Source organism: Ornithorhynchus anatinus, chromosome 11, assembly GCF_004115215.2.
Source record: "Ornithorhynchus anatinus isolate Pmale09 chromosome 11, mOrnAna1.pri.v4, whole genome shotgun sequence".
In the NCBI taxonomy this organism is placed as follows: domain Eukaryota; kingdom Metazoa; phylum Chordata; class Mammalia; order Monotremata; family Ornithorhynchidae; genus Ornithorhynchus; species Ornithorhynchus anatinus.
This window is the reverse complement of record NC_041738.1, coordinates 3,197,856-3,315,569: the sequence shown is the minus strand read 5'-3', so window position 1 is coordinate 3,315,569 and position 117,714 is coordinate 3,197,856. Positions and strand designations below refer to the sequence as shown.

Here is a 117,714-nt window from a genome sequence, read left to right as displayed (position 1 = left end):
TGCCCCTTCTCCTGGTGAAAATTTGGCACCTCCCCCAGATCCCCCGGGTCAAAATCTGGGCCAGCCCTACAAAAGACCCTCCCATTCCCAACTGTCCCCCCATTCGTTCATTCAGTAGTATTTATTGAGCGCTTACTATGTGCGGAGCACTGTGCTAAGCGCTTGGAATGGACGATTCGACAACAGAGACAATCCCTGCCCAGTGATGGGCTCACTGCCCATTCCGACCCCACTTTTTATATCTCGAGAGGCAGTGAGGCCTAAAAGATTGACCACGGGCCTGGGAGCCAGAGGACCGGACCTGGGTGTGTTTTTTTATGGTACTTGTTAAGCTCTGACTTTGGGCCAAGCACTTTACTAAACCCTTGGGTGGCTAGAAGATAATCAGGTTGGACACGGTCCCCGACTCACATGGGGCTCCTGATCTAAATAGGAGGGAGAACAGGTACTGAATCCCCATGTTACGGATGAGGAAACTGGGGCCCAGAGAATCACGTGACTTGCCCAAGGTCCCACAGCAGACAAGTGGCGGGAACTAGAACCCGGGACCTCTGACTCCCAGGCTCTTGCTTTTTCCACTAGGCCACACTGCTTCTCATCCCGACCTTGGCCACTTGCCGGCTGGGTGACTTTGGGGAGTTCATTTAACTTCTCTGGGCCCAAGTTTCCTCATTTGGTAATTCGGACCGTGAGGCGCGTGTGGAACGGGGACTCTTGCCAACCTGATTATCTTCTACGTACCCCAACGCTTAGGACAGTGCTTGGCCCAGAGTAGGCACTTCACTCAACTGTTATTATCATTACCCTCACTTTGGGAAGGAAAAAGAAAATCATCCTTTCTTAACGTTTAAATGTTTGGCCTTAAATATTTGTCCTGACTCTGTAGGTGTGAATGTTTGCATGTTTTTTGGGGGGGTCTTGAGATGGGAGGCGGTGAGAACGGTATCTGCTTGGGGGAAGGCGAAAATAACCAAACCACAAAACGATGTTTTGAGCTTGTGAATTTTAAACATTGTTCCCCCAACCAAATAGCTTCGGTGTAACTCACCAAGAGGAAACTCCGACGACCTCCTTCTGCCCTGTGAAGGGAGCGTGAAAATTACTGAATTAAAATCCATATTGAAAATTCATCCCTGTTCAAAGAAGCGAGCCAGGATTTCCAAGTCCCAGAGCCCTTCTCAAGCTGAGGAGCCTCCGAGTAAGAGTCTACGGTTCATTTTCCCCCTTCCCAGGACCTGGATTTTGAGGGGTTTACAAAAAAAGCCAGAAAAAAGAGGCGATTCGATCGGTCTGGGAGACAGCGCACCCAAATGCTCCTGAGGCAGATGGTCAAAAACGTCAAAAGGAAGGGAGACTGGAGAATGAAAACATAAATACTAAATGGATGATGAATTCCTACTAGATAGAGGACAACCCAGATGATGATAAGAATAATAATAGCATTTTATGATAATAATAATAATGTTGGTATCTGTTAAGCGCTTACTATGTGTAGAGCACCGTTCTAAGCGCTGATACGGGGTCATCAGGTTGTTCCACACGAGTCTCACAGTCTTCATCCCCATTTTACAGGTGAGGTCACGGAGGCCCAGGGAAGTGAAGTGACTTGCCCACGGTCACACAGCTGACAAGTGGCAGAGCAGGGATTCGAACCCGTGACCCCTGACTCCCAATCCCGTGCTCTTTCCGCTGAGCCACGCTGCTTCACCCCGCTTTATCTGTTAAGTGCTTCCTATGTGCCGGGTACTGTACTAAGGGCTGGGGTTGGTTTAAGCCGATTGGGTTGGACATAGACCCTGTCCCACACAGGGCTCACAGTCTTAATCCTCATTTTACAGGTGAAATAACTGAGGCACAGAGAAGAGAAGTGACTTACTCAAGGCCTCCACTCCGGACAAGTGGAGGAGCGGTATTAGAACCCATGACCTCGAGACCTCCAGGCCCGGGCTCCGTCCGCTTCGCCACGCTGCTTCCCAGACCGGAGGGCTCCCCTTCCCAGTTACCCTTTCTTTGCGAAACCCGTCGCATCCTCCGGAGACTTTGAGGTCCTCCCATTGCCTGTGCTTTTCTAACCACCGTCTTCTCTCAACATACCGGGTGTGCAGGGAAACTCTTTGTCTGCCGATTCCTCGGTCTCTGGAAGTGGAGTCTCGGAGAGATTCGGTCCCGTGACCAGTCGCCGAGGGCCCCGTCCTCCCCATCGGTTGTCTCACCTTCTAGACCGCCGGGCAAGCGGGGACGTGTCTACCAACTCTGTTTCATTGTACTCTCCCAAGCCCTTGGTACGGTTCTCTGCTCTCAATAAACGTTCAATAAATACCACTGATTGATTGACTGGATGGGATTTCTCAGCACAGACCATCCCCACCGCTGCCAAAACAACTCGAATGGCTGATCTGCTTGGTGGGGAGACACACCTATCCCCGCGACGCTCAGTCGAATGAGAAGGCAGCAGAAAAGGTCTCTTTTTGAGCAAAGTGTGCAAGACGGGACTCGTGGCCGTAGTCTCACCCCTGCATCGTCACTTATCGAACTCCCAGCTCCTCGAGTTGGTTTAGCAGAGGCAGTGACGCCGGAGAGGAGCCGTGATCAGGGCTACTCACGCGGCTAACTTTTCCGTGGACAATTCGATTTCCTGGCCTTCTCGCCCGTGAATCTTTCCCAACTGTTTGGGACCGGCTTAACTCTCCCTTCTCTTCTTCTGTCCTTCTCTGCGATCCCACATTTCCTCCTGCCTCCTGCACGGATGTCTCCCCGGTACCTCAAGCACAATATGTCCGACGGCGAACTCATGGTGGTTCTTCCCAAATCTTCCTTCCCCTTCGCCTATCTTTCCCTTCGCAGCTGACGATCCTAACTCTCCTCCCCATCTCTCGAGCTTGCAACCTTGGCGTTTTCCCCGACTCCTCTGTCTCTTTCAACCCACGTAGTCAGTCAGCACGAAATCGTCCCAGTTCTTCCTCCACAACATCTCCAGAAACCGTCCCTTCCTCTCCACCCAAATAGCCATCCTTTCAGTAGTATTTATTGAGCCCTTACTATGTGCAGCCACCAGGGATTTGTCATAAACCGGCTTGATTTCTGCAACAGTATCCTCCCTGACCTCCCAACTGCCAGCCTCTCCCCTCTCCAGTTCTTACTTCGCTCTGGTGCCCAGATCGTTTTTCTACAATATTATTCTGTCCACCTCTCTCCACTCCTCCAAAATCTTCAACGGAGGCCCCTTTCTCTCTGCGACGAGCAGAAAATCCCAAATGAAGTTACAAAATGCCTACATTTTGGGTCGATAGGAAGACAAACGGGGAACCCCTGGAGGGTTTCGGAGACCGGGGAGACACGGAAAGCGGGACGTGTTAGAAAGACGATCCGAGCAGCGGAGCGACGTGCGGACTTGCCAGGGGAGAGGCCGATGTAGTAATCGAGACAAGATAGCACGTGTGTCACAACGAGGGCGGTCACGTAGTAATCAGGGCGAGATATCACAAGTGTCAGAGCCAGGGCCGTTGCCGTCAGCACGAAGAGTAAGGGATGGATTCTGGAAGCGCTCTAGAGGAGGAATCAATATTTATATGCGTGCTTATTTATATTAATGTCTAGCTCCTCCTCTAGACTGTAAACTTCTTGTGGGCAGGGAATTTGTCTACCAACTCTGCTATACTGTACTCTCCCAAGCCCTTAGTAAAGCGCTCTGCAAACCGTAAGGGTTCAATAAATACGACTGATCGACTGAGGAAGAACCAGTGGGATTTGTTGACAGATTGTCAACGGCGGGAGGATGCAGAATAACGGTCCAACCCCTACCTCGTCTCAAGCCCGACCCCAGGCCGGGCATCCTAACAGCATCTCTGGCCATAGGACCCTCTCGCCCGGGAAATAGCATGGCGTAGCGGGATGCAGCCTGGCTTAGTGGATAGAGCACGGGCCTGCGAGTCCGAAGGTCACGGGTTCTAATCCCGGCTCTGCCACTTGCCTGCCGTGTGACCTCGGGCAAGTCACTTCACGTCTCTGGGCCTCGGTCACCTTGTCTGTGAAAACGGGGATTGGGGCTGTAACTCCACGTGGGACAGGGACTGTGTCCAACCCGACTTGCACCCACCCCAGCGCTTACTCCGGTGCCTGGCACAGAGTAAGCGCTTAACGAATAGCATAATTATTCTCATTATGGATATTATCGTCCCAGTAAACTGGAGGGAGAGAGGGAAGGAAACTACAACTCCCAGAAGACTTGGCTGGATAAGGGGGGCGGGGGGGGGGGTAGGGAAAGGGAAGCCTGGGGTGAGGCATTCTTGGAGTGGTGCTTGCCGCACCCCGCCCGCTCCTCCGGGTTCACCTTTCCTCCAGGTGCAGCCTCCACGGCAGCCGCCGACGCTCCTCGTGGCGGAGGACCCGCGCCCGGGCCCCGGCGGGGAGGGCGGAGGCAGGTAAACGGTTTGGGGCTCCCGGGGTGCCTCGCGCAGGGTCACGGGCAAGGGCACGGGCCAGTGATTCACTCTCGGAGTTGTAACAATCCCGCCTCTCCTCTTTACCCGCTCCCTCCTTGTCTCCTGCACCCACTCTTCCCCCGGAGCCAACAGAGCACCTCCTCAAAATCGAGGGTGATCAGGCGGGCATGTCTGCCCGGGGCTCTGCACGGTCGTAGGCGGGGTAGAAGTGATGAGCCCATTAATCAGTCAATCACTACTATTTCCTCAGGGCCTTCTGAGGGAAGAGCAGTCAATCAATCAATGGAATTTGATGAGCGCTTACTATGAGCAGAGCACTGTATTAAGCGCCCGGGAGAGTGCGATACAACAGAGAGAATAGGATGATTAGATGACACCGTTCCTGCCCTCAAGGATTTTGCAGTGTCCCCGGGAAGGCAGGCACAAGTATTCATCCAATCATTCATTCATTCGTATTTATTGAGTGCTTACCGTGTGCGGAGCGCTGTACTAAGTGCTTGGGAGAGGACGGTAGAACAATAAATAGATACATTCCCTGGCCTCAACGAGCTTAGAGTCTAGACGGGGTGACGGGCACGAATATAAAAATAATTAAAGATATGGACGTGTGTTGTGGGGGCCGGGACGGGGGATGAAGAAAGGGAGCGAGTCAGGATGATGCAGGGGGAGAAGGGGAAACGGGGGGCTTAGTCAGGGAAGGCCTCTTGGAGGAGATGCATCTTCAATAAGGCTTTGAAGAGGGGAGAGTAACTGTCAGATCTGAGGAGGGAAGGCATTCCAAGCCAGAGGCAGGATGTGGGCCGGGGGTCGGCAGCGAGATAGACGAGATGGAGGCACAGAGGACAGGTTGGCATTAGAGGAGCCAAGTGTGTGTTTGTCGGAGGAGGATAGCGGGGTGAAGTAGGAGGGGGTAAGGTGACTTAGTGCTTTGAGGCCAATGGTGTGGAGACTTTGTTTGATACGGAGGTGGACGGGCAATAACTGGGGTTTCTCGAGGAGCGGGAAAACACGTCCTGAACGTTTTTGCAGAAAAATGATCCGGGCAGCTGAGGTGAGTAGGGACTGGAGCAGGGAGAGACTGGAGGCCGGGAGGCCAGCAAGGAGGCTGATGATAGAGTGATCCAGGAGCCGCGTGGCTCAGTGGAAAGAGCCCGGGCTTGGGAGCCAGAGATCATGGGTTCGAATCCCGGCTCGGCCACTTGTCAGCCGCGTCGCTTAACTTCTCTGGGCCTCGGTGACCTCATCTGTAAAATGGGGATTAAGACCGTGAGCCTCACGCGGGACAGCCTGATCAGCCTGTATCTCCCCCAGCGCTCAGAACGGTGCTCTGCACGCAGTAAGCGCTTAACGAATACCAACGGTATTATTATTATTATCCAGTCGGAACAGGATAGGTGATTCTATTACCGTAGTAGCTGTTTGGGTGGAGAGGAAAGGGCGGATTTTAGTGACGTCGGGAAAGTAGAACAGCCAGAACTTAGTGACGGATTGAATGTGTGGGTTGGACCGTGAGCCCGTTGTTGGGCAGAGGTTGTCCCTGTCTGTTGCCGAATGGTACATTCCAGGCGCTTAATACGGTGCTCTGCACACAGTAAGCGCTCGATAAATACGATGGAATGAGTGAATGAGAGAGAGGAGTCGAAGGTAACGCCAAGGTTAAGGGCATGTGACACAAGGAGGATGGTGGTGCCATCTACAGTGACGGGAAAGTGGCGGGCGGGGGGGGACGGGGCTCGGGTGGGAAGATAAGGAGCTCTGTTTCGGACACGTTAAGCTCGGGGTGACGGGAGGACACCCAGCTAGAGACCTCTTGAAGGCGGGAGGAAAGGCGAGTCTGCAGAGACGGAGAGAGATAAGGGCCGGAGATGTAGATTCGGGTCTCACCCGAGTAGAAGCGGTAGCTGGAGCCCGATTAGAGATTATCTGACAGATTAAAGAAGAGAAAGGAAAAATGGAAACGCAGACAAGTGCTTAAATAGGGGGGTTGTAAACTGACGCTCGCGGAAGAGGCGTGAGGGCAGAGCTGATGCGGAATTAGTGGTTGCGGGAAGGTGACCCAGCAGAAAGAGCCACGTGTTTGTTGTGTGACCTTCGGCAAGTCACTCCGCTTCTCAGCGCCTCAGTTACCTCGTCTGTAGAATAGAGATTAAGACCGCCGACCCCATGTGGGACAGGGACTGAGTCCAGCCTGATTAGCTTGTTTCTACCCCAGCCCTTAGAAGGGTGAGACCTCAACAAATACCATAAAAAAAGAGCGATTAATCGGGAAAGTTCTCCTGCTCCTGGAGGAGCAGGGCTTTGAAAATGGGGTGCGGTGGATTTGAAGAGAGGGGTCCAGGCAGGAAAAAGGACATCAATGAAAGGTTAAAGGTGAGAGGGATGAAAACAGGAGACACGGTGAGGTGGCCGGCTTGGGCCGTGGCACAAGAAGATGCTTATTACTACCGGCTACTACGCCGGGAAGCAGCGTGGCTCGGTGGAAGGAGCCCGGGCTTGGGAGTCAGAGGTCCTGGGTTCTAATCCCCGCTCCGCCACATGTCTGCTGTGTGACCCTAGGCAAGCCATTTAACTTCTATGTGCCTCAGTTAGCTCATCGGTAAAATGGGGGTGAAGACCAGGAGCCCCACGTGGGACAACCTGATGACCTCGTATCGACCCCAGCGCTTAGAACAGTGCTTGGCACATAGTAAGCGCTTAACAAATGCCATCATTATGATGATGATGATTACCACAATGACTACTGTTACTTCTACTGAGAGATTCCCTCCCTTCCCGGGAATATGAGCGATATCTGATTCGGCAGGGTAGATTTTAAATGTAATTATTATAATTATCTCTGTTGATTCTTTTTTTATTGCTCATATTAATGACTGATTCCCCCCATCTAGACTGTAAGCTCGTGTGGGCAGGGAAGATGTCTGCTAATTCTGCTGTAGGTGTACTCCCCCAAGCCTTAGTACAGTGCTCATTGTAAGCGCCGTGGAAAGAGCCTGGGCTTGGGAGTCAGAGGTCATGGGTTCGAATCCCGACTCTGCCCCTTGTCAGCTGTGTGACTGTGGGCAAGTCACTTCACTTCTCTGGGCCTCAGTTCCCTCATCTGGAAAATGGGGGTGAAGACTGTGAACCTCACGTGGGACAACCTGATTCCCCTGTATCTACCCCAGCGCTCAGAACAGTGCTCTGCGCGTAGTAAGCGCTTAACAAATGCCAACGTTATTATTATTATCGATAAATACCCTCGATGGATTGACTGATTAATGTTTGCCTCCCCCTCTAGACTGTGAGCTCGCTGTGGGCAGGAAGCGTGTCTAACAAATCCACCGGATTGTTCTCTCCCAAGTGCTTAGGACAGCGCTCTGCCCACGGTAAGTGCTCAATCAATACCATTAACTGACGGGTAGATGGAGGGGAGCAGCCTCCCGGCCTCCGAAACAGCCAGGAAGAAGTCTTGAAACTGGCTCGTCTACCTGGGTCCGACGTGAACCGCCCGGTTCTGCCGTCTCCAGGGCCTCCTGGGGACGGGGCTCTGAGGGAGGAAGGTATTTGAAACTGGCCAAGTTTGGAGAGGCCGGTGGAATCTTAAAAATTCCAGTGGAGACGGTCTCTCCTTCTGGGCCCTAGAGGAGGCGGCCTCCAGGGAGGCCTCACTCTCCGAGGTTATCAGAGAAGAATCGACTTGCGCCTCAGTGGGTGGGTGGGGGTCCGTGAGTGAGAGAGCGCTCTCGGGTTAGAGGGCAGAGCTCCGGGTGGGAATTCCGTCGGTCGCAGTCACAGGGTTTCAAGCTCGCCGTCCTCTAAGCCACCTCTCTGGAGACCTTTGACCTCCCTTCCCCGCCGGGGTGGTGGCCGGGGCCCGCCGAGTACGCGGGGTGGCTAAAAATAGCCCGGTGGCCGGGCCATCCGGCCACAGCGGCTGGAGGAACCAAGTCGCTGATTAAATTCCAGCGGACGTTTAATCTCTCGCAGCCCCGTTTCCCAGAGCCATCTCCGGGTGGGGGGTGGGGAGGGCAGCCTCCCCGCTGGCCGACCGGCTGGGAGGGGCTGGACGCGGAGGACTAAGCAGCCCGGCCTGGATGGGCGGTGGGATGGACGCTGCCGATTCGAGCCCAATCTCCGTCCGGGATCGGAACCCACGGCCTCCTCGGCGACCCTGATACCCTCCCCCGCCCCACGCGCCTCACTGCAGTCATGCAGTGCCGTTCGAGGAGGAGGGTCACAGGGTTTAGGGACAAACGGAAGGTTGGAGGTGAGGGACAGACAGGAATCAAAAGTGGCAGATGGTAGCGATCACGGGTAGTGAGGCCTTTTTTTTAAAAAAAAAAAAATGGTAATTTTTGAGATGAGAATAATGCTAACAGTGGTATTATTGAGAAGGCGGGTTGCCCAGTGGATAGAGCATGGGACCGGGACTCAGCAGGGCCTGGGGGTTCTAGTCCCGGCCCCGCCACTTGTCTGCTGTGTGACCTTGGGCAAGTCATTTCATTTCCCTGTGCCTCGGTTCCCTCGTCTGTAAAACGGGGATTAAGACTGTGAGCCCCATGTGGGACATTGGCCGTGTCCAACCTGATTAGTTTGTATCTACCCCAGCCCTGAGTACAGCGATCGGAACATAGTAAGTGCTTAACAGATGCCGTAAAAAAGTCAGCACTTGCTACGTGCTAAGATATTTTCTAAGCACCGAGGTAGATTAAAGACAAGCAGTCCCTGCCCCGTAGTCTTAGTGGGAGGGAGAAGAGGTATTGAATTGAATCGATTTTATAGATGAGGAAACTGAGGCACAGGGAAGTGAAATGACTCGTCCAAGATCTAACAGCAGGCGAGCGGCCGAGACAGGATTAGATCCCGGGTCCTTGTCTCCTAAACCCGTGCTCTTTCCGCTAAGCCGTGATGAGAAAGTTTGGAGGGACAATGAGGAGTTCACCTAATTCCGTACCGAGACTCCCTTCTGGACAGGGATCACGTTAACCATTTTCATTGCATTGTATTTTTCCAAGCGTTTAGTACGGGGCCCTGCACACAGGAAGCCCCTGATAAATGAAAAATGCCATGGCCTAGTGGAAAGAGCATGAGACCAGGATTCCTGGTTCGAATTCTCGCTCCACCGTTTACCCACTCTGTGTGACCTGTGTGTCACTTAACTTCTCTGTGCCTCAGTCACCTCATCTGTAGCATGAGGATTAAAGCTGTGAGCCCCACGGGGGACACGGACTGTGACCAACCTGATTAACTTGAATCTACCCTAGTGCTTAGTATAGAGCCCGGCATGCAGTGGGGGCATAACAAATACTATTTTGAAAAAATACCACTTATTAGCTGGCCGATAAACTGGCCCTGGCAGACCACCCGTGTAGCGATGACCCAGAGACAAGAAGTCAGGGTTGAACCCGCTGGACTCGACTGTGAGAAGGTCATCGGTGATCTCCCTTTATTCACCACCCCCCAGCACTTATGTCCATATCCTTAATTTATTTATTTTATTAATGCCCGTCTCCCCCTCTAGAATGTAAGCTCCTTGTCTACCAGTCCTGTTACACTGTACCCTCCCCAGGGCTCAGCACAGTACTCTGCACACCGTAAGCCCTCAATAAATACAAGTGATTGATTGAAGTGGAGCCCAAGTTCTTTCCATCAGGCCCCTCCGCTCCTCGTTTCTCTCCCCTTGCTCCAGTCCCTTCCTCCCTTGCCAAGGGCTTCCTGAGATCCTTTCTCTGTGGGAGACCTCGGGACACTAAGCACTAATCGCAGCCCGCGATTCAGGCGCCAGATGGGCACCGGGCTTTCCGGACTGGCCGAGGAGCTGCGGCGACTTGCTCGGCGATGGCCGGTTTGGAGTTGGCAGGCACTCAAGGCTGGGCCTCAACACCCCCAGCAGGCTCAGCCAAAGCCGGATATTTTCTCCAGTAAAACGTCGGTCAGGAATTACTCCCCTGTCCCTTTCAGGCCCAGCCACCTGACTCCGTCCATCAGGATAGGTAGCAAATCCGGACGCGGCCCGTCCATCTGGAACTGGGACTGGGAAGACCGGGGTCCTAGTCCCGGCTCCGGCCCGGCCCCCCGGGGCACCCGGAGCTAGCGGCTTCGCCTCTTGGAGCCTCTTCTTCCCTCTCTGGCAAATGGGAACGACTGCAATCCCTGCTTCTCCCTCCCGCGAAACGTTGAGAACCGTGGTGATGTCCTCTCCGTGATAGCGCTCGACAAATCCGGCCAATTGATTTTGCAGAATAATAAGAATAATGATGATGATGGTAATTGTTAAGCGCTTACTATGTGCCAAGCACTCTTCTAAGCCCTGAAGAGCTGAAGAAATGAAAGATGTTGCCCAGTGGAAGGGGGAGAAGGGTTGGGTGTGACCCGTGGAGATGAATTCCTAGTCCGCTTTCTTGGTCTTGCTTCCTGGTGTAGCCATTTCAGAACCGCGACAGCAGAAGGCCCGGAGTCCCTGCTGGCACTGAAGAGTGACCAGAGATCGCTACTCCTTTAGTGGAGCCGACGGTGTCTTCTTAGGGGGCCGGTGGGCCGGTCTTCGGGAGTGGTGCCCTCTCGGAGGGCAGGGCATCCTTGTACAGAGGAAGCGGTTAAATCCCTGACCTAGTAAAGCCGCAGCTGGATGCGGGGCGAGGATGAGGGAGGGAAGCATCTCCGGGGGGTTGGAACATGGAGGTGGGGCACCCCACATCGCAAGTGTTCAGTTGAGCGGGGAAAGCAAGGACCCAACCCCCTCCAGGGAGCAAAACTTACTTTAAATTTGGGGTCCTTCCTTTCCCTGACGTTCTCTCTCTCTGAGACCTGCCCCCTGTCCTCCCCGTGCCGTGAGTTTGGAGGGCTCAGGGGACCGGGAGGCCCTGTCCCGTGAGGGCTGAGGCCGCGACCGGCGTCAGCAAAAGAAATCTGTCGATTCATTGCAGTTCCCTGTGGCTTTCCCCCTCACCCCTCCCGGCTTTTCCTTCTTCCCGACAGCAGTGGAGTCTGAGAAAAGAGGCCACGGTTTGGGGACCCGACGGGATTTGACACCCTGTGCCGAGTTCCTCTTTCTCCAGAGACGGTGCTTCCTGTAACTGTGGTGCAGCCGACAGCGAGAACTGTCTTGCTTGCGTCTGGTCGCCTGCCTCTCCGGGGGGACCCCCGCGTCCTCCCCTCAGCTGGGGAGGCCAGGAGCCATGGCGCTCCCGGGACTTCTCTGCGGAAACCTGGACTGGACGGCCGTGACCTTGGGGTCGCTGCTGCTGCTGCTCTTCGTCCTGTTGAAGTGGTAAGTGTCCCCCCCTCCGGCCCCGTGGGTGGACGCTTGCTTCCCCTGGGGCCGGGACGGTGTTGAAAAAGCCCTTGTCGTGTCTTCGAGTGGCCCTTCTGCTGATACTCCCGGGACCTCTGGTGCTCCTGGGGCTTCTCATTCATTCGCTCATTCAGTAGTATTTCTCACGCTGGTGGTACTAGTTGTTCGCAATCCTCCTGGCACGGCTGATATTTCTGGTGTTGCTGGTTCTGCTGGTAATAATAATAATAATAACTGTGGTCCTCGTTAGGCCCTTACTATGTGCCAAGCGCCGTTCCGACCACTGGGGTAGATACGAGTTAATCCGGTAGGACACGGTCCCTGTCCTATATGGGGCTCCCACTCTTCGTCCCCGTTTTACAGATGAGGGAACTGAGGCCCAGGGAAGTGAAGTGACTTGCCTAAAGCCGCGAAGCAGACGCGTGGGGCAGCCGGGATTAGAGCCCGCGTCCTCCGACTCCCAAGCCCCTGGTCTCGCCACTAGGCCATGCCGCTTCTCTACTTATGGCGCTTCTGGGGCTGCTGGCATTTCTAGGACCGCTGGTTTTTCAACATTTCTACTCACGTTGGGCTCCGGCAGCAGCTCCCGGGCTGACCCTTTACGGAAAGGATTGGGGTGGGATGGGGGAGAATAGGGTCGAGCTCTAAGAGCAAGTTAAGTTTGAAAGAGAGAAGGGGGAGAGGCGATCAATCAACCGCTCGATCCATCGATAACCAATGCAGACAGCTACGTCTACGCGTACTGAATGACCCGGGGCACAGGGTCTGCTATCCCCGTGATGGCGTGGTGCGGTGGAAAGAGCCCGGACTCTAGGAGTCGGAACGCCCTGGTTCCCTGACTCCTAGCTCTGACACCGGTCTGGAGTTTGACCTTGGACCGGTCGCTTGGGTTCTCTGGGCCTGAGTTTTCACATCTGTTAAATGGGGAGAATAATTCCTGCCTCAGAGGAAACCTATCTCAGTAAAACCAGATTGGCGGCATAGAAGGAGCGCTTGGGTTCAAATACTTCTGCTCTTGTGACCTGGGGCAGAGCAGAGAAGCACTTGGTCTGGTGGAAAGAGCCCAGGTCTGGGAATCAGGAGACCTCGGTTTTCTCATCCTGGCTCCACCACTTCCCTGCTGGGTCACCTTGGATATGCCACTTAACTTCTCTGGGCTTCAGTCTCCTCATCTGTAAAATGGGATTCAACGCCCGTCCTCCCTCCCCTAAGACTGTGAGTCCCCCGTGGGACAGGGACGGTGTTCGACCCGATGACCCTGTACCTACCTCAGCGCTTAGTACAGCGCTTGGCCCATAGTTAGCCCTTAACAAATCACAGTGATTGTTATTCTAAACAGAGTGGGAGAGAGTGAGACTCCAGCCACTTTTCAGGGGACTATCCTTGGGTGACCTCATCACCGGTGCCGCCGGATTCAGGCCTTCCTTTCCCCTCCACCACTGGGAGCTCAACGACCAGCAGCTGGGATCTCCCTCCCACACCGGGTTCCGTCGATGAGACTCCCGACGACCCTAGAAGCCGGCCCGATTCACGCCTCCGTCCTGGCACCCGCATCCCTGATATTTGTCCCCGCCAGCTCCCCGAAGTCGAGAGGCGCGTTACCCAACGATTTCCTCCCCGGCGTTTCCTTCCTCCCCCGTCTGGGGCTGACCGAGCCCCTTCGGGTCGCAGAGAAAGAGGAGGAGCACGGGGGCGGGCTGGGTTCTGCACTGCCTACCCCCACTGCTTGAACGAGAGATGGGGCGAGAGCGGCTTCGGGCCCTGGTCCACAGGGGGAATCCATCCACTGCTCCGCCGACTAGCTCCGCTCCCTCCACGTGCCGTCCGTTCCCTCCAGCAGCCCCCGCAGCCCTTCAGTCCACCCGCTGAGAGGTTGTCCTGAGCCCGGTGCCCCTCTCCGGGCGACCCTGACTCTCTGCCAGACGCTTGAGCCTCGTTGCCCCGTGCCCTCTAGCCCGCCGCCACCCACCAGGCTCCCCCCGCCAGCCTGGGCCATTTTCGTGGCCTGCTAGAAGCATCACACGGAAACATTACACGAAACCAGCAGATTCTGAACCTCGTGGGGAGACTGCGCGGGGAAAGATGGCTGCTTGCCGGGGGCTACTGAGGCACCCCTTGCCCTACTCCAAAACCCAACTTACGTCAGGTTTCGTGTCGTTAGGCACACCTAGGGGTCCTACGGCCTCCCCCACCGCTGTCGACCAGGAGCACTCAGTAAAAACTGATTAAACACCCTCCCTGTGCCAGGGAACGTGACGACCAACTCTGTTATATTGTAGTATCTCAAGGGCTTAGTCGGTCAGTGGTATTTATTGAGCGTGGACTGTGTGCAGGGCGCTGTACTAAGTGCTGGGGAGAGTACAGTATAACAATACACACAAATATTCCCCGCCTAAATGAGCCAGTAGTAAGCACTCAATAAATACTATTGATCCATCGATGGATTGACTTCTGCGAGCTAGGGTATGTGCTAGGTCGCGGTGTCCCGCTCTGTTTTTCCCATGCGAGTGGTTCCTCCTTGGCCATCAAAGGCAGATGGCTTGGGAAGAACAGTAGCCACTGGAAGACCACTGAGCGCCCTGCAGCGGGGTCCGGTCCCCCGGCACCACTAGCCGCTCCCCAGCCCGGACTCCATCACTTCCACCCCCTCCAGGAACCTCCTTGGCAACTTGAAGGCCCCGGCGGGTGGAGGGAGAGCAAAGAGCTGAAATGACCTTCTCTATGGGCCCCGCTAGCCAAACCTCACTGCGTCGAGCCCAACCACCGGGCAGCTTAGAACAGCACCGGGCAATCATCCATTTTTTTCAGCTGGCCCGTCCCCTATGTGGTAGAGAGTCTGTACCCCTGCCTTTGTGTCTGACATCTTTAGGTCTGCTGTGTGACCTTGGGCAAGTAATAATAATCATAATGTTGGTATTTGTTAAGCTCTTACTAGGTGCCGAGCACTGTTCTGAGCGCTGGGGTATACAAGATAATCCGGTTGTCCCACGAAGGGCTCACAGTCTTCATCCCCCTTTTCCGGATGAGGTCAATGAGGCACCGGGAAGTGAAGTGACTCGGCCAAAGTCACACAGCTGACAAGCGGCGGAGCCGGGATTAGAACCCATGACCTCTGACTCCTAAGCCCGGGCTCTTTCCACTGAGCCACGCTGCTGTGGCTTCAAGTCGCTTCACTTCTCTAGGCCTCAGTGACCTCATTTGGAAAATGAGGATAGAGGCTGTGAGCCCCACGAGGGACAGGGACCGTGTCCAACCTGACAGCCTCGTATCTACCCCACCGCTCAGTACACTGCCTGGCACGTAGTAAGCGCTTAAGACACTCCACTATTATTATCATTCTTTAGGGTCAGCATCTGGCCTGCCTCTGGCTTGGCTCCTGCCACCGAGTCCCAGAACTGGCCCAGAATTTGGCCCAGAAGTGTTTAGTTCAGTGCTCTGCACAAATAGATGTTCAAGAAATACTATTGCCCGTTAGATTGGGATGCCTTGAGGACAGGGACTGTATCCTCCCGAGTGCTCGATGTAGTGTTCTGCACAGAGTAGACTGTAAGCACCTTAAGGGCAGCGATCACGTCTATTATACCCCCCCGACACTCAGTACAGTGCTCTGCACCCAGGAGACGAGAATAAGCTCCCGGAGGGCCGGGGGCGGGAGGGCATAGCTCCCGCTGCTGGGGCCATCGTGAGCGGAGAGAGACCGAGCTGTGCGGGTAGAGGAGGAGCCCGTTGGTTAATTGAGTCATATAATTAGGACATGGACTTGCATAACAATTAGCATGTGTAATTAAGCTGAAACTTCATGTCCTTTAATTATGCAATCAAGACATCTAATTACAAAATTAAGACGTGTTATTTTGTGGCCCGAAACGTCATGGAAATTTTTTTTTCCATTCACCAGAAATTGCGTTGGAAAAATCAGTTCCCAGGCAGTGGTGGAAACACATTAGTACGGGGGCGGGAATTGACAGAAAACAAGGAGATGCGGAGTAAGCAGGTAATTCCCCGCTGATCTCTCACCCCCGTGGGATGGCAGGAAGAATTTAAAACACTGGAACCCGCCTCAGGTAGCGACTGTCGTCGCGGAACTCGCTTTGCGGGGGAAAGTAGACAGGGGACTGCGGGGAAGAGCTTCCCGAGAATAATAATAATAATCACAACTGTGGTGTTTGTTAAGCGTTTACTATCCGCCAGGCGCTGTACTAAGCAATACAAGGCAGTGAATGAAGGAAATTCTGGAAGTTTCCTTGTGTGGGCAAGATGATGGACAAGGTGCCCTCCGTGTACAGGGCACTAAGTGGGCGGGCTGCTGCACTTAGTGCCCGCCACATACGGGGAGTTGCACTGGGTGCCCTCCGTGGGCAGGATGCCGGACCGGATGCCTGCCATGCCCATAATAATAATGTTGGTATCTGTTAAGCGCTTACTACGTGCACAGCACTGTTCTAAGCGCCGGGGTAGATACGGGGTCATCAGATTGTCCCTCGTGGGGCTCACGGTCTTAATCCCCATTTGACAGATGAGGGAACTGAGGCCCAGAGAAGTGAAGTGACTCGCCCACGGTCACCCAGCCGCCAAGCGGCGGAGCCGGGATTCGAACCCATGACCTCCGACTCCCAAACCCGGGCTCTTTCCACTGAGCCGTGCCTATACCGGACAGAACGCTGGATTGGGGGGTCTGCTGCGTACAGGGAGGTAGACCGGCCTTCCTCTGTGGGCAAGGTACTGGACTGAGGGGTGACCGTGTAAAGGGCTATGGACTAGGCAACCCATGGAGGGCAGATGCTGGACCGGTTGCCCACCACGAACAGGGCAGGACTGTGAGCCCCAAGGTGGACAGACTCCTGGATTGGCAGCTTCTGTGGAAAGGCTGCTGGATTGGGCATTCGCTTTGGGCAGGGACCTGGACTGACGCCCGGTTTGGAGATGTGCTGGCCTGGCCTCCCGCCACGTGCGGGGCTTTAGCCTGGCTGTCTTCTGTGGGCAGTGGTATTTGTTAAGCACTTACTCTGTTGCCAAGCGCTGGGCCGGATACAAGGTAATCAGGTTGGACACGGTCCCTGTCCACATGGGGCTCACAGTCTTAATCCCCACTTTACAGATGAGGTGATTGAGGCACAGAGCAGTGAAGCGACTTGCCCCAAGTCTCACGGCTGATAAATGGTGAAGATGGGATTAGAACCCACATCCTCTGACTCCCGGGCCCGTGCTCTTGCCATTAGGTCACGTTGCGTCTCAGTTTCTCGCGCTGTCACGTTCCACCCCTCCTCTGCCCCGCATCTAGCGGAGTTTCCGACCGTTGGCCTCAAGTCTCTCACAGACTCCCTTCCTTCTTCCCTACCCACCTCTCTCTAACTCGCTCTAAAACTCCTCCCAAATTCACTTTCTCACTGTCCCTTCTGCTCCCACTCCTCCTCGCTCAAGCTCTCCACCCTGCCTAGATTATGAGCCCCCCCCCCCCCCCCCCCCCCGGGAACAGCAACCATGTCTAATTCCCACCTCTGGGCTTTCTTTCCCAGCACTCAGTACAGCGTTCCGCCCACGGTAAGCGCTTGATGAGTTCTGTTCCGGCTAATGAGTACTATTTCTACTCCTCCAGCTTCAGGTCTGCCTAACCACACCTCTCCTCATTTTCAAGGGCCCTCTGAAATCACCCCTCTTCCAAGAGGCCTTCCCAATTTATTTTCTTCTCCCCACGTTACTTCTTCCCACCTACCAACTCAGCACTTGGCCGCTCGCTACCACCCGAAGAACGCACTGATAGACATTCTCTATTATTTGAGCATTTATTGATTCGCCGAGGCATCTCTCCAGTCACTGGTTATAACCGCCTGTAACCGTCTTTCCTCCTAACTGTAAATAACTCTGTGACTGTCTCCCCTTGACAGGTTGCAAACTTCTCGGGGGCGGGGAATTCGTCTTTTCCCTCTCTAGTACTCTCCGGGGTGCTCTACACGCAGTAGGTGCTCAATCATTACTCTTGATGGATTGATCGATCGACCGACTGGGTTCTCGGGGAGCTGAGAAACGAAATAGAAGAGGCAGACCCCGCCCTCGGGAGGTTACAGTTGAAGGAGGGAGTCCTAAGGTCTAGGAGTTAGGGCTTATGTGAATAAATCTAGCCTGTAGAAGTGATCTGTTACCGATCTGTCCATTCCAAGCGCTTAGCACAGTGCTCTGCACGTAGTAAGCGCTCAATAAATACGATTGAATGAATGGTCGAATGAATCAGTAATCTAGGCGGATAAGGTGACCGAAGGGATGGCATGAAGGGGAAAATCAGGGGGAGCAATCCTGAAGGAGGATTTTTGGAGGCTTGTAGTGAGGGGAGAGACTTCATTTGGCTTGACTGGCCCACGGAGCTGGAGGGTGGGAAACTGTCCTCACGCAAGAGTTTACGTGGGTCACTGGGGGAGAGTCAGGGATGGAGAGGGGAGAGTCGGGGGTGTTGGATGGTCCGTGCTAGGTCACTGAGGGAGAATCAGGGATGGGGAGAGGGAGCGTTAGGAGCGCCAGGTGGTCCGGACTGGGTCACTGGGGGAGAATCAGAGATGGAGAGGAGAGAGTCGGGGATGCTGGATGGTCCTTGCTCGGCCCCTGAGAGAGAGTGAGGGATGGAGGGGGGAGAGTCAGGGTGGTCCATGCTGGGTCACCGGGAGAGAGTCAGGAATGGAGAGGGGAAGGTCGGGGGTCCAGCTCTAACCGTGAAGGTGGGAGTGATAATAATAACAATGATAATAATGTTGGTATTTGTTAAGAGCTCACTCTGTGCAGAGCACTGTTCTAAGCCCTGGGGTAGATACGGGGTCATCAGGTGGTCCCACATGGGGCTCACACTCTTAAACCCCATTTTACAGAGGCGGGAACTGAGCCACAGAGAAGTTAAGTGACTCGCCCACAGTCACACAGCTGACAAGCGGCAGAGCTGGGATCTGGGACGGCGACCAGTTCGTAGCCCTCCACCCCCCAAGTGACCCAGCTCTGCTCTCAGTCCCGGGCAGGGCCGGCCGGCAGGGAGCATCGTCCGTAATCCAAAACTTCGGTGATGCGGAAGCTTCTTAAAAATTTAAAGGATTAAAGTGATTAAGAACCGATTTGAACTCAATGTGCTGGAACAACACGGGCCATAGACTAGAGAGATTAGCAGAGACAGCCCGTCCCCAGCGGCTCCAGCGCGGTAACCCAACCGCCGAACCGGGAACGGAACCAAACACGGCCGTTCCGCCGCCGGCGGAAAGCTCTGGGCCGGGTTGGGTCGGTCACGCGTCGGGGCCGAGGAGCCACCCTTGCGCAGTGGGAAGCGGCTTGGCCCAGTGGCTGCAGCCCGGGCCTGGAAGTCAGGAGGACCCGGGTTCTAATCCCGGCTCCGCCGCGTGTCTGCCGGGTGACCTCGGGCTGGTCACTCGACTTCTCCGGACCTCCATTACCTCATCTGCGGAATGGGGATTTAGACGGTGAGCCCCTTGTGGGACAACCTGGTTACCTTGTATCTACCCCAGCGCTTAGTCCAGTGTGTGGCACATATTAAGCGCTCAACAAATAGCATTATTGTTATTATCAATAAACCTCTCCGGGCCCCAGTTACCTCATCTGCAAAATGGGGGTTAAGACTGTGAGCCCCATGTGGGACAGGGACTGTGTCCAACCTGACTGACTTATATCTACCCCAGTCCTTAGAACAGTGCTTGGCACATAGTAGGCACTTAACGAGTACCACGATTATTAATTATTATTATTATTGAAGAGAGCACGGGCCTGGGAGTCGGAGGATGGGGTTTTCATTCTAGCTGCGCTATCTGCTCACTCTGTGTGACCTTGGGCAAATCACTTTAATTTCTCCGTGCCTCAGTTTCTTCATCTGTAAAATGGGGATTAAACACCTGCTCTCCCTCTACTTAGACTGTGAGCCTCACGAAGGACAGAGATGATGGAAACTCACTGTGGGCAGGGAATATCCCTGCTAATTCTGCTGTACTCTATTCTCCCAACGGCTTAGTACAGTGCTCTGCACATAGTAAATGCTCAATAAATTCCACCGACTTAATGATTGATTGATAGGCGTTTGCCCCGATCATCTCGTATCTAGTCCGGCGTTTGGGACGGTGCTTGGCACGCAATAGACGCTTAGCAGGTGATGATTATTATCCTGATGATTATTATTACTATTATTAGCCTGCTGGCTCACGTGGGTCTGGGAAGCGACAGGCAACAGTAGCCAATTCCTTGCTTGCTTGCTTTCTCCCCACTCAGGTATTCCACTTCTGCGTTTTCCCAGCTGGAGAAGCTGGGCATCCGGCACCCGCCCCCCACCCCGTTCATCGGCAACCTGACGCTTTTCTGCCAGGTAAGGAAGCGGCCTGCTGTACTCACTGTCCACTGGGCCCGGGCATGGTGTGCGACACCAAACCCGGCCCGGGCTCTGCCTGTGCCGGCGTGTGCTAGCCTGGCCCAGAACCGAATACTCTCCGGGGGCCTAAGCTCTCAGCAGGTCCAGAGGTGGGTGGGCGAGGGAGGGTGACACCGCCGTCCCCCTCGTCCCCGGGCTCTTCCCCCAGTGTCCCCACCCCTTCCTCCCTGATAGCACGTGGACATTCAGTGCCCCGGTCTGCGTGGGTTTTGCCCGCAGGATCAGCTCAAGTGAGGGGATTCTGGAGATTGGGCACAGTTCGGCCATTTTGAAGCCATGCCCGTGACGCCCCGAGCTGCCCCGGCCTCGAGGCCAGTAGCCGGCCCTGGGCCCTTGGTGGAGATGACCATGTGTCCCGATCTTGATGGGACAATTCCGCTGCAGGGGTACATTCACCTCTTTCCCTGGGGAGGGAGGGAGGGAGGGAAGGGAAAGTGAGGGCAGGGAGGGAAGGGAAGGCAGAGGGAAAGGGAGAGGCGTGAGGGGGGAATTCGGACCCTGGGGGACCTGGGAACCCGTGTCTGTCCCAGCCTTCAGAGCCAGCCCAGTGGCCCAGAACAGACTAGGGCACCCCTGGATGATCTGGGCCGGAGTGGCCGTGCTGGCCGCCGGGGACCGGTCATGGCCCGGTGGAAGGGGAGGAGGCAGGGCAGTGGCCTCTTTCCATCTCGCCCTCTCCCCTTCCCCACCCCTTTACCTCTCCCCTTGTCCTCTCCTTCTACTCCCCACCACCCCCCAGCTCTGCCCCCTTTCAGCCTCGTCACTTTGACCCCACCCTTTTGAGGCTCTGACCTCTCTGAGTTGGGCCTTTTTGACCTACTACGTGCCAGGCACCGTTCTAAGCGCTGGGGTAGATACAAGGTAGTCGAGTTAGGCACGGTCCCTGTCCCACATAGGGCTCACAGTCTTAATCCCCATTTTACAGATGAGGGTCCGAGGGGTCATCGCATCCAGTCCCCTGCCTCTGGGGGAGGCAGCACTCGAAGGGAGTCCTCTGGGCTACGGAGTGTCTCCAGATTCATCTGGAGTGGGGGTGGGATGGGGGGTGCCTGGGGCGGGCACAGAGTGTGGAACACAGTTCCCTCCGAGCTTTCTCGGGGATCATTTGGAAAGGTGCAAAAAAAATTCCCTTTCTTAGTATTTAGTTCAGGCAGATTGAAAAAAAAAAAAAAACCTAATGAGAACGCGTCCTAATTGTCATATGCAGATTCAATTAGCATCCAGTTAATTAGCCTTTACAAACGAGGATTAACTTAATTATGGAACAGGAAACCTCTCTTAGGTAGAAAAATTGTTTTTCCTTCCTTTTGGAAAGCTGCTCCAACCAGGCCGGTCTGCAGGGGAGGTCGGGGGGCTGTTTGTGTGTGCGTGTTCACTGTAACCTCCTCCCCATCTGTTTCCTACCCCCCTTCTCCTCCCCCACCCCTTTTCCCCTCTCTCTTTCTTTCTGTCCTTTTCTCTTTCTGTTCTGTGATGACAACAGCGACGTTAATGATGATGATGATAATGACGACGGGGGTGGTGGGAGAACGGCCGACGAGCCTCAGTCCCGGATTTCAAGACCAAGCACCCTTGCGATGGAATTGGTTCCATTTCTCCACGGCAAATGATAATAATAACGATTGCGGCATGGTATTTGCCAAGTGCTTACTGTGTGCCGAGCACTGAACTGTATCCTAGGGTAGACGGGTTACGAGCAGATGGGTGACCAAGCCTGTCCCAAATGGGACTCACCATCTAGGGAGGGAGGACTGGGAGTTTATCCTCATTTGACAGATGGGGGAACTGAGGCCCAGAGAAGTGAAGTGACTTGCCCAAGGTCACACGGCAGACAAGTGGGGGAGCCGGGATTAGAGCCCGTGACCTTCTGACTCCCGGCCCGTGCTCTATCCACTAGGCCACGTTATTTCGACCCCTCTCCCTCCCGTCTTCTGTCGACCCCAGTCCTCAGCCCTACCACGTGCATTCATTCATTCAATAGTATTTACTGAGCCCTTACTCTGTGCAGAGCACTATACTAAGCGCTTGGAATGGACAATTCGGCAACAGATAGAGACAATCCCTGCCCAGTGGCGGGCTCACAGTCCGCCGCATCCCCTGGCCCACTCCGAGATCACCATCGGCTGCTCCACGTATGGGCTGTAGACTTTGAGCTCATTCTGGGCGGGGGATGTGTCTGTTTATTGCTATATTGTACTCTCTCAAGCGCTTAGTACAGTTCCTGGCACACGATAAGTGCTCAATAAAAAGAGTTGAATGAATGAATGAATGAATGGCCTACCCAACCCTCGTGCCAGATCAGCCTCAGGAGGAGGAGGCACCAACTTTCGCTTCCTGGTTCTGCCCCCGACTGGCTTTGTGACCTTGAGGAGTCACCTGACCTCTCTGTTCCTCAGTGGCCTCCTGAAGATGTTGGGAAGAGGCAAGCTGTTTAAGCCATTTAAGGAAAAACTGTCACATAAACCAACCATCATCATCGTTGTCGTCGTTTACCGAGCACCCGCTTGGTGCAGGACGCTGTACTAAATGCTTGGGAGAGTACCAAAGCAGCGTGGCTCAGCGGAAAGAGTCCGGGCTTGGGAGTCAGAGGTCATGAGTTCGAATCCCCGCTCTGCCACTTGGCAGCTGGGTGACTGTGAAGTCACTTAACTTCTCTGTGCCTCAGTTCCCTCATCTGTAAAATGGGGATTGACTGTGAGCCTCACGTGGGACAACCTGATTCCCCTATATCTACCCCAGTGCTGAGGAGAGTGCTCTGCACATAGTAAGCGCTTAACAAATACCAACATTATTATTATTATTATTAACAACATAGGTTCTCTGACTTCCAGGCCCGGGATCTTTCCACTAGGTCACAGTGCTTCCCACACTGCTTTTCACTTTTGTAAAAAGACCAGCGTGGCCGGGGAAAGGAGGGTGTTGACTCAATGGCCCTGGGCACCGTCCCTGAGTTCACGGTCCTGTTCCCACAGGGATACTGGGAAAGCCACAGGGAGCTGATCGAGACCTACGGACCTCTCTGCGGGTGAGTCTGAAACTCCGCTCGGTGCCCGCATCCCCGGGGGCTCAGTCTCTGGGAATTCAGGCGCCGGGGGTGGGAAGGCGGTGGGGGTGAGGCACTCCAAACCTTGGGTCGCTTGGGTGATGAAGGCTGTTCATCACACGCTTGGCGGGTCGGGTCGCAAGGTAAAGACGCCAGCGGGCCGAGAGGGACTTGAAGAAATCTGCGGGCGAGAGGGTGCACGGACTCTCCAAAACCCAGGAGACAGTGGAACCCCAATTTTCGCCTTCTCCAAGAACGAAAAGGAGATGGGATGCGGTAGCCGTGATCAAAATGCTGATCGAAGGCAACGGCAGAGACTTGAGTTTTTACTGTGCGGAAGAAGGCGGTGGTAAACCACTTTTGTATTTTTTACCAAGAAAATACTAAGAAAAAGGAACCAGAGGGTGACTATGAATCGGACACTACTCGACAGCATAGAAGAGGAAGAAGAGCTGTGAGCAAGGATAAAAATAACAATCTGAGCCAGAGCTCCCAGATGTTGTTCAGCAAGATACCAGAACAGCTGCAGAATGGGAAGCTGAGAACGAGTTCCCGTACATGGCTAGAGGACAGAACAGGGGATTTAGAGGCCCCATGGATTTCTAGAGGGCTTTCATTGTTCCAAAGTATTTGCCCATCAAAGGCCAGTGGAGAGTTAGGGGTGTTGAATGGTCTGTGCTGGGCCGTCGGATGGAGAGTCAGGGGTGTCGGATGGTCCATGCTAGGTCACCGGGGGAGAGTCAGGGATATAATAAATAATAATTATGGTATTTGTTAAGCACTTACTAGGTGCCGGGCACCGTACTAAGTGCTGGGGTGGATATAAACCCATCGGGTTAGACGTTCCCCATCCCACATGGGGCTCACATCCTTAATCCCCATTTTACAGATGCGGGAACTGAGGCCCAGAGAAGTGAAGTGACTTGCCCAAGGTCACACAGCAGACGAGTGGAGGAGGTGGGTCACTGGGGGAGAGTCAGGGGTGTTGGATGGTCCATGCTAGGTCACCGAGGAAGAGTCAGAGGTTTTGGATAGTCGACGCGGGGTGACCAGAGGGAGAGTCGGGGGTGTTGGACGGTCCAAGCTCGGTCACCGGCGGGGAGAAGCATGGAGCGATCACAGACTGTAATGCAGCAGGTTTTGGGCCCGGCTGTTTCCCATCCGCCCCGTGAAGGGAAGGTGATGAGGCTCCACCAAGGGAGATGGTTTGCCGTCCCTCCCAGCCAGTATCCGGGAGTTTTCCCCGGCCATCGCCAACCACTCCACCGGGCCCGGAAACGACTTCTCAGCAGCGAGCCCCGGCGAGAGCCGGCAGCCTCACGGGAGGCCCGCGATCCGACCCGGGGCTCACGCCGGCCTCCGAGCCACGTTTCCGAGAAACTGGAAGCGGCTGAGATCCAGCCCGTGGGGAGAGGCTGGATGTGTCTGACCGCAAAAGGTGTTAGGTCTCTGCCGTCCTGAGCGCAGACCCCCAGGGCCTGCCCGGTGGTCCGGGAGGGACCTCTGGCTCCTCTGACTTGGTGGCGGAAGGGAAGTCAAAGGTCGAAGCACTGTCCGTGGAGAGGGAAGAACCAGCGGCCTCGGCCGCTTCCAGGAAGAGGGTCCCGGGCCGGAGAATTCGGGACAGGAGTGTTCCTGAGGCGGTCTTTATCGTGAGGTCACCCGAGCGGGCTGACTGGCCCTCCGGCAAATGTTTTCTTTGGTGTTTGCTCTTGGGAAGCTGGTCGCCTTGACAACAGGATGTCAGATCAACTTTTCAGTTTTAATCAAGTCAAAACAATTTATCCCTTTCATTCCAAAAGGCCTCGAGTCATAGGAAATGATTTCAGGCCGGCTTTCTAGGTCATAGGAACAGAACCAGAGGCGCCCCCCCCCCCCCCCCCCCCCGCCTTCCTCTCCCCGGGAGGGGGCTTAGAGGAGATTGACGTCCTTGTTTCCACCCGGCTCTGCCCGGACCGGACGGAGCCCCCGCCGCCCCTCCTTGCAGGTGCCCCCTATTTATGTAAGAGAGTGTGTCACCCTCTCGGGTATGTCCGGATCTTCTGATCGACTGGCTGGCTCACCCAGGCCGTCTCTCAGCCTCCAACTGGCAGCCGGGGACTGGGAGGAGAAGGCTCACGAGAAGGGAGTAGGGGAGAGGGGAATGGTTTGGATGGGGGAAGCGGATGGGGGAGTGTGGGGCTGGGGGCATGGCCGCCTGGGTGGGGACGATGGCAGGAATCCCTTTTCTGCACGCACGGGCCTGGGAGTAAGAAGGTCATGGGTTCTAAGCCCGGCTCCGCCACTTGTCTGCTGTGTGACCGTGGACAAGTCACTCCACTTCTCTGGGCCTCATTCACCTCATCTGTAAAATGAGGTAAAGAAAAGTCTGTAAAGTAAGGTAAAGTAAAATGGGGATTGAGACTGCGAGCCCCACGTGGGACAGGGACCCGATTTGCGCGTATCCGCCCCCGTGCTTAGTATGGTGCCTGGCACATAGTAAGCGCTTAACAGATATCATCATCATTTATTTATTTTATTCTCTGACCCAGGGAAGAACAGGCTAGCCTGCTGGGCAGCCAGAGTCCTAAGCTGGAAGTGCCCTCACCATAGCAGGAAACCTTAACCTATGAGAAGCAGCGCGGCTCAGTGGCAAGAGCCCGGGCTTGGGAGTCGGAGGTCGTGGGTTCTAATCCCGGCTCCACCGCTTGTCAGCCGTGTGACTTTGGGCGAGTCACTTAGCTTCTCTGAGCCTCAGTTACCTCCTCTGTAAAATGGGGATGAAGACTGTGAGCCCCACGTGGGGCAACCTGATGACCTTGTCTCTACCCCAGCGCTCAGAAGAGTGCTTGGCACAAAGTAAGCGCTTAACAAACACCATCATCATCGTTATTATTATTAATAAACTCTGCTGTCCAGAGAGGCGTCCCCTCCATCCCTCAAACTCCAGTCCAGAGGCTCCACACCCTCCCTCAGCCTCCTGGACCTGCGTTTCACACCCGCCCAGGGAGGACGTCCTTCTTTTGGTCCGACTCAGTTCTCTCCCGCTTGAACGTCAACCCGTTACCACTTGCTGGATCCTCGGTCCTGGGCTCTGGGCCCCCCCGGGTCTCTGGTCATCTGGCCCGTCCTGGGTCTCTGGCTGGACCTGTCATTCAGCTACATAGTAAGCTCCTCCTGGGCAGGAAATGTGTCTTCCAACTCTGTTGTACTGCACTCTCTCTACAGTGTTCTGCACACAGTAAGTGCTCAATAAATATGACGGATTACATCCTAAATGGAATGAATGAACGAATGAAGAAACAAATCAACGAACCTCACTGTTTCCTCCCAGGTACTACCTCGGTCGGCAAATGTATATAGTAGTGTCAGAGCCGGAGATGATTGAGAAGATCTTGGTGAAGGACTTCGGCAACTTTACCAACAGAATGGTGAGTTGAGGGTGAGTTTGAGGTCAGATGGATTCCGTGCCCCAGGGTAGAAAGAAAAGAGATCTATAATCTGAATCAATTCATTATATTCACTGAGTGCTTAAGGAGTGCAGAGGACTATTCTAAACACTTGGGAGAGCACAACGTAACAGAGTTGGCAGACGTGTTCTCAGCCCGCACCGAGCTTACAGTCTAGAGGGATTGAACCCCAGCGTTCCTCGTTAAGCGAGGGACTAGTGCCCGTTTGCCTCTCGGACCCTCGCTCCAGCCGTGCCACCCACTCACGCACCCGGTCCCCAGTACCACAGTCCCCCTCACCCAATCCCCAACACCCATTCCCAACACCCCGGTCTCCAACGGGTCCCCCACTATCCTGGCCCCCGACTCCCAGTTTTCAACACCCCAGCCCTGACAGCCCAAAACCCCTTTTTCTCTCCACATCTTGGCTAAGGAGACATCATTAGGACTTTTCGGAATGATCATTCCGGGTAGAGGGCGAAGGGATATTGGAAGATGTGGTTATGCACATGGGTATGAATTTGTTCTAGGTGTGTGGACAAGAGTGGGAGTTTTCCTTAACGCAAGGGTGGCCGGGGGCACAACCTCTGCGGTATTGGAAAACGGAGGGAAGCTGGAATCCTGCTTTTCCCTCTCCATCCCGGCCTCCTCTGCTGTTCATTCTGAAGGCCGCGGCCTTACACTCTTCTCTGTTGTCCTTGCCCAATTTGTGAATCACTGGGTCTTCCATTCCCACTTGTCAAGTGAGACGGGAGTCCTTGACCACTTCAACGGAGGGTGCCGGGACACAGGCCAAACCTGGGGACACCGGGAGAGACCCCAGTCAGGCTGACCCCGAGAGCCGCCGATGACTAGCCGGTGGATGTGACCCCGGAGCCAGCTGGGGTGTCCACTGGATGGTAGTGAGACCGGGAGCCGCGGACGCCTGGACTATCCTTCTCACCCCCGGCTGAAGCGGGGCCGGCGGGTTCCCTCTGCCCACTGATCCTACCCTGTCTCCCTCCGTCAGGTGTCGGGCTTGATCCCTAAACCCCTCAGCGACAGCGTCGTTTTTCTACACGGCAAGAGATGGTCGGAGGTCAGGTGGGCATTAACGCCCGCATTTGGCCCTGAGAAGCTGAACCAGGTGAGACCGAGGCAACCCCGGTCCCCCACCCCCATGCCCCACCGCCCCGCGTGCCGTCTCCTCCCCAGACTGCTGTACGGCGGGGGAGATTCCACCCGCTCCGTCCCATTTCCAGATGCTTCCGCTCATCGACCGGGCCTGCGACACCCTGCTGACCAACCTCAGGGTGCGGGCGGAATCGGGAGCGGCTCTCGACATCCACAGGTTTGTCGGACATGTCGAGGATGGGGAGGCAGGACCCGGTGGGCAGGGTGGGCGGCAGCACAGAGACCGGGGGAGAGGCAGGAGGACTGCCCGGCCGGGAAGCCGGCAGACTCGTCGGTTTTTGGTCTGGCTTAACTAGGCAGTGTGGTTCTCCCGTATCTCCCCTCCTCCTCCTCACTCCCTCACCTCATTCCCCTCTCCCTGTACTAACCCGCTGGTCTGTCTGTCTGGCTCTGCCTTTCTCTGTTCACCTCCCAACCTGCCCTTCCCGCTACCCACCCCCGCCTCAGTGCCCTCTCTCTGTGTCCCTCTTTCTATCCTTCCTGCCTTCAACCTCGTCCTCGTCTTCAGTGCCGGCCCGGTAGTAAGAGCTTGGGGCTGGGTGCCTGAAGCTCTGGGTTCTGGTCCCAGCTCTGCCCGTGACCTGTCAGAGGACTTGGATGAATCCCTCCCTCTCCCTACCTCAGATAGATCCCAGCTCTCACCACCTTCACCTCCCTCCTAAAATCCTTCCTCCTCCAGTGAGCTCTCCCCCACTAATTTCTCAGCCTTCTGAGCCAGATTATTATTATTATTGTGTTAAGCACTTACTTTTCGGCAAATACCGTTCTAAGCACTGGGGTAGATATGAGTTAATCACGTCAAACAGGGTCCCTGTCCCACATAGCGCTCGCAGGCTAAATCGGAGAGAGAACAAGGAATGATGATGAGGATGATGATGGTGTTTGCTAAGCACTTAACTATGTGCCAAGCACCGTTCTAAGCGCTGGGGCAGGTATAAGGTAATCAGGTTGTCCCACGTGGGGCTCACAGTCTTAATCCCCATTTTACAGACGAGGTAACTGAGGCACAAAGAAGTTAAGTGACTGGCCCAAAGTCACACGGCTGACAAGTGGCGGAGCAGGGTTTAGAGCCCATGACCTCTGACTCCCAAGCCCGGGCTCTTTCCACTGAGCCACGCTGTTTCTCAAATGGGGATTGAATCCCCATTTTACAGAGGAGGAAACTGAGGCACAGAAAAGTGACTTGCCCAGGGTCACATAGCAGGCAAAGGGAAGAGCTGGGATTAGAATCCAGGTTCTCTGACTCCCCAGGCCAGGGCTCTCTCCATTAGGTCACACAGCTTCCTTGATGATCGACCCTTCAGCCAGCTGAAGCACTCTATAACGTTTTTTGTACTTTCCTCAGCTTTCTACTCAGTTTACGTATCCTGACCTCTCTAGCTGGGCGTACTTTTATATCTCCCACCCCCGTTAGAGTATAGCGATAATAAGAATTATATAATTGTGGTATTTGTTGGGCGCTGGAGTAGATTTACCATCATCAGGACCACGTCAGTTCTTCATTCTGGACTTCCCAAATGCTTAGTGTGTGCACCACACCAAATGGGTGCTCAGTGAATACGGCTACTGGGATTCCTTTTTCTTCACCCTTACCTTTCTCCGAGCCCCCGGCTCCTGTCGTACACTTCCCCTCCCTCCGGGATGGGCGGGGAACAGTTGGGAGTGGAAGAGGAGGGTCCGGATGATCTGGGGTCAGACGAAGGCAGGACCTCCTGAATTTCTTTCGACCCATCCTTATGCCCTGCCCCCGTCACCAGGTCCTTCGGCTGCCTCACCCTGGACATCGTCGCCAGCCTGGCCTTTGGTTTGCAGGTGGACTCCCAGCGGGACCCGGGAGACCCCTTCGTCCAGCACTGCAGACGCTTCTTCGAGCAGTCCGTCCCCAGGCCGGTGCTCTTCTTGCTCCGTAAGCGGGGGGCAGACAGGCGACAGCTCCCCAGCGGTCACTCCTCGAGCGTGAGGGTTTCCCACGGGCTCTCCGGCCAGCTGCCTCTACCTTCTCAACGTCCCTACGGGGCAAGGAGAGGCTGGCGTCCCTAACCCATTCGACAGGTGGGACAACAGTGATCCAGCCTCCCTCTAGCCTCCCGATGCCCCTGTGAGGCTGGGGGAGGCCAGGGTCCTTAGCCCGTTTTCACAGGTGGGACAACTGAGGACCAGAAAATTTAGGTCATTTTCCCAAGGACTCACGGCAGGCCCAGGGGAGAGCAGAGATGAGAAGCCGGGCTCCTGACTCCCGGGCCCCGCTTCTGCGGGCCGGACGAGGTCTTGCCGGCTGGAGGAGTCCGGCAGGGTGTGGCTCGCTCCCTGCAGGGCCAGGGCCGAGCTGGGGCGTGAAGCTGCCGTCGCCCGACCGCGCTCTCTCTCGCTCTCCCCCGGCCCCCGCCCCAGATGCATTTCCCTTCTTGGCCCCCCTGGCCCGGGCCCTTCCCAGCAAGAGCCGGGACGAGCTGAGCGACTTCTTCAGGCGGGCGGTCCAGGACGTGATGGCGCGGCGCTCTCGGCAGCCTGCCGGTGAGGTGAGGGAGGCTGGGAGGGTCGGCGGGGGGCCGGGCGCCTGAGGTTGGCAGTGCCGCTGAGACTCCCCGGAGGCAGAGGTCGGCCCCTCCTGCCCGGCCCCCCCCGTTGTGTCCTGGGAGTGGGGAAGATCACTGCCGGGCCAGAAAAACCCGCAGGCCTCGGCCGAAACCGTCGTGGCCGCCCAGCCGGAGTCACCGGACCTTACGTTCTCCATCTTTACCGGGTGTTTCCTGCCACATTCAAGTATTTGCTAAGCGCTTAGTATGCGTCAAGCACTGTACTGAGCACTGGGGTAGATACAAGGTTATCAATTCAGACACGGTCCCCGTCCTGCGTGGGGCTTATAGTCTAGGTAGGAGGGAGTGGAATTTACTCCCCATTTTATAGATGAGGAAATTGAGGTACAGAGAAGTGAAGTGGTTTGCCCAAGGTCACCCAGCAGGTAGTTCGAAGGGATAGGATTAGAATCCAGGTCCTGTGACTCCCAGGCCCGGGCTCTTTCCACTAGGCCATGCTGTTTCTCTTAATACTTGTCTGTTGGCCTTTCTTGTTAAAGAGGAGCCTCCCTGAGGGCAGGGGATAATAATAATAATAATTATAGCATTTGTTAAGCGCTTGCCACGGGCCAAACACTGTTTTAAGCCCTGGGGTAGATACAAGAGAATCAGGTTGTCCCACGTGGGCTCACAGTCTTAATCCCCATTTTACAGATGGGGTAACTGAGGCACAGAGAGGTTAAGTGACTTGTCCAAGGTCACCCAGCTGACAAGTGGCAGAGCCGGGATTGGAACCCACGTCCTCTGACTCTTAAACCTGTGTTTTTGCCACTAGGCTATGCTGCTTCTCACGCAGGGGATTCAATTCAGGCTTCTGTTGGACTTTGCCAGATGCTCAATACAATGCAAAGCCCTCAGAACAATACAGTGCCCTCAGTGGGCACTCAGTCCATCCCCCAACTTCTCCAGATACCGTGTGTGGGGACTAAGAAGCATGGAGTAGAAGATAGAGCACTGGCCTGGGAGTTGGAAGGACATGGGTTCTAATCCCGGCCCCGCCCCTCGTCTTCTGTGTGACCCTGGGCACGTCACTTGACTTCTCTGGGCCTCAGTTCCCTCATCTGTAAAATGGGGATTGAGATTCTGAGCCCCACGAGGGACAGGGACTGTGTCCAACCCGATTTGCTCGTTTCCACCCCAGTGCTCAGAACAGCGCCTGGTACACAGTAAGTGCTTAACAAATACCGTAATTATTATTATTATCAATCAGATCGATCAATCCATTAATCCGTGGTGTTTATAGAAAAGCAGCATGGCTCAGTGGAAAGAGCCCGGGCTTGGGAGTCAGAGGTCATGGGTTCGAATCCCGGCTCTGCCACTTGTCAGCTGTGTGACTGTGGGCGAGTCACTTCACTTCTCTGGGCCTCAGTGACCTCCTCTGTAAAATGGGGATTAACTGTAGGAGCCTCAAGTGGGACAACCTGATGACCCTGTATCTCCCCCAGCGCTTAGAACGGTGCTCTGCACCTAGTAAGCGCTTAACAAATATCAACATTGTTATTATGATTATTGTTACTGAGCACTCACTGTGTGTGGAGTGCTGCTCTAGGCCCTTGGCCCTTGGACACCATCCCTGCCCTCAAGAAGCTCTGCTGCCCCAGTGGTCTTGTCTAAGGCGTGAGGCGTCATACCCGCTCCCCTGCATAAGGGGCCAATATCCCGGTCCTGCGGTCTTTCCACTAAGCCACACCGCCTCCCTATCCTGGGCTTCCTCATGGCAGGCAGAGAGGGGGTCTTGCCGGGGGGAAGGGCCGGGGAGTCGCACGATCCGGCGAACCTGGAGAGGGAAAGGAGGGAAAAGAGGAGGTTCAAGTGGGGCGAGCGGCCGGAAGCGCGCTCCCTGTGCCGGCAATTGGCCGGGGCCATGACCTACCTCAGCCTGTCCTTGCCCACCCGGGACCCAGCGGCGCAGGGACTTCCTCCAGGAGATGCTTGACGCCCACGGACGGATCGGCCTTCCCGGGCCGGAGCAGCCGGACGCCGCCGGACCCGGGGCCGCCCCCGGCCGGGCCCCGGAGCCCTTGACGGAGGACGAGCTGGTCGGCCAGGCCCTGGTCTTCCTGATCGCCGGCTACGCCACCGCGGCCAACACGCTGTCCTTCGCCACCTATCTGCTAGCCACCCACCCCGAGGTCCAGGGGAAGCTGCTGAGGGAGGTGGACGAGTTCGGCGAGAGCCACGTGAGTGCCCGCTCCCCACCCTTCCCAGAGGAGGGGCTGGGACCCCCAAACCATAAAATCCGGCCCACGGCAACTCCTGAAATCCCACCTCCTCTGAGAGGTCTTCCCCGACTCCCGCCCTCCCCCTGCCGCCCTGGCCCTGCTGCACTTCCATCCACATCGGGTGGCACGTTCTATTATTTCGGCCCTTAGTTATTCACTTGCCACGTTTCCGTTCTCTTTTCCTCCTACCCGAAATGTGTTTGGTGTCTTTCTCCCCCTGGACCCCAGGTGGAGGGACGGGGGCTGGTTCGATAGGCCGGAGGAAGAAGGCTCCCGGGTGTGGGACGGCAGGGGACAGGTGGATGCGGGGCAGGGAGCGGCTCTGTAGTCCTGCTCTTCCGCACTTCCTTTTCCCATGCAAACCTTTCCCCGGGGCCCATGGGGCTCATCCAGCGGTGCTGGGGCACTTAAAAGAGCTGTCTGCTGCTTGCCCTCATGGACACCTAGCCAAGTGGTTAGGCACAGACAATCCAACGCCCCGACTCTCCCCTCTCCATCTCCGTCTCTCCCCCGGGGACCCAGCACGGACCATCCAACGGCCCTGATTCTCTCTTTTCCATCCCTGACTCTCCTCCGGTGACCCAGCGTGGGCCTTCCAACACCCCCGATTCTCCTCTCTCCACCCCTGACTCTCCCCTAGTGTCCCAGCGTGGATCATCCAACACTCCTGACTATCCCCCAGTGACCCAGTACAGACCACCCAACACCCCTTATTCCCCCTTCTCCACCCCTGCCTCTCGCCCAGTGACCCAGCACAGACTAACCCACCTCCCTGGCTCTCCCCGCTCCTGCCCTGACTCTCCCCCTGCTATGGAGCACGGATCCAGCCAAACTGCTCCGGGACCAGCTGATATTCCCAGCTGCACAGCTTCCCGTGGGAGCTGATTCCCTGTGCTCTTCACCTTCACGTATCATGGCCTCCTCATGGCACATCTTCCTGCAGCGTCCCGGCACGCGTCTCTCTAGTCCTTGAACCCCGTGATGGTTTCCCATCTCCCTCCGTGCCAAGCGTGAAGTACTCACCACTGGCGTCCGGGTCGTCCCGCAGCTCCCTCTGGACGTCTTGGCTCTCCTCACCTGCTGCTCTCCTCTTTGCTCTCTCCAAGATCACTTCTAACTATTCTCCGCTCTAACTGCACCCCGCTCTTGACCCTCCCACTTTGTCCACCCTCCCTCAACGTGTCTCCCCGGGGGCGGCCTGATGGAAAGCACTCGGGACCGGGAATTGGGAGACCCAGTTTCAAAACCCAGCTTCATCACAAGCCTATCGAGTGGCCTTGGGCAAGTCACTTAACCTCTTTGGGTTTCAGTTTCATCACTTTTAAAATGGGGATAAGATCTCTGCTCTCCCTACTTTTTTAGTTTATTTTATATTATAGTGGTATTTGTTTAATATTTACTAGGTACCAGGTACAGTACTAAATGCTGGGTGGATTCAATCTGATCAGGTTGGGCACAGTCCATGTCCCACATGGAGCTCGTAGTCTTAATCCCCATTTTACGGATGAGGTAACTGAGGTGCAGCGAAGATAAGTGACTTCCCCGAGGCCACCCGGCAGACAAGTGGGGGGAGCCAGAATTAGAACCCAGGCCCTTCTGATGTCTAGGCCCCACTGCTTCTATCAAAAGCCCCGTGTGGGACACGGATGGTGTCTGATTAGGCTGTTTCCACCCCAGTGCTTAACACAGTGCTTGACACATAGTATTTAACAAATACCCTCAAAAGAAGAAGAAGAAACCTTCCTGGGAGCTCCTGGCTAGCTCAGTGTGTCCCCCACAGCAGGAAAGACAGTTGAAAGGTAACTGAAGCCCCTCAAATGGGAAGATAAACTATGAGCAGAAGATGTCACTTTTTGTAAATGTCACGTGTAGACGGTTTATGGGGAAAGGGTGACAGAGTGTATAATTTAACATAAATTTACATAATCCCAGGCAGCTGTTAATTTCCGGTGATGTCAATCCACTCAATCAGCCAGGCGCGGTGGGCAGGGAGGGGGGTCCCTGTGGCTTCTGTCTTTTCTTCACCCAGACCCTCCAATCGCTACTGCTCCGGTCATTTGGCCGGGGCCGGTTTGTCGCGGCGAGGGGGAGTGGGGAGGGAGGAGCGGCTTCTTATCTCCATTTTCAGATGAAAATGAGGCCCAGGGAGGAGAAGCAAGTTGCCCAAGGTCACCCGGTCGGGCAGGGCCAGAAAACCCAGGACGTTCAACTCCCCGGGGCCGGGGTGAAGGAGATGGCTGCTGGGTTGGCAGGGGTTGTGTGCCATTTTCTCGACCAATAATAATCACCATCAAAATGATAATAATAATAATATTGGTATCTGTTAAGCGCTTACTATGTGCAGAGCAGTGTTGTCAGCGCTGGGGTAGATACAGGGTAATCAGGTCGTCCCACGTGAGGCTCACAGTTAATCCCCATTTTACAGACGAGGTAACTGAGTCACAGAAAAGTTAAGTGACTTGCCCACAGTCGTAATCTTACGGTGGGATTCGTTAAGTGCTTACTCTGTGCCAAGCACCGGGATAGATGTAATAGGAGCGGAGCAGACGCAGTCGCCGTCCCATAAAGGGCTCCCAGGCGAAGTAAGAGGGAGGGCTAGATTCTCAGTCCCACTTGTCAGATGAGGAAACTCAGGCACAGGGAAGGGAAATGACTTGCCCTAGATCACCGAGCAGGCGAGTCGCAGAACTGGGATTAGAACCCAGGTCTCCCGACTCCCAGCCCTGTGCTCTTTCCACTGGGCCCCACTTCTTTCACTGACCCCGTCCCCGGGTGGGGAGCGGGGTCTGGACGTTCAGTGAGCCGGGCGGAGGGGTGGGCCGCACCGGCCAGGAGGGTGGCGGGGGGGGTCTCCATTTCGGACCCGCTGTGTGTGACTGTGGTTGGGCAGCTCTGAGCCGGTTGAGGAGGGTGAACTGGGGCAGATACCCGGGGTGGGGGTGAGCTGCAGCGGACATCCAGGTGCGGGTGCCCAGAGCCGGGAAGGGGGGTGAGCTGCGCCATCCTTCAGAGGTGTTTACCAAATGCCTACTGTATGCAGGCTCTGTACTAAGCGCTGGAGACGGAACTTTCCCTCTGCCTTTTACTGAAGCAGCCTGGCCTAGTGGATCGAGCAGGGGCCTGGGAGTCAGAAGATCATGGGTTCTCATCCCGGCTCTGCCACCTGCCTGCTGTGTGGCCTTGGCCAAGTCACTTCACTTCTCCGTACCTCAGTTCCCTCATCTGTAAAATGGGGATTGAGACTGTGAGCCCCACGTGGGGCAGGGGCTGTGTCCAACCCGATCTGCTTGTACCCACCCCAGTGTTTAGTACAGTGCGTGGCACATAGTAAGTGCTTAAGAAATACCATTATTATTATTACTATTTCTCTACCTTTTCCTCCTTCAGTCTGCTTCCTCCCTCTCTTGGCCGGGCGCTAATCCCGGCTCGGCCGCTTGTCAGCTGGGTGACTTTGGGCAAGTCACTTAACTTCTCTGGGCCTCAGTGACCTCCTCTGTCAAATGGGGATTCAGACTGTGAGCCCCAAGTGGGACAACCTGATCACCTTAAATTGTGGTATTTGTTAAGGGCTCACTATGTGCAAAGCACTGTTCTAAGCGCTGGGGGATACAAGGTGATCAGTTTGTCCCTCGTGGGGCTCACAGTTTTAATCCTCATTTGACAGAGGAGGTCACTGAGGCACAGAGAAGTTAAGCGACTTGCCCGAGGTCACACAGCTGACAAGCGGCGGAGCCGGGATTAGAACCCGTGATCTCCGACTCCCAAGCCCGCGCTCTCTCCACCGAGCCACGCTGCTTCTCATATCCTTGTATCCTTGTATCCCCCAGGGCTTGGAACCGTGCTTTGCACACAGTAAGGGCTTAACAAATACCAACATTTATTTTATCTATTTTCCATGGCTGAAGTTTCAGCCTCCCCACATTGACCCCGTCCCCAGGAATCTCCCCCTGCCCCAGGGTCCCCCTCCTCCCTCCAGACACATCCTCCCCCCACCCCCCGGCCCCCGCATCCTCCCTCCAAGTCCCTCCCCTCCCTCTCAGGCTCTTTCCCCTGCCCCACTTTGAGCTGTGATAGTTAGGTCGTTCATTTTGCAGCTTCTTGCCCCGTAGTGCCTGGTCGAGTCCCATGTCGGGGCCTGTGTGAGCTCGTGCTGCCCTCTGCTGGCATCCGGGGGCCATGCCCGCTCTTCCCCAACGGGAAACTGAGGCAGGGGATGACCGGTGAAAGAGAACGGTTTGGGGGGGTTAGGGAGGGGAGGCGCAGAGCACAGCAGCCAGAGGAGTCGGGGAGAGGAAATCGCCCTGACAGCCGGGAATATGTTCTCTCTGGGCCCCCTGGCTCCTCCAGGGCTACGGGGCCACCAGCCGCTCTCCCAGGCAGTTTAAGGTGGGGAGGGGCGGGGTGGGCCGCACCCCAGAAGAGATGAGTTTGGAGTAACCCCCTCGTCTCTGTTCTTCCCCTCCTCCTTCCCCTTTCTCAGGGGGAGCCGCCCACATTCAGCAGCCTGCAGGAAGGCCTCCCCTACCTGGACATGGTCATTGCCGAGACCCTGCGCATGTACCCACCGGCCTTCAGGTGATTCCCTGACCTGCTGCTGTGCCTGCCCTGGCCTCCCCAGCCGTCTGACCCCTCGGCCTTCCCTGGCCTCCTCCCGATCCTCTGGGACGGCGGTCAAGGACGCGGTCCCATCTCGAGGCCGGACGTACCTTAACTTGGAAAAAAACCCTCGGTCTGCCCCTGCTCCTGTCCCCTCCGCAGCCGGACCCTCTCCCTAGGGTGTGGCCGGCTCCGCCGCTCTTCTCTCCCCCAAGAGCTCTGAAATTTCAGACCCCTGCCCTCCTGCCTCTCCAGACCTTTCCTCCTTTCCCCCGTTTCTCCTCGCTCCGGCTTCTTTCCCAGAACCTAACCTCTCGGCTAATCATTGCCTGGGAGGCATCTCTGAGCAAATCACGGTGCTCGGAAGGAGGCGACTCAAGGGACGCCGCTCTCTTGGCCGGTACGGGTGGCTCCATTATTCTCAGGGGAATGCCCGGCCTCGAGGTAGCCGGATCCCACCAGTCAGAGAAAGCCGGCTTCCTCCTCCTCCTGCTGCTTCTCCCGGTCCCCGCTCCAAGCACGGGTCATGTGATCCTGTAGCACAGCTCGTGAAGGGACAGTCAACATCGGGGCCAGAGCTCAAGGTCAAGCGGTCACTTTGCCCTTCGCGCTGTCGGTCCTCCCCCGTGACATTCACCCTCCACAACCAGTCCCGGGACTGGCCGTGCGGGGCTGGCTACGGGGTCTGCGGGGGCTGTGACATGAGCCTGGCCACCCCCCTCTTTACCAGCAAAAGTACCCGTTCACTGGGCCTCAGTGTCCTCATCTTTAAAATTAGAACAGCCCCTGCCTCCCAGAATAGGGGTCCTGTCATGATTTTTTCGTTTGAAGGGATTTAAGTGCTAATCTGTGCCAGGCACTCTACTGAGCTCCGGGGTAGATACAAGCTTTACGGGTTGGACACGGTCCCTGTCTCACTTGGGGCTCACAGCCTTAATCCCATTTTACAGAGGAGGTAGCTGAGGCCCAGAGAAGATAAGGGACTTGCCCAAGGTCGCCCAGCAGACAAACGGAGGAGCCAGGATTAGAACCGACGTCCTTCGGACTCCCAAGCCTGCGCTTTATCCACTGGGCCATGGAGCTAGGAGACAACTGATAAGAAAGGCTTTGGAGACAGCAAAGGCCCTGACGTAGTCAAGTGACCGAACTGATGCCAGGGAACTATGAGTGTTTGTGAACACGCACATGCACGTAGACGTGTACATTTCTGGACCACGGCGCTAGTGTTTTCCTCTTCAGGAAGTCCTCCAGGCTGACCTTAGTAATAACAATTAATTATCCTATTTGTTAAACACTCACTGCGTGTCAAGCACTGTTCTAAATGCTGGGGAAGATACCAGGATAATCAGGTCAGTGACAGTCCCTGTCCCACCGAGGCTCGTAGTCTAAATAATATATCTCAGGAAACCATGTCGCTCACTCTGTCCCAAGAATTAGGGTCAGGGGTCCCAGCTTAGCCCCACCTGTGTTCAACCCCGCACTCCCCCAACGGCAGGAGAGGCAGCGTAGTCCAGTGGAAGAAAACGCACAGGGCTGGGAATCGGGAGAGCCGAGTTCAAGTTCCGCTCCAGCCCCTGACCTGAGACCTCGAGCAAGTCCCTTAACTCCTCTGAGGCTGGTTCAGTCAGTGGTACCTGTTGGGTGCTTACTGTGGGCAGGGCGCTGGATTCAAGAGGGTACGAGAGGCACGATGACCAGATTCTGGAGGGCAAGTGGGGCCGGCCATCTGTTACCCTCTGCCGGGCCATCAGGGCTCGACCGGGCCCCGAAGGGGGCACTCGGTCAGTGCCCCCTCCAAGGGGACGGTCAGCACGAGGGTTTGTGATTTTCGCCGGTGCAGGTTCACCAGGGTAGCGGCCCAAGACTGCGAGGTGATGGGCCAGCGCATCCCGGCCGGAGCGGTCGTAGAAACAGCAGTCGGCCACCTGCACCGCGATCCCGCGTACTGGCCCGAGCCGGAGAAATTCCTCCCCGAGAGGTACGTGCCGCCGCGTCAAGCGTCTTAGTTCTCGTCGAGGGCCGGGGTCGGGACCCCAGCGTGGGGGCCGTGTCTCGGCCCCGCGGGCTGCGTTATCTGGAGCGGACGGAAACCTCGTCTAGCTGCATCGCACTCCGGACTCATCCCAGGTCTTTTGGGGCTAGGGCTGGGCCCTGGAGCCTGCTGATCCTTCGGGATTCCTTCTCCAACCTCTTTCGCCTCTGGGTATTGCAAGGAACTCCTTCCGGGGGGGGGGGGGGGGCCTCTAGAGCCCAAGGAAAATGGGAAAATTCAAGCTCCTTGTGGACAGGAATGTGTCCTTCCGTTGTTATACTGTACTCCCCCCAAGAGCTCACTCGAGGGCTTTGCACACTAAGCGCTCGATAAATGCGATCGAATCTTCCCCACTGGGAGGGCTCAGGCCGGGAACTCGAAGGAGCCAGCCGGAGATGGCTTTGTCATTCTCGTTATCATTCGGAACAACGGCTCCGGGCGCCGCAAACCTGTCAACAGAGTAAGGCATGACGCGATTGCGTGTAAGCTCTTTTCAGCCACGTACTCACTGACCCACAGGGGATCTCACCACCAGCTTCCTCCTCTTTGCGCACGAGGGACGGCTACTGAATCGATAAATGATAGCGAGGTATCACCCCTCACGGTGGTCGTGAAGGGCCGACGTTGCCCCCCCCGCTCTGTCCGGAGCGCAGGGAAAAGGCTACCGAGGGCCCCGAGGCGGTTTTAATAGCACTGAGATCGGATCCGGAGGAGCGCAACGTAGAGAGAGAACTCTTCCTCACAAACACCCGGAAATAGAGTTGGGATCCTACTCTGGCCCCGGGCCGGCTGGGGTGACTGGGTGACCGCGGTCTTCCTCTCGGGAAGTGGTCGAACTAGGGCCACCTGGGTTCCTTAAGACAGAGGTTGGGAGGGGAAAAAGACCCACGCTTGAGTTTGTGCAGCAGCAGGGACGGTTGGCACTGAACTCTCCCCATTCTGGCCCACTTCCCCCGTGGCCAGCGGCATGCGCTGGCAGAAGGCCAGAGGGGCGGATGGGGGACACTTGTTGCCCTCAAATAGGCTACCTCTGCGCCCTCAGAAGCAGCAGACGGGGCCGTGCCCTCGCCCCTTCTTGAAGCCACGGCCCTGCGGCTCCTCAGAGTGGCTTGACGAGGGCGGGGGGCTTTCTTGGAAGAGATAAAAGGATACGAACTCAGACGTGGTCTCCCCGGTCCTCAGACAGCGCACGAGGCCGAAGGAGCGGGCAGCAGAGGCGCGGCCCATGCCAACCCTGGGACCGGGCAGACTCCTGCCTCCCTCCCCGCTGTCCTCAACCCCCCCCGTCCTCCACTTGCCTTCCAGATTCGACCCAGAGACGGGGCAGCGGCCCCCACCCTGCGCGTACCTGCCCTTCGGCGCCGGGCCCCGGGCCTGCCTGGGAACCCAGCTGGGGCTGCTGCAGATCAAGTTGGCACTGCTCCGCACCCTGCGGGCGTTCAGAGTCGCCCGCTGCCCGGGCACCCAGGTGACACCCGCCCCTTCCACTTCGGCCAGCGGGGCACCACCGTGACCCAGAAAGCTGGGCTGCGGCTGCCGGGCCCCGCGCAACCCCCTCCCCGCAGCCCTTGCTGCTAGAGGTTGACCCTCGGCGGTCCGTCCCACCGACCCCAAGCCTTCCTCTCCCGGCCTTGGCCCCGGAAGCCGCCGGACTCCTGAGAAGTCAAACCCACCCAACCCCCCGGACAGCCCTGATCGGGCCTCCGCTCCACGAGCAAGGCCCCGGGAGCGCCGGCTTCCCCTCCCCCTTCCCTGGGGTCTCTGCGGCACTGTCGCCCCACCCGGACCCCCGCAGACCTCCCGCCTCGGCCGGGGAATGCTAAGAGCGCCCAGCTGCCCCCCTCTTACGGTTCCCCCTCTGCCCTCAGGTCCCGCTGCGGCTCACGTCCCAGGCCACTCTGGGGCCCCGAGATGGGGTCGTCGTCCAGCTCCTGCCTCGCCAGGGTCCCCCGCCTGCCCCAGGCCCCCGCCAGCCCAGCTGAACCACGGCACGCGGCCCCGGGATCGGACACCGCACAGCGGATAGGCCGGCTCGCCACTTCCGTCCCTTTTCCCCCTCACTCCGACCCGCAGCCCCTTCCAGATGGGGAGCTCCCGGGGCCCTCCCGGGCCCGGGCTGGACCACCCCAGCGCTGGGATCTGGACTCTGCTCATTCTCCAGGATTTAATAAAGGTGTATTCAGCTGCTCCTGGCTTCCCGTCTCCGTAAGCCAGCCCAGGAGTCCTGGGAAGCCAGCCCGCCGATCCCTCTCTGGACTCCTACTTCTAGGCCGGGGACGGAGCAGGTCACAGGAGGAAGGTGGGAGGGATCGGATGCCTCCCACACGTGAGCGCGCACAAAGCACATGCACGTGCATACCCCACGCAGCCCCTTACCCCGCAGTGCCCACAGGGAAACAGACACCCAGGGATAAAGGAACAAGCTTTTATTTTTCCTCCCCTGGCCCTTTCTGTCATCGGTCGTTTGCATTTGCTGAGCATCTCCTGTGTGCAGAGCACTGTACTAAGCACCGGGAAGAGTAAGGAGACAATCCCCGGCCACAGCGTCTGGGGACAGGGAGGGCGGAGGGGGAATGAGAAGCCGTGAGGAGGTGCAGGTCGGCCTGAGGTGGGAGAGCTGCTGCCGATACACGGGATCTCTCTCCCCGGCCTGGGACCACCCTCCCACACCGTGGCAGTGGGAGCCCAGGGGGCTTGACTCCCTTGGAAAGCGGCAAAGATGCCACCCGCTCCCGTGCCCCCTGCTGCCTACGTTCAAGGCCTGCTTCTCCCCCCGCCCGGCAATGCCCCCTGAAAAACCCATCGCGAGACAGTGGTTGCCCACAGGGAGCTCCCAATCCGCCAGAAGCAATAAAAGCAGAAAGTACGTCCGGTGCTCCGGGAAGTGGGGGGGAGGGAAGGTGCAGGATCCCGCCTCCTCTCACCCCCTCATCCCCCGCTGCAGTTTCGCAGCAGCAGGCGCAGCTGTCCACCTCACCCCCTTCCACCCCGCTTACCCGGGTCCCTCCCCGGGCTCACTGTGCCAAGCGCCGAGGCTGAGGGCGGGCGGGGACGGGGAAATGATCACGGCAGCCTCCGATGCCAACCAAACCGTCCATCGGCCTGCACGTGGTCGCTAACTCTGCCCCGAGCTGCAGGTGAACGGCAGCCCCTGCCCTCCTCAGCAGCTGCACTGGAACCGCCCCCGGGCCCCTCTGCCTGCCCTCCCTCGCCAGCGGGCGAGTCTCCCCTGGGATAAAACGCTGGGGGAGGGGAAAATATGGGCTCGGTGCCCCCCCCCCCCCGGACACCAGCCGCCGGGATGGGCTGCTCAAAAGATCAGGGCCGGGCATTCTGATGTTCTAATCTCGGCTCTGTCGCTGGCCCGCCACAAATCACTGATGGCCATTCTGTAGGTGGGCAGGGAACACATCCACCAACTCTGTTGTATCGTCGTCTCCCCGAGCGCTCAGGACGGTGCTCTGCACCCAGAAAGTGCTCAGTTACTACCAGGGACTGTCGAGTGAACTGCGGCACCGAACTGAGACACCTGCTCTCTCCCCCTCGGACCGTGAGCGCCACGTGCTTATCCGGTGCCTACCTCAACACTCAGCTGTGAGGGGAACAAAGGGAAAGCAGCGTGGCTCAGTGGAAAGAGCCTGGGCTTCGGAGTCGGGGGTCATGGGTTCGACTCCCGACTCTCTCACTTGTCAGCTGTGTGACTGTGGGCGAGTCACTTGACTTCTCAGTGCCTCAGTTACCTCAGCTGTAAAATGGGGATTAACTGTGAGTCTCACGTGGGACGACCCGATTACCCTGTATCTACCGCAGTGCTTAGAACAGTGCTCTGCGCATAGTAAGCGCTTAACAAATGCCAACGTTATTATTATTATTACCAACTCTTGCGGCATACATACTCTTCCAAGCGTTCGGGACGGTGCTGTGCGCACAGCGCTCGATAAAGGCCCCCGATCGATTTAACGAGCACCACAGATGACGGCGGGGATGGCTCCTCCCACACCGCCCTGCCTCGGCCCAAGGGTGGGGGGTGGCGGCCGGGTGGGCCCATCCCTCTGGGGGTCACAGGTCGGGCGCAGGGCGGGGTTAGGTGGAGGCCGGAGAGCGAGGGGAGCCCGAGTACTGGATCAGGTATTCCGGGTAGACCTGGTGCTTCTCGAAGACGACGAAGATGGACGGGCTGGCGGGTCTGTCCACGCAGCTGTGGAAGAAGCCACCGGAGGTCCCGGGCCGGGGTGGAGGGCGGAGGTAAGAAGCGCTCCCCTGGGTGAACTCGCCCACCAGAACGCGGGCCAGGAACATGATCTGGGAGTTCAGCTCCAGGCTGCTGTAATGGTGGGAGTAGGACGCGTCCCTGGCAAAGTAACTCCCTATAGCGGGGAGAGAACGGCTAGGTTGGGGGGCGGAGGGGAGGGTCCCCGCCACCCAGGGCCGAGCCCAGAATCCCTTTAGAGGGTAAGCTCGTCTGGGGGCGGGGAATGTGTCTGTTCACTGTTATATTGTACTCTCCCAAGTGCTTAGTAGAGTGCTCTGCACACAGTTAAGCGCTCAGAAGATACCATCGATCGATCGATTGACCGATTCCTTATATCCGCCCCTGGGTCCGGGGGATAATCCCCACCGACGTTATGGGATTCTGTTAAGCACTGAGCTAAGTGCTGGGGCAGATACAAGATAATCAGGTTGGGGAACGCTGGGAGAAACGTTTGGCTCCAAACACCTTTCGCCCATTCCCCCCATCCTCCCCTCCATCACCCCCCCGCCCGAGTTTTCCTCTCCATGACTTCCTCTCCTTCCTCCCCAGTGATCTCTGTCCTCCTTCCAACCTCCTCCCCATCACCCCCATCCTCAATCAATCCTTCAATCGTGTTTACTGAGTGCTTACTGTGTGCAGGGCACTGTGCTGAGTGCTGGGGAAATTACAACGCGACATTCCCCGCCCACGGTGAGCTTACAGTCTAGAGGGTCATTCGGAAATTAATAGAAATAATTAAATAAATAATGGATATGTCATGGCTGTGGGCCTGGGAGGGGGTGGGTGGTGAATAAAGGGAGCAAGTGAGGGCGACGCAGAAGGGAGCGGGAGAAGAGGAAAGGAGGGCTTAGTCAGGGAAGGCCTCTTGGAGGAGGTGGGCCTTCAATAAGGCTTTGAAAGAGGGGGGAGTAATCACTTGGTCAGATGTGAAGAGGGAGGGCGTTCGGGGCCAGAGGCAGGACATGGGCGAGGTGTGGGCGGGGAGATAGACGAGATCGAGGTACCAAGTGAGTAGGCTGGCATTAGAGGAGCGAAGTGTGTGGGCTGTGCTGCAGTAGAAGATCAGCAGGGTGAGGGGGGGCATGGTGACTGTAGTAAGCACTTAACCAGTACCATTAAAAATTATAAGAAATAAATCAATAAAAGGTGTCCAGTCCACCCCGCTTCTGAACCCACCCCTGACCCGCCAGGGGCACCAGGGCTGACGAAGCAGGGCTCCGGGAGCCCAACCTCCAGGAGTCCCCTCCCAGGCCCGGGAGAAGCAGCGTGGCTCACTGGAAAGAGCACGGGCTTTGGAGTCGGGGCTCATGAGTTCGAATCCCGGCTCTGCCACTTGTCCGCTGTGTGACTGCGGGCGAGTCACTGAACTTCTCTGTGCCTCAGTTCCCTCATCTGGAAAATGGGGATTAAGACTGTGAGCCCCACGTGGGACAACCTGATTCCCCTATGTCTACCCCAGCGCTTAGAACGGTGCTCGGCACATAGTAAGCGCTTAAGAAATACCAACATTATTATTATTATTACCCGGGCCACCCCCACTCCAGAATGGAGGCAGAGTCCCCGGAAGCCCAGAGAGGGTCTGGAGCTTCTCTGGGGTGGGTGGTGGCCCAGCGAGAGCGGGTGGCGGGCCGGCAGGGGCAGGGCGCTACCTCTGCCGTAGGCAGTGCCGTGCAGTCCACAGATCCTCCAGTCGAAGTTCTGTTCGCAGATGGCATCGACGTGCTTCTGGCTGGTCCCGTGAAACAGCTGCCGCTCATCCACCTCCTGCCCGCCGTTGCTCTTCCTCATCTGCTCCTTCTGCCTGCGTGCCCGAGGCAGAGACCTGCTGCCGCCTCCCCCCGTCCGGCCCCCTCCCCGACCCAGTGCCCAACCGCCCACCCCTCTCAACCGCACCACACCCATCCCCCTGGCACAGCCGAGGACACCAGTGCGGGGCAGCGCCAGCTTAAAATGCCCAGTGGGACCGGTGGTGCCGGGCAAGGGGCACTAGGGACTGCCCCCAGGCTGGGGGGCGGGAGAGGGAGCACGGAGGGACCCCTCACGCCTGACTGGAAATCTGCTCAAATCAGCACCTCCCACGCCACAACCCTTGAGACGGAATGGAGGTTCAAGAGCCGAGGGTGAGTTCCCTACCCCATGGTACTGGAATGTCGGCCCCTGTTTCCGGGTCAACGTGGCCACCAAATGGGTCTCACGGGCTACTGAGAGGGACCCGCTTTCCCTCACCGTCTTCTTATCCCCGTTTTACAGATGGGTAAACGGAGGCCCAGAGAGGGTGAGCGACTGGCTCAGGGCACCGCAACAAGCCAGTGACAGAGCTGTGATTGATTGAAATTTGGGTCCCCTGCCTCTTGGCCCCGTGCACTCTCCACCAGAAGGCCAACCACTGGCCCCACCTCATCCATGGGCAAGCCCAGAACCCAGGTCAGAGTTTCCCAGCCTTCCAGGAGCCAGGGGAACTCAGTGTCTTCTATCCCCATATCCGTGGCCCCAACTAGACTGTGATTTCTTTGTGGGCAGGCATCGTGTTCACCCAACTCTATCACACTGTACATTTCCGAGTGCCCGGTCCGGTGCTCTGCGTACCCTGAGCGCTCCGTAAATACCACTGGTTGATGGATTGACGGGTTATATCGCCTGACATCTACGGGGCCCCTGCCCAGGGAGAGGGGTAGTCAGAGCTAGGAGACACGACTGCAGCCACGCCGGCCCCGAGAGGCCCTCCCACCTACCACTGAAAGACCTGCCACAGGGCCACATTCTGGATTCTCTGGATGCTCCAGATATAGAGCTTGGGCACGGTACGCTGGAAGAGCCCCTGGACCTTCTGGTACTCCTCAGAGGACGCATCCAGGGGAATCAGCTGGAAGAGATGGAGGGGGAGGATCACCAAATACGAACAATGCCCCTCTATCGGCCTCATGGTCTTTGGATTCCAGGACTCCGGCTCCAGCACTAGGGAGATTCTCCCCCAGTGGCCCAGAATGGACCATCCAAAACTTCTGACTCTCTCTTCTCCAACCCAGTTGTTACCCCAGTGTCCCAGCACGGACCAACCCACACCCCTGACTGCCCCCCTCCATCCCTGACTCTCCCCCAGGGACCCGGCACGGGCCATCCAACACTCGACTCTCCCCTCCACTCCCGCCTCTGCCCCAGTGACCCGGCGTGGACCACCGGACCCCCCCCCCCCCCGACTCTTCCCTCCCCACCTCTGACTCTCCCCAGACTGTGCATCAGTAGATCTGCCCAAGTCCTCCAGGAGTCCGCCGATAGCAGAAAAGGCAGATCCCACGGCCGTGCCTGGAGCTCCAGCGCTGGGAGCGAGGAAGGGGTATGTGAGGGGGCGGGTGGGCTGCGGGGGTGGTGACGGAGAGGGACAACCCCACAAGGAAAGGGCGAGTTCCTACCTTGTAGCCTGGGTCGGGCAGGGCAGACCTGTCCCAGTGGGCTGGGATGTTCTGAGGACGCTGACCCCGAGGGTCGCTGGACGTTGGAAAGGGGAGAAAAACGGGGTGTCGGGGGACCACGTCCGCCTCCCGGAAACGGAAGCCACCTGTCCACCCAGCTCTCGTCCACATCCTTCACGGCTTCCCGGGGCGACGGCGCCGTCACCCGAACGGCTCTTCTCTTCGGGGGCGCTGCCGGGCCGGGGCCCGAGGGCCCGGCCGTTCGTCGGCTCCCACCGCCCACCGGGTCCCAGCTCCCACGGCCCTGGGGGCTCCTGCTGCCCCTCCTTGCCCGGGACCACTGAAAGCCCCGCGAGGACAAGGATGGTGTCTTCTATTTCAGTAGCAGGCTCCCAAGCACCCTGCACCGAGAAGCAGCATGGCATCGTGAATAGACTGACATTCGTACGAGTAGAGCAAATAGGGCCTGGGAGTCGGAAGGATCTGGGATCTGATCCCAGCTCCGCCACTTATCTGCTGTGTGACCTCGGGGCAGTCACTTCACTTCTCTGGGCCTCAGTTCCCTTATCTGTAAAATGGGGATTAAGGCCGGGAGCCCCATGTGGGACGGGGACTCTGTCCCACCCAAAGTGCCTGTATCCACCCGGGTGCCTGCCACCCAGTAAGTGCTAGACAAACACCACCGCCACCGCCACCGGATAGGCACCCGGCTCAACGTCCCGTAGACTGGATGCACCTAAATGGGGCAGGGCAGTGTGCCCCAAGATACCAGTTCCTAGGGGCCATCTGCCCCTTCCCCTTTCACCAGGTTTCATTTCTCTTTTTTAGGCGATGGGAGGCTCACCTCTTCTGCTTTTTCACCACGTCTCCTTCTGAGATGAATCTGGGCCTCCGACACACCTTCCGCTTGGTGCCGTAGTACAGGTTCTTCTGAACCATGGCTGTAAGGTGCTCACCGGGTGAACCCCGGCCCCCCGCAGCGGCCCCCCGGCCCGACGGGAGCCGCAGTGCCCTTCCCGTCTGACGTCCCGTGAGCCTACCTCGCCCGGCCTCCCTGCCAGGGGTGCTAACTCTGGGGGACCAGAGCGGTAGGGGGGAAGAGGGCGGAGTCGGGACCTTGGGGACGAGGCTATCTGGACCCCGTCCCACTCCTAGCAGGAATCCTGGAGGTCTGGGCTCCGGCCTCCCCATAGCCCATCCCCAGAGCTTGGTTCCTACCCCGGGGGAATCTTTGGGGCTAAGGCTCCCATCAGTACCTCTGCCAGCACCACTCACAGCCCTAGGACTTCCCTAAGCCCTCTTTTCTTTATCTTCAACTCCCTTCCGTGTCTTCCTGACTTGCTCCCTTGAGTCGTCCCCCGGCCCAGCCCCACAGCACTTACGTACAGAACTGTAATTTCTTTATTTCTCTTAATGGCTGTCTTCCCCTTTACGCTTAGGCTCCCTTTGGGCAGGAAATGTGAGTTATATAGTTATACTGTACTCTCCTAAGCGCTTAGTGTAGTGCCTGACACATAGTAAGCACTTTACGAATTCCATCACCACCACCAACATACAGGGTTCTCCACACGGTAGGCGCTCAATAAATACCACTGACTGATTGAGCCGGACTGTGGGCTGCAGGGCTGCAGACTCGTAGATCTCTAGGGCAGAGGGCCGCCAGATCCCTAGAACGGGGGTGCGCCGGATCCCCGGCTGCACGGAGGTACCTTTGAAGTCGAACTCGTAATACCTTTGAAGTCGAACTCGTACGTGTGATTCCCGGCTTTGAACTGCAGCGTGGGGGCCGTTCCGTCCAGGTAGGCCTTCTCTAGATCCTGGCTGGAGATGGAAGCGGTGGAGCGCTTCGGGCCCTGTGAGGGGGCGACCCCGGGGGGAGGGGCATCTCAGGACCCCGCCATGGCGGGAAGTGGAAGGGGGACCGAGGCGACATTGTGCCTGGGGCCATGCTGGGGCGGGGGCACGTTCCATCTTGAAGATGGGAAGGGACGGTCACTCTGCAGGCTGGGGAAGGGGCTTTGGCGGGGCCCAGGGAGGAAGCAGCCTGGCACCGGCAAAGGGGCAGGGCTGGTGTCAAACCAGCCTCCCTCCGCCGCATCCCCAGTCCACCCCGACCTCCAGCCTCCACAATTCCCGCCCTCCCCAGCCTCTCACGACCCCAGGCCACCCTGACCTCCAGCCTCCACCATTCTGACCTCCAACTCCGCCCCCCATGACCCCAGGATGCCCTGACCTCCAACCTCTCCCCCCCCCTCCCCCGCCACGATCCCAGGCCTCCACGACCTCCATCCTCCCCCCAGCTTCCCCCGCGCCGCGACCCCAGGCCGCCCTGACCTCCATGCCGTACTCTCGCCACTGGCCCAGCTCGTCCTCCCAGAACCAGAGCCAGTCGGTGGTGAGGATGAAGTGAGGCGGCTTGGTGAGCGATGAGGTCGTGGAGAGGCGCCGGGCCCGGGTGGAGTCCCAGCTCATGTCCTCAAAGTTCAGAGAGGCCACCCGGCCCACCGGCCCGCTGACCAGCAACCTGGGGAAGACAGGACGGTGGCGAGGGTGGGCACGGCCCGGCAGACAACCAAGGCCCTTCTGCCAGGAACTCCCACCCGGGTCCGTCACGGCCGGCTGACTGCTGCTCTCCCCTTCTTCGCAGTCCTGAAATCGCCTCTCCTCCTGGAGGTCTTTCCTGATTAATCGCTCGTCTCCCTATTTCTCCACCTATTGCCTCTTCCGGGTCATCTAAGCACTTGCTTCTCACCCCATCGCCCACCCAGGAGCCCTATCCACCTTTTATCTCTGTCGCTTCTCCTTACCAGTAATTAATTTTAGTCCCCGCCTCCCCTGCTAGATTGTAAGCGAGGGCAGTAATCCCAATTACCAACTCAACTGCGCTCTCCCAAGTGCTCAGCCCGGTGCCCTGCACATAATAAGCGCTCGTTAAGCATCACTGACGACGACGACGAGGGCGGGATCGCATCTGCTGACTCTACTGCAGTCTCCCAGGCGTTCAGTACGGTCCTCTGCACAAGGAAGACTGTAAGCTCCTGGAAAGCGGGGATCACGTCTCCTAACTCTACTGCCCTCTCCCAAGTGCTGAGTACGGTGCTCCGCGAAAGCAAACGTTCAATCGACGGAAGTGACTGACGGACGGGCTACATCTGAGGCGGGGCCTCGAGCCACGGAGCTTTGGGTCCGGCTGGCCGGTGTCGGCTTCGGCACGCCAGAATCGGTCAGTGGGCAGCATCCGGGCCAGAGGAGGACGGAGGAGGGGGGTGCCCCGCTCCCTCGAGGGTTACTGAAGCGCCCCCCTTCCTTCCCTCCTCTGACACTTACCCAAGCCAGCCGCTCGGCCTCTGGGAGGGGAAGAATCGATTTGGGAAAGTTTCAGGAAGAGGGGGGCTACCTGGAGGCTCTGAAGGGGGGAAATGCTGAGGTCTGGCAGGTTTAAAGAGAGGGAAGGAGGGAGAGAGGACGTCCCAAGCGGGAGCCACGTGGCAGAGGGTCCCACGGCCCGGAAGACTCCGGGCAGACCGGGCCGGCCCGGAGGATGTTCAATCTCCCCCCGGGAGGCCGCAACGGAGCAGCTCCCAAAGGCCCTGCTGCCACCCTGGGCCCCAAAGTGGAGGCGGGGAGGCCCCAAGTCCATACCTGTTCTTTCCAGGGTCACAGTAGGCTTTTTCGATGGCCTCCATAGTCTCAAAATCCTTCCACGTGGTTCCGTCCTGGAACTGCCAGCGATAGGGCAGGTGAAAATGAACCCGGAAACACTTGTCTAAAATTCAGATGCACGCAAAATGAAATATTATTACTACTGCAACTAATTTTAATAATAATAATGATAGTATTTATCAAGCACTTATTACGTGCTGAGCACTGCAGTTAGGCTAGGGAAGACAGAGATAACCAGTTTGGACCCAGTCCCTGTCCCACGTGGGGTTCACAGCCCAAAGGGAAGGGAGAATTGGTGGTATTTAATCCCCACTTTTCAGATGGGGGACTATGGGACTAATACAACAGACCGGCGGCAGAGCCGGGATAAAAACCCAGGTCTTCTGACTATGAGGCCCGTGCTCTTTGCACTAAAGCCAGTGTGCTGAGGCCAACCCCTTGAGATCTTAGCACAGTGAATAACCATAATAATAACGATGAGAGCCTGTTTCTCTTTAACAACCCCATGCGCCCTGAACTTGGGGTACAAAAGAGTCTCGGGCCAAGGTGTCCAGGAGGCCACCCCAGGAAGAGAAACCAAGTATTACCCAGTTGAGGTGAAGGAGGGTTGCCCGGCGGGAGCCAGGAGAGCTGGGCTCTAATCTCAGCCCCGCCACTGGCCTGCCGTGTCATCCTGAGCAAGTCACTTAACTTTTCCGTGCCTCGGTTTTTTCATTTGGAAAATGAGGATGAAATTCTAGTTCTCCCTCCCCCTCAGACTGTGAGTCCCTTTGGAGACAGGGAGCGCATCTGACCAGATCACCATGTATCTAGCCCAGGGCTTGGCACGGAGTAAGCGCTTAACAAATACCAGGGATGGAAGAGCTGGCTCCAGCCAAGGAGGACGTGAGGGGTCTCTCCGGCCAGACTGACTCAGGCCAGGGGAAATGCAAGGCTGGGCCCGCGGGTTCTAGGCCTATTTGTTTGTTTTACGGCACTTGGTGAAGCACCTACTCCGTGTCGACACCGTTCTAAGCACTGGGGTAGGTACTAGCTAGTTTGAACACAGTCCCCGTCCCGCATGGGGGCTCACGGCCCAAGTAGGAGGGAGAACAAGTAATGAACCCCCATTTTACAGATGAGGTAACTAAGCCACAGAGAAGTTAAGTGCCCAAGGTCACAGAGTAAGTGATGGGCAGAGCCAGGATTAGAATCCAGGTCCTCCGGGGGGACGGCGCCCCTGCCATCCCTGGAACGTTGGCTCGCCAGAGGCCGGGGGGGGGGAGGCGGGCTCGGGACAGGTCTCACCTTGGAAGCTGCAGCTTTTCCGAATGTGGTAGAGGCAGATCTGATCGGTTTCCTCCTGGCTGGTGGGCTTAGAGGGGCTGGTTTGGTCCGCGCTCCCTTTTGTCTCTGTCACCGGGGAAGCATAGACAGGATCGACATTTAGCACAGCGCTTGGTACCTATTAAGTTCTACATAAGTGCCATCACTATTAAGTCATCATACACTCCTCCTCCCAAAAACTTCCCAAGAAGGAAACTGAGGCCCAGAGAAGGCCAATGACTTAGCCCAGAGTAGGGGCCTGACAAACTCCAGAGAAACTGAGTCGGGAGATCCAGGTTCTACTCCTGGCTCGGCCACCTGCCTGCCGTGTGACCTCGGGGGAGTCATTTCACTTCCCTGAGCCTCGATTTCCTCATCGGTAAAATGAGGATAAAGACCTCGTTCCTCCCCCCTCTGACCGTGAGCTCCGTGTGCGGCAGAGGCAGCGCCTGAGCTGACTGTACTGTACCTGCCCCAGCACTCAGCACAGCGCTCGCCACATAGTAGAGCGCTCGCTGAATCTATGGTATATATCGAGCACTAGAAGCAGCGTGGCTTAGTGGATAAAGCACGGACCCGAGAGACAGAGGACCTGCTTCTAATCCCGCTTCCGCCGCACGTCTGCCGTTCGACCTTGGCTTGACTCACTTAACTTCTCCGGGCCTCAGTCCCTTCATCTATAAAATGGGGATTCAAAGCGTGAGCCCCACGTGGGACAGGGACCGCGTCCAACCTGATTAACTCGTTATCTACCCCCGCACGTAGGACAGCGCTCGGCCCACAAGAAGTGCTTGATAAGTACCATAATTACACTGTGTGCGGGACAAGCGCTTGGGAGAGTCCAATACGGACTACTCTCCCCGCCTTTAAGAAGCAGCGTGGCTCAGCGGAAAGAGCCCGGGCTTAGGAGTCAGAGGTCATGAGTTCGAATCCCAGCTCTGCCACTTGTCAGCTGTGTGACTGTGGGCAAGGCACTTAACTTCTCTGTGCCTCAGTGACCTCATCTGTCAAATGGGGGTTAACTGCGAGCTTCATGGGGGACAACCTGATGACCCTGCATCTACCCCAGCGATTAGAACAGTGCTCTGCACATAGTAAGCGCTTAACAAATACCAAAATTATTATTCAAGGCCTCCGTGAGCTCGCGGTGGGCGGGGACCGTCTCTCTCGCTGCATCGTACTCCCCCAGGCGCTTGGTACAGTGCTCCGCACACGCCAAGCGCTCGGAAAACAAGACTGAACTGAACGGACGAGCTTACGGTCTAGACGGACTCCAGATCCCATCGATCGGTCACTCGGCCGGTCCGGGCCGGAGCTGGGCGACTGGCCCCGGAGCTGGATGGCGTAGGCGTTTCGGTAGATGGCCGGGAGCGCGTCCGTGAGGTCGGCGCTCATCCCCCACTTCTCCAGCTTCTCCAGGTTCTCGGAGCTGAGCAGGTCGTGGGATCGCTTGCAGCCCTGGCCAAATCGGCAGGTGCCCCGTAGGTAGAACTGGCAGACGTGGAGTTTCCCGCAGGTCTTCTTAAAAGTGCAGGCGCCGTGGGGCCCGTCTCCTTTGTTATAATGCAGGCACACCTGGGGGGCCGAGAAAGGGGGAGGCGCGCCCCCGGGGAGGGGGTCGCGGTGGGCGGGGAGGGCGTCCGATTATGCTCCGCACACAGTAAGGGCTCAATAAATACGACTGAACCAATGAATAAATTTCCCGCTGTCTTCGGGGCTCCGTCCGGGGCTCGGCACCCAGTAGGTAATAATGATAAGGATGCTATCTGTTAAGCGCTTACTCTGTGCCAAGCACTGTTCTAAGCGCCGGGGTAATAATAATAATAATGTTGGTATTTGTTAAGTGCTTACTATGTGCCGAGCCCCGTTCTAAGCGCTGGGGTGGGCACAGGGGAATCAGGTGGTCCCACGTGGGGCTCCCAGTCTTAATCCCCATTTGACAGATGAGGGAACTGAGGCCCAGAGAAGTGAAGTGACTTGCCCCCAGTCACACAGCCGGCAAGTGGCAGAGCTGGGATTCGAACTCATGAGCCCTGACTCCAAAGCCCGTGCTCTTTCCACGGCGCCACGCTGCTTCTCTTCTGGATACGAGGTCATCGGGTTGTCCCGCGTGGGGCTCCCGGTCTCAACCCCCCTTTTCCACATGAGGGAACGGAGCCACAGAGAAGCGAAGTGACTTGCTCGAGGTCACACAGCAGACAAGCGGCAGGGCCGGGATCAGAACCCACGTCCTCTGACTCCCAAGTCCGGGCTCTTGCTCTCTTGGTGCTGGGCCTCGCCCCGTGCCCTCTCCCCAGCCCCCGCCTCCCCGCCCGGCACAGTGAAAAGTTACCCCCCAAGGGCCGCACCCCTCCGGGGAGAAGGGGGCAGGGAGGGCCCCTCCCGGACAAGGGGGCGAGGACCGTCCGCACCTCGGGCAGCAGCGAGGGGTCGTTCTGCAGCAGCAGCAGGCGCAGCTGGATGTCACTCAGGTTCTGGATCCTGTGGTGCAGCAGCACCGTCGCATTATGGGCCGACCGGAAGCTGTGGCCGAATTTACACGCTTTCCTGGAAGGGGCCCGACACGGGGGTGCAGTCAGAGCCGACGTCCACCATCCCCACCCCCCCGTCTCCTGGTACTCCAAGCTCCAGCCCGTTCGTTGGCCCTCGCTGGAGAGAACCTATCCCGCCGTCGACCCCCGGCCCACGTCCTCCCGCCGTCCCGGAACGCCCTCCCTCCTCACGTCCGCCAAACCCACTCTCTTCCCCTCTTCCAAGACCTACTGAGAGCTCACCTCCTCCGGGAGGCCTTCCCAGACTGAGCCCCCCTTCCCCTCTCCCCAGCACTGTGCTCATTTGTATATATTATTTCTTACCCTATTTATTCTGTCAAGGAGGTGTATAACTCCTCGATTCTATTTATCTTGAGGATCTTATTTTGTTTCGTTCTGTTTTGCTCTGCTGTCTCCCCCAGTTAGACCGTGAGCCCGCCATTGGGCAGGGATGGTCTCTATCTGTTGCCCAACTGTCCATTCCAAGCGCCTAGTACAGTGCTCCGCACAGAGTAGACGCTCAATGAGAAGCAGCGTGGCTCAGTGGAAAGAGCCCGGGCTTGGGAGGCCGAGGTCACGAGTCCGAATCCCGGCTCTGCCGCTTGTCAGCTGGGTGACTGCGGGCGAGTCACTTAACTTCTCTGGGCCTCGGTTCCCTCATCTGGAAAATGGGGATGAAGACTGTGAGCCTCACGTGGGACGACCCGATGACCCTGGATCTATCCCAGCGCTTGGAACAGTGCTCTGCACGTAGTAAGCGCTTAACAAATACCAACATTATTAAATACTATTCGGGCTGGGCCTGGAAGGGTTGGGGGCCCGGGAGGGAGGTAGGAGGCGAGAGGGCAGAGGTCAGTCTCCACATGCAGACTCCCCCACCCCCGCCATCCTCTTCCCTGGAGACTTGTTCATTCCAAGCGCTCGGTCCAGTGCTCTGCACATAGTAAGCGCTCAATAAATACTATTGAATGAATGAATGAATGTGCAGAGCACTGTTCTAAGCGCTGGGGTAGTTACGGGGTCATCAGGTCGTCCCACGTGAGGCTCACAGTCTTAATCCCCATTTTACAGATGAGGTACTTGAGGCACAGAGAAGTTAAGTGACTTGTTATAACACTGTTGGTATTCGTTAAGCGCTCACTATGGGCAGAGCACCGTTCTAAGCGCTGGGGGAGATACAGGGTCATCAGGTCATCCCACGTGAGGCTCACAGTCAATCCCCATTTTACAGATGAGGGAACCGAGGCCCAGAGAAGCGAAGCGACTGGCCCACAGTCACCCGGCTGTCAAGCGGCGGAGCCGGCAGTCGAACCCATGACCTCGGACTCCCGAGCCCGGGCTCTTTCCACTGAGCCACGCTGCTTCCCGTAGGCTCCCCGTGGGGCGGGAACGTGGTCTCCCAACACCGTCGAACGGGCCTCTCCCGAGTGCAGAGAACAGCGCTCCGCACCCTCGAAACCCACCGTCAACACCACTTCCCGACGGGCCGAGCGTCGCTCTCCGAACGTGCCTACTGTTGCACGTCCTCTCCGGGGCGGCCAGTACAGCGCCCCAAAGATTTCCTCCATCGATAATGATGACGTCGGTGTTTGTTGAGCGCTTACTCTGTGCAGAGCGCCGTCCTGAGCGCTGGGGGAGATACGGGGTCGTGGGGTGGCCCCACGGGAGGCTCCCCTTCTGCACCCCCATTTTGCAGATGAGGTCACCGAGGCCCAGGGAAGGGAAGCGACCGGCTCAGAGTCACCCGGCCGACGGGTGGCGGGGGCGGGGATTCGAACCCACGACCTCGGACTCCCAAGCCGGGGCTCTCGGCTCCGAACCAACGCTGCTCGCTGGCCCGGGGGCGGCTCGTGGAGGGCGGGGGGGCCGCGTCTGCCAAGTTCGGACTCTCCCCTAAGCGTGGCTCAGGGGAGAGAGGCCGGGCTTGGGAGTCCGAGGTCGTGGGTTCGAATCCCGCCTCCGCCACCCGTCAGCTGGGTGACTGTGGGCGAGTCACTCCAAGCGCTCGGTCCAGTGCTCTGCACACAGTAAGCGCTCAATCAATACTATTGAATGAATGAATGAACGAGTCACTTCACTGGGCCTCAGTGACCTCATCTGCAAAATGGGGATGAAGCCTGGGAGCCCCACGGGGGGGACTCCCCCCCTCCCGATGACCCTGGATCTCCCCCAGCGCTCGGCGCAGTGCTCTGCACAGAGTGACAAATAGCGAGATGATGAGTAGTCGTGGAGAGGCCCGAGGGGAGGGAAGGGGGCGGGGGGGGGAGGGTCCTTACCCGGCCTTGGCCTGGCGGCAGGTCCCGAAGAGGAAATAACGGCAGAGGTGCAGTTGGCCGCAGCGTCCGGCACAGCCCGGAGCGGGGCCGCCCCAAGACAGGCACAGCCTGGCCGCGCTCACCCGTCCCGCCTCCGGGACCGGGACCGGGACCGGGACCCGCCGCGCCATCCCCGGACCCCACGGGACTCCCCCCGCCGCCCGGGACCCGGGAAAATGAAACCGAAGCCGGCAGTGCGGGAGGGGGGAGGGGCCTAGAAGGGGCGGGGCCCCGATGGACGGGACCCACGGGGGGACTCGAAGGGGGCGGGGTTTACAGGGGCGGGGCCAGGGAGGGGCGGGACTTACGGGGCGGGGCCCGGGCGGTGATTGGACGGGAGGCCGGGGGCGGGGCCCGAAAGGGGCGGGGCTTACGGGGGAGGGGTCTGACAGGGGCGGGGCCCGGGCGGTGATTGGACGGAGGGTCGGGGGGCGGGGCCGGAAAGGGGGCGGGGTTTACAAGGGCGGGGCCTAGGCGGCGATTGGACGGGAGGCCGGGGCCTGAAAGGGGCGGGGCTTACAGGGGAGGGGTCTGAAAGGACGAGGCTTACAGGGGAGGGGCCTGACGGGGGCGGGGCGGGCAGGGGCGGGGCCTGGGCGGTGATTGGACGGGGGGCGGGGGGCGGGGCCAGAAGGGGCTTACAGGGGCGGGGACTGGGCGGTGATTGGACGGGAGGCCGGGGGCGGGGCCTGAAAGGGGCGGGGCCTAGCCGGGAGGAGGCTTGATGGGCGGGGCGGGACTCCATTCGTTCATTCAATAGTATTTCTTGAGCGCTTCCTATGTGCAGAGCACTGGACTAAGCGCTTGGAATGAACAAGTCGGCAACGGATAGAGACGATGCCTGCCCTTCGACGGGCTCACGGTCTCATCGGGGGAGACGGGCGGACGAGAACCATGGCGATCGACAGAATCGAGGGGAAGAACGTCTCATTAAAACAAGAGCAAATAAAGAGAGAAGCAGCGTGGCTCAGTGGAAAGAGCCCGGGCTTTGGAGTCAGAGGTCATGGGTTCGAATCCCGACTCGGCCACTCGTCAGCTGGGTGACTTTGGGCGAGTCCCTTCACTTCTCGGTGCCTCAGTGACCTCACCTGTAAAATGGGGATGAAGACTGGGAGCCCCACGTGGGACCACCTGATTCCCCTGGGTCTCCCCCAGCGCTTAGAACAGTGCTCGGCACATAGTAAGCGCTTGACAGATACCGACATTGTTATTATCATTATTAGAATCAAGACCCAACATTATTATTAGCAGCGTGGCTCAGTGGAAAGAGCACGGGCTTCGGAGTCAGGGCTCATGAGTTCGAATCCCGGCTCTGCCACTTGTCGGCTGGGTGACTGTGGGCGAGTCACTTCACTTCTCTGGGCCTCAGTTCCCTCATCTGTCAAATGGGGATGAAGACTGGGAGCCCCACGTGGGACCACCTGATTCCCCTGTGCCCACCCCAGCGCTTAGAACGGGGCTCGGCACATAGTAAGCGCTTAACAAATACCAACATTATTATTATTATAGAATCAAAACCTAGATTCTAGACCGTAAGCTCGTTGTGGGCAGGGAATGTATCTGCTTATTGTTGCGTTGGACTCTCCCAAGCGCTCAGTCCAGTGATGGAGAGAGGGAGCCGGAGGAAACCCACTCGTCGACGCTCTGGACTGCAAGCTCGTTGTGGGCAGGGAAGGTACCTGCCCCCCCCCCCCCCCTTCACCTCTCCGCAGCTTAACCCTCTTTTCCCCCCCATCTCCCTCCGCTCCTCCCCCTCTCCCTTCCCGTCCCCTCGGCACCGTACCCGTCCGCTCGACCGTATATATTTTCATCACCCCATTTATTTCGTTCATGAAATGTACAGCGCCTCGATTCCATTTAGTCGCCATCGGTTTTTACGAGACGTTCTTCCCCTCGACTCTATCGATCGCCGTCGTTCTCGTCGGTCCGTCTCCCCCGATGAGACCGTGAGCCCGTCGAAGGGCGGGGACCGTCTCTATCTGTTGCCGACCTGTTCATGCCAAGCGCTTAGGACGGTGCTCTGCACACAGTAAGCGCTCAAGAAATACTATTGAATGAATGAATATCGAATGAATGTACATGCCAACTCTTTTTTTCCAAAATCGGTATTTGTTAATCGCTTACTACTACTACTACTAATGTTGGTATTCGTTAAGCGCTTACTAGGTGCAGAGCACCGTTCTAAGCGCTGGGGGAGATCCAGGGTCATCAGGTGGTCCCCCGTGAGGCTCACAGTTAATCCCCATTTTCCAGATGAGGGAACTGAGGCCCAGGGAAGTGACTCGCCCACAGTCACCCGGCTGCCAAGTGGCAGAGGCGGGATTCGAACCCATGCCCTCTGACTCCCAAGCCCGGGCTCTTTCCACCGAGCCACGCTGCTTCTCTAGCGTCCTAAGCCCTGGGATGGATACTAGGCGATGGGGTTGGACGCGGTCCTCGACCCACATAGGGTTTACAGATGAGGTAACCGAGGCAGAGGGAAGTGAAGTGATCTGCCCAAGGTTAGGCGGAAGACGCGCGGCGGAGCCAGGGTTAGAAACCGCATCCTCTGACGCCCAGGCCCGTGCTATTTCCACTGGGCCACGCTGCTGCTCTGTTGCACTCTCCCAAGCCGTCTGCACACGGAAAACTCTCCATAAATACTATTATCCATTCATTCGATAGTATTTATTGAGCGCTTACTATGCGCAGAGCACTGTACTAATGGACAACTGGGCAACGGAGACCATCCCTGCCCGTCGACGGGCTTGCGCTCTATTAATCGGACGACTGCCATCTGGGTCACCGGCAAGGTTCCTCATCGGCCCATTGGTGACCCAGCTTCCCCTTTCTGGAAATTTATTTTCACGTCCGTGTCCCCTGTTGGATTATAAACTCTTTGAGAGCCAAGATCTCGACCGCTACGTTAGCGGACTATCCCGGGGGTGCAGTACAGTGATCTGCGTGGAGTGAGTGCCCAGTAAATGCTACTTTGCGATTCGCGGGCAAGTCCCTCGTCTCCGGGCAGCTAGCTGAAGCTGCAGGGCCGTTTCTGAGCTGGTGGAGGCCCAGACGGGGCCATGTGGGACACGGAGTATGAGCAGGGGGAGAGGAGAAATTAGGATTCGGTTGGAGAAGGAGCTGCCACAAGCAGGCCTGCAATTTGGACCTTTAATTACTGATTTTGGCAAAATCAAAGGCTGTAATTGGGGTGGTTCACGGGCTCTCCTTTGATGAGTCAGAATAGTAGCCAGAGATCCGTTGTCACCAGTTACTCTTACGAGAGAATGTGCTTTAGCGATTACCTGGAAATCAGACTGACTCTCCTTTATAAAACTGGATGACTGGACATGTTTTTGTTTCGTTTTGTTCTGTTTTGCTTTCCTGTCTGTCTCCCCCCGTTTAGACTGTGAGCCCGTTATTGGGCAGGGATTGTCTCTATCTGTTGCCAAATTGTCCATTCCATGCGCTTAGTACAGTGCTCTGCACATAGGAAGCGCTCAATAAATACTATTGAATGAATGAATGAATGAATGAGAAACATTCACACGCACACTCTTAACCCGACCTTGGACGTCAGAAGCTCGTTTGGCCCAGAGCCGAGAGCTAAGAGCAACAGGGACCGCATCCAACCCGATCTATTTGTATCCACTCCGGCGTTTAGGACAGTGTCCGACACAGTAAGCACGTAACAAATACCACAGATATTATTATTGTTGTTACAACAGACTTGGTAGACACATTCCCGGGCACGGCTAGCTCACAGCCTAGAGATCCGTGCAGACATTATCGCCGGTAAAGACACGCCTAAGGTTTGTCTGATTACAGCTGGCCCGGGTATCCCTATCTGATCTTCCTTCACCCCGTTGAAGGGGTTCATTTACGGCTCAGTTATGACATCTCCCGATGGGGCTTAACTCCGTCCTCTAGACTGTAAGCTGGTTGCGGGCAGGGAACACGTCTACCAACCCTCTTACACTTTACTCTCCCCTTTAGCCCAGTGCTCTGCACACAGTAAGCCCTCAATAAATGTGATTGATTGATTGGGGCTCCTAGGGGCGCAGAGCCGCCGAAAGGGACAGAGAGGAGGTGGAGCGGGGTCCAGGAGGGCTAGAAGCTGGACTCTTCAAGGCTGGGGGATTTATTTTTGATTTATTTTTCAATTAAAAGAATGCCCACCCAAAGTCACATGGCAGACAAGTGGCGGAGCTAGAATTAGAGCCCAGGACTTTCTTAATTGATTATGACCCTCAGAGATTTATTTACCCAGAAGCAATTTTGCTAGCCTAATAGAGTCGAGGAACACACCAGGGTTTTTACAAGCAAACCACGATTTTATTGATTCATTCTTTAGTAGCGTATACTTCCCTAACCCACTCCCGCAAACACGCTTCCTTACACTCTCTCTCTCTCACCCACACACTCACATACATATACACGTGTGTACCTCCTCACACTCTCAGCTGTCCAGGCAAAGGGTAAGGTATCAAGCTGAAACTGGAAAACGACCACACCCAGACCTTTAGATGATGGAGACCGTAAGCTCGTTGTGGCCGGGGAATGGGTCTATTACTGTATCGTGCTCTCCCAAGCGCCGAGTAGAGCAAGCACTCAGTAAATACAATTGAATGAACGAATGGAATGGCTCACGTGGTCTCGGACGCTGTGCATTTATCATCATCATTATTATTATTATTATTAAATGTGTGATACTGCATTTATTATTATTATTATTATTATTATTCATTGCTGTGTTAGTTAAGTGCGTACTATCTGTCAAGCCCTGTTCTAAGCTCCGGGATGGATAGAAGTTAATCAGGTTGGACCCGGTCCTTCTCCCTCCCGGACTCGCGGTCCAAGTAGGAATGAATCCCCATTTTACAGAGGAGGAAACCGAGGCAGAGAGATGTTAATTGACGTACCCAAGGGGACCCAGCTCTACTGATAAGAGACCACCAGTAGGTTTCCGTATCCTTGCGGTACTAGTCAAGAGCTTCTTTTGTGCCAAGCACTGATACAAGATAATCAGGTCCCACTTGGGGCTCACAGTTTAAGTAGAGGGAGACAGGTTTGAGTCCAGGGCCTGGCACATAGAAAGCACCTGACAAATACCGTAAAAGAATCCCCATTTTCCAGAGGAGGGTACCGAGGCAAGGAGAAGTTAAGTGATTTGCACAAGGTGACGTAGCAGGTAGGCGGCGGAGCCGGGATGAGAACTCAGGTCCTCTGATTTCCAGGCCCCTGCTCTTTCCGCTAGACCACGCTGCTTCACTTGTACAGTGCTCTGCACGCGGTAAGCGCTCAGTAAATACGACTGAATGAATGAACGAAGAGTGTTCGTCTTTTCCACGGTCACTCAGCACACATCCTCTCTGCGATTTATGACAAGTCCCAAGCCCTGACCTCTTTCCACTGAAGCCACGATGCTTCCCTATCCCGACTGGTCCGGCTACCCGATCCCGTTCCCCGAGGCCTGCTTTAATGGGGTGGGGGAAAAGGTAAACTCCTACCCTCCCCTCTCCCCAGAAGTGTTCTCTCTAAAATTCGTGAGTTCCCCACCCACAGATTTCCCTGCCAACCCACCACATGACAGCTAACAGGCGTTTGATTTTTTCAAAATTAACGGTAACATCAATCAGTAGATCTTAAACCGAATCGGGGCACGATCCCTTTTCCCTGACACCAGACCTTATTCTCGGGGTTCTTCCCGGCCGGTAGCTCTCTGGTGGTCCGCCTCGTCCGCAAGCGTTTCCTGGAGAAGTGCCTCGCGCCAACCACAGCCTCCCGGGTGAATCTCAGCTTCCCGAGCCCGCTGCCTGGATTCCCCAGGAGGAGACCCGGCTCTGTGGTGGTCTCACCCTTCAAAGTGGCCTTCCTGACCGGACGTATTTTGCTCAGCCCCTCTCCTTTTCACAAATCTCCCGCGAAGAGTGGTCGGTCCACCTATCGACAGCTGGGTGGTCAAGCTATTTATTGAGCGCCCACTGGGTGCAGCGCACCTCTTCGAGTTAGCTTTCCTTCGGGGAGAGGGAAACTAAGGGGACAGGGTCCCCGGCCGTTTTTGGCCGCTAATTCTGCTGTACCGTGCTCTCCCAAGCGCTCGGTAGAGCGCCCGGCCCCTAATAAGCTCTCGATAAATACCACTGATTGATTGACTCTTCCTCGCTGACCTGTGCGGGTGAGCCCAGCCCACTTCTCTGGCAACCGTCCCTGATCGCCTCTGCTGTCCCAGAGCAATCTCCGAGGCAACCATCTCCCCGCAGGGGTCCAGGTGAAGGATGAAGACTGTCCCCAGCCTCGCGGCCACATCCCGGGCAGTGAAGTCAAGAGTCCGGCACGCGGGGGAGGATCGTGGTCATGCTAGCGGGGCCAGGAAGGAGCAGACGGGGCGCGGGGGACTCCGGGGGGGCCTCGCGGCCGTCCCGGCGCGACCAGGAGGGAGCTGATGGGGCGTGGAGGATGCTGAGAGTCTTGTAGTCGTGCTGGCGGGACCAACAGGGAGCAGACAGGGTGCGGGACCCTCCTGGCTGTGCTAATCAGGACCGGGAGGGTAGAGGTACGGTGTGGATAAGGGCGGGGGCATCGCGGCCACGTCGGCGGGACCGGAGGGGCGGGGGCCGGGAGGAAGCCGGTCTCACTGGAGATTACACTTATTGGCGTCGGCGTACTCGATGATGTACTCCGGGTAGATCTGGTGCTTTTCGAAGATGACGAAGATGGAGGGGTTGGAAGCGCGGTCCACGCAACTGTCGTAGAAGCGGCCGGGGTGCCGCTCCAGCGGGGGCGGGCGGAGGAGGGTGGGGTTTCCAGGCGTGAAATCCCCGACCAGGACGCGGGCCAGGAACATGACCTTGACTTGTTTGCCGCTGACGCCCAACTGGGAATACTTGTGGGAGTAGCTGGCATCTTGGGCAAAGTAGCTGCCTGGGATGCAGGGAGGAAAAAGGGAGGGGGGTGACCAAGGAAAATGTTTCTTGGGGGTGGGGAGGGGGAGGGTCCAGAGGCCAAGAGTCCAACCCAGCTTCACCCACAGCCTGAAACCCGGGAGTTTGTGATGGAGGGGTCCCAGCTCCCCAGCCCCTGCCCAGAGATTACTTGTATCATTATCATTATTAGTTATTATATTTATTTAGAGAAGCAGCGTGGCTCAGTGGAGTCAGAGGTCACGGGTTCGAATCCCGGCTCTGCCACTTGGCAGCTGGGTGACTGCGGGCAAGTCACTTCACCTCTCTGGGCCTCTCAGTTCCCTCATCCGTAAAATGGGGACGAAGACTGCGAGCCTCACGAGGGACAACCCGCTGACCCTGTATCTACCCCAGCGCTTAGAACGGCGCTCTGCACGTCGTAAGGGCTTAACAGATACCAACGTTATTATTATTCGGCACTTACTACGTGTCAGGTTCCGTTCTGATCCCCGGGGTAGATACGAGTCCATCAGCTAGGGACAGAGTCCCTGTCCCACATGGGCCTCACAGTCACTGGCGTCGAATCCCCATTTTGTAGTTGAGAAAACTAAGGCCCAGAAACTTGAAATGACTTGCTCAAGGTCACCCGGGAGGGGGTGGCCCCTCCGCTCCAAGGACGTCTTCCCCCTCCCCGGCTCCTGAAGGTTCCACGCCCTACTATTTCCTCGCCCGGGGCCCTTCCCGCCATTCCATCCACCCTGCCGGGCCAACCTTTCCCGAAGAGGGTGCCGTGGGTCCCGCAGATCCGCCAGTCGAAGTTGTGCTGGCAGATGGCATCCTGATGGGCGGGGTTCGTGCCGTGGAACAGAAGCTTCTCCGCAACCTCATTGCCTCCGTTCACCTTCCTCATCTGCGTCTTCTGCCTGCGGCCAGAACCATCCACTGAGCCCCCGGCGGGGCCCGCGGCCGGAATTCTGGGGTCGTCCCCGCGGGCCCGCGGGGGGCCGCCCGACACGAGGTCTCCGCGGGGAGCCCCCGGCCCGCTGTCCTCACTGGCGTCGGCCGGCCCCGGCCCCTTGGGGCTCCGGCGAAATACTGGCCCTCCCCCGTCACCGCCGTCCCCGGCCTTGCTTTCAAAGCCGAATTGAAGGCCCATCTCCTCCAAGAGGCCTTCCCTGCTTAAGCCCCCCTTTCCTCTTCTCCCACTCCATTCTGGGTCGCCCTGACTTACTCCGCTCAACAATAATAATAACGACGATGGTATCTGGTAAGCACTTGCTTTGCGCCAAGCACTGTTCTAACTGTTGGGGTAGATACAAGTCCATCAGGTTGGACCCAGTCCCCGTCCCGCATGGGACTCACACTCCTAATTTTGCAGGTTATCTTAATTTGGCAGATTTTATTTTGCCGACGATGGAGGTCCAGAGAAGTGAAGTGACTCGCCTCAGTTCACACAGCAGACATGTGGTGGAGCCGGGATTAAAACCCAGGTCCTTCTGACTCCCTGGCCCGGGCTCCGCTAAGCCAAGCTGCTTCCCCACTCCCAGCCCCACGGCACTAGAGAAACAGCGCGGCTCAGTGGAGAGAGCCCGGGCTTGGGGGTCGGGGGTGATGAGTTCGAATCCCGGCTCTGCCACTCGGCAGCTGGGTGACCGTGGGCGAGTCACTTCACTTCTCTGGGCCTCAGTTCCCTCATCTGTAAAATGGGGATGAAGAGCGTGAGCCCCACGTGGGACAACCTGATCACCTTGTAGCCCCCCAGCGCTTAGAACAGTGCTGTGCACATAGTAGGCGCTTAACAAATACCGACATTGTTATTATTATTATTATCATGTTCATCTGTGTGATTTATTTACCTATGTTAATATCTGTCTCCCCCTCTAGATTGTAGGCTTGTTGCGGGCAAGGAATATGTCCTTTTATTGTTATATCGTACTCTCCCAAGCGCTTAGCATAGTGCTCTGCACAGAGTAAGTGCTCAATAAATACGATCGAATGAATGAACGGACGAAGGGCTGGGGGAGCCGGGGGGCTGGCGGGCGGGCACTTACCACTGGAAGACTTGCCAGAGGGTGAGGTTCTGAACCCTCCGCACCCTGCGGACGGAGAAGTCGCTCATGGTCTCTTGAAACTGCTTCACCACCTCCTGGTGCTCTGGGGTGCTGGGAGCCAGGTCCACCAACTGGGAAGACGAGCAACGCGCGCTGAGAGCCCAGCTGGGGCCGGGGGCTGGAAGCGGGGCTGAACCCGGCGGAGGAGGGACGGGAGGGCGGCGGGGGTCCATCAACATTAACACTATATTCTCAACCATTCGGATGCAGGACCTCGGACCGGCTCCCTACTCTGTTCAGGGCGCCGGTCCGGTTGCCCACTGGGGACAGAGCTCTGGACCGGTTTGCCCGCCCAATTTAAGGATCTCCATGTCTCTGTCTCTCCCAGTAGACGGTCAGTCAGTTGTTGGGGCTGAGATTAGGGCACTTACCTCTTATAATAATAATGATGATAGAGGTATTTATTAAGCGCTTACTGCGTGGCAGGCACTGTGTTGAGCGCTGGGGTGGATACAAGCAAATCAGGTCAGACAAAGTCCCTGTTCCCCAGGGTGATGATGATGATGGTATTTTTTAAGCGCTTACTCTGTGAGAAGCACTGTTCTAAGCGCTGGGGGGATACAAAGCGATCAGGTTGTCCCACGTGGGGCTCACAGTCTTCATCCCCATTTTACAGATGAGGTAACTGAGGCCCAGAGAACTGAAGCGACTCGCCCACGGTCACAAAGCAGACAAGCGGCAGAGCCGGGATAAGAACCCACGACCTCTGACTCCCAGGCCTGGGTTCCATCCACGACGCCGTGCTGCTTCTGTGCGCGCCCTGCATCCGCTCCAGCACCCCGCCCACAGCAGATGCTCGGTCCAGTGCCCTGAACCCATCGAATGTCCAGTCCGGCGCCCTGCACTCGGCTGGCCCGAGACAACGCCCCTGCCCCCGCAGTGGCACTAGGAATTCCTGGCTCAGCGATGCCCAGACGGCTGCCAACCATCGTCCCAGTACCCCCACCACGGCTCCGGTCTCAGACCGAGCGTCCGGGACCCCGGCGCGGCCTACCGGGACCCATTCCCCCAGATCCAGGATGGGCAGAAAGAGAGACCCCAGGTACCTTGAAGCCCACGTCCGGCACGGCCGTCTTGTCCCAGGTGTCCGGGAAGGTGCCTGCCAAAATGCTCGGCTTAGACGAGCCCGAGGACCTGGCGGAAGAAATAGGCCGAGGCAGGATCAGCCACTGCCCCGGAAGGGATTTCGAGGATTAAACGCCTTCCTCGACAAGCCTATCAAGGGGCACCCAGCTCCCTTGACAGAGCTCCGGGGCAGGCACCCCCTCCCCTCACCGACCTCCTCGCCGCCAAACCAGATCCATGCCATCGGCCAGCTACCTGAGAGATGATATTCATTCATTCGATAGTATTTATTGAGCGCTTACTATGTGCAGAGCACTGTACTAAGCGCTTGGGATGAACAAGCCGGCAACAGATAGAGACAGAGATCCGGGCCCTCCCAGCCCCTGGCCCCGGCCCCCGACCCAGACACCCCCAGTCCTCACGCTCTCTTTATGCTGTCCACATCTGTGGAGGACACGAATTCCGGCCGCCGCCGTACTTTTCGTTTGGTCTGGGAGACCAGGTTTCTCTGGACCATCTCTGTGGGGGTCAGGAGGAGAAGGAACACAATGCTGGGATGGAATGGAGGGGGACCTCTAGGCCCAAGGGGCGAGGTCCGGCGTCCCCCCGCCCCCCAGCCCCTCACAGCTCATCCTCCCCGACTCCCGTGCTAAACTTCTCACTGTGCCTCGATCTCATCCATCCCACCTCCAACAGCTCGCCCACATCCTGCCACTGGCTTGGAACGCCCTCCCGCCTCATATCTGACAATGACTCTCCCGACCTTCAAACCCTTATTGAAGGCACATTTCCTCCAAGAGGCCTTCCCTGACTGCACCCTCCTTTCCTCTCCTCCCAATTCCTTCTGCGTCACCGTGACTCGCTCCCTTTATTCATCCCCCCTCCCGGCCCCACGGCACTTATGTCCATATCCATAATGTAGTTATTCATATTAACGTCTGCCTCCCGCTCATAGATGGTAAGCTCGTTGTGGGCAAGGAACGTGTCTGTTTATTGCAAGACTGTACTCTCCCAAGCACTCAGTACAGTGTTCTGCACACGGTTAAGTGCTGGATAAATATGACTGATTGACTGGCTCAGACCTGAGTCTTGCCTGGTTGGGAGGCCAACCCCTCCTGTACGGTCAAACTCCACGGGAAATATTTGGACTAGCACAGTCAGGACCGACCCCCGCTCCGTCCTCCCTTGTTAATTGCACTGCACCGGCGTAGCGCCAACCCCGAGTGGGAGGAAGACGGACCTGCCGGAGGAAGGAGGCCTCACGGCAGCAACAAGACCGTACGGTGAATGACCGCCAAGGACATACCGCCTCGCTAATCTTGGGGCCCCAGAGATATCCGCAAGGGAGCATCGAGCCAGGTGGCCGATGTCTCCCTCCCTCCCCCCATACTGGGCCCCCTCTGTTCTTGGCACACCAGAGGGGACATAAGGCAGTGCGTGCGGGGGGAGGGTGCGGTCGCAGGCCGCCGGCCGCCACGGACTGTTCTTTGGGTAAGCCCCCCCGCGTTCCACTCTAAATAAACTATCAACCTGAACTTATCCACCTCTTTCTTCGGTATTCCGTTATTATCGATATACGGGGGACGGGCAGTCTACGCCGGCTCCGGTCCAACCCGGTACACCTCCCAAAGAGATGAGGCTCTCGGGCCCACGGGGCCACGACGTGGTGGGCCCGGAGAGGGGACGATGCTCCCCGGGAGGCCGGAGTCGCCACGGGGATCCTCCGGCAGGGAGGGATGGGCGGCTCGAGGGAGCGGGAAGAGGAGGCAGCCTGAGACCTTGAGAGTTGGCAGTGTTGTGGCGAAGAATGGAAAGGGGAGGGATCTGGGAGCCGGCGAGAGATCTGACTGCTCCCCGCAGGTGGCAAGACCACTGGGCTGACCCCTGAGGGACCTGCTAACCTCAAGCTCCCAAAATGCGCTTGAGACCCCAGCTGACCACGGCAGCCCTGACCCACCCCGGCTGCCGCACCGGGCTCCTCAGCCTGCAAAAACGTAGGGGCGGGATGGAGAGTCAGAGGACCCGGGTTCTAGTCCCCACCCGGCTGCTGTGGGGCTCCTGGTAAATTGCCTAACCTCTCTGGGCCTCAGTTTCCTCAATGTGGGTAAAATTCCTGCCTCATCTTACCTCAAAGGGATATTAGGAGAACAAAAATGAGACAAGTAACTTGAAGTCGCTTGGGAAAACGAAAGCCTTGGACATATTCTGACTGATCTGATGCATGAGCAGACCTGGCAATTAGGAACAAAAGTTTGGCTGCCAAGAGGGGCTTCGTCAGAATTCTTTCCCATCACCCACCCAGAAAAGCGGGACTGTGTGTCAGGCCCGGCCCTGTCCAACCTATCGTAAGCAACCACGATCAAGAACACAATTCTGCCAATCTGGTGGCAGGATACGATAGCATCCTCTGGGAGATTCAGCTCAGGGGGGTCAAAGGCAATGCTGAGTCCTTAGATGCTTCACATAGGAGGTCCTGTCCACTAATGTCTGTGCTCGGGCCCCCCCCCCCCCGACACAAGAGACCGAAACCGATCGTTAGGTTTCTCTGTTCTGAACCACCTCGGCGCTACAGATGGACGATTAGCCTGAAGAATTAGCCCGATACCCAACAAACCATACACCCCACACTGAGGACTTCCCACGGCAATGGAGAGGAGAATGCTCTTGTCGCATTCTACTTTCTAAGCAGCAAACCGTCCAGCGGCACAGGGGGAGGCGAAGAGGTAGGAAGGCTAGGAAGTCCTTTGGAAAAGGAGTAATTTTTCAGAATCCTAGAATCAATCAGAAGCCTATGGAAAATCCCCAGGGGACAGGCCCGGGTCATAATACGTGCCAGAGAAAAACGAACCCAGGCGAGCAACAGAAACCCGGCATGGCTCACCGATAAGGTCATCATATAAGCACCGGCTGGCAGAGGAGAGTGCTCTGGCTGAATTCTGTTACTTCAGCAGCACACCATCCGAAGACGCGGGGATAAACAAGGGGTAGGAAGGCTGGGAAGTCCTCTGGGACTAAAAGGAATGGAAAGCTCACCTGAGTGAGGAAAGAGGATAATTTGGGAGGTCAGAGGCGACCAGGAAATTAGATGAGATGGGTTTTTGCACCAGACACCGGACCCAACTGTCGGGCCTAGGTGGGATGTTTCAGACCAAAGGGATACCCTAAACATAGGGAAATCAGCAGGACCAGAGAGCATCCTTGCCAAAATTCTGAAGGAACTCAGAGAGAAAGTTGAGGATATTCTGACAGGAATGTGTTACAAACGGCCACTGTCCCGGAGGACCGGTGGACTGATCACCGTGGTAACCTCCACTCACAAGCAGGGCAGGTCCCATCACCAGGGGATTAAAGCCTATTAAATCTCGCTTCACGCCTGGCAAAATGGTGGAGTCTATCACCACGTAGCGTATTAAGTACGGGAGCGGAGAGGGGAGCTTCTTGGAAAGGCCACAATGAAGAAGAAATTATCGGTCACTCGTCGGTTTTGTCAGTCGCACATATGCATTTGAATACCACTCACCCCACTGGCACTATCATCTGCAAACCCAACATACTCTACCTTCAAAGCCAATTGTGTACTTCTGAGAACCAGCCTGGAAATACATCGTGTCTTTCGGATTAGCCTGGAACACCGTCTCTAGGTCCACGGAGGTCAACGAGGCCGGGTGTTGATTCAACCCCTGAAGAATGCGATCAGCTAGGTCAAGGACTAAACCCTGGCTCACCCAGGCTCACCCAGGCCTTCCTTCTAGTAATAATGATAATAATCGTGCTATTTATTACCTGCTCACTCTGTGCCACGCGTAGCGCTCGGGGTGAGCACGAGATAATCAGAGTGGACACAGTCTGCTCCACAGGGGGAGGGAGAGCAGGTATTTTATCCCCATTTTACAGAAGAGGAAACTGAGGTACAGAGAAGTCCAGTAACTTGCCTAAGGTCATGCAGCAGACAGGCGGCAGAGCAGGGGACCCCCGACTCCCAGCCTCAGGCTCTTTCCTAACAGGCCACGCTGTTTCCCAGCAAATCCAGCCTCTCTGGGCAGACTAGAAGACTCAGTTCTGGGCAAAGGAAGCTACAGCCCCGTGACTCTGCTCGACCCACTCACTTCTTTCCCGTATTCAATCCACTGGCCACGATCGTTCATCCAATACCAATGCCACTTCGTCGTCAGAGAGAAGCAGGGGTTCTGGACGGATGATGGGGTGGACAGGCGTCTGACCGGTGCCGACGCACACGTCATCTTTTGGAAGTCAGTGTTCGGGCTTCCAAAACTGCAGGAACGAGAGGCGGGACTCAGCCCTGGAGAAGCTGTTCCTCCTGCCCAGCGCCAGCCGGGACGGAGCGGCAAGCGGCGTCCGCCTTGTCGGGGCTGACTGGGCACACGCTGCGGGGGGAGAATGTTCTTGCTGAATTCTGCTACCTAGGGAGCACACCATCCAGGGATGCAGGGATAGGCAGACTAGCGAGTCCTTCGGGAAAGGAGTAGCTAAAAATAAAATAAAACTGAAAAAAAAATCGGAACCCAACGGAAGTTTGTAGGCGGGGGAAAAACGTATGCCAAACAACAAAAAACCTAGGTAACCTGCCTAGCTTCTGGTTCCTAGAGCTTCCTGAAGTTGCCCTCCCACTGGCCCCAGATCGATTCATTCGTTCAATAGTATTTATTGAGCACTTACTATGTGCAGAGCACTGTACTAAGCGCTTGGAACGGACAATTCGGCAACAGAGACCATCCCTGCCCAGTGATGGGCTCACAGTCTAATCAGGGGCTCACAGTCTAATCGGGTCTGGACACATTTTAGAAAAAAACACTCCAACCTGCTACTTAGTTGAATAACACCCTAAAATCGGTAAAAACAACCTTGCCTCTAGATTGAAAGTCCATTATGGACAGGCACTGTGTCTCTAAATTCCATTGTAAAATAATAATAATTATAATCATGGTATACGTTAAGTGCCTGGGGTAGGTACAAGTTAATCAGGTTGTCCCACATGGGGCTCACAGTCTTAATCCCCATTTTACAGATGAGGTAACTGAGGCACAGAAAAGTGAAGTGACTTGCCCAAGGTCACACAGCAGACACGTGCTGGAGGCAGGATTAGAACCCAGGTCCTCTTACTCCCAAGCCCCTGCTCTTGCCGCTAGGCCACGTTGCTTCACTTAGTTCAGTGCTCTGCACACAGTAAGTGCTCAATAAATATCACTGATTGATGGACCGACTGATTCTTTCACAGATGGCCGTTGGTCAGCGAGCAGGAAAACAGCGTGGCCTGACGGGGCTGGGATTCTGAAGAACTGGATTTATGTCCCAGCTCCACTTCTGGACTTGTTGGGTGACCTCGAACGAGTCACTCACCTTCTCTGTGCCTCAGACTCCTCTCTGGTAAAACGGGAAGAATGATCCCTGTCTCTCCTGCCTGGCGGGGATGCTGTGAGGACAACGTGGACTAACTGACACGGAAGCGAGTTGGGAACATGAAGCAGTCAACAGATTAAGGGACTTTCATGATTTTAAGACAAGCCTTTGCTTCTTTTGATGTTTTTGCAAAAATGGACCCCAGGAAGCATCACCTTGGTGTCAGAAGAAAATAGTTTGGGACTTGCAGAGAACAGCGCGCATGGGGCTGTCGAATGCCAGCGAACACAAAGTTATAATGTTGGTATTTGTTAAGCGCTTACTATGTGCCGAGCACTGTTCTAAGCGCTGGGGTAGACACAGGGGAATCAGGTTGTCCCACGTGGGGCTCACAGTCTTAATCCCCATTTTACAGATGAGGGAACTGAGGCACCGAGAAGTTAAGTGACTTGCCCAAAGTCACACAGCTGACAAGTGGCAGAGCCGGGGTTCGAACCCATGACCTCTGACTCCAAAGCCCGTGCTCTTTCCACTGAGCTACGCTCTCATTCTGTCTTTACATCACCCCTGTGAGGCAGAGACGAGGCACGAGCTTTAATCCCCATTTTACAGACGAGGAAGCCGAGGCTGGAGAGGGTGGGTGACTCGCCCAAGGTCACATGTCAGACCGGTGGCAGAACTAGGACTCAATCCCCTTTCTGCCGACTCCCAAGCCCATGCTCTGTCCACAGGGCCACGAAGCAGGTCTGAGCCTTTAGGGAGTCCAGATATGAGCTATACATGGCAATTGCTGTCACTGTCCCCTCCGTCCCCACCCAGTGAAGCCCCTCAGCCCGAACCCCTCCCTGACTGGGGATCCCTCAAATCTCTCCGGTCACTCCGGACACCAAAGGAGACGAGACGGGATCTAAGCTTTCTGGGGAATCCAATATGGCCTTGACTTTTGCCCTCGTGAACACCTTCCCCGGTGGCATTATGCCGTACTGTCCTCAGCCCCCATCCTGCGCTGCCCCCCAGCTCTCCTTGTCCTCCCCCCACAATCCGGGCCTCCCACCCACTCTTGCAACCTGATATGGCCCCTGAGCGTGGATCTGGGGCCAGTCCAACTTTCCAGAGAAAGGGTTCTACTGGCCTGGGATCAGGGTGGAGGGAAAGTTGAGAAGTTTGGGGTGGTTGTCCGTCTCTATACCGTGCCCCCTAGGGCAAACCTGGTAGTCTCTGGTTCTAGAGCCCGATTTGGTCCCTCCCCGCGTCAGGAAGGGCCAGAGGGGGGCCCCCGCCCAGATCCCCCAGGGCTCGGCCTTCTCTGGCCGAGCGGCAGACGACGCAGGGAGGGCAGTCTAGGACTGCTTCACCTAGAGTTTTTAGGGTCACAGAAGGCCTTTTCGATCTCCTCCATCTTGGGAATGTCTTTCCAGAGGTCCCCATCTTTCATCTGCCAGAGGTAGGGCAGGTGGTAGTGGACGTTTTTGCAGGAGCCTGCAGGGAGAAAAGACGCTGAGGTAACTTGGGGGGCTGGGATGCCCACACCCAACCTGTTTCCGGGCTCAAAGGAGGAGCCCAGCGAGGAGGGTCCGACCACATCGATTCCCTAGATTTGAACAAATCGTCGGGCCCGGCGGACATCCTTTCCAAGGAGGAAGTTGTGTGAATTCTGGCAGGCCCCCGGAACCGACTGTGCTAAATGGCTACTGTTCCAGAGGGTTGATGGGGGGAACACCAGGAAAACCTGCATTCAGAGAACCCGCTGGGGATTCTTCCCCTGGGCATCGGGTCATCATGGCTACCCTGGCCACTGAGCCCATCCTTCCCCTGACCACAACGGCCCCACACCAGGTGGCAGATTCAGGCTGAACGCGCCCATCCTACGACCTTCCTCCCCAAACCATTCATCAGTGGTAGTTACTGAGCACCTATTTTTCTAGTGGTATTTGTTAATGATCTGTCATATTTGTTAATCCCTTCTTTTGTGGCTGGCATTCTACTAAGCCCTGGGGTAGATCCAAGCTAATTCCGCAGGATAACAGTCCATGTCTCACCTGGGGCTCACAATCTGAATCCCCATTTTACAAATGAGGTAGCTGACGCACAGAAAGGTCAAATAACTTGCCCGAGGAAACACAGCAGACAAGCGACGAAGCGGGGATTACACCCAGCTCCTGCGATTCCCAGGCCTGAGCTCTTTCTGCTTGACTAGACTGCTTCTCGCTGGGTGCAGAGCACTTGCGAGAGTACGACAGAATTAGGAGATACGATCCCTGCCCTCAAGGAGTTATTAGTCTAGTGTGAGAGAAGAATGTGTAAGCAGGTAGAAAAAATGGGGCTGCCCCGGGCCTCCCCTGCACCAGAAAACGGTGGTAGGGTGCAAGGTCCCCCGAACAAGGGCCAGGATGCCCGGGAGGACCACCTCGGAGAAGCAGCGTGGCTCGGTGGAAAGAGCACGGGCTTTGGAGTCAGGGCTCATGAGTTCGAATCCCAGCTCTGCCACTTGTCGGCTGTGTGACTGTGGGCAAGTCACTTCACTTCTCTGTGCCTCAGTTCCCTCATCTGGAAAATGGGGATTAAGACCGTGAGCCCCACGTGGGACAACCTGATTCCCCTATGTCTACCCCAGCGCTTAGAACAGTGCTCGGCGCATAGTAAGCGCTTAACAAATACCAACATTATTATTATTACCTCAAACTCCCAGCATCTACCTGGCCCAAGCTCAATTGCGACAGGTCCCGGCCGACCCTCCCCTCTAATCTGGGCCGGTCTGGCCGGCGGGGAGAATGCCCGGCAGGACCCGGATAGAGTCTCCGGGCCAAGTTCCGGGTTGGAGTACGGTCTTTCCTCTGGACCCCAGAAGAGGGAAGGAAGAACGGTCCAGCAACACCCCCAGCCCTAGGGGGTCCACCCTCTTCCCTCAAGAGTGGCCCCTGCCCCCACTCACTCTTGTGTTTGCAGAATCTCCAGATGTAGTAGAGGCAGATTTCATCGCTCTTTCTCTTTTCCTTGTCCCTGGGAGGTTTCACCCCAGAATCAGGGCTTCGACCTGTCAGAGACCAGATCAGGATTACCTCCTAGGAAGAAATCAGCCCTTGCCAGCTCGGGAGATCAGAGGGCCATGGCTTCTGCTAACACGACTTCCATCCTTCTGGCTCACCTGAGCCCCGTCCCTACACAAAAAACACACACACACCCTCCCCTCCCCACCCCTCGAGGCCCGGAGCCCAGTCCCAGCGGGGACAGCAGGGGTGTTGGGTGGTCCACACTGGGTTCCTGGGGGACAGTCAGGGACGGAGAGGGGAGAGTCAAGGGTATCGGATGGTCTGCAATGGGTCACCGAGGGAAGAATCAGGGATGGAGAGGGGAGAGTTTGGGGTGACGGGTAGTCCATCCCTAATCGTGAGGACAGTTGTGCAGAAGGATACCCAGCCCCTATTTCCCCCAAATGTCCTTGTCCCAGTCCCAGAGATGGAGTTCTGGGCCGGACAGGTCAAGAGGCCAAGATCGGGCTGTATGGCTCAGGAGACCATCCGCTCCCGATCCCAGCTGAGTTCCCGAGGTAGGAACATTCTGGACTTCCTAGACACTTCCTAGTGGAGTCTCCCCAGCTCGGAACCCACCTCGGGACCGGCCCTGGGCCGTCCAGCCCGGCCCCGCCCGGCCCGGCCCCCGAACTTCGCGGCCGTCCGTACCTCTCTTCTCCAAGAACTCCCGGAACAGCTCGGCCGTCTGGTGCTCGCGGATGGCCTGGATGTTCAGGGCAGTCGAGGGGCTCAGCCCGTGGGTCTGCAGAATCCGCTGCGTGGTCGGGCCCACCAGCCCATGAGAATATTTGCATTTGTTGTACCGGCACTCCCCCTGGATGAAATGGCGGCACACGTGTAGCCGGGGGCAGCTTCCTTGGAGTTTGCAGGAGCCGTGGGGCCCCTCCCCCTTGTTGTAGTAGACGCAGACCTGGCGGGGGATGGCAGGGAGAGCATCAGAAGACACCGCCCTCCCCACCCCTTGTCGCGAGTCCCCCGGATTAGCCGTTCGACGGCGGAGATGGCAGTGCCCGCTCATGGCGGAGGTCCCTTTGCGTTGGGGCCCAAGGGCCGTCCCCACTCGGCAGGGGACAGGGGGTAAAGGGAGCTTATTCAGGACCCAAGATTCTGGTCCTGCCCTCCAGGCCGGAGTGGGCAAGGGCATCCTCAGTCCGGGTACAGTGAGGACAGCAGGGGGTGGATATGAGAAGCAGCACGGCCTAGGGCACGCGCCTGGGAGTCAGAAGGTCATGGGTTCTAATCCCGGCTCCGCCGCTTGTCTGCTGTGTGAACTAGGGCAAGTCACTTCGCTTCTCTGGGCCTCAGTTACCTCATGGGGATGGAGACTGTGAGCCCTGCATGGGACAGGGACTGTGTCTGCCTCGATTTACTGGGAGCCACCCCAGCGCTCAGTAGAGTGCCTGGCACATGGAAAGCACTTAACAAATATCACGATTATTAGATGTCTGCCTGGTGGGTCTGTCCTGGGCTCCAGCTATGGGAAGTGGCCATGGTGCCCTGGGGACAGTTCTGGGGGAGGGGTGGCTGGGGGCACCACACCCATTCGTTGGGGGTCGCTCCGCCATCAGGAGAACGAGGACCACTCGCCGGCCGCTTCGGGCCTACATTGGTAATTCCCAGGGGCCACACTGGGCGGGAGCTGGCTGAACGCTGCTGTGACTACTCACTCCAAGACCCCCCACTTCTTGGTTGTTGTTGTTTTTTTGAATGGTTTTGGTTAAGCACTTACTACGTGTCAAACACGGTTCTAAACACTGGGGTAGGTCCAACTTCATTAGGTTGGACACAGTCCCCGTCTTGCTCAGGGCTCACAGTCTAAGTAGGAGGGAGATCAGGAGAACTGAGGCGAAGGGAAGTTGAGTGACCTGCCCCAGGTCACACAGAGCCATGATGAGAGTTAGAGGACGTGGGTTCTAATCCCGGCTCCACCACTTGTCTGCTGTGTGGCTTGAGCAAGCCACTTAACTTCTCTGCCTCAGTGACCTCATCTGTAAAATAGGGATTAAGACTGTGAGCCTCACGTGGGACAACCTGATTACCTTATATCTCCCCCAGCGCTTAGAAAGGTGCTTGGCACATAGTAAGCGCTTAACAAATGCCATCATCATCATTATTATATAACCCAGGTCCTCTGACTCCCGGATCTGTGCTTTTCCCACTAGTCCACGTGGCCTCTCCACGATGTTTCTTCCCTCTTGCCCCATCCTCCTCACCCCGGCCCCGGGGAATCAGCCCGAGGCATCCAGGTCCAGCCCGGGTAGCCCGTGGAGACGCACCTCGGGCAAGAGGAAGGGGTCATTCTGGAGCAGCAAGATCCGGAGCTGCTCCTGGTTGAGGCCGTTGAGGTTGTGGGCTTTCAGCACAGCCTGATTGTCCCCTGTGTGGATGTCGTGGGAGAATTCGCACTGGGCCCTGGAAAGGGACAGAGGACAGGGGAGGGGAGGAGGGGAGTGAGTGCGGCCTCGTGAAAGGGAACGGGGATGGGAGTCAGGACACCTGGCTTTGAGTCTTGGCTCTGCCGCTGGCCCGCTGTGTGACCTTGGACAAGTCACTTGACCGCTCTGGGGCTCGGTTGGAGGCCCAGTGAGTGGGTGAACTTGGGAGGAACAGAGAGTGCGAGGCGTGAGCTGAGGTGCAGTGGGAGAAAAGAATGGGTAAGAGAGAGGGAGAGAGCTGTGTGCCTCGAAGCCGGCGGCCAGGAGTTTCTGCTTTATGTGGAGAAGAATGGGTAACTATTGTTAGTTTTTGAGGAGTGGGGAAAAGTGGGCAAAGCAGTGCATCCGACAGCCCTGACACTCCCCTCTCCATCCCTGACTCTCTCTCGGCGACCCGGCACAGACGTAAGACCCCCATCCCCCGACTCTCCTCTCTCCAGCCCTGACTGTCCCCCCTCCAGTGACCCAGCACGGGCCATCCACCCCCCTGGCTTCCCTCTCTGCCCCTAACTTTCTGTCATCCACCCTACAGCGTCCCCACCCCACCCTGGCGTCTCTCCTTCCCACGGGGAGAGAAAAAACTATCATTCGATGACATCGCGCTCACCTTATCTTCCCTCCTAATGGGAGCTGTCATCATGACATCACTCCTTCCCCCTTCCCCCCGGCCTTGGCCAGGGAACCCCTGGGCAGTTCCCGGAGATACGATGCCCCTCTCGGACTTCGGCCAGAGGCCGAGTTGGGAAAAACGTGTGATATGCCGAGTTGGGAAAAACGTGTGATAGACTCCGTCCTTTGAGGCTCGTCCGCTCCCACCTCCCGCCACCCCTTACTCACCGGCGAGGCCTAGGGCCACACTTTCCCAGGATGTAGTGTTTGCACAGGTGCAGCCGGTCGCAGCGCAGGCACTCCCCGCGCACGTAGCGTGGGCAGAGACGGACGGCGGACACGGCCACCACCTCGACGCCCCCGGGCCCGTCTCCGGCCAGCACGAAGCGGTCCGGCCCGGCCTCCCGCAGCACCTGGTCCAGCTGCGGGTCGGGGAGCGCGATGTGGCGAGGCAGGTCCTGCCGGGGCATGCGGCCGCCGTGCTCGCACAGCAGCTTCGTCAGGAAAGTGCACACCACCAGGTCCGCCATCTCCCGGGACCCCGCACCGGACCTCTCAGCGGGCCCCGCGCCCCTTCCGGACTCCGCTCTGGTCCCGGAGCCGGTCCTTGCCCAGTTCATCGGTCCTGGCGCCGCTCCTCACACCGGTGGCCGGTCCTCGTCCCGCCCCCGCCCCGATCACCCGTGCTTACACCGCTCCCCGCACCGGTCACTGTTCTTCGCACCGCTCCCCGCTCCGGTCACCAGTCCTCGCACCGCTCCCCGCACCAGTCACCGGTCTTCGCACCTCTCCCCGCACCAGTCACCAGTCACGGGTCCCCGCACCGCTCCCCATACGGGTCACCGGTCCTCGTGCCGCTCCTCACACCGGTCACCAGTGCTCGCACCGCTCCCCGCACGGTCACCGGTCCTCACACTGCACCCCACACTGGTCACCGCTCCCCGCACCTGTCCCCGCCCTGCTGTGCCGCTTTCAAACTCCCAGGCAGCGGAAAAAACCCAGAGGGAGGGGAGGTGGGGGGCGGGGCTCAGCGAGGCAGAGTGACGATCGAATTGGTCCAGGGGGCGGGGGATGGGGCGGGACATCCAGGGAATCGAAAGTGATGGGCCGGGGGCCGGGCTGGAGGCGTCACCCAAGGCAATCCTCCTGCTTTGGCTGGCTTTTTATTTTTATGGTACTTGTTGAGCGCTTTCTCCGTGGCAGGCACGGAACCGAGCCCTGGGGTAGATATAAAATAATCGTGTCGGACACAGTCCACTTTCCACAAAATAACAACAGTAACGCTCCCCCTAACCCCCCCGGATGACTGCATCTGCCTCCTTGCAGACCTCCCCGCCTCCCGTCTCTCCCCACTCCAGTCCAGGCTTCACTCTGCTGCCCGGATCATTTTTCTCCAAAAACGTTCAGGACACGTCAGCCCGCTCCGCAGAAAACTCCAGCGGTTGCCCATCCACCTCCACAACAAACAAAAACTCCTCATCACTGGCTTTAAAGCACTCCCCCACCTTGCCCCCTCCTACCTCACCTAGCTTCTCTCCCTACAACCTAGGCCGCACACTCCGCTCCTCTAGTGCTAACTTTCTCACTGGGCCTCTATCTCACCTACCTCGCCGCTGACCCCTGGCCCGCGTCCTGCCTCTGGCCCGGAACGCCCTCCTCCCTCAGATCTGACAGTGACTCTCCCAATCTGCAGAGACTTACTGAAGGCACATCTCCTCCAAGACGTCTTCCCTAAGCGCCCTCCTTTCCTCTTCTCCCACTCCCTTCTGCAGCGCCTGACTTGTTCCCTTTGTTCATTCATTCGTTCGTTCGATCGTATTTACCGAGCGCTTACCGTGTGCAGGGCACTGTATTAAGCGCTTGGAAAGTACAATTCGACGACAGATAGAGACAATTCCTACCCAACAATGGGCTCGCAGTCTGGAAGGGGAGAGACAAAACAAATAGACGGGCATCAATAGCATCGATGTAAATAAATAGAATTGTAGATATGTACACATCATGAATAAAATAGAATAATAAATATGTACAAATATGCACAAGTGCTGCGGGGTGGAGGGGGGGTAGAGCAGAGGGAGGGAGTAGGGGCGGTGGGGAGGGGAGGAAGAGCGGAGGAAAGGGGGGCTTAGTCTGGGAAGGCCTCCTGGAAGAGGTGAGCTTTCAGTAGGATTTTGAAGGGGGGAAGTGTGCTAGTTTGGCGCACGGGAGGAGGGTGGGCGTTCCAGGCCAGAGGTAGGACGTGGGCCGGGGTCGACGGCGGGACAGGTGGGAACGAGAAGTTTAGCACTAGAGGAGCTGAGTATGAGGGCTGGGATGTAGAAGGAGAGAAGGGAGGCGAGGAGGGGACAAGGTGATGGAGACCTTGGAAACCAATAGTGAGGAGTTTTTCTTGGATACGAAGGTTGATAGGCAACCACGGGAGAATTTTGAGGAGGGGGGTGACGTGCCCGGAGCGTTTCGGCAGCAAGATAATCCGGGCAGCAGGCTGAGGTATAGACCGAAGTGGGGAGAGACAGGAGGTTGAGAGATCAGAAAGGAGGCTGATGCGGTCATCCAGTCGAAATACGGTGAGTGACTGTACTAATAAAGTAATGGCCTGGATGGAGCCCCACAGCACTTATGTACTTATCTGTCATTTATTTATTTATATTAATGTCTGTCTCTTCCCCTCTAAACTGTAAATTCGTTGTGGGCAGGGACTGTGTCCGTTTATTGTTGTACTCTACTCTCCCAAGTGCTTAGTATGGTGCTCAGCATACAGTAGACACTCAATAAATACGATTGAATGACTGATGAAAGAGGCCACCATCCTCTTGGCTGGCTCGCCGGGTCTCAGCTGGGCCTAGCTTGGGAAGCCAACCCTTGGGATTGCTGGGGAACAAAGACAGAGAGAACAAACTCTGACCTGAGTTTATTGTGATATTTCCAATCGGTCGATAGAACCCTCCCTCTCCCTCCCTCCCACCCCACTCCAGCTTGCCCGGCCCAACGTGGCCGCACTATCGGAGCCAAGCAAGTCCACCGTTCCCGGGGGAGCCGGGACCCTGCCAACTCCCCAAGGTTCCCAGTTCACCCCTTTCAGCTCGGCTTCCCCAGTCCCAATCCTCGGCCTCTCCTGCGTTGGTGCCGGGAATCGGACGGGCGGTTGCCGGAGATTTGGCTAAATTCATCTCGAGGTGGGGCGTGTTGTGGGGTGGAGATTCTGGGCTGGAGGGTTCGTGGGTGGGAGGAGGGCAACCACGTCACAGGGGGACATTACTCATTACTCCCCACCCAGTGAGAGCTGTATCTCACTTTCTTTCACTAGAGCAGGGAATGCAAAGTCTACTTTCCGGGAAGCGAAAGCAGAAAGAGGAACCACCGAACAGTAAACACCTTATGAGTGGCAAACGCATCTTCTGTCGGACTCTCCTCAGCGCTTAGTAGAGTGCTTCGCCCTCAGAAGGCGCTCAGTAAATGCTATTGATGACGGAATGCCTCCTCCAGTCCTCCCCAAACAGGATTACTATCTCTCTGTGGGCAGCCCCCCTCCAAGGACCTATTTCTCCAGCTGCACGGTTTGAAAACCCCACCTCCCGTTTTACCCACAGCATCACTGAGCCCCCAGGGATTTCACTGTGTCTGACATGTTCTTGATTGAATGTTTCAGTTTATGGTTATATTGTACTCGCCCAAGCGCTTAGCACAGTGCTTTGCATACAGTAAGTGCTCAATAAATACGACTGAATGAGGAAAAATGTCTGCGAGCCAGGCAATTTTATTTTTACTGTAGGTTAAGAAATCATTTTCAGCCATTGGAAACGCCGGGGCCCAGTTCAGTGCCCTGCACACAGTAGGTGCCCAGTCCAGAGCCCTGCGTATAGTAGATGCCCAGTCCAGGACCCAGCTGACAGAAGGCATCCAGATCAGTGCCCAGCACTCATTATCTCCCAGGCAATTTCTAGTGGAACAACCGCTGATAAACGATCCACGGTTAAGGTGAATGTATCTAGGCAGACGAGAGCTGAGCAAAATTGCTGGAAAAAGAGGAACTGCCGAGAAATTTCCCTAATCTGATTATCTGACAGCTTGGTTGGCAGCTGCCAGATGGCAATCACCCCCGCCCAGCCCAAAGGTCCCCCAGATCCCCTTGCCAGCAGATTCGCAGGAGCAGCGAGGCAACCCCTTCCCACGACTGCAGACACCACCGCCTGTAGTCAGCGCGGCCTAGGGGAAAGAGTGCCGGGCTGGGAGTAGAGGGACCCAGGTTCTAGTTCCACCTCTGCCCCGGGCCTGCTGGGTGACCTTGGGCAAGTCGCAAAACCTCTCTGGGCCTCACTTTCCTGATCTGTAAAATGGGGATGAGATCCCTGCTCTGTCTCTCCCTCCCTCGAGTGACAGGGACTGTGCCTGCTCAGATTATCCTGCCTCCACCCAAGTGTTTAGCACAGTACTTGGAATCTAGTAGGCGCTTACCACTGAGCACAACTATCAACCTCACGTCTGAGTGTTATCTAAGGGTACAAACAAAGCCTCCCAGGTGGGGGTCATACAGATGTACCATCCCCACCCCCACCTCGGCCACGGGCCCAAAGTTGAGCCCCGAACGTCAGCAGGCCCGGAGGAATCGGTCGGCCTCCCCGTCTTCCCCGGCTGTGCTGGCGGGACCGGGATGGAGAGGGAAGGGGAGACTGAGGGGAGGAGTCGGGATGCCGGGCTCACAGGATGACACGCTTTTTGGCCTCGGTGTACTCAATGACGAACTCAGGGTAAATCTGGTGTTTCTCAAGGTCGGAGAAGAAGGAGGGAGTCACCGGGCTGTCCACGCAGCTGTCATAGGCGCGGCTGGGGTCTCCTGACCATCGGGGTGGGCAGGCCAACGACGGCTGCCCCTGCGTGAAATTCCCAACCGGAACACGGGCCAGAAACATGACCTTGATCTTGGGGCCCGACTCCCAGGACTGGTGCCAATTGGTGGCGTGCGGACTGAAGAGGCAGCCTGGGGAGGGAAGAGGGAAGGGGCTCGGGCAGGGTGACCGCCTAGGGTCAAAGAGGGGAGGGGTTTGGATAGGATGGCCGCGAGGCGGAAAGCGACGACGACCTCTAGACAGTTTCACGTGCTTCCACGGGCTCTAGCGGAAGAGCAGTTCCCGTCCGGACTGCAGGCACCAAGCCCACGGATGTGGGCTGAACTGACAGAGGGCAGGCGTATGCGTGTGTGTCTGCTGTATTTGCGTGCTTGTGTGTCTCTCTGTGTCCGTGTCTTGGAGAACGTGACAGCCCTCATTTGGGATCTTTCCATGTGTGCAGCCTGCTACTCCTCCAGCAAGGCCATAAACTCACATGCCCAAACCCGGTCTGGGATCCCTGCCCACCAGTGAGCCTGAGGTCCAGGGGCCGTCCAGAGAGGGAAGTCTTTCGGGCCCAAACAGGTGCACGTGCATAAACCCATTCCCACTCATGGAGGCAAAGGTCCACCCTTCCCCTCACCTCCGACCCAGAAGAACCCCGCAGGCCTTCCGGTCCATACTTAAGTCTGCAGCGCCGATCGTTTTTCTTCAAGAAAATTCACTCCGTGATTCCCCACTTCTCAAGAACCTCCAGTGGTTACCCAAGCCATCTCCGTATAATAATGACGGTCTTTGTTAAGCGCTTACTATGTGCCAAGCACTCTTCTAAGCGCTGGGGTAGATACAAGGTCACCAAGTTGTCCCACTTGAAGCTCACAGACTTAATCCTCATTTTACAGGTGAGGTAACTGAGGCATAGAGAAGTTGAGTGACTTGCCCAAAGTCACACGGCTGATTAGTGGGGGAGCCGGGATTAATAATAATGTTGGTACTTGTTAAGCGTTTACTATGTGCAGAGCACTGTTCTAAGGGCTGGGCTAGATACAGGGTAATCAGGTTGTCCCACGTGGGGCTCACAGTCTTCATCCCCATTTTACAGATGAGGGAACGGAGGCACAGAGAAGTGAAGTGACTTGCCCACAGTCACACAGCTGACAAGTGGCAGGGCCGGGATTCGAACACACGACCTCTGACTCCCAAGCCCGGGCTTTTCCCACTAAGCCACGCTGCTTCCTACAGAAACTCTTTACCATCAGCTTTAAGGCACTCAAAAATTTTGCCCCCTCCTACATCACCTCGCTACTCTCCTACTACAACCTAACCCACAGACTTCGCTCCTCTTATGTCAACCTACTCACCGTACTTCCGTCTCGTCTATCTCACTGCCGACCTCTTGCCCACGTCCTGCCTCTGGCCTGGTCCTCTTCATATCCAACAGACAATGACTCTCCCCCTCTTCAAAGTCCTTCTGAAGACACATCTTCTCCAAGAGGCCTTCCCCGACTAAGCCCTCATTTCCTTTTCTCCAACTCCCTTCTGTGTCACCCTTGCTCTTCACCCCCCACTCGCTCAGCCCCAAAGCTCTTGTGTGCATATCCATAATTTAGTTATGTATATTAGTGTCTGTCTCCCCTCTTGACTGTAAGTTCAATTTTTTCTATTATATTGTTACATGACACTCTCCCAAGCGTTTAGTACAGTGCTCTGCACACAGTAAGTGCTCAGTAAATACAATTGATTGATCGATTGAGTCTGGGTTCATTCTGGCCCTGACTGGCAGCACACCCAGGCCTTGGTCCTGGCAAGGGCTTGGGGGCAGGCTGGAAACCGGCTCTGAAGACAGAGAATCACCCAGGAAAGGGAATGGGTGGGGGCCGGTAGTTGATTGTAAGTTCCTTGTAGGTAAGGGTTGTGTTTAACAGCTCTTCGGTATTGTACTCTCCCAACCACTTAGCCCAGTGCTCGGCACACAGTGAGTGCTCAGTGAATGCCAATCACTCACTGTTTGCCTTTTGGGTGCATTCAGGTTGGGAAAAGGGGACTCAAGCCCAACAGATACACCACCCGCCCTCTGTGGGGACACACACAAACACACAGAGATCCACACAGTCACACACTTTCAATCCCTTACCCACAAACCTCTGACACATCTGAGGCTGGGTGGCTGGCTGATTGAACAGTCAAAATCTCCCTGGCAGATGTGGTTCACTTGGCTTGGCTCAGCCTTGTGAATTAAAAGCTTTTTCTCCACGTCCTTCCCGCCATTCGCCGACTTCATCTGTTTTTTCCTCCCTAATGGGACAGAGTCGACCCGCCTCCCCATCTATGCGTCCCTCAGATTCTGCTCCCTTCCCTGCTCTCTTCCTCTCCCCACCTCCAAACACGGCCAGATCCCGGCCCGGGGACACCCTGCCGTGCTCCCCAGTAGATCACGGCAGGGATGACCCCTGGCTCCAGTCAGTGACCCCTGAGATGGGTGATGCCCCCGAATGTGGAGACAGGGGGTCGGCAGCAGGTGGGCTTCACTGAGCGAGCCCACCGCTGTGATTGGGAGCCTGAAGGTCTTCGCACGGAGGGCCGGTCCTGAGAACTTAAGTGAATTGCCCAAGGTCACCCCGTAGAGCCAGAATTAGACTCTCAGGCCTGGGCTTTTCCCGCTAGACCACACTGCTTGTCAGTGAGACCCCTCTCCCCACTGGCTCAATCCTTGAACAGCCTGGTGGCTTACCACACTCCAGGTGGTCGAGACAGATCTGCTCCACAGCTTCCTTGGTCCCCAACTTGGTAGGAGTCAGGTTGGGGCTCCGGCCGGCTGGAGGTGGGAGACAGTAGGCTGGTAGTGGGGGAGGCTTAAGCCCTATGGGGGTGGTGAGGATCAGCTCAGAGGGAGCCAGGAAGTTCCCCTTTAGCGGAGGGGTTGGGGAGCCGGTCCGGAGACTCAGGGGGTGGGAGTGGACGGGGTAGTGAGGGGGAGGAGAGAGAGAAGAGCTGGATTTAGCGGGCCCAGCAGCCCCCTCATCACTCCCGTACCCCCGAGATTATGGTTCTGAGGGTGTCAGGCAGTGTCTGGGGCTGGAGGGATAGCCCAGTGTTTCACCATCCCTGGACTCTGCCCCTCTCCAGCACCCTCTGCCTCCCCATCCCGCGCTCGAGGGCAGGCCCAGGGTCTACCACCTGGTCCAGCCCAAAGGGATGGAGGGGTGGGGGATGTAACGAATGTTGGGTTTTCTCCGGGCTTACCTACAGCCAGGAGGCTGGAGGGCGGTGGACTGACCGGCCCCGCAGTGTCTTCTGCGAGCCTGACCTCTGACCCCGTCCTCCTCACAACTGGGGCACTAGCAGGTGATTGACTGACCAGCTTCGGAGGGTTTCCAATTCTCAGCCTGACCTCTGAACTCATCTTTCTCACAGCCAGGGTGCTGGTGGATGATGAATTGTCCAAACCAACAGAATTGCCCTCCACCCTGACCCCTGATCCCTTCTTCCTCACGGCCGGGGCTACGGGGGATATTGAACTGACTGGTCTCAGAATGTCTTCTCCTCCCAGCTTGAACTCTGACCACCTGTTCCTCGCAGCCAGGGCACTGGCAGATGACAGACTGATCGGCGTCAGAGGGTCAACTCCCGGCCTGGCCGCTGACCCCACTCCCCTTTTTGCTGGGTCTCTCTGGGTCTCTGGAAGCTGTCCCGTGTTTGCGGTGGTAAAAATGGACCTGGGTCAGAGGTCAGGCTGGGCTTCTGGACTGGGGTTAAAGTCACCTCTGGGCCCCGGGCCTCCTGTTTCTCCCATTGAGGCCTCACTCCAACTGCGCTTCCGATCACCCTGGGGCTGAGGGTCTCCACAGACCCCAGGAACTTCAGATGGGCGGCCAGCTTTTGACCCCGGGGTTTGCTTTGGCTGCAGTGCCCCCTGAAAAGTTTGGGGTGCAAGCACTGGCCGGGCCTGAGGACCCCTGGACTGGGGCCCGGTGCCCACCTCGGGGGACAGGGAAGTGCGGGTGGTCCCGGCAGAGCTGGCTGGAGCCCGGTGCTCCCTGGCTGCGGCTGCTGACTGGTCTTTGGGCAGCAGACCAGTGGTTTTCACTGTCTGCTTAGTAAAGACCAAGGTGAAGAGTCCCTCTTCCCACCGGTCAGGGCCTGAGAATAAGGAGCCGGTGCTGGAGACTTGCAAGAGCCGGGGGCTGGTCTTGAATAAAGGGAGCAGATCCAAGAGCCGACCCAGAAGAGATGAGAGAAGAGGAAAGGAGGTTTTTCTCAGGGAGAAGATGGAGAAGATGTGCCTTCAAAGACTTGGAAGTTGGGATGACTGAGTGTCTGTTGGATATGAGAAGGGAGGGCGTTCCAAGCCAGAGGCAGAACGTAGGCGAGAGATTGGGGATGAGATAGATGAGATGGAGGTGCGGTAAATAGGTTGGCATTAGCGAAGCGAAGTGTGCGGGCTGGGTTGTAATAGGAAATCAGGGAGGCGAAGAAGGAGAGGGCAAGGGGATTATTGTTCTTATTAATAATAGTAATGATTATTGTGATTATGGTATTTGTTAAGCACTTACTATGAACCAGGCACCGGGCTAAGCCCTAGGAGTGGATATGAGCAAATCGGGTTGGACACAGTCCCTGTCCCACATAGGGGCTCACAATCTCAATCCTTATTTTACAAATGAGGGAACTGAGGCAGAGAGAAGTGAAGTGGCCACACAGGAGACAAGTAGCGTAGTCGGGATCAGAACCCATCACCTTCTGACTCCCAGGCCCGGGTTCTATCCCGGTTGGGGAGACGATCGTTGTCGTTGATTTTTTGCTTGGACGGACAGACCCGTTATTTCTCTCCCTGTTCCTGTCCCGCCGCAGCCCACTGTAGGCTGGAAGCCTCCTGCGGTCCCGGGGCGGGTCTGAGTGGGTCCCCCGTGTCTCTCCGCAGCGTTGCGCTGAGGGCTGAGCAAAGGCACGCGCAGGCTGGGAGGGAGCGCTCGCTCCGACCTTCATTGCGAGAGAAGCGCGGTCCCTGGTAGCGGAGGCACAGCCGGGTGGTGTTGGTCGCGGCCTGAACCTTGCCGGCCAGAGGTGAACGGACAGATGGAGGTCAAGCCCCGGAAACCTTCCCTCTCTCCGCCCTCTTCCCTTCCTGTCCCCCTCCTCTGCCTTCCCTGGCTGCTCTTCCCAATGGGCTTGGGAACTCGGGATTCCCGGCCCAGTCAGGGGCTGGAACCTCCCCGGCAGCCAGTGGGGCATTTGCCCAATGAGACAGAGTTTGGCAGCGGTCGCTTCCACCCCGGTACCCTGCATCACCCGGATGGAGGGATACAGATGTTATATTGTACTCTCCCGAGTGCTTAGTACAGTGCTTTGCACACAGTAAGTGGTCAATAAATATTATAATAATAATACACCATTCCGGCTCCCGGCCCAGGCCCTCAGCAGCGTGCCGTAGTGGATAGACCGCAGGCCTGGGAATCAGGAGGTCATAGGCTCTAATCCCGCCTCTGCCACTTGTCTGCTGTGTGACCTTGGGTGTGTCACTTCACTTCTCTGGGCCTCAGTTACCTTATCTGTAAAATGGGGATTGAGACTGTGAACCCCACGTGGGACAGGGACTGTGTCCAACCCGATGTGCTTGTATCCACTCCAGCACTTCATAGGGTGCCTGGCACATAATAAGCACTCAACAAATACCTCAGTTATTATTATTATTACCGGATGACGACCTATCGTGGGGAAGCAAGGTTGCCGCTCAAGTTCTCAGCTGGCAGTCGACTTGTTCCAACCTCAGAAGGAATGCTGCCTCCCCACCATCCTCATAGAGAAGAGACGACAGGCCGTACCCTCCCTCCCTCCCTCTGCCGCGAGAGCTGGCCAACGAGACAGCATGAGAACAGGCCCTTGACCTTGCCGGAAAGTCAGATTTCAAAAAACAGTTAGCTCGGACCCATCGCCTGAAGGTGGTGTGGGGGAATGGAGGGAGAGCTAGAGAACGGGGGAGAGGGCAGCGCCTCGTGGCTGAGTCCTGAGCCGGGTTTATCCTGACGCGGGTTTAGAACAGATGCAGGTTCACTTCCGCTTCAGATTTTGTGGAGTTTCAGATTAGGTCCCGATCCGATGTCCGGTCCTCAGCAGAAAGCTCTCAACATGGCCAGGGGCATGAATCTGGGAAAGGCAGGGAGACTGGAGAGAGCTCAGCAGGCATGGGCTACAGGCCTCCATCTGGGTGGGGGAGAGACAGAGAGAGATAGAGAGACACAGAGAGAGCGAGAGAGAGAGCGTGTTCAGAGTCAGAGACTTCTGGTCCTTGAGGTGTCCACCCAGCAGCACGCGGACGCTAACTGGGACTATTCTGTGCGCCGCCGGCCAGGACACTCGGCTCCCGAACCTGGGAAAGGAAGCTGTGGCCCCTTGGACCCTTCAGACAGCCAGGGTTGGGCCTAGGGAAGCGGTATCAGAAGGACCTGGGTTCTAATCCCAGCTCCACCTCTTGTCTGCTGTGTGATCTTGGGCAAGTCACTTTACTTCTCTGGGCCTCATCTGTAAAGTGTGGATTGAGACCGTGAGCCCCGTGTGGGACAAGGAAGGTGTTCAACCTGATAAGCTCGTATCTAACCTGGCACTTAGAACAATGCTTGACATATAATAAGTGCTTAACAAATACCATCATTATCATTATCTTGTATATATTTGTATGTATTTATTGCTCCATTTATTTTATTAATGATGTGCATTTATCTATGGTTCTATTTATCTATTTTGATGGTAGTGATGCCGTTCTACTTGTTCTGTTTTGGGGTCCGTCTATCCCCCTTCTAGACTATGAGCCCATTTTTGGGTTGGGACTGTCTCTATCTGTTGCCGAATTGTACCTTCCAAGCGCTTAATACAGTGCTCTGCACCCAGTAAGTTTTCAATAAATACGACTGAATGAATTGAATGAATTATCATCATTCCACATTTCCTGGCCTTGCAGATGTCTGAGAGCTGAGTGAGGCAGGAGAGGGCCTTGTGAGAGCCTAAACCTAAACCTAAGTTCCTCGAGGGCAGGATTGTGGATTTGGTTTCTACTGAACTCCCCCAAGCACTTAGTACAGTGCTAGGCACTTAGTTGGTGCCCAGACAACGCCACTGATTGTGTGTTCATATTCATACTCATATTCATACCCACTTCTTCCCCCATATATAAATTATTGTAATGTTTTTCCCCTAACAGATCGTAAACTCCCCAAAGGCAAGGCTCGTGCCAGTCGTACTCTCCCAAGCGTTCGTTACAATGCTCTGCTCGTAGTAAAGTGCTCAATAAATGCCACTGTGACCCGGCCTAGTGGGACTGGGAGTGAAGATAGCCGGGTTCGCTTCCTGGATCCACCACTTGCCTGCTGTTTGTGACCTTGAGTCTCAACGTCTCTGGACCTCAGTTTCTTCATCTGTAAAATAGGGATAAAATATCTGTCCTCCCTCCATCTTAGTCCATGAGCCCCAAGTGGGACAGAGATTCTATCTAATCTACCGTGCAAATACTTCATTGCTTAGCAGAGTGCTTGGCACATATAAAGCACTTAATATAGAGCATTATTACAGCTATTGATCCTGTTGCGCGTCCCCGGGTATTAAATACAGTTCCCAGCACTCAAAAGGCACTCAGTAAATACCACATAGATGATGCAAGTAGGACCCATCTCCTCTAATGACTCAACAGCCCACCGTCATTCTCTCCAAACATCCCTCTGAGGGCATCTTAGTCCTATAAGGAAGTAGCAGGGCTTAGTGGAAAGAACAGGGTCCTGGGTTCTAGTCCCGGCTCTAACATTTACCTGCTGCATTACCTTGGACAAGTCACTTCACTTCCCGGGGCCTCATTTCTCTCATCTGTAAAATGAGGATTCAATACCTGTTCTCCCTCCTACTTAGACTGTGAGTGCCAGGTGGGACAAGGACTGCGTCTGACCTGATTATCTTGTATCTACTCCAGCTCGCAGCACAGTGCTTGGCACAGAGTAAGTGCTTAACAAATACCACAGTTCTTATTATTCCTGCCCAAGCCCTGAGAGAAGCAGCGGGGCCTAGTGGAAAGGCACTGGGCCGGGAGCCAGAGGGCCTGGGTTCTAATCCCGGCTCTGCCGCTTGTCTGCTGTGTGGACCTCGGGCGGGTCATTTAACTTCTCTGCGTCTCAGTCGCCTCATCTGTAAAATGGGGATTAAATCCTACTCCCACCTATCTAGACTGAGGCCCTATGTGGGTCAGGGACTGGGTCCAATCTGATTATCTACCGCAGCGCGTGGAGCAGTGCTTGCCACATAGTAAGCGCTTAATAAATACCTCAGTTATTATTATAATCCTCCCCCCCCCCCCGCCCTTTGACCCCAAGACCTGGAAATCCAACGGACACAGGAAAGGTGTCTCGGGGCCCGGCGGGCTCTCACCTGAACCCCCCATCTCCACCACGTGCCCCCCAGTTTCCCTCGGGGCCGGCTCTGGTGCGGAACGCCGGGGCTTCGAGGGCTCCAAGCCGGCCAGCAGCGTCATGAAGTCCACCACCGTGTCGATGTGCTGCTTCTGGGGGGCCACGTCCTTGAGCACGCAGAGGGCGCTCAGCCGGCTGAAGGAGACGAGCTCGGAGATGTTGGCGTGGAGGAAGAGGAGGATCAGGTTGAGGTCGTTGACGGGGCAGCCCAGCATCTTCCTGCTGAGGAGGTCAAAGGCCGGGAGCATCTCGTAGATGGCCAGGAGGCGCTGGTCCCACCGGCACAGCCGGGCCAGGTTGTACCCGATCGCGGGGGCCAGCAGGGCGTACGCCACCGCCTGGGACACGCTGACCGCCTGGAAGACGGAGTGGGCGGTCAGGCGGCAGGGGATCGAGGCGGGGACGTGGACCTCGTCCCTCAGCAGCCCCTCCTTGACGGAGCAGGCGAACCCCTCCTGGAAGAAGATGTCCAGGTGGAAGGAGGCCAGGTACAGGCAGGCCGCGGCGATGAAGAGCAGCAGCAGGGAGTTCCTGAGCAGGTACGTGGCCACCAGGGAGTGGGAGCGCTGCTTACAGGCCAGGTACCTCTCCAGCAGGGGATACTCAAAGTACCGCTCTCGGCGAGCCCTGCGGGGAGAGCGGACCCTCAGAGCTGCCCACCGACCCCTCCCCGAGAAACCACTGCTCCTCTTGGGCGGTGGGGGGAGGTTTGGGGGGGTTAGGGAGGGTGAGGGTCACTCCGTGGTCTCAGTCGGTCGGTCAGTCAATCAGTCAGTAATAATTTAGAATAGTAATGATTCTTGTTAAGCGCTTACTATGTGCCAGGCCCCGTTCTAAGCCCTGGGGTAGATACAAGATTCGTTCACGGATGGACGCAGTCCCTTTCCCACACGGGGCTCACGATCTCAATCCCCATTTTAGAGATGAGGTAACTGAAGGCCAGAGAAGACAAGCGACCCGCCCAAGGCCACTCAGCGGACTGGCGGCAGAGACAGGATTAGAACTCAAGTCTTTTTGACTCCCAGACCCGGGCTCTAGCCACTAGGTCGTGGTGCTTCCCCTGAGCTCACGAGATACCACCGTCTGAGCACCTGTCTTCAGAATCTCCCCTCTCACCAGGTCTGAAGGGGCTTGTGCTGTGGACATCTGAGTTGAAACAGGTACATCGGGGGCGTCTGTGCCTCGCCCCGGCCCCCTCCCCACATCTGGCATAAGCTGGGCCTGCTTGGACCCCCCCCGCCCGGGGCATCAAGGCAATGGGCCGGTCTTTCCAGGCCAGCGGTCACCCCCCGAGGGGCTAGAGAAGCAACTTGGCATGGTGGATAGAGCACAGGCCCGGGAGTCAGAAAGTCATGGGTTCTAATCCCGGCTTTGCCACTTGTCTGCTGTGTGACCCTAGGCAAATCACTTCACTTCTCTGGGCCTCAGCTACCTCAACTGCAAAATGGGGATTGCGACTGTGGGACGGGGACTGTGTCCAACTCGATTAGCTTGTATCCACCCCAGCACTTAGAACAGTGCCCGGCACATAGTAAGCACTTAACAGATGACCTAGTAGTGGAGATGAAAGATGCCAGGGAAATTGTGATTCAGGATACAGGGCAGAGACCCCCCCCACCATTTTCCTTTGATCTGGACGCGGCAGGGGGCGAGCGCTCACCTGTCCAGCTCGTCCCAGAAGGCGTAGGGGTCGGGGCTCTTCTGGCGGATCTTGACCAAGTGCTGCACCAGGCGGATGGAGCGGTTGTAGGACTTGTCCAGCTCGCTGATGATGAACAGGAGGTCGGAGCTGAGGGCCGGGGCGGCCGCGAACCTCCAGAGCAGGCTGGGCAGGTACATCACCAGGGCCAGGGCCAGGAGAGAGTATGGGAAAGCCTGGAGGAGGGCGGAGAGGTAGGGTGGGGGGGTAGGCCTGGGGTTGGGTTTAGCGGAATCTGGGGAGGGGGCCTAGGAGATGGGACACTGGACGAAGCAGGGCATAGAACAGAGCGGGTCCCGGCGGTTCCTCTAAACCTTCTAATCTTCTCTCTGTACCCTGACCTCCCCTCTTTTAATGTTGGTATTTGTTAAGCGCTTACTATGTGCCGAGCACTGTTCTAAGCGCTGGGGTAGACATAGGGGAATCAGGTTGTCCCACGTGGGGCTCACAGTCGTAATCCCCATTTTACAGATGAGGGAACTGAGGCACAGAGAAGTTAAGTGACTTGCCCACAGTCACACAGCCGATAAGTGGCAGAGCTGAGATTCGAACTCATGAGCCCTGACTCCAAAGCCCGTGCTCTTTCCACTGAGCCACGCTTCTTTTGCCGCCGACCCCTCACCCATGTCCTTCCTCTGGCCCTCCTCATATCTAATAATGTTGGTATTTGTTAAGCGCTTACTATGTGCCGAGCACTGTTCTAAGCGCTGGGGGAGATACAGGGTAATCAGGTTGTCCCCCGTGAGGCTCACAGTTAATCCCCATTTTACAGATGAGGGAACTGAGGCACAGAGAAGTTAAGTGACTTGCCCACAGTCACACAGCTGACAAGTGGCAGATCCGGGAGTCGAACTCATGACCTCTGACTCCGAAGCCCAGGCTCTTTTCCACTGAGCTATGCTGACTTTCCCCCCTTTCCTAGCCACCTCCTCCAAGAGGCCTTCCCTGATCAAGCCTTCCTTTCTTCTTCTCCCACTCCCTTCTACGTCGCCCTGGCATCCTCCCTTTACTCATTCCCCCCTCCCAGCCCCACAGCACTTATGTCCATATCTGTAATTTTATTTACTTATATTACCGTCTGTCTCGCCCTCTAGACTGCAAGGTCGATGTGAGCAGGAATGTATCTGTTTATTGTTATATTAAACTCTCCCGAGCACTTAGTACAGTTCCCCGCACACAGTAAACATTCAATAAATATGACTGACTGAATAAAAGGGTTTGGGGAGGCGCGGCCTGGGGGCGGGACATGGCGCCACTTGTCTGTTGTGTGACCTTGGGCAAGTCACTTCACTTCTCTGGGCCTCAGTTCCCTCATCTTTAGAATGGGGATTGAGACTGGGAGCCCCACGTGGGACAGGGACTGTGTCCAAACCAAATTTGCTTGTAACCACCCCAGTGCTTAGTACGGTGCCTGGCACATAGTAAGCACTTAACCAATGCCACAGTTATTTTGATGATGATGATGAGGATGATGATGGAGAGGACTGGGGGGTGGGGTATGGGAATGAGGAGGAGCTGCGGTGAAAGGGGAGAGGCTTGTAGAAGAGGGTGGGGCATTGCTGGGGTGGGGGACGGTGGAGGAAGTGGGGAGGACCCTCCCTCCCAAGTCGGGGTGCCCGCTGCCCAGACAGGCTTTTCCAGTCCTGTGGGTGGCCTCACTGTGGGCAGAGAATGTGTCTGTTCATTGTTAGACTGTACTCTCCCAACCACTCGGCACAGTGCTCTGCCCACAATAAACTCTCAGTAAATACGACGGAATGAATGAATAGTCCCCTTCAGCGGGGGAGAGGAGGAGCACAGTTGGCGGAGCTGGGGTGACCCCGAGGGGACCGGCCGGGACAGGTGGAGCTTGTAACGGGGTGGTCAGGAGCCCGGGGTTCCCAGGCTCGGACCCCATCCCCTCCCAGATCTGCCCAGCCCAAGCTTCCCTCCCTCCTCTTCCCGATATCGTGACGTAGCATGGCGGAGTGGCTAATAATTATGGTATTTGTTAAGCGTTTACTATATGCCAAACACCGTTCTAAACGCTGGGGTAGATAGAAGGTGATCAGGTTGGACACAGACCATGTCCCGAATGGGGCTCACAGTCTTAATCCCCATTTTCCAGATGAGGCAACTGAGGCCCAGAGAAGTGAAGCGACTTGCCCAAGGTCACACGGCAGAAAAGCGGTGGAGTCGGAATTAGAACCCAGGTCCTTCTGACTCCCGGGCCCGTGCTCTATCCAGTAGGCCACACCAATTCTCTAGACGGAGCACGAGCCCGGGAGTCAGAAGGTCACGGATTCTAATCCCCGCTCCGCCACTCGTCTGCCATGTGACCTTGAGCAAGTCATTTCTCTTCTCTACCTCATCTGTTAAATGAGATTTGAGACTGTGAACCCCACGTGGGACAGGGACTGTGTCCGACCCGATTTGCTTGTATCCACCCCAGCGCTTTGTAAAAGTGCCTGGCACATAGTAAGCACTTACCAAAATACCATTATTATCATCATCATCATCATCATCATTATTACCTTGTGCGCCCAGAGCGACTTCGTCTTGTGGTTTCCGGCTGCATCCCACTCGTGGTGAACCAAGGAATCCCAGCAGGCGCCGTCCACGTAGCTGGCCTGCCGCACGCTGAAATTCCCCGGCGAGAAGCAGTTGATCTGAGACCCTGAAATGAGGCGGGGGTGGGAGCGACAGGTCTTGCCATCTCTTCCACCCCTCCACCCCCTACATCTTTGGCTGCTGCTTCCCCGGTCCTTTCTCCACTCTCTCTGTTTCATAGACGGCTAAACTGAGGTTCGGAATCGGGCAGGCGGTCCCCCTGCCTATCAACGAAGCTAGGCTTAGAATCAGGAGAGAAACTAGGCTGGGGACGGGCAGAAGGGCTGGGGGTGCTGAGGGGCCGGAGGGCAGAGACCCAGATTCCCAGAAAAGCCTGACTCAGCCCAGCCCCAGGAGCCCACCGATGACCTTGGGGGGCGGGGGACCCTCCCGCCCCCACCCCTCCTTCCAACATGATTCACGGAAGTCCGGGGACTCACCGGCAGAGAGCTCCTGGGCAAAAGCCAGGGACAGCATAAGGAGCGGGACCCCCACGGCCACGAACTTGACCATCCGGTCCATGGGTAACTCCAGGTGCAGGCCTTTCAGCCGGGGGCCCCTGCGGTCAGGCAGCAGGGCGTCCGAGAGCATGGACTCGGCGGCGGTGCGGGCCAGGGACATGGCGCCGGCTGGGGCTGGCGGGCAAGGAGGCCGGAGCTGGGGTCGGACCGGAGGGTCTGCGGAGCTGGAGCCCACCCTGGAACCGTCTGTCCCGCCCGGGAGCCGAGGGGCCTGTAAATAACCGGCTGGATGCGAGCCGCAAAATTAGAGGGAGGGTCCCGTGGCTTTAAACTGCCCTCTCATTTGCGATGTATTTTCAGCAGGCTGTGGGGAGGGGTGGGGAGTGGCCCGGGGGCCCCTCTGTTTCCAAGGGGCAGCTTGACAAGGTCAGACAGTCAGGCAATCGAATTTATTGAAGGCTTACCTGTACGGACCAGTGTACTAAGCGCTTGGGAGAGTACCGCATAACAGTCTAACAGACACATTCCCTGCCCACACTGAGTTTACACTCTTGAAGGTCTGGGGGCCTAAACCCACACCCACAGGGTAGTTGTGGGGAGGGGAAAGGTTACGCACCCCAGCCGGGGAAGGACATCGCCGTGAAGCAAGACATGAGTTTTGGCTGGAATTCACCGTTGCGGCTTAAGCTGGGCGGCCGGGAACGCGAAAGAGGAATCTGACGAACCCAATTCCGCCCCCTCTCTCCGCTTGAAAAGACCATTAGACTGGGGAAAGACCATTAGAGGCTCAAGGCATGATCTGGCCCACAAGAAGCTTCCACTCTAACTGGGGGTGAGAGGGACATTAATCCACAAGAGGTAGGTCTTACAGGGCAGACCCAGTTTTTCCAAGTATTCTGGAGTCCGTGTCAGAAATGGAATCCTGGGCTGGATGGACCAAGGGGCGGTCATGACTGGCTTTGCTCAAGAGGGTCCTTCTCATCATGCCCACGTATCCTTGGACGAAACTCCATGGCAATGTCCTGGTCTCCTCACCCTTAACGTAACGACTCTGTACTGAGGCAACCAAGCTGGTGGAGACCTCGTAATAATAATAATAACAATTTTGGTATTTGTCAAGTGCTTACTGTGTGCCAGGAATTGTACTAAGCACCGGGGTGGACGCAAGCAAATAGGGTTGGACACAGTCCCTGTCCCACCTGGGGTTCACGGTCTTAAACCCCGTTGAGGTAAATGAGGCCCAGAGAAGTTACCTGACTTGGTCAGGGTCACCTAGCAGACAAATGGTGGAGCCAAGATTAGAACCCAGGTCCTTCTGACTCCCAAGCCCATGCACTGAAGGGAAAGTCACGCTCAAGAGCGTTGGAGGAGGAGGATTGCTTCTCTCTGCTCCATCTCAACCCTGTCCCATTGGGAGCACCCAGTGCTGGGTTTCAAGATCACGCAGGGATGAAGAGACCAGCCCAGAGTCATTCGTCAGTGCCCAGTAGGTTGGGCGGGAAGTAATTAATTCTCCCCACTAAAAGTAAGGTGAGAGTCACAGCGGAGCTCATTCCATTCACCAGCTTTTGTCTAAGCTGGAGAAAAATCAGCAAGCAAGACGGTGGCCATGGTTAGAATTGATGCAATAACTGGTAACAGCGGAGATTCAAAAATAATAAAGGCACATTCCTGCCACATAATGACCGGGGTGGCCTCACGTTCTCTATTTCCCTATGCTTGTGACCCATGATAGATGGTAAGCTCCTTGAGGGCAGGGACAACATCTTCTGTCTTCTGACTGTTCGTCAAGCTCCAACTTCATTCAGCTCTGCCCCATTTTGTGCTTTCACTATGCATTTTGACCAAGATGTTCCGGGGGAATTAGGAAACCTTTGTCCAACAAATCGAGGTTCCAGCTTTGATATGACACGATGTGGCATCTGAGAAATAGTTTATGCTCATGCGTGTGGGAGCATGGAGCACGGGTGCATGTACGTGGGTCATGTGTGTATACACATGGTAGTGTGCATGGAAAATACCACAGTGTGAATTTTTCTTATCTTGGGTTTTGCAAGAATTCATCATCATTATTATTATTATTATGTACCATCGAGTCATTTCCGATTCATAGCGACTCCAGGGATATGCTGTCCTTTCCCCTGCCATAATCCACAACCTTTCCAATGTTTCTTCTGTTAACGTTGTTATAGTCTCTATCCAACTAGCTGCTAGTCTGTCTCTTCCACGTTTTCCCTGGACTTTTCCTAGCATTAGTGTCTTCTCCAGAGAATTAGTCCTCCTGATTATATGTCCAAAATATGCTAAAGTAAGTCGAGTCATTTGGCCTTCCAAAGACCACTTTGGTTTAATTTGCTCCAAAATCCACCTGTAGGTTTTTCGGGCAGTCCATGGCATTTCAAAAGTCTTCTCCAACACCACATTTCAAAAGTATCGACGCTCTTTCTATCCTGTTTTTTCACTGTTCAGCTTTCGGATCAGCCATTATCACTCTATGGTGATAGAGTAGACAATTTGCATTTTGGGGCCAGTTGTTACATCGGCACATTTCATGACTTTTTCCAGGCTCTTTTACTTTTTAGCAAGTCTTCTTAAAAATAATCTTCGGGGTATTGCTTGGCTACTAGTTCCTTTATTATTGATTATCGATCCCAGGAAAGAAAAATTGTCAACTATTTCAATCTTCTCTCCGTCCACTACAAACGTGTTAAAATTTCCAGTTGTCATGATCTTTGTTTTCTTGGCATTCAAATACAGGCCCGTCGTTTTGCTCTGTTCCTTAACTTTTAATAATAAGCCCTTCAAGTCTTCTTCACTTTGGGCTAGTAGGGTTGGATCATCAGCAAAACGAAGATTATTTACATTCCTTCCTCCAATCTTTACTCCCATTTCGTCTTCATCCAATCCGGCTTCTCTCATTAGGTACACGGTGTAAAGGATGAACAGATAACAGCGTGGCGCAGTGGAAAGAGCACGGGCTTTGGAGTCAGGGCTCATGAGTTCGAATCCCAGCTCCGCCACTTGTCAGCTGTGTGACTGTGGGCAAGTCACTTAACTTCTCTGTGCCTCAGTTCCCTCATCTGTAAAATGGGGATTAAGACTGTGAGCCCCACGTGGGACAACCTGATTCCCCTGTGTTTACCCCAGCGCTTAGAACAGTGCTCTGCACATAGTAAGTGCTAAACAAATACCAACAAATACCAACATTAGATAAGGCGATAAGATACATCCTTGTCTCACCCCCTTACTAATGGGAAACCAATCTGTTTCTCCATATTCTGTTCTTATTGTAGCCTCTTGTTTTTCATACAGGTTCCTTATTAATGCAATTAAATGGTCCGGCATGCCCATTTTCCTTAATGTGCTCCAGAGTTTCTCCTGAACCACGCAGTCAAAGACCTTACTATAATCAGTAAAGCACACGCTGACTTCCTTTTGATATTCTCTTGTCCTTTCAATCATCCAACGGACATCAGCAATAATATCTCGCATCCCTCGTCCTTTCCGGAATCCCGCTTGAACATCGGGCAACTAGCGTTCCATGGGGGTCTCCATTCGATTAACTTTTAGCAGTAACTTGCTGGCGTGTGAGATCAAGGAAACCGTCCGATAATTGTCGCATTTAGTTGTATCGCCTTTCTTCAGTAGTGGAACATAAACTGATCTCTTCCTATCAGATGGCCAGTGAGTGATTAGCCATACCTGTTGACATAATTTGGTAAGGACTTTAACCGATTCCTCTCCGGGTTCCTGAAACACCTCAATAGGAAGTCCATCAAAGCCAAGTGCCTTATTTTTGGTCAGACAGTGTAAAGCTGATCTAACTTCAATTTCTATGATGAGCGGCTCTAATTCGAAAGGAGCTTCTTCAAATACTTGCTGTGTATTGTTATCTTTCTGGTATAATTCCTGTGTGTCTTCTTTTCATCTCTGATTTCACTGGTATCATTTATCATCAGTCCATCTTTGTTTTTGACAAAGCCAATCCGAGGATGAAATGTTCCCTTAATTTCCTTAATCTTCTGGAATAGTGATCTCGTCTGCCCACATAAACCCACGTTATAGGAGAACTGAAAACTGGCTGTACTGGCACAGTAGCTCTGAAATCAATGGGGTTGATAGTCATTCATCTGAAAGCACATGAATGAAAAAGGGTTAAAGTGAAATCGGTGGGACTGTGGGAGAAAATTGAGATTCCCTTGGCAGAGTGACCTACTGGGATCTAAACCCGATGAAACTTTCCCCAGCTCTGTCATTACCCAGACAAGTGGTCTCTAAGAGACTCACTAGAATCACAAGTTTTTAATTGAGTTCCAAGGGACATGAGAAGATTCTGAATTGCAGCGCTTATGGACACTCTCAGAGGAGGTTTAGTTGCCCCCTCAGGCTCTGTGGGCCAGGAAAATCGACAAAGTTCTGATGGGAATTGCACGAAGCCTCGTGGAGACTGTGGTAATTCAGCCAGTCAATATACCAAGTCCTCATTTCACACAGAGCTTCATTGTGACCTACTAGGTGCTTTGAGGAATTGCCCTAGAAGAAGACATAGTCCCTGCCCTCAGGGAGCTTTCAGTCTTTTGTAATTATTATTATTATCATATTTGTTAAGCTCTTACTACGTGCCAGGCACCGTGCTAAATGCTGAATGGATACAAGCAAATCGGGTCGGACTCCATCCCTGTCCTACGTGGGGCTCACAGTTTCAATCCCCATTTTACAGGCGAGGGAACTGAGGCCCAAAGAAGTGAAATGTCTTACCCAAGGTCACACAGCAGATGAGTGGCAGAGCCGGGATTAGAACCCATGACCTTCTGACTCCCGGGACCGTGCTCTATCCACTAAACCACGCTGCAGGTCATACCTATTTAACAACTGTGAAGTAAAGCTCTACCCAGCAAAATACCTGGCCCCGCGTATCTGGAAAAGTGAGTTCTACGGTTTGTGAGCTCAGGACTTTGCCTTCTTGGAGGGTTGCTCTCTGGGCTGGGAAACCTTAGTAGGATCATGTGAGGACAGAGTGGAAAGATGGGTTTTGTTGAGGAGGATGGGGAGCCGCACCTCAGAGTGGGGAAATAACACTTACAGACATTTGAAGGTGGGAGACTGGTGGGCTGTGAATTTTATTTAGATTTTCCTGGCTAGAATAGAGAACACAAGCTAAGGTCATGGTGGGTGAAGAGGGTAATTGATTAAGAGGGGTAATGGTAGAGAAGCTCTCGGTACTGAGAAATCTGAAGTATCAGAATGGCCCTATTAATAATAACATTAATAATAATAATGATGATGATGATGATAAAGGCATTTGTTCAGCACTTACTATATGCCAAGCACTGTTCTAAGGGTTGAACAGGAAGCAAAGTCCTACCTTCTTCCCCTAATTCCACCCCTCCCCCAGTGCTCAAACACCCACACCCACACACACGTACACGCACACACACTTTCCACTCTACTGGTGGTATTTTGGGACTCTCCTAAGCTCAAAGCACTGTGCTAAATTCTTGAGAAAGTACACCAGAATCAAGACAACATTCCCTGCCTTCAAGAAGCCTACAATCCAATGGGAAGGACAAATTAAAAAATATTTATCGATTGAGTGAGTAGAAGGGCGTCGTCTTGGGTGCGGATCCCACAGGAGGACTGGAAACTGATGTGGCTGAGGACTTTCAGGGAGCGGATTGCCGAGGAGCTGGTGTTGGACAGCCCACAGCCTCCTCCCTGGTCCTTTCTCGCCTCAGCAGAACAAATTTAAAAATATTTATCAATTGAGTGAGTAGAAGGGCGTCATCTTGGGTGCGGATCCCACAGGAGGGCTGGAAACTGATGTGGCTGAGGACTTTCAGGGAGCGGATTGCCGAGGAGCTGGTGTTTGATAGCCCACAGCCTCCTCCGTGGTCCTTTCTCGCCTCAGCAGGGAAGTGAGCTCCGTTCATCATTTTAATGTCTGTCTCCTCTGCTAGACCGTAAGCTCCTTGACGGCAGGGATCCTGTCTTTTCCTTCTATCGTACTCTCCCAAGTGCTTAACATTTTGTATTTTGCACACAGTAATAATAATCACGGTAACAGTAACAAGAGAAGCAGTGTGGCTCAATGGAAAGAGCCCGGGCTTGGAAGTCAGAGGTCAAGGGTTCGAATCCCAGCTCCGCCACTTGTCAGCTGTGTGACTGTGGGCAAGTCGCTTCACTTCTCTGTGCCTCAGTTACCTCATCTGGAAAACGGAGATTAAGACTGTAAGCCTCACGAGGGACAACCTGATTACCCTGTATCTACCCCAGCGCTTAGAACAGTGCTCTGCACATAGTAAGAGCTTTACAAATACCAACATTATTATTATTATTATTAACAATAATAATAACTGTGTTATTTGTCGAGCACTTACTATGTGAGAAGCGCTGAACTTGATCCAACCTGTGAGCTCCCCGTGGGACAGGGACCGTGTCCAACCCGATTTGCTTGTATCCACTCCAGCGCTTAGTACAGTGCCTGGCACATAGTAAACACTTCACAAATACCATTATTCTAGAGAAACAGCATGGCTTAGTGGAAAGACCCCAGGCTTGGGAGTCAGAGGACGTGAGTTCTAATCCCAGCTCCGCCACTTGTCTGCTGTGTAACCTTGGGGAAGTCACTTGACTTCTCTGTGCCTCAGTTCCCTCATCCGTAAAATGAGAATTAAGCGTGGGAGCCCCATGTGGGACAGGGACTCTGCCCAACCTGATCAACGTGTATCTACCCAGTGCTTAGAACAGTGGTTGGCACATAATAAGTACTTAACAAGTACCATTATTATTACTATTATTACAATAAAATAGAGTTGTTAGGCACATTCTTTTGCCCAACAGGAGCCTACAATCTAGAGGAAGAGATGGCCGGCTCCTCTTCCACTCTGGTCAGGGCGACCCTGGGGGCTCTGGGGCTATCTGACACTGAATTCCCGCTGGGGTGAACCAGATTTCTCCCAGCTCAGGGTTGTGTTCCACATCATAAACACTCCGAGGAGTCGAGGAGAGAGTCATGAGCCCTGGGAGCGTCCCCGAGCCTTTCTTTGCCATTCCCCACAGAGGTCGTTGCCGGGGCCGGGTGGTCCTCGGGGACCCCCCCGGCCAAAATATTTTTAAGCTCATGCCGGGATCTTGGAGCTGAGGCCGCAGATCCCAACTGTGTGGGTGTGGGAGTGGGGATCGGCTCTCTTGGAAAGGCAATGGACCCCAGCGACTCCGGCCTCTGGAAGAGGGAGGGTGAGTCTCGAGATTCCACCTCTGGAATGTCCTCTCTCAAATCTCAAGCAGCGGTAGCTGAGGTCTTTAAAACACCATCTCCTGATTCCATCTAGCTCCATCCCCGACTCCCATCCTGGCTCCTCAGAGTCTGAGTGGGAGAGGAGCAGAGATCGTGCAGAACTTGTGGTAGCCACTTCGATAGCCACTTACCACTAAGATGGTAGCCACTAAGCCACGTAGGTTCTGCGTCCAAGTTGGCTAGAGCCCTATGGAGCCGACACTTGTAAATACTTGTAAACAGGAATTCCTGGGTTCAAATTCTAGAGTTGCCTTATCCCTCTAGACTGTAAGCTCAATGGGGGCAGGGAATGTGTCGTTTATTGTCCTACTGTACTCTCCCAAGTGCTTAATACAGTGCTCTGCACACAGTAAGTGCTCAATAAATATGATGGAATGAGTGAATGAACTTCAAGGCACTGACTGGACTCCAGGTCTTGTGGGATCCTGGACCAGCGTTGACAAGAGTCAACATCCTTATAGATCCTGGGAGTGGAGGGGGGCGGCGGAGAAATCTCTCTTCTTTTCTTCTCCTTTATGGTATTTGTTAAGTGCTAACTATGTGCCAGACACTATACTAAGCTCTGGGGTAAATATAAGCTATCAGGTTGGACACAATCCATATCCCGGATGGGGCTCACAGAATTAATTCTCATTTTCGTGGCTTAGTGGAAAGAGCCCGAGCTGGGGAGTCAGAGGACTTGGCTTCTAATCCCGCCTCCACCCCTTGTCTGCTGCGTGACCTCGGGCAAGTCACTTAACTTCTCTGTCCCTCAGTCACCTCATCTGCAAATTGGGGATTAAAAGTGTGAGCCCCAAGTGGGGCAACCTGATTATCTTGTATATAGCCCAGCATTTAGAACAGAGCTTGGCACATAGTAAGCACTTAAAATAACATAATTATTTTACAGATGGGATAACTGAGGCACAGAGCAGTGAAGTGGCTTGTCTTCACTGTGGGCTGTAGGGAGCTGTGGACTGCTAGAGGAGGATGGAGAAGGTGATTCAAACACTCAGGTATCTACACCTCAAATTTTCCTTTCTCATCTTCTGTCTGTAAATTATTTTGTACCTGTCTCCTCTGGTAGACTATAAGCTCTTCGAACACAGAGATAGTTTCTTCTTACTCTGTTGTATTCTCCAAAGTGCTTAGCCAATGCTCTTTACACAGTGGGTGCTCAATAATTACCACTGATCGTTTGAGTGAGAAGACAGACCTGGGTCTGTTCTCAACCAGTTTGGGTCTATCTTCCCCGAAGAGGGTAGGAGTCCCATTATTATCATGGAGCTGGTTAAGCGCTTACTACATGACAAGCTCTATTCAAAGCACTGGGGTAGTTTCCAGTTAATCAGGACGGACCCAATTCCTGTCCCACATGGGGCTCAAGTAGGAGGAAAAGCAGGCAGTGAATCCTCGTTTTACAGATGAGGAAACTGAGGCGGAGAAAAGTTTACTGACTTGCCCGGGGTCACACAGCCGGCAAGTGGTGGAGCAGGATTGGAACCCAGGTCCTCTGACTCTAAGGCCCGGGTTCTTTCCATTAGGCCACGCTGTCCCTCCGTCGCTGCTCCTGGATCTTCTGTCCCCTCCCACGGTGACCCTTCTAGAAAGGGACCTCTCCATCCTCTTTGGATGGATGTGAGCTGAGCTGAGCTCTCGGTTCCTGCTAATCAATCAATATTAGATTCGAGGCATCTTGGACTTCTCTGCGGAGGAAGGGACAGATCCACTTGGGCAAGGAGAATTTCTTAGACTGCGACTGCTTCCTCCAAGCAGGATGGAGGTCCCATCTAACTAGAGTCTTCTGTTCCACACCCCCCCCCCCCCCCCAGGGCAGCCTGAGGAGAGAATGGCTGCAGGGAACCACTCTCTGGTGACGGAGTTTATCCTGGTGGGGTTGGCAGAGCGTCCAGAGCTGCGGCTCCCCCTCTTCCTGCTGTTCCTGGGCGTCTTTGTGGCCACAGCAATGGGGAACCTGGGCCTGATCACCTTGATCGGGCTGAGCCCTCCGCTCCACACCCCCATGTACTTCTTCCTCACCAACCTGTCCTTCGTCGACCTCTGCTACTCCTCCGTCACCACCCCCAAGATGCTGGCGGGCTTCGTGGTGGGGACCAACTCCGTCTCCTACCCCGCCTGCATGGCCCAGCTCTACTTCTTCCTCGTCTTTGTCATCGCCGAGGGCTTCATGCTGACGGCCATGGCCTACGACCGCTACGTAGCCATCTGCCACCCTCTGCTCTACGGCACCGTCATGTCCCCGCGGGCCTGCTCCCTGCTAGTGGCCGGCGTCTACACCGCGGGCTCTCTTTGCGCAGCTGTTCACACCGCCTGTATGCTGAGGTTGTCCTTCTGCGGAGAGAATGTCATCAATCACTATTTCTGCGACATCCGCCCCCTCCTCGTCCTCTCCTGCTCCCGCACAGACATCAACGAGCTGGTGGTCTTCGCCAGCGGGGGTTTCAACATGGTGGCCACCAGCGTGGGCATCCTCGGCTCTTACGCCCGCATCCTCTCCTGCGTCCTGCGCGTCGGCTCCGGCCGGGGCAGGAAAAAGGCCCTGGGCACCTGCGGCTCCCACCTCATGGCCGTCGTCCTATTTTTTGGGTCCGGGGCATTCACCTATCTGAAGCCTTCCTCGGGAGAATCTCCGGGTGAGGGGAAAGTGTCCTCCTTGTTTTATACCGTTGTGGTCCCCATGCTCAACCCCCTGATCTACAGCCTAAGGAACAAAAATTTTCAGGATGCCCTCAGAAAAATCCTGAGGAGGAACATCTCTTCGGGGCTGGATCTCCACTAAGGGGACCATTAGACTGAAAGGGAGTTCTTCACAGTGGTTTGAGTCCTTGCCCGGACAATTACTTAGAGTGTGAGCGGGATGGAAGACAGGGACTATGTCCAACCTAATTAATTTCTATCTACCCCAGTGCTTAGAACAGTGTTTGGACATAGCACATGCTTAACGAATACCATAAAATAAAAACACCTTAAAATAAATGATTAATTACAAGCTTTCCCTTCCTCTTAAAAGGAATTTATAACAATTATGGCAATAATTACGATATTTGTTCAGCGCTTTCTATGTGTAAGTGTTCTAAGAGCTGGGGTAGATAAGGTCAATGAGTCCTGACACAGTCCCGTCCCACCTAGGACTCAGGCTAAGTAAAAAGGAGAACAGGTATTGAGTCTCTATTTTACAATGAAGAAACTGAGGCACAAAGAAGGTAAGTGACTTGCCCAAGGTGACACAACAGACAAGTGGCAGAGCTTGGATTAGAACCCAGGTCCTTCTGACCCCCAGGCCCAAGATCTTTCCACTAGGCTACGCTGCTCCTCAGCCCCACAACGTTTATTATACGTATCCATAATTTTTTCTGATGTCTGACTCCCCCTCTAGTCTACAAGGTCCAGCTTCCCCAGGGGTTGGTAGTTTCGAATCTTTCAGAGTTTAGAGAGGGCAGTTCTTCTCTGGTAAATGCAGGGTTGACTTCTAGTGGCAAGCAAGCAACGTTGGTCAAGGGGGCGGAGGCTGTTGAAAATGGGAAAAATTCATAACTATGGAGTCTGGCGCTTGGGAGCGGTAGCTGATTTCACAGCCACTTGGGAGAGGATGACTTTAGAGCGAGGGTTGGGGGCGTGGGGGTCCCGGGTCCCCCTGGAGAAACACCCCAGCTAATGGAAAGAGGTTGGGCCTGGGAGCCAGGGGGCCTGGGTTCTAGATCCGGCCCTAGCACTTGCCTGCTGTGAAACTTTGGGGAAGTCACTTATCTTCTCTGTTTATTTCCTCAACCGTAAAATGGAGATTCGTATACCTAATTTCCCTTCCTCCATGTGGGATAAGGACTGAGACTGACCTGATTACATCAGCTCTACCCCAGGGCTTAGTACAATGCTTGGCACATAGCAAATGCGTTATAATTAGAAACTTGGGAGAACCAGAATTGATTGAAGCCAATCGATCATTTAATCGCTGATATTTATTGAGTGCTTATTGTATACTGTGTACTGTATACGGTATGCTTACTGTATACAGAACATTGTACTGAGGTCATCATCTGCACACACTAAGCGCTCAATAAATATGATTGAATGAATGAATGAATCAAATGCAAGACTGTGGCTTAGTCTGGGGCTCCCTTCCCCTTCAAATTCTCCAGACCAAGAAATTGTCCCTCCTGAAATCTCCCCTCCTTCCATCCTCAACTAATTTCCAGCATCTTTGATTCTAGTAAGCGCTTAACAAATACCTTTTTTATTATTATTATTATAGATACGTTCACTTGTTTAGTTATTTATAAGTTTATTTATTCATTTTTTGGTCTGCACTTTTGCCATTACCCGGTTGTATCTTTGTTTTCTTTCCTGTTCCCACTGTATGTATAAAATTTGTGTCTGTCTGCTCCAGCTACCGGGCAGTAAACTCTTTAAGAGTAGGGACCATGTCAGTGAATCAATCAATCATATCTATTGAGCACTTTGTGCAGGGCACTGTACTAAGCGATTGGGAGTGTTCCATACAAGAGAGTTGGTAGACACGTACTCTGACCACAACAAGGCTCTTTTTCTTCTTCTGTCCACTCTTCCAAGAACGTAGTGCCAGGCTCTAATCAGTGTCGGAGCTCAGTAAAGATTAATGAATGAAAAAATATTAAATTTCCATAAACCTAGTAAGATTTACCCCACACAAAGATGGACACACGTAGAAAACTCTGCCACTATTTCAACCGATAAACTTCCCTTTTGATTACTGCCACACCAAGAGGAATTAGAGAAAGCCAAACCAGCAGCATGTGCAAAAAGAAGTCCTAATAGTAACGATGGTACTTAATTCAATACTATTTATTGAGCTCTTACTATGTGCAGAGCACTGTTTAATGAGCACTTACTATTTAATATGTACCAAGCACTGGATTAAATACAAAAGCGGACACAGTCCCTGTTCCACATGGGACTCGTCTCAGAGGGAAACAAAGCAGGGGTCTCATTGCCATTTTACAGATGGGGAAAGCAAAGCACAGAGAAGTTAAGTGATTTGCCCATCGTTACCCAGCAGGCAAGTGCAAGAGATTTTTCTTTTAATATGGTATTTATTAAGCGCTCTATTTGGTATTTGCTAAGTGCTTACTGTGTGTCAAGCTCTATTCTACGTGCTGGGGTGGATACAAGATAATCAGGTTCGACAGTCTCTGTCCCACGTAATCCCCATTTTACAGAAGAGGTAACTGAGCACAGAGACGTGAAGTGACTTTCCCAAGGTCACCCAGCAGACAAGTGTTGGAGATGGGATTAGAACCCAGATCCTTCTGGCTCCCTGGTCTGCACTCTATCCACTAGACCACCCATGCTTCTTCTCAGAACTGGGGCTAGAACCCTGTTCTCCCTCCTATTTAGACTCATCTGGGACATGGTCTGCATCCAACCTGATTAACTTGCATCTACCCTAGTGCTTAGAGCAATGCTTGACACATGGTAAGAACTTAATAAATGCCATTAAAAAAACCCAGGTCTCTCAACTCCCAGGCTTATGCTCTATCCCCTAAGTCATGCTGTCTCCTCAGGTCTTCTTTAATGTGGCCAATTAAATGATGATGAAAATGGTACTTATTTAGCACTTACTATATGCCAAGCACTGTACTAAACCCCGGGGTAGATTCAAAATAAGCGAGGTGTACACAGTCCCTGTCCCGCTTGCGGCTCATAGTCTAAAGAGGAGGGAGACTAGGTGTTGAATCCCCATTTTACGGATGAAGAAACTGAGATACAAAGCGTGTAATGATCTGCTCAAGGCCACCCGGCAGGCCACCTCAGGATTAGAACCCAGGTCCTCTGACTCCCAGGCCCATGCTCTTTCCACTCGACCGTGTCTGAAAGACAAACTGAAACTGCTGAAAGATCTCTGAAGTGAATGTTTAAGTACCAGGGGTGTTCAGGGGAAGAAGATGGGGTGCTACACTATAAGAGAATCGTTCTGGAAAACAGGAAGTAGCGTAACAGGGCCAAGCAGAGAGTGGTGGCCGACCATTTTTTAATGGAATCAGTCATTTGTTTAATAAAGCCTGCAGAGTTTGGAGTGCTTCTCTAGAAAAACACAAAGAGGAGTAGTAAAGGATGCTTAGTTAGCTTTTAGAACAGTGCTGTGCTTACAGTAAAAGCTCAATAAATATGATTGACTTACCATGTGTCAAGCACTGTGCTAAGCACTGGAAAGCATGGGAGAATTGCAATGGGATTCTCTCCTCTTGTCCGTCCTCCTGAGTAGGGACGGAACTTCTGATTACTAACTTAGAGAGGTCAAGACCTGCGGAAAACTATGCTTTATGTCGGTAGTAGAAATACTATGAAGCACTTACTGCGTACAGAGCACTGTGCTAAGCACTGGGAGAGAAAACTGGTGGGAATTAGGCTCTGTCCCTGGAGGGCTCACAATCTAATAACAAAAAAGGGGAGAAGGGATTGGTGACAGACACATTAGGAGAGATGAAACGAAACACTAAGGTGATACAGAGGCAAAAAACAAAGATTAGGAGGGAGCTGAGGATAGCGGAGCAGAATTTCAGTCACGGAGTTTTCTGAAAGGAGATTTTACTGCATGGTGAGGAAAAGGAAAATGTTTTAGTGCTGTTATCCAACTTCTGTGATCACTGTTATCAGCAGTATTATCGATGCCTCTACTCTGGACTACGCACTGATGGGGATTTGCAAAAGAAACTAGCTCTGTAAATTCTTGAGGGTAGGGACTGTCATTTACTTCTATTCCATGTTTTCAAGAGCCTAGTTCAGTGCTGCACACCCAGGAGGTGTCCAGGACTGTGTTCTGCACCCAGTAGGAGCTCAATTCAGTCCTCAGTTCACCATAAGTGACCAAGTCAGTACTCTATAATAGTCCTGAATAAATACTGTCGATGATGAGACGAAGACAAGGAGCCTGCACACGAGGAGTGTGCACTCTAACGAGACAAGTGAATGTTAGAACCCAGTTGCACCATTAGATTATAGTGACTGAACCTTACAGAAAAACACAAATATACGCTATGTGCACAAGTAATGAGGTAGATAAAGAGTTGGAGTGACGGAAGGGGTTCAGTCAGGGAAGACTTCCTGCAGAGGGTGGGCTGAGTAGGGTCTCAAATCCACTGACTCTTTTTCAAAGCCAATTCTGTCTCAGAACTCTGACACATAAAAATCCAAAAGAAGCATCAGATCCAAGCCCACCATTTCTGGTAAATTAGAAGCGGGGCCTGAATAATAATAATTACTGTGGTATTTATTAAGCATTTATTACGTGCCAAGCACTGGAGTAGATGCGAGATCAGACACAGTCCCTGTCCCACACAGGGCTCACAGTCTAAGGAAGAGGAAGGAACAGGTATTTTATACCCAGTCAGTCAGTGATGTTTATTGAGCACTTACTATTTGCAGAGCATGTAATGAGCGCTTGAGAGAGTACAATAGAGTTGGTAGACACATTCCTTGCCCACAAGGAGCTTACAGTCTAGAGTTGTTTGTGGGAGCTGCTCCTCGTGGCCAGCCTAAAGTCCCTCATGTTTCAGACGAAGAATCAGAGACACAGAGCGTTTGAGGGACTTGCCCAGCGTCACCCAGCAGGCAAGTGACAGAGCCAGGATTAGAACTCCGGTCTGCTCTCCGATTTGCTTGTATCCACCCCAGCGCTTAGTACAAGGCCGGGAACGTAGTAAGTACTTCACAAATACTATTTGGCTGGGCCGTGGCCACCGTCTTGCTGTCTCCATTCTCCACGACCGCGGGCACCACGGTTCCAGTCCCACCGCCCGTCTGTCTCGCCTCGCCCCCACAGCCCTGCTGGGATGGAGGCAGGGCTCAGGGAGGGGGCTCGCCCCTGGCAGGTCTCGGGGAGTCATACGCGCTCTGAGCTGGGCAGCCTCCCCAGGGCCCTCCGCAGGGCCCCCTTCACATCCCTGTTGCGCAGGCTGTAGATCAGAGGGTTGAGCAGGGGAGTGCCGAAGGTGTAGGGCAGTGCCAGGAGCCGGTCATTCCGCAGGGAGAACGTGGACTTGGGACGCAGGTACATGGCCCCACAAGAGGCGTAGAAAAGCGTGACCACCAGCAGGTGGGCGGAGCAGGTGGAGAAGGCCTTCTGCCTCCCCACGGCCGACGGCATCCGCAGGAGGGCACCCAGCACGCGCGCGTAGGACCCCAGGATCAGCAGGAAGGGCAGGGCCGAGAAGCAGGCTGCCATGACGGCCGTGCCCAGCTCGTGGCCGGCCGTATCCGTGCAGGCCAACTGCAGCAGGGGGGGCACGTCGCAGAAGGTCTGGCCGACCTCCCGCCGCCCGCAGAAGGGGAGGCCGAAGACCCACAGGGTCTGCCCCAGGAACACGGGGGCCCCGACGAACCAGGACCCGACCGTCAGCCCCACACACGTCCTCCGGCCCATCACGGCCGCGTAGCGCAGCGGGCTGCAGATGGCCACGAAGCGGTCGAAGGCCATGGCCACCAGGAGGTAGCACTCGGCCGAGCCGAAGGCCAGCAGGAAGTACACCTGGACGGCGCAGGCAGTGGCGGAGATGGCCCCGTTCCCGGTGAGGAGATTGGCTAGCGTGTTGGGCACCGTGACGGCCGTGAAGCAGAGGTCCAGGATCGATAGGTTCCCCAGGAAGAAGTACATGGGCGAGTGCAGGGCCCCGTCGGCCAGCAGGAGACTGAGCAGGAGGATGTTCCCCGCCAGGATGGCCAGGTACAGCAGGAGGAAGGTCAGGAAAAGGAAGAGCCACAGCTCGGGGAGGTCGCTGAACCCCAAGAGGAGGAACTCTGTCGCGACCGTGAGGTTCTCCTCCTCCGCACCCCCCAGGAAAAGCATCTGCAGAAGGAAACGCGGGCCGCGGTCAGACGGCAGGACTGACAACTGGCCCGCGGACCTGCTTCTGACTGTCGCCGCCAGACTTAAAAATAATGTCAGCTCCTTGTGGGTGGGGAATATGTGTGTTTAGTCTTATATTGTTCTCTCCCAAACGGTTAGTACAGTGCTCTGCACACAGTGAGCGCTCAATAAATAAAATTGTCTTGAATGAATAATAGAAGTGGTATTTGTTAATCGCTTATTACTTGTCTCTAAGTTCTCCTTTCCTCTTCTCCCACTCCCTTCTTCAATGCCCCAACTTTTTTAATCACCTCTCCCAGCCCCACAGCACTTATGTACCTATATGTAATTTATTTATTTATATTAATGTATCCTCCTCTAGGCTGGGAATGTGGCCGTTTATTGTTATATTGTACTGTCCAAAGCGCTTAGTACAGTGCTCTGCACACAGTAAATGCTCATCAGATACGACTGACTGTCTGTCAAACATTGTAGTAGGCACTGGGGCAGATAGAAGATAATCGTGTCCCACATGGGGCCTCACAGTTTAAGTAGGAGGGAGAACAGGTATTGAATCCACTTTGCAAATAAGGGAACTGAGGCAGAGAGAAGTTAAGTGACTTTCCCAGGGTCACCCAGCAGGTGTGTGGCAGAGGGGGATGAGAATCCAGGTCATCTGACTCCCAGGCCCACGAGACTACACTGTTTCTTCTTACCTTCCACTCAAAGGCCCGAAACTCGTCCTCAGCTTAAACCCCGGAGGCCCAAACTCCTTCCCCCAGTCCCCACCGTCTGCTAGACCACGGCTTACCCCATCTTCAAAGCTTTGCCCCACCTCCTCTAGGAAGCCTTCCCCGATGAATTCCCACCACCCTAAGATGTTAGGGCGACAAGCACCCTTAGCAGTTGACCAACTGGGGAAGCAGTGTGGCTCAGTGGAAAGATCCCAGGCTTGGGGGTCAGAGGACATGGGTTCTAATCCCAGCTCGGCCACCTGTCAGCTGGGTGACCTTGGGCAAGTTACTTCACTTCTCTGGGCCTCAGTTCCCTTATCTGTAAAATGGGGATAAAGCATGTGAGCCCTACGTGGGACAACCTGATTACCCTGTATCTACCCCAACACTTAGAACGGTGCTTGGCACGTAGTAAGCGCTTAACAAATACCAACATTATTATTATTATTACAAATCGGTACAAGTGCTTTCATTCACGCTTTTGCAAATATTTAATTGAACACCTACTGTGAGCAAAGCACTGGACTAAGTGCTGGGAAAGAGTGAAATAAAGAACAAATAGAACTTGGTCCCTAGCCCTCAGGGGGTTTATAGTCTGAACAGGGGCACTGGAAGGTTATGCATGTACTAATATTTAGGTGGATAGTATAATTTATTTCTACCAGTGGAATTTGTGTCTTCTAGAGAAGCAGCATAGTTTAGTAGATAACGCAAGGGCCCGGGAGTCAGAAGGACCTGGGTTCTAATCCCAGCTCCAACACATGTCTGCTGTGTGGCCTTGGACAAGTCACTTCACTTCTCTGTTCCTCAGGTACCTCTTGCACATAGTAAGCGCTTAACAAATACCAACATTATTATTATTATTATTATTAACGTGAGCCCTATGTGGGACAGGGACTGTGCTCATCCTGATGAACTTGTTTCTACCCCAGAGCTTAGAATAGTCCTCGCCATAAAGTAAGCACTTAACAAGTACCATAATTATTATTATTACTTTCCCCCAATAGAGTATATGCTCCCTGAAGGCAAGAACTTTGCTGTTTTACTTCTGTTATCTTCTCGCAAGCAGTTTTTTCAGAGCTCTACATAGTATTGGAGTGCAATCAATGCCACTGATCTAAGACAAAAACATAGATAAGCAGAGTTGACACTCCTAGCTCAGTTAATACCTGGACCTAATATCGAATGTTTAGAATACACCCTTCTCCCCAAGGCTCTGGAGGCCCTGACCCTGGGCTTAGTGCTCTGAGCACTGTGAGGGGTCAACCCACGCCCTGGACAGTATAACTAAAGTCAGTTCTTTAGATGAGGGGCAGAGGAGCAGAGATCCCAAGCAGGTTCTCCATCCCACCCGCGGGGGTTCTGGGGAGAAGGGTGATGATGAATCCACCATCATTTGGGGTAACTCAGTGCCCGGGTCCAGACAGAGCTAGACTCACAGGTCTGCGTTCGTTGAATATTAATGAATTTGATATATACATACAAGGTAATCAGATCAGGCTCGGTCCCTGTTCCCCTACGCCATCGTCATCAATGGTATTTATTGAACATTTATTTTGGGCAGAGAACTGTACTAAGCGCTTGAGAGAGTACAATGCAACAGAGTTGGCACACACTTTCCCTGCCCACACTGAAGTTACAGCCTAGAGGGCTCACAGTCTAAGAGTGGGGGAGAACGGGGATCTTATCCCCATTTCATCCCCAGATGAAAAAAATGAGGCCCGAAGAGGCTCCGTGACTTGTCCAAGGTCACCAAGCAGGTAGAGCTGGGACGAGAAGCCAGGTATCTTGACTCCCCGTACCATGCCCTTTCCATCAGGCCACACTGCCTGCCTAATGTCAAGGCTTGGAGGAGATCCTGAACCCCACTCCCAGGTTGGCGGTGGTGGTTGTGGGGAGTAGAGGGGCCTGGAGGCTGCCTACCTGAGAGAGGATGGGATTTCAGCGAGAGGCAGGAGAGCACGGGAAAGGCAGGTCACTGGCAGCTAAAACAGCATGGCCCAGGGTGGTTGGGCTTAGTGAGCCACTGGGAGACCGATCCCGAAGTCCGAGGCTGGAAGTGTCCTTCCTGAGGCTGGTGAAAGGCCAGAGACCGATAGCCGAGTGGCTTTCAGTGTCCCGTCCACTTCCGTCAGTTGAACGCTGACCGCTGGCAATGAAGCAGGGAGCCGGTGGGGCGGAGATCCAGATAAGCGAGAGAGACCAGAGACAAGAATGGACCCAGCAACCAGTCTTACTGATGAGCTTTTGAGCTGGTGGAGAGTATATGGCTTCTACTTTGGGGTCCCCGGGGACGGGACCCTTGAGACGCCCCGAGATGGCTCATTAGGCTAGGAAATCTGGGAAAGAGGCCGGAGCTTGATTCCACTCTCCTCCTCTTCAACCGGGATTTATCTAACGGCATTCCACCCCTCTCCAGACACCTGCCAGGTTTTCGGCTGCCACTCAAATCAGATGGGGATGAGTATCTCTCTCTCACCTATCTCCTACAGTTTAAGTAGGAGGGAGAACAGGTATTGAATCCCCACCGCCTTAGAGGCGGGGTCGGGGGCTGGTGGCAGGGGTGAATGAATGGAGCAAGTCAGGGTGACGCAGAAGGGAATGGGAGAAAAGGAAATGAGGACACAGTTAGGGAAAGCCTCTTGGAGGAGTTGGGTCTTCAATCAGGCTTTGAAGGCAGAGAGAGTAATTGTCGGATAGGAAGAGGGAGGGCCTTCCAGGCCTCTTTTCATCTGTGGAAGACAGGTCAGCGGCTAGATAGATGAGATCAAGGACAGTGCGTAGGTTGGCATTAGAGGAGAAAAGTGTGTGGCCTGGGTTATAGTTGGAGAGTAGTGAGATGAGGTAGAAGTGGGCAAGGTGATTGAGCGCTTTAAAGCCAATGGTGAGGAGTTTCTGCTTTCGCGGAGGTGGATGGGCAACCCCTAGGAGCTCTTGAGGATTGGGGAAACACGACCTGAACCTTTTTGTAGAAAAACGATCCGGGCAGCAGAGTGAAATATGGACTGGAGTAGGGAGAGACAGGAGGCGGGAAGGTCAGCAAGAAGACGGATACAATAATCAAGGCGGGATAGGATAAGTGATTGGATTAACACGATAGTTTGGATGGAGAGGAAAGGGTGAATTTTAGCAATGTTGAGAAGGTTGAACCAACAGGATTTAGTGATAGAGTTGAAATCTGTGGGTTTAATGAGAGAGAGGAGACAAGTATAACACCAAGGTTATGGGCTTGTGAGACAGGAAGGATGGTGGTGCTGCCTATAGGGATGGGAAAGTCAGGGGGAGGATAAAGTTTGGTTGCGAAGATGAGTTCCGTTTTGGACATTTTCCATACCCACCCTCCCTTCTCCATTGCCTATGAACTTGACTGTGCACCCACTAAGCAGTTTGATACCCGGCTCCACAGCACTTATGTACCTCTCCTTATATTCTTCTATTTCCCCTCTCTGCAATTTATTTCGATTTCTGACTTCCCCTGAAGACTGTAAGCTCCTTGTGGGAAGGGATTGTGTCTGCCAACTCTATTATACAGTACTTTTCCGAGAGCTAGTCCAGTGATCTTTCCACAGTAAGTACTCAATAAATATTATAGACTGATGGAGAAAAGACACGCACAGAGAAGTTAAATGATTTGCCCAAGATCACCTGCTTTATTAATTTATTCAATAGTATTTATTGGCGTTTACTATGTGCAGAGCACTGTACTAAGCGCTGGGAATATACAATTCGGCAACAGATAGAGATAATCCCTGCCCAATGACGGGCCTATAGTCTAATCGGGAGAGCCAGACGGAGAAAAATAAAATAAACACGATAAATAGAATCAAGGGGATGTACACCTCATTAACAAAATAAAATAGGGTAATGAACATCTATCCAACTGATCAGAGTGCTGAGGGAAGGGGAAGGGAGAGGGGGAGGAGCAGAGGGAAAGGGGGCTTAGCTGAGGGGAGGTGAAGGGGGGAAGGGCAGGGAGTTGGAGGAGAAGGATGTAAGGAGTGGGGAAAAGGGAATGATTCTGACCTGGGGAAGTATGAACCAGGTTCCAGCTCGACCTCTGGTTAATAATAATAATTAATAATGATTATGGTACCCGTTAAGCACTTATTATGTGCCAGGCACTGTGCTAAGCGATGGGGTGGCTACAGGCAAATCAGGTTGGACACAGTCCCTGTCCCAAATGGGATTCTCAGTCTCAAAGCCTGAGATTAGACTGTAAACCCGTCAAAGGGCAGGGACCGTCTCTATCTGTTGCCGATTTGTACATTCCAAGCGCTTAGTACAGTGCTCTGCACATAGTAAGCGCTCAATAAATACTACTGAATGCATGAAAGCCCATTTTCCAAACGAGGTAACTGAGGCCCAGAGAATTGAAATAATAATGTTGGGATTTGTTAAGTGCTTACTATGTGCAGAGCACTGTTCTAAGCGCTGGGATAGATACAGGGTGATCAGGTGGTCCCACGTGAGGCTCACAGTCTTCATCCCCATTTTCCAGATGAGGTAACTGAGGCACAGAGAAGTGAAGTGATTTGCCCACAGTCACACAGCTGCCAGGTGGCAGATCCGGGATTCGAACCCATGACCTCTGACTCCCAAGCCCGGGCTCTTTCCACTGAGCCACGCTGCTTCTCTAAGTGTCTTGCCTAAAGTCACACGGCAGACAAGCGGCGGAGCCTGGATT

At 55.3% G+C, this 117,714-nt stretch overlaps 5 protein-coding genes across 5 annotated transcripts; 2 read left to right on the top strand and 3 right to left on the bottom strand.

Annotated features, from left to right (window-relative positions):
• The first annotated feature begins 11,342 nt into the window (after window positions 1–11,342).
• On the top strand, window positions 11,343–41,376 carry TBXAS1 (thromboxane A synthase 1). Its single transcript, XM_007661368.3, has 13 exons — window positions 11,343–11,691; window positions 19,963–20,056; window positions 23,092–23,144; window positions 26,476–26,572; window positions 27,600–27,716; window positions 27,832–27,920; window positions 29,521–29,669; window positions 30,155–30,282; window positions 32,244–32,519; window positions 37,042–37,136; window positions 38,998–39,135; window positions 40,495–40,657; window positions 41,058–41,376. The coding sequence occupies exons 1-13, from the start codon at window positions 11,600–11,602 to the stop codon at window positions 41,169–41,171; spliced, it is 1,605 nt and encodes a 534-aa protein (XP_007659558.2). The 5' UTR covers window positions 11,343–11,599; the 3' UTR covers window positions 41,172–41,376.
• A 1,658-nt stretch (window positions 41,377–43,034) lies between these two features.
• On the bottom strand, window positions 43,035–79,150 carry LOC100089554 (protein mono-ADP-ribosyltransferase PARP12). The gene is made up of 25 exons (XM_029075233.2): window positions 78,388–79,150; window positions 77,392–77,527; window positions 75,764–76,025; window positions 75,016–75,117; window positions 73,439–73,562; window positions 70,832–70,997; window positions 70,285–70,405; window positions 67,148–67,244; window positions 66,707–66,794; window positions 65,601–65,731; window positions 64,321–64,472; window positions 63,283–63,568; window positions 60,911–60,930; window positions 56,627–56,879; window positions 54,231–54,366; window positions 53,079–53,394; window positions 51,802–51,906; window positions 50,494–50,617; window positions 49,186–49,375; window positions 48,584–48,704; window positions 47,696–47,792; window positions 46,852–46,927; window positions 46,174–46,304; window positions 45,091–45,242; window positions 43,035–43,556 (listed from the first exon to the last, which is right to left on the bottom strand). The coding sequence occupies exons 1-25, from the start codon at window positions 78,777–78,779 to the stop codon at window positions 43,273–43,275; spliced, it is 4,062 nt and encodes a 1,353-aa protein (XP_028931066.1). The 5' UTR covers window positions 78,780–79,150; the 3' UTR covers window positions 43,035–43,272.
• A 3,706-nt stretch (window positions 79,151–82,856) lies between these two features.
• PANX3 (pannexin 3) lies at window positions 82,857–96,341 on the bottom strand. The gene is made up of 6 exons (XM_029075232.1): window positions 96,161–96,341; window positions 95,645–95,787; window positions 93,093–93,307; window positions 91,392–92,059; window positions 85,717–85,845; window positions 82,857–83,137 (listed from the first exon to the last, which is right to left on the bottom strand). Exons 1-6 carry the CDS (start codon window positions 96,339–96,341, stop codon window positions 82,857–82,859), a joined length of 1,617 nt encoding a protein of 538 aa, XP_028931065.1.
• An 8,962-nt stretch (window positions 96,342–105,303) lies between these two features.
• Window positions 105,304–106,257, top strand: LOC100682153 (olfactory receptor 151-like). The gene has a single exon (XM_007662703.2). It carries the CDS (start codon window positions 105,307–105,309, stop codon window positions 106,255–106,257), a length of 951 nt encoding a protein of 316 aa, XP_007660893.1. The 5' UTR covers window positions 105,304–105,306.
• Window positions 106,258–111,333: 5,076 nt separating this feature from the next.
• On the bottom strand, window positions 111,334–112,296 carry LOC100087381 (olfactory receptor 10A4-like). Its single transcript, XM_001517288.3, has one exon. It carries the CDS (start codon window positions 112,294–112,296, stop codon window positions 111,334–111,336), a length of 963 nt encoding a protein of 320 aa, XP_001517338.3.
• Between the last annotated feature and the right edge of the window lie 5,418 nt (window positions 112,297–117,714).

Bases quoted from the DNA above. Each gene is read 5' to 3' on its own strand.
- TBXAS1 (XM_007661368.3), top strand. From the start codon at position 11,600: ATGGCGCTCCCGGGACTTCTCTGCGGAAACCTGGACTGGACGGCCGTG. The intron at 23,145-26,475 runs GTGAGTCTGAAA...GTTTCCTCCCAG, and splicing joins ACCTACGGACCTCTCTGCGG to GTACTACCTCGGTCGGCAAA. The intron at 29,670-30,154 runs GTAAGCGGGGGG...CCCCCGCCCCAG, and splicing joins GCCGGTGCTCTTCTTGCTCC to ATGCATTTCCCTTCTTGGCC.
- LOC100089554 (XM_029075233.2), bottom strand. From the start codon at position 78,779: ATGAACTGGGCAAGGACCGGCTCCGGGACCAGAGCGGAGTCCGGAAGG. The intron at 75,118-75,763 runs GTACGGACGGCC...GGTCTCTGACAG, and splicing joins GGAGTTCTTGGAGAAGAGAG to GTCGAAGCCCTGATTCTGGG. The intron at 50,618-51,801 runs GTGAGACCTGTC...TCTGAATTTTAG, and splicing joins GAAAAGCTGCAGCTTCCAAG to ACAAGTGTTTCCGGGTTCAT.
- PANX3 (XM_029075232.1), bottom strand. From the start codon at position 96,341: ATGTCCCTGGCCCGCACCGCCGCCGAGTCCATGCTCTCGGACGCCCTG. The intron at 92,060-93,092 runs GTGAGCGCTCGC...CTCTCCCCGCAG, and splicing joins TTCTGGGACGAGCTGGACAG to GGCTCGCCGAGAGCGGTACT. The intron at 83,138-85,716 runs GTAAGCCACCAG...TTCCCTCCCCAG, and splicing joins TCTCGACCACCTGGAGTGTG to GCTGCCTCTTCAGTCCGCAC.
- LOC100682153 (XM_007662703.2), top strand. From the start codon at position 105,307: ATGGCTGCAGGGAACCACTCTCTGGTGACGGAGTTTATCCTGGTGGGG.
- LOC100087381 (XM_001517288.3), bottom strand. From the start codon at position 112,296: ATGCTTTTCCTGGGGGGTGCGGAGGAGGAGAACCTCACGGTCGCGACA.